This window comes from Oncorhynchus tshawytscha, linkage group LG02, assembly GCF_018296145.1.
Source record: "Oncorhynchus tshawytscha isolate Ot180627B linkage group LG02, Otsh_v2.0, whole genome shotgun sequence".
Classification (NCBI taxonomy): Eukaryota; Metazoa; Chordata; class Actinopteri; order Salmoniformes; family Salmonidae; genus Oncorhynchus; species Oncorhynchus tshawytscha.
This window is the reverse complement of record NC_056430.1, coordinates 71,211,960-71,354,459: the sequence shown is the minus strand read 5'-3', so window position 1 is coordinate 71,354,459 and position 142,500 is coordinate 71,211,960. Positions and strand designations below refer to the sequence as shown.

Here is a 142,500-nt window from a genome sequence, read left to right as displayed (position 1 = left end):
ATGACCTTGAAAAGTTATAAATAAACCAGTTATGCACATTTGTGCAGTCTTGATACAAAATGTTGAACAGAAATGCAATGGTTCATTGGATCAGTCTAAGACTTTGCACATACTTTGCACACTGCGGCCACCTAGTGGCAAAAAAATAATCTAAATTGCACCTGGACTGGAATAATACATTATGGCCTTTCTCTTGCATTTCACGGACGGACGGACGGACTGTAAAAATAATTACAGTCCGTCCGTCCGTCCTTGCTGGAAAATATTGCAGTGCTCTACCCAGTGTACTAAATTCACAGCACCTTTAGTGAAGACACTTAGATGCCACAGAGGGATATCAAAATAGCTTAAAAAATAATAATGTCATGCATGTAACAGAGTGAGTTGCAATAATGGGTCATTATTAATAACTGTGTAACTCAAATAAATGATTAAACATCTGCTTGAGCATATATCACAAGGCAAATAATACTTTGCTTCTTCAGCACACATTATGCATACATTTAAAAAGCACTTAAGACAATAATGAAACAAAAGCGTGACTACAGTAAAAAAAAATACAAAAATACTCCTCTCAGTCTATTCCACAAACGCGAACACACACACACAAAACACACACGTACAAAACACACACGTACAAAACACACACGCACAAAAAAAAGTTACATCCAGAATGTATAACATTTACATTTCAGATATCATTGAGTAATGTCAGATACATGATCTACATGTGGACGTCCGTCCGTCCGTCCGTCAGGTATTCACCACTAATTACATTGAAGTGTGAGTGTAGAGTCATGCAGAGACCACTGTACTGTAGTAAGGCTGTGCTCTCTCCTTAAACTAATGGACTGACTGTTCTAAACAGGGTTAACTCAATAAGTGCCTAAACACCCTGATCCTATTAAGAGACCCACTAAATGGTGTCAAGGGGAGCAAGGGAGTAGGGTTTCATTCATAAATGCAACGAGGGGTTCATTCGCTGACACTGCATCGTGGTTCAACTAGGGTCATGGTACACTTATAGTACGGGGGGTTATTGTGCAATTTCAGGTCTGGTATTTGACTGAGTTAATTTTATTGATTGATTCCTCTGCTCTCGGCAAAAATGAACCAGATTAATGTTCAGCAAAAGAGTAAACAACATTTACAGTAAGCCTGTATTTCACCCTGTACTGGAGGAGTTGAATATCTGTAATGTTAAAGCTATTTGACCCTGTACTGGAGGAGTTGAATATCTGTAATGTTAAAGCTATTTGACCCTGTACTGGAGGAGTTGAATATCTGTAATGTTAAAGCTATTTCACCCTGTACTGGAGGAGTTGAATATCTGTAATGTTAAAGCTATTTGACCCTGTACTGGAGGAGTTGAATATCTGTAATGTTAAAGCTATTTGACCCTGTACTGGAGGAGTTGAATATCTGTAACTTAATGTTAAAGCCTATACAAGCTGTTACATTTGTGCACAACCTTTCAGGTGATTGCATTATTTCAGAGACCCAATTTCTAGCATTCAAACCAACTCAACAAAACAACTCACAACTCTGAAATGACCTACATTTTTTACAATCCAAAAATAATCCACTTTCTTTAAGAAGACAATTTCCTCTTATGTTCTTGCTTTAACAAAGACTATTTTCAAGGGATGGAATTAAATGATTCTAGGGTTCTGCACCGCAATGAAAATGACAGGAACCTGCTCTTTGTCCAGAATTTCACTCCTCCGTCTCATTACTCCATCTCCCTCTCTTGCTCATCTGACATGTCTGTGTGGTGAGGGAGAGTCACAGTAAAAAGGACAAGAGTTCAGGACTGGAAGAGCTGCCACCAATCACTCCCCAAAGCACCGGGCGGCTACTGCTTGTCATGTTCCCATGGCAACCGTCTCCCTCATCACCGTAGAAACCACCAGGCCCTCTGGTGCTGCATAGAGGGGAGGATGGAGCAGAGAGGGGGGGTAGATAGATAGATAGATTAATAAGAGTGAAAGAAAGAAGAATAGAGCGAGAGAGAGAGAGAGAGAGCGAGAGAGAGAAGCAGGGATGTAGAAGGAGAGAGGGGTGAAAGAAGGTTGAATATTCTCTCTCAGATTCATGCTAAAATCAATGCAGGCGCAACAAGTTTAAGCATAATATGCTTCTTGACACTGTACACATCCAGTCAATAAGGAAACACTGTTGCATACCTTTCATGTCACAAACACTGTCCAATGTGCTTCATAAGATGTCCACATCAACAAAAGACAAGGATCACATTGAGCGCCTTCATAGATCTTTAGATCAGTTGTGCTAATAGGATTCATTATTTTCATCAAAAGAACGGACCTCCAGTTTTTATAAAACCTTTATTTTTTACTCAAGTGTTAACATAAATAATGACACACTGCCTTTTCAGAAATGAAACAACAAATGTAATTCCTAAACAAAAATAAATACATAACATATACATTCAACTTATTTCATCAGCAAAAAATTATTTCCCCTCCTCTACAAAACAAAGCGCTCCTTCGTAGGCCCACTTCTCCTCAAATAATAGGAGATCTTTTACAGCTGAAAAGAACTCAAAATCTACTTTTATTCTTGCTTTCACTAATCCTTTAAAAACACATCTTACATCCTGCCCATATCCCGTTTCTATCTTATGTTTTCTACTCAGAAAAATTGACATCTTAGCTTGTCCCAAAATAAAATTTAACATTTGACATTTTCTTTTCTGTTGTTTACTATATTGAAACCCCAAAATAAACACAGTGTTATTGAAAAACTCCCCTACAGCTTTAAACAAAGATTCCAGCATTTCCAATAGAGGTTTTATCCTCTCACACTCCATAAAACAGTGAAAAATGGTTTCTCTTATATTACAAAAAGGACATCCATCTCTAACATCTGAGTTAATAACAGATACAAAATTGATTTGATTTGATTTTTGATTTGATTTGATACAAAAGCATTAACTGCAATGATGCCATGTAAAACCCTCCATTGCATATCACCAGTACCCTTTTGTAACGGTGGCTTGTACAGTGCTCTCCATGCTGGCTTTACCTTGTCATCAATGCCCAATTTTACCCTCCATGGAGTGTCTTTTCTATTTTTCAATTTATCTTTATTCAACACCTTGACACACCACCTATACAAGTCCTTCCCATTCACCTCATCCAAACCCACCTCCTCCAACCCTCTCAAATCCAGCAATAACGCCTTTCTTTCTGACTCTGGGATATTTGGTGTAATCCCTAGTTTTGGAAATGAGACGTCTTCATCTTGCACCTTCTTCTTGTGGCTACTAAGCATACCCCATTCTTCCTCTGACAGAGCCTTCCTACAGCTCCCCAGCATTTGTCCGACAATCCTTTCCGACCTCATCCCCAAATGTTCTGCCACCCGTCTTCCATCCATTAAGGCGGGCCCAGCCATGGCCATTAACTGTCTTAAGGTGATGATTTTCCCCTTCACCAGAATCTTGGAGAAATGTGGAACAGCTACAGTTGTACAATCCAGTCTTGCCCCATACACCAGAGGTTCCTCCAACAGCCAATGCACTGTCTCCGCTGAAGTTCGTCTGGACACCTTCATTATGCTCCACACTCTGAGAAGGCCTCTGTAAAACGGAGGTACTCCCTCCCTAGAAATCTGGCTACTATCAACCAGAAATAAAGCCTTCTTTAAACCTAATCCTCCAACCCGCTGTAATATAAGACCTGCCACCCCTCTCCACACCACATTTTCCGGTCCATAAAGCAACCTTTGAATAAACTGAAACCGGAAAGCAGCAGCCCTACTAGCAAGATGTACAAGACCTTGTCCCCCCTCCTCTTTTGACAAATACAAAACACTTTGTGGAACCCAGTGATATTTATCCCAAAAGAAATCCACAATAATTGCCTGTATCTTAGCCAGAAGGCCAGATGGTGGTTCTAAAACTGACAACCGATGCCACAGTGCAGAGGCAATCACATTGTTAACTATAATAGTGCGCCCCCTATATGACATACGAGATAATAACCAACGCCATCTCCTCATCCTCCCTTCCACCATTTCAACCACCCCACTCCAATTTTTTTCCATAGTCCCCTCATCTCCTAGGTACACTCCAAGATACTTAAAACCTCCCTTACACCATTCTAGCCCCCCCTGGCAAAGCCATGATCCCTCCAGACCATTCTCCAATCTGTAAAGCACAACTCTTTTCCCAATTTACCTTTGCAGAGGATATTCCCCTAAAACGATCAACCATTAGACTCAAGCTATCCACCTCCGCTTGATTTTTCACTAGCACAACTATATCATCAGCATAGGCTGAGAGACGAATAGGAGGAATATCCTCTGAAAGGCACACCCCTGCAATGCGACTTCTAATGCTATTTAGTAGTGGCACTATAGCAATGGCATATAACATCCCTGACATAGAACATCCCTGCCTAATAACCTCTACACACTTTAAAAGGAGCACTCAAACCACCGTTAACTTTCAATACACTTTCAATGTCACCATATATCACCTTCATCATGGCAATAAAACCAGAGCTGAACCCAAACGCCTCAAACGTTTGCCATAAATATTGATGTTCAACTCGGTCAAATGCCTTTTCCTGATCAATTGAAATTAGACCAGCATCCAACCCAATAGCCCTAGAGACGTCCAAAAATCACGAATCAGAGAAATGTTATCCCCTATCTGCCTGCCAGGAACACAGTAGGACTGATCCGTATGTATGATTTGCCCCATCACCTCCCTCAGCCTGTTGGACAAAGCCTTTGACAATATCTTATAATCAGTGCACAATAAAGCCACCGGCCTCCAGTTCTTCACCTCCCTCGGGTCACCCTTTTTGGGCAGTAGGGTGAGGACAGCCCTTCTGCAGCTTATTGGTAGTAACCCTCCGGTTAAACTATCATTAGCTACTTCTAACCAATCCTCACCCAACATAGCCCAAAAAGACTTAAAAAGTCAACGGGAAGCCCATCAATGCCTGGTGCCCTTCCATTTTCCATGCCTTTTAATGCAGTGTATAAATCCTGCAAAGACAATGGTTGCTCAAGCTCAACCTGAGCTTCTGCAGCCAACTTTGGGAGCCCATCAAAGAACTGCTGTGTCACTGTTTTGTCCTCTTTGTACTCACACTTGTAGAGCTCAGCATAGAACTCTACTCCTCTTTCTAATTTCACTAGGGCTAGTGAGCTCTTGTCCAACAGCTGATTTGAGACAATGAATCATTTTTCTTTGTCCATTCTTTTTCTCTAAACCAAAGAAAAATTTGGATGAGGCATCCATTTCAGATATTCCCTGAAACTTACTTCTCACCAGTGCCCCCTGTGCTCTGATACCCAGCAGGTCTGCCAATGCAGCTTTTCTCCTCTTGAGGACCTTAGTATGGCCTCGATCTCCTGTGGTCTCAACCAACGTCATGAGTTCCACTATTTCAATCTCTAGGGCTTTCATTGATCTGGTGATATCCTTGGTGACATTCCTCGTGTATTGATTACAAAATTGTTGAATCTGGATTTTCCCTATATCCCACCATTGTTGAAGGGATACAAAACTGGCCTTTTGAGACCTCCACCTCTCCCAAAAAAAACTGAAACAGTTCCTGAAGTGAGCATCACTCAATAAAGTTATATTAAAATGCCAGTATGCGCTTTTGGGTTTTATATCGTTAATGAACACCACCTCTGTTATTAAACAATGATCAGAAAATCCCACTGGAGTTATCACACTTGATTTACAGACCTGAGATTGATGCTCAAAAACATAAAACCTATCTAACCTGGCCATAGAGATGATGTTCTCTCTCACATGTGCCCAGGTGTACTGCCTTGTTCCTCCATGTTGACTCCGCCAAATATCACACAGTTCATTTGTTACAATAAGGCGTTTTAAAAACGTCCTTGAGGCTATATGAGGTTCTTGGTGATTTCTATCTAAATCGCTAACTGTGCAGTTAAAATCCCCAGCAATAAACAAATAATCTTCTTTGTTACATTTCTCAATGGTATTTGATAATGTCTCTAAAAAACATACCCTCTCAACTGTCACCACTGGGGCATATACATTTATCAGACACATAGTGATGTTTTCATACCTTGCTCTAACTTTTAATAACCTCCCCTCAACTACCTCTTCAACCTCATATGACAAGGGCAAAAACCCTTTTGAGAACAAGATAACCACACCCCCACTTTTTGAGTTTTTATGACTACACACCACTGTCCCCCCCACTCCTGTTGCCACATGACTTCATTTTCCAAATTACTATGCGTTTCTTGTAGAAAAATTATGTCACTTCCCTTTCCCCTAATTAACTCATACACCATGGCTCTTTTTTTAACATCTCTTGCCCCATTTACGTTTAAAGAAGAGATCTTAAAACTGCTCATGGATTAAAAAAATACAGAGGAAGATACAGCCACCACATCTCTTTACAGAGTTAAAACTGCAACTGAACTCTTTCATTTTCTTTAGAATTTACATCACTTATCACTCTCATGACCACTTTCTTGAGTCTAGCAATTTCAGGGCTTTTCAAACTTCCCCCTGTAATTTTTGACATCAGAAACTTTGCTGATTCAATAAACAATTTACATTCAGGGAAAAAATCAGTTACATTGTAATCCTGCATATATTTCTTCCCTTTTGTCAACTTCAGAAATTGACGTATCCTCTCGATCCCATACCTCCCTTCCACCCCATTTATCTCACTATATTGTTGTGACGCGTCAGATGACTCACTCTCGCTATCCTCCCCAGAAGAATACTCCACCATCTCTACAACTTGTTCATCTTCAACTGATTTATCACTCTCTACCTTTCTCTTAGAATTAGACCCTTCACCACCCCTTAAATTCTTCCTTTTACTCCTTGGTATTTTGAAAACATCCGCTTCCTTTTCCGTTATTTCAATCTCCTCTTGACTTCCAATTTCATTTTCCAGCACCACCTCAGCGACGGCAGTCACAATCTCACCTACTGTTTCCCCTCTCTCTTTGTTCTGATCTACCACAATTGCCCCCGTATTCACACTGCCTTCCTCTCCTACTTTTCCAACCACATCTGCCCACCTTCTCTCTTCCCCTGCACCCATAGTATGTTCATCCCTTCGCGGTGTGGCGTTAATTGCACCCGCACTAAAGCTACTACCAGGCTCAGCGCGCTCATTCTCGGGACAACTACGCACCAAATGCCCCTCTCTTCCACATCCAAAACATTTAATTGATTCAGTAGATGCATAGAAGACATAATCAAATCCATCAATCTTAAAACTAAACGCTAAATTCAGTTCATCTCCTTCCTTTTTTAAAATCATATGCACTTGTCTCCTATGAGACACGACATGTTTCAACAACGGAGATTTGCATCCAAAAAGAACCTTCTTTATTGTAGATACAATTTGACCATGGTGAGATAACTCTCGCTCTAACACTTCATCTCTAACAAATGGTGGCATGTTAGAAAGCATAACTTTCTTTGCCGGATTCATAAGCGGAAATACCGGCGTCTGTGTCTCCCGCAACACAACACCTCTCTCAACTATCTTATTCACCTTTTCAATTGAATCTAAGAATATCACTACAGCGCTATTCATTCTTGAGGCTGATTTGATGCTATCATACCCAATGATAGCACCCACAGCCAAGCTACATTCTTCCACTGAACACCCGGCCGCAGCAGGAATCTTTACTCCATGCCTCCGACTAAGTTTTTCAAACTCTTCATTTCCGCGAGTGGCCATAGCAACCAGCCCCACCCGCTGGTTGTGCCCTCGCGAAAAACCAACCTCAAAGATCCCACCACCCCTATACGTGCTTAGTGATAGTTTAAACAAAATACCCTTAAAACAACTAAACTAATCAATATATATATATATATATACATACCAAAACCCGATAGAGTGAAAAGAAATTCCATTCGCTCTCACAATCACTCCTGCTTGACGACTCACTCCCAGCATGCACTCCCAGCATGCACTCTGACGAGAGAGAGAGAGAGAGAGAGAGAGAGAGAAGGAGAGAGAGATAAATAAAGCCCTTTGAATTGAATTTGAGAGAGAGAGCGAGAGAGAGAGAAATGGGGAGATGGAGAGAAAGAGAAGAAATGGTTAACAATTAAAAGCCAAATTGGCTCTAACATAATTAGAACATGGAGCTCCGCAGTCGCTCAGTTAGCCCTAGTAATTAAGTCATTCAGCCTGTTACCGCTAGGCCATTGCGGTTCTATAGAAATCAGACCCTCGCTGATCCAAAATGGCCAACGTCTCCTCAGGCAGTCCATCCATCTACTATGGGCTTAAATCAACTCCAATCTGTATGAAACTGGCATAGCAGCTAAATTGCTGGGCAGACTTTTAAATCATTCTGGATGACCGTATTAGTACAACAGTGGTGGCATTTTACGCCCAGGGACCATTAAGATAGGATTTATCAACAGCGTTTGAAGGTTTAGGCATCATTTTAATAAACTACCCACCGGGCACACACCGGTTGAATCATTGTTGTTTCATGTCATTTCAATGAAATTGTTTACGTAAGTAAATAACAGTAACTAACTCGGTACAATTCAACCCCCCCACACACACTGTGAAGGCACAACATCAAGGCATCAGTGCGATCTCGTGAGTCTGCTCCCAGCTACCCGTTTGATTTCATCTTCGTGCGGCTTCTTCGATTTCAGGCTTCCAAGAAATATGAGGCTGGGCAGTTTGGGAGGAGGGGGGGGGTAACGCAACGCCGTTTATTACTTCTGGAGGTTGTGGTGCGGGGAGAGAAATCAATAGGCAGCTTTCATGTACCTTCATCTATCATGGATGGTGTGAACTTAATACCCTGCCCTGGGGAAGGAGGGGGGAGACAGAGGGTAGGTGGAGGGATGGATGGAGAGAGGGAGAGAGAGAGAGGGTAGGTGGAGGGATGGATGGAGAGAGGGAGAGAGAGAGGGTAGGTGGAGGGATGGATGGAGAGAGGGAGAGAGAGAGAGAGGGTAGGTGGAGGTATGGAGAGAGAGAGGGAGAGAGAGAGAGAGAGAGGGTAGGTGGAGGGATGGATGGAGAGAGGGAGAGAGGGAGAGGGTAGGTGGAGGGATGGAGAGAGAGAGGGAGAGAGAGAGAGAGAGAGAGAGAGAGAGGGTAGGTGGAGGGATGGATGGAGAGAGGGAGAGAGAGAGAGGGTAGGTGGAGGTATGGAGAGAGAGAGGGAGAGAGAGAGAGAGGGAGAGAGAGAGAGGGTAGGTGGAGGGATGGAGAGAGAGAGGGAGAGAGAGAGAGAGAGAGAGAGAGAGGGGGTAGGTGGAGGGATGGATGGAGAGAGGGAGAGAGAGAGAGAGAGGGTAGGTGGAGGGATGGATGGAGAGAGGGAGAGAGAGAGAGGGGGTAGGTAGAGGGATGGATGGAGAGAGGGAGAGAGAGAGAGAGGGTAGGTGGAGGGATGGATGGAGAGATGGGTGGTTTGGAACTGAAGGAAAACTGCTGGAGAAGTAGGAGCAGATGACAGAGGAAGAGAGAGGTGAGGAAGAGAGAGGTGGGGAAGAGAGAGGTGAGGAAGAGAGAGGTGGGGAAGAGAGAGAAGAGGGAGGGAGAGAAGGAAAGTGGGGACTAAGAAAGATAGATAGAGAGAGACGGGTGGGTGGGTGATTTGGAGCTGAAGAAAAACTGCTAATGGAAGAGTAGAAGTCGCAGGAGGAGGAATGGAAGCAGAAAAATAGGGAGTAGAAGGATAAAGGAGGGAGGGACGAAAAAACGGGAGTGAGAACCAATGAAAGGAGGAAAAGTCTTTATTTTTCTCTCAGGGAGTTCAGGTTGGGGTTTTTGTTCTAGGCCATGTTGACACCATAAGACTCCACAGGAGAACAAAAGCAGATCCAGCGGGTAAAGAATCAGTATGTTCCTATTGAGATCAGTTTAAGGGTTAAGGCCTAAATATATAAGGGAGGAATTATTTCTGTTTTGAGAGGAAAGAACTGAATAATAAGAACAAGGTCAAATAGAGGAGACTATTTATGTGCTTAATGTTGGGGCTTTTTTTAGGTCGGGAAAGAAACACCACGCAGACGAGACAAGAACGACAGACACGAATGAAAGACTCCTCAGATGTACCTGGGTGGGCCAGCAAGGCACCTGATCAACACAGCCTCTCTCTCTCTCTCTCTCTCTCTCTCTCTCTCTCTCTCTCTCTCTCTCTCTCTCTCTCTCTCTCTCTCTCTCTCTCTCTCTCTCTCTCTCTCTCACACACACACACACAAGGGCACGGACACTCAAACACACTCTCTTTCTCTCTCAAACACACACACCTCAACGACCACATTACCTATCCCCAAGAGCCTCATTAAGAAGACGGGGGTTGTCCTCCTAGGGCAGAGCAGGATGTCAGAGAACCTCCCTCCTGTCAGGGCCATGATGGATCTGCTCACAAACTGCCAATCCAATCTGGCATCCCAACCTCCTGCTGTAGCTCCAAGCTGCACAAGCACTGGCTGCCTGGGTTTGTGTGTGTGTGTGTGTGTCTGTGTGTGTGCGCGCACTGCATTAGGAAACACTCACTAAGCAGCAACCATTGATCAGAATATTTGTGTATCCCTCCTAAAGCCCTGACTGGCTCAGTTCCAAAATGGCATGTTTTTAGTTTGGCTAGATACAGTTCAAGTCAGAAGTTTACATACACATACACAGAGTAAAAATGCCCTGTCTTAGGTCAGTTAGGATCACCACTTTATTTTAAGAATGTGAAATTCAGGTAGCCTTCCACAATACGTTGGGTGAATTTTGTCCCATTCCTCCTGACAGAGCTGGTGTAACTGAATCAGGTTTGTAGGCCTCCTTGCTCGCACACGCTTTTTCAGGTTTGAGGTCAGGGCTTTGAGTTGGCCAGTCCAATACCTTGACTTCATGGTCCTTAAAGCTTTTTTTGCCACAACTTTGGAAGGTTTCTTTGGGTCATTGTCCATTTGGAAGACCCATTTGCGACCAAGCTTTAACTTCCTGACTGATTGTAAAAGTTGAACAATAACACATTAAGGGAAATATAGTATTCTTTCTAACAAAGAAATCAACAAATATTTCAGGATGTTGTGTATCCCTGGAAATAATCAGAATTCATGTAGTTGAGCAGCCTTAGGGTAAGTGGGTGATGGTGTCCAGTGACAGTGGGTGATGTGTCCTGTGACAGTGGGTGATGTGTCCAGTGACAGTGGGTGATGGTGTCCTGTGACAGTGGGTGATGTGTCCTGTGACAGTGAGTGATGTGTCCTGTGACAGTGGGTGATGATGTCCAGTGACAGTGGGTGATGGTGTCCTGTGACAGTGGGTGATGTGTCCTGTGACAGTGGGTGATGTATCCTGTGACAGTGGGTAATGTGTCCTGTGACAGTGGGTGATGTGTCCTGTGACAGTGGGTGATGTGTCCTGTGACAGTGGGTGATGGTGTCCTGTGACAGTGGGTGATGGTCAAAGTTTAATTCATGGAATAGGGGAATGGTTTATTGCATATGTCTTATATGTATGCCTACATTCAGATATAGATCGCTCTGTTAAATATCCTCTACAGGATCGGTGGGCTAACGTAGGCTAACGTGATTAGCATGAGGTTGTAAGTAACAATAACAGGACATAGACATATCTGACATTGGCAGAAAGCGTAAATTCTTGTTAATCTATCTGCACTGTTCAATTTACAGTAGCTAGTACAGTGAAAGAATACCATGCTATTGTTTGAGGAGAGTACACAGTTATGAACTTCAAAATGTATTAATAAACCAATTAGGCACATTTAGGCAGTCGTGATACAACATTTTGAACAGCAATGCAATGGTTCATTGGATCAGTCTACAACTTTGCACATACAATGCTGCCATCTAGTGGCCAAAATCTAAAGTGTGCCTTGGCTGGAATAATACATTATGGCCGTTCTCTTGCATTTCAAATACGTGTTTTTCTTTGTATTATCTTTTACCAGATCTAATGTCTTATATTCTCCTACATTCATTTAACATTTCCACAAAAGGGTTTTCTTTCAAATGGTATCAAGAAAATGCATATCCTTGCTTCAGGTCCTGAGCTAATAGGCATGTAATTTAAGGCAAAAATACACACAAAAAAAGTTGTCTGGGACAGGGATGTTGTTTCGGTGTGCCAATTCGTAGGCAAGTTCTCCACATTTGAGGCTACTAAGCCCATGAAACTGGCTTGAAATGTTCTGGCTCCATGTCACCAGATAAGACCTTGTGTGCCTCTGCTACTCTGTCACAGCCGCGCTTTCACACAGGTTCATGTTCCTTTTCCTTTTTGTCAATGTACCTCTTCAATGACATTCAACCTCAAGGGTGGCTAGACCTCTTCTTATTTTGCATTTGTATACACAGGACATGATGTCTGCTATGTAACAATAACAATGCACTATGTTGAGTTCATATGGGATGACACATATGGGATGACACATATGGGATGACACATTGAAAAAATACTATGCATATTATACATAAAACTGTAATCATCATTTGTATGGGGTATGGTGGACATTTCCTCAACTTACCCCAAGGCAAACATTTTGATTATATTAGCCCACAAAGCCACAAAAAAGCAATTTTATGCTAGGTTTAGGACCTCATATTGTAGCTTATAGCAGTGGCAGTGTGTGGGTAAAATCACTGGGAAGCCAAGCCTGAAAAAAATGCCATATTACAACCTTTGTGTTGTGATAATTGCGTCGTATGCTCTATAACCTGTTAGTTCATGTGCCTTGACACCATGATAATGAACTTATCCGGCCTAAAGGCCGAGACAATAAGAAGGAACAGTGGCAGAATACATTCAACCACACCTTTGTTTCATCAAAACACCAGAGAGCCACATCTGTCCGGTGGAGACCACAAGGCATATTGCATGTAACAAACAGTTACATGACCTACAGCATGGTCAATCAAGTTAACTTTTACGACATTTTCTGACTACTAAACTACTATTGATTTAGAACCACGTAGAGTTACCGCAAGTCACAAAGAAAACAGGAGCTGCCTCCACTATTCCAGCACCATTTACACTTCAACATTTGAACATTAATTAAATCACCTATGCTTAGTCTAATACAATGGCAACTAAAAGATCCCAAAACAATTTAGTCCAATCAACATAAGCTAAATATCATGTGGCTGTCCATGGTACTGATTTCTGTGAGTGTGAGTGTGTGTGTGTGTAAGTAGAAAAAAACATGTTGACTCACCTTGTAGAGAAACGCAGTTGTGTTGTGACAAGGTAGGGGGGCTATACAGAACATAGCCCTATTTGGTAAAAGACCAGGTCCATATTATGCCAAGAACAGCTCAAATAAGCAAAGAAAAACAACAGTCCATGATTACTTTAAGACATGAAGGTCAGTCAATGTGGAAAATGTAAAGAACTTTTGCAGTCGCAAAAACTATCAAGCGCTATGATGAAACTGGCTCTCATGAGAACCGCCACAGGAAAAGAAGACCAAGAGGTACCTCTGCTGCAGAGGATATGTTCATTAGAATTAACTGCACCTCAGAATGCAGACCAAATAAATGCTTCACTGAGTTCAAGTAACAGACATATCTCAACATCAACTGTTCAGAGGAGACAGTGTGAATCAGGCCTTCATGGTCGAATTGCTGCAAACAAACCACTACTAAAGGACACCAATAAGAAGAAGAGACTTGCTTGGGCCAAGAAACACAAGTAATGGACATTAGACCGGTGGAAATATGTCCTTTGGTCTGATTAATCCAAATGTGAGATTTTTGGTTCCAACTGCCGTGTCCTTGTGAGACGCAGAGTAGGTAAATTGATGATCTCTACATGTGTGGTTCCCACCGTGAAGAATGGAGGAGGAGGTGTGATGGTGTGGGGGTGCTTTGCTGGTGACACTGTCTGTGATTTATTGAGAATTCAAGGCACACTTAACTAGCATGGCTACCAGAGCATTCTGCAGCGATATGCCATCCCATCTGGTTTGCGTTTAGTGGGACAATCATTTTCAGGAGGACAATGACTCATCACATCTCCAGGCTGCGTAAAGGGTATTTGACCAAGAAGGAGTGTGATGGAGTGCTGCATCAGATGACCTGGCCTCCACAATCACCCGACCTCAACACATTTGAGATGGTTTGGGATTGTGAAGGAAAGTGAAGGAAAATCAGTCAACAAGTGCTCAGCATATGTGGGAACCCCTTCAAGACTGTTGGAAAAGCATTCCAGGTAAAGCTGGTTGAGAGAATGCCAAGAATGTGCAACGCTGTCATCAAGGCAAAGGGTGGCTACTTTGAAAAATCTCAAATATAAAATATATTTTGATTTGTATTAACACTATTTTGGTTACTACATGATTCCATATGTGCTATTTCATAGTTTTGATGTCTTCACTATTTTTCTACAATGTAGAAAATGGTAAAAATAAAGAAAAATCCTTCAATGAGTAGGTGTGTCCAAACTTGTAACTGGTACTGTACATCTAGCTACATGTTGAACTTCCATCCTCTCAGGCCAGAAGCACAATGTATGTCCAAGTCCAAATCCCTATCACTATCCATGACTAATTTAGGAAAGGGATCATTTTAGCCAGCTAGCCACCGGAGGACAACTACACAACGAGATTCAACAATTCAATTTGTTTCTATCAAATGACATTTGGCTTGATCTGATTTGATTGGTGTGAAGCCAAATCCAAACTGGCTTCCCTTGACACTTTTTTTCTGTGCGCCAGGACATAGCCGCAGGAAGTAAGGGTGCTGAGGGTGCTGCAGCACCCCCTGAAAAATCTGATTTAAAAAAATAAAAGTAATATACGTATATGTTATTTAAAACAAATAAATTGTCACAAAAGTTGTGCACTGGGCCTTTACTAGTCCTGTATTAGTGGACCGATATAGCCTTCTGTTTATTTTTATTTCAAAAGACTATCAGCCTAACAGATAGGAAAGTAAAGGTGCATTTGGATAAAGTTGAGTGAAGTGAACGTTTTTGAGTGGGCTGCAGACACACACACACGCACACGCACACACACACACACACACACACACACACACACACACACACACACACACACACACACACACACACACACACACACACACACACACACACGCACACACACACACAACAATATGGTGGTTGTCAGCATCGACAGGCGTTGACATTGATCCATACCCAGAAGGCTTTGTGATAAGGTCTTTAAGGAGAACCAATAAGCTGTCAGCTTCTAGGAAGATCAGAGCTGATTGGACAGCTGTCATGAGGCTGTCAGTGGCAGGGGAGAGAGCTGTGTGAAGACATTTAGCTGATCTGGAGGAATCCCACAATGCTTTGTATCTACTTTTACCTCCTTTTTTACGGAGGAAAATGGCAAGGCACGTTTACAACATGTCTTACTTGAGAATTTGATGATTCACAAAAAAAACAGCATATTCAGACTACAGATTTACTGTCTTAATTAGAATTTTCTCTCAATGTCTTCCATTGACATCAATAAATGATTTAAGCAAAAGTGTGCTTATCTCAACTCTGAATCATCTCCGTCGCTGAATAGTATCCAAGATTAATTTTTTAAACTGAAAACATTTCTTGCTGAACACTTTTACAAGGACAACATCTCAGTATATAAGCCAGTATGTTGTTTAGTGTGACCGACAACAACATTTTCAGGTTGAAAAGAGTGGAAATTGCCTCAGCTGACCTCAACGCCACACTGCCAAATACTCTCTCAGCTATGATTGCATCTCTGCAGCCTGAGAGCTGCTAAAGTACAACCCAACACCATCAGTCTTGGAACTGGCTCTATCTTCTCCATGACGACGTTCCATTTCCTCTGAGAACCATTTCAAGTTGAATCTTCACATCGTGAACACTCCATACGAATTGCACACCACCATCACACCACCATCATGTGAAACACAACAAGTCAAAAGGTCAAAGGTTATCCAGAAGAGGTGGCGAGGAGAGGAAAAGGTGGGAACAATTGCGCTTGTATGAAATGAGACTCTATTTTTCCACTCGCGCTTCATCAGGCAAATGACATTTACAGAGGAAGTACATATGTGTAAAATGGTAAAAGGACATTTAGATGGTTGTGCCAGACATGTTATAGATGCATTTTTTTTTAAACATGTGCATGATTTTCTCCTGTGAGAAAACAGCTGATTCAAAGGTAGTATTGCATTGTAGCATTATTTGATAAATCTATGCATTTATTTGAAAACGCCTGTCAACCTCACAGATAGGAGAGTAAATGCCCATTTGGATAAAGTTCAGGGAAGTGAAAGTCAAGTGTGCACACACACGCCAACACACTACAATACGGTGGTTGTCCAGATCGACAGGCCTTGACATTGATCAATACCCAGAAGGCCTTGTGATAAATTATTTGAGGAGATCCAATAAGCGGTCTTCTTCTAGGAAGATCAGAGCTGATTGGACAGCTGTCATGAGGCTGTCAGTGACAGGGGAGAGAGCTGTGTGAAGACATTTAGCTGATCTGGAGGAATGCCACAATGCTTTGTATCTACTTTTACCTCCTTTTTTACAGAGGAAAATGGCAAGGCACGTTTATAACATGTCTTATTTGAGCATTTGATGATCCACTCTAAAAAAACAGAAAAAATCCTTAATGCACTTTCAAATAATAATATAAGTATGTTCTAGCTGAATAGAGACAGAAACATACCCTTGATTCATTTTTCAACGTTATACCATCTCAATGTATTGTCCAGTACATACATTTCAAGGTTGAAAATAGAAAATAGTGAATATTGCCTCACCTGACCTCAACTCAACTCCACACTGCCAAATACTCAGTCAGCTATGATTGCATCTCTGCAGCCTGAGAGCTCCTAAAGTACAACCCAACACCATCAGTCTGGGAACTGGCTCTATCTTCTCCATGATGACGTCCCATTTCCTCTGAGAATCATTTCAAGTTGAATCTTCATATAATAAACACTCCCTGTGAATTACAACACCATCATGTGAAACACAACAAGTCATGGAAAGCTAATCTAACACCTCCTCAGGTGTAATAAACTGTGAAATAAACTATTATTTAACCAAACAAATTAGGATTATCTTCAGACAACACCTTTCCAACAGAAAAAACCCTAATGTGGTAAACACAACAATACATTAGGGAATAATATATCTAACATCCCCTCAGAAAAAAATTAACAAAACCTCCCCAAAGGTGAATCACCTCACCACATACGATGTGTCATGTCACCTTTGTTAATAAAAATCTGAAGGAGAATCTCAATTGGTTTTGCTCGACTCGTCGCGTCCTCTCTTTCGTCCTCTCCTCTTCTTGAAAAAAGGTCAACGGTAACGGAGGAGAGGTGGTGAGGAGAAGAAAGGTGGAAATTGCGCTTGTATGAAATGAGTCTCCTTCTCCACTTGCACATCATCAGGCAAATTACATTTACAGAGGAGGAATCCCAAATGACATTTAGCTGGCTGTGCCAGACGTGTGTGTGTGCTTTTCTCCTCCAAGAAAACAACGGCGGATTCAAAAGAGGTGTGCCGGATTTCAAAACGCTTCCGCGTTAGGGAGTCGAGAGGACACTCTCGTCTTCCCTCGGCAGGAGGAGGCTATCGAGGAAGACACTCCTCCATTCGCTTATTAACGAATTGGCACACTCCTCGACCACTTATCGGTTTGCGGGTCACGTAGGAGAGGAGGATGAAGGAGTGAAGGAGAGGATGACTTTTCCTCAAATGAGAATCTCCCTGAGGCAGCATGAGTCTCGACAACCCCTTCCCATGTTCTGTACTACGTAACACATACACACACAATCCCCCCACCAGTTGCTGAGAGGGAATAAGAAAAAGAAGATCAATCCCCCTGTGGAGCAGTGGCTGGCTGTCGGACCAATTTAACTGCATAATGATGGTAACGAGGGGAGGCCAGCAAGCTGGTACCAATTTAATGCTCATTGCTCTTGTATGCTAATCCTGTCGGTCAGTAGCCACAGTGGCCTCGGGTGCTACTACGGCAACGGAGAGCTGACTGTCTGTCTGTCTGTAATGACCTGGTGGACACAGGCAATGAGGTTATCAATTAAAACAAGCTTGATATTTTAAAAAAGGTTGGAAACTGCAATGAAAGAGAGGGAAGGAGGGGGAGAGAGAGCGAGAGAGAAAGAGAGCGAGAGAGAATGAGAGAGCGCAGGAGGGGTGAGAGAGCAGGGGTTGGGGAGAAAAAAATAAATAGAGAAGGCGAGGGAGAGAGAAAAGGGGGAGGGGTTAAAGAGAGAGAGAAAGAAGGGGATGTGAATAAAAAGGAGACTCATTTAGAAGCTGGAACCAGTGGAGGCTGCTGAGGGGAGGACAGCTCACAATGATGACTGGAAACCATGTGTTTGATGTATTTAATAACATTCCACTTCTTCTGCTCCAGCCATTACCCATGAGCTCGTCCTCCCCAATTAGGGTGCCACCAACCTCCTGTGGCTGGAACTGATTTGGGATGTTTCTGATGAGAGCCATGGCTGGCTGTTCACTGAGCTATTGAATTGCGTTTCTGTGGCATTCTATAGGCCTTCTCTATCTGTTCCAGTTAAACGGTCACTAGAACTACTCTCAACTAAATATACAGACACACCACATCCAAGGAGAGAATTCCTTTTCTAAAGTAGAGACATTTTGGAATCCATCGTGCAGGAATACAAGCTGAATAAGGTGTCCTTTTATTCAGCAGAAGATAAGACGTTATCAAACCTTGCAGGAGAATTCCATACCTCCTACCGACCCGGTGTTCCTGCTTTGAAGGGAAGCCCAAAGTCAAATGAATTATGGAACCAGCTAAAGTAATTGATTCTTGGTTCTGAGATGAAAAAAGTACAAATACACCCCACTCACCAACACACAACAACAGACACATCAACAGACACATCAGTCGAGACCAAAATGGCATACTGTATTCTGTCCAGATACACATTTAGGAGAGTGTGTATGTTATGCACCAGTTTCGGTCAGTGCTGTTTAAGATGAAGGAGGACCGTTTTGTTTTCATGAGCATGGCCTTATTTGTATTACAGCATATTGTATGACTGTTACTCATATTCCATTCACCCAGTTCAATTTAACAGCGATAGGTTTAGGCTACTACATGATACTCTAATTTTCCCTATACCCATCATGAGGTTGCTGCAACCTAGCCTATGAATGAACGTTTACAACGTAGGTGCAAACTGGTCGAGAGACAACATTGAGGTGACCGACAGTGACACATGGACAGACAGTGACATTCAATACTGCCTTGCGTGCATCTAGCTGATATGGGGTGTAATCATTAGTCCAACAGTTGCAAACGAGAGTTTCTATTGGACATATTCAGGTATGTTTATCACCGTTTTGTTCCATTTGCTTCCGTTTAAGAAACATTTTTCAACAGAATTGGTGGAATGAATACACCACTGATCACACATAAACACAGTTCACTTTCATAGCAGCCACTTTGTATTCCCTGTCACACCCATGCGCTCTCCTCTCACCTATTCCCTTAACTTGTGGACTTCAATGCACAACACATCAGCTGTATGTGACTAGGTGAAAAACCTTTCCAAGTCAAACCACTACGCACAGCCAGCATTATTCTTACCATATTAGCTAAAGGAACATCATAGTCAGCATAGCTAATAGAACTAACTCATTAGTAAACCTGATACAGTCATGGAGCAACATTACAGTGTACAGTTAGTAAGCAGTGACACCAGCGGGCCCTGGTGGGAATAAATTAGTAAAACCAAAAGCTTACCGTGACTTGGAAGAGTTCCAGTGTTGTGTTGGAAAGTCATAGCCAGCTAGCTAACATAGTATCCCTTTGTTTGAGCAGGGTATTTCAGTAGTTTAAACTAGCTAGCTGCATTTGCAAGCTAAGTAAGTGAAACTGATAAAAAAAATGACAATCTCCGCCTCTCTCTATTTGTCTCTTGCTTCTCCCAAATTTTGGAAGAAATTAATTTGTTCATAAATGTTCAACATTTGTCTCTCTCTCTTTCTTTGAGTCATCTACTCATCACATTTTATGCACTGCAGTGCTAGCTAGCGCTTATGTTTTCAGTACTAGATCATTCTCTGATCCTTTGATTGGGTGGACAACATGTCAGTTAATGCTGAAAGAGCTCTGATAGGCTGGAAGTTGTCATAAATACTGTGTAAGTCTATGGAAGGGGGTGAGAGCCATGAGCCTCATAGGTTTTGTTTTGAAATCAATGTGCCCAGAGGAGGAAGGAAGCTAGCTGTCCTCCGGCTACTCAATAGTGCAACCCTGCAGAGTGCTGTTGAGGCAACTGTAGACCTTCATTGCAAAACAGTGTGATTTAATCAATTATATGGTGACGTGATTATATTTCGTACAGTTTTATCTAAAAATAAAAACTTTTTTAATGATTTAGCATTTCCATTTTTATGAAATTCACTGAGTATGGTCTTCCCTTCCTCCTCTGAGGAGCCTCCACTGTTATGCACATATGTGTAGTCAGTATTCCACTCAGCCCCCTACCAGATGCTGCTGAGAGCCCACGGGCCTGGAAGGAGAGGAGCAGGCCAGAGATCACTTCATCTCCATCTCCCTCTTCATCCCTCACTCTCTCCATCCCTCTCTCTCTCCCTCTCTCTCTCTCCATCCCTCTCTCTCTTCATCCCTCTCTCTCTCTTCATCCCTCTCTCTCCATCTCCCTATCCAACCATATCTTTTTCCATCTCTCCTCTCTGGTCTCCTGATGTATTATTCACCACCATGAGTCTGGGCCAAGTGATACACTGCTCACTGTGAGAGATGGCATGAAGAGGGAGGTAGGGAGAGAGAGAGGGGGGATGGAGGGAGAGGGATGAAGAGAGAGAAGGATGGAGAGAGGGTGGAGGGAGAGGGAGATTGAGAGGGACAGAGAGCCAGGTGAGAGAGCAAAGCTAGACAGAGGATGTACATTTTACTTTAATAGCTTCAGAACTTTGGTAGCCACCATATATATCTTTTTTTACCTTTATTTAACTAGGCAAGTCAGTTAAGATCAAATTCTTATTTTCAATGACGGCCTAGGAACAGCGGGTTAACTGCCTGTTCAGGGGCAGAACGACAGATTTGGTAACTTGTCAGCTCGGGGATTTGAACTTGCAACCTTCCGGTTACTAGCCCAACGCTCTAACCACTAGGCTACCCTGCCGCCCACACACACACACATATAAACACCACACACATGCACACAAACCACACGCACGCACACGCGCACACACACATAAGCCAATTTTCAAGTCAATCCTGGCATTTCCACTCCAGCTATTTTCTACTTTCAGTCATTTGCTTTCCACTGCCCTCCAGTGCTCTCACACTGGCCCAACCCATCCCCACTATGTCATCATTATCTCCCCCAGGCTATCAGACAGTGGAGGTTAGTGAGGGTCATACACGGACCAACACTCACACACACACACATGGATGCATGCACACAGCCATGCAGTTTTCCACACACCTACACACACAAATGCATGCAAAGACACAAACACAACATATGAAACACACATCCTTCTTACCCTACCACTCGACTGAATATTAATTTCCCTGTCCTCGCTAATTAATTCAATCATTCAGAAAAGGTATACACATCTAATCATAATCACCACAATGTGTCGCTGCGTCTCACAATATCATCATTACCCATCATACACCCACACTCACTGGGCTGTGAAGGGCGAGTCTCTCTGTGTGTGTGTGTGTGTGTGTGTGTGTGTGTGTGTGTGTGTGTGTGTGTGTGTGTGTGTGTGTGTGTGTGTGTGTGTGTGTGTGTGTGTGTGTGTGTGTGTGTGTGTGTGTGTGTGTGTGTGTGTGTGTGTGTGTGTGTGTGTGTGTGTGTGTGTGTGAGTGAGTGAGTGAGTGTGTGTGTGTGTGTGTGTGTGTGTGTGTGTGTGTGTGTGTGTGTGTGTGTGTGTGTGTGTGTGTGTGTGTGTGTGTGTGTGTGTGTGTGTGTGTGTGTGTGTGTGTGTGTGTGTGTGTGTGTGTGTGTGTGTGTGAGTGAGTGAGTGTGTGTGTGTGTGTGTGTGTGAGTGAGTGAGTGTGTGTGTGTGTGTGTGTGTGTGTGTGTGTGTGTGTGTGTGTGTGTGTGTGTGTGTGAGTGAGTGAGTGAGTGAGTGAGTGAGAGAGAGAGAGAGAGATAGGAGAGAGAATGAGAGCGAGAGAGAGGAGATGAGGCCTAAATGCTTGTCTTTCTAATTTGATTATCTCCAATCACAGTAACATATGACTAGTATTAGGGAATTGTATTATGAAACATGATAGCCTGTTTTGATTATCCGGCGGTAGGCTACTGTTTGAGTGACTTGTGTTCAATGGAATAATGTTATTGTGTTTGACTACATTCTATTCAGTGTAAATTACTGGGGACCCTGAATGAGTCCTCCTAAATGCAAAATAATGCTAATTTACCTATTCTCCTATTTGTTTAAAATGATATTTCTACTGCTACAAGGGTAAATCTAAAAATAATGCATATTCCAAATTAAACAAGTTCTAGCCAATGCTCCTAGAGAAAGTCATTAACAAGCTCATACATCCTGACCAAACCGTGTTTATTAAGGGTCGTCAAGCACCCGAGAACATGCGCCGCCTGTTTCATGTGGTTGCCGAGGCGACCAATCTGGATACCCCGTGTGCTGTGTTATCACTAGATGCAGAGAAAGCCTTTGACCGCTTAGAGTGGGAATATTTATGGCTTGTTCTTGAACATTTTGGTTTCGGGGCTCGATTCATCCATAGGATCTGTACCATGTATGTGAATCCTTCTTCTATTATATCTACTGGCACTACCCATTCATCATACAACCAGGATTTTTAACAAGGTTACCCCTCTTGAACCCCTGGCACAAAGCATACATCAAATTGAACAAGCAATTTCTCTGTATGCAGATCACATACTGCTCTAAGTCGCTGACGCTCAGAAATCCCTCCAGCCAATAATGTCTATTTTGTCTGTTTACAAGATCAACTGGTCCAAATCAGCTCCACTACCCCCCTCTATTCACACTACCTGCAGGAAGAACTACTTAGAAACCTTTCAAAAGATCCAAAAAGACATTAAAAAAGATGGTCTGCTGTGGCCACTTCTTAGCATGCTAGAATCTCAACTATTATAATGAATGTCCTCCCTCGTATCAATTTTCTGTGTTACCACTGCCTCCTCCTATAGACTATTGGTCTAAACTTGACTCTGTCATGAAGAAGTTCATTTGGGGGAGAAAGTGATGAAATATGCAGCACTACAGAGAACAAAAGCATCAGGTGGACTTGCAGTTCCAAATCTAAAAGTGTATCTCCTATCATTCCAAATGTATTTCCTGGAGACCTGGTTAGACCCAGAGGGTTCTGTTTCTTCGCATGCTATGGAAGAGTCAATAGTTTCTCCAATTAGATTAAAATACAAATGATTTTCTGGATTGACTCCTAAAAAATGTGCATTATTGTTTGGACGCCTTATAGCATACTCAGTGACGGTCTGGAAAGCTACAGAGAAGCTTATGAGATCTAATCTTAAATGGAATTCATACTCTCCGATATGGCGTAATAAAGAATTCATAGCGTGTGAGAAACCGTTTATATCGGATTCTTGGTCTAAGAAGGGTATTTATAGTTTCAAAGACATATACAATGTGAATGGACTCCTCTGTTTCCAGGAAATCTGCCTGTGTTTTGTCCCAGGTTTATAATTTTGTCTTTACCTTCAACTCCGCCTATCCGTGCGAGCCTATGGGGTTCTCTGGGGAGCAGAACTCGCAGTACACCCATTGGTCAAACTTCTAATGGACAGATTCCCCTCTAAAGGAGTTGTTTCTAATATCTATAGGCAATTAATTCTATCAGCACAAAAACAATTAACTCTATCCACTGTGTGGGAAAAATATTTTACACTTGCTGACAGACAAATAAATTGGGATACAGTATGGAAAAGTATATTTGGATCAACTAGAAACCCCAACCACCAATTAATGAATTAAAACATTTGCAATAGAACCTATCTAACATCTCATGACATGGGTATTAGTCCATCGGCATTATGTGAGTTCTGCACCACAGGGGACCTTGGTACTTTTCCTCATGTGCTGTGGAAATGCCCGGGGGTGGTTGAATTCTGGGGGAAAGTCAATGATGTCATCTCTGTACTTATAAAATACTGCCATTAGATCCAATAGGGATGTTGCTTTGTGATGACTCTGATTGGCACTTGTCAGAACGCCAACTGAGAGTGTGGTTGGCAGGAACCACAGCTGCTAAGAAAATGACTGTACAAAGGTGGATTCCACCTCATCAGTTACCATTGCAACAATGGCTGCTAAAATTTAAGGAAATTGTACTTATGGAGCTCTCCACAGCCAGGATCTACAGGGCCATGTTGTCCACTCTCCAAAGCCAGGATCCACAGGGCCATGTTGTCCACTCTCCAAGGCCAGGATCCACAGGGCCAAGGTGTCCACTCTCCAAGGCCAGGATCCACGGGGCCAAGGAGTCCACTCTGGACACATGGAAAAAAGCAGCAGCGGAGGTTTCTGAACTCATAACCAACAGGCCTTTACATCCATGAATGTGTATCAATAATTTGTCACTATTTCTGAGGCTATATCATGTATTGCTCAGTAGATTTACTTTGTAGTATAAATGGATTATTACCCTATATGGCCCAAAATATTCTATACCATGGTGTGTCTATGTCTGAGTTTACACAGGTAGCCCAATTCTGATATTTTGCCCAATTATTGCCAAAAGAGCTGATCTGATTGGTCAAAATATCAGAATTAGGCTGCCTGTGTAAACAGCCTCTGAGTTTGGTATTCCAGGCTCATAGACACATCAAGCGTGGGGTCTTACTGTTTGAGTCCTCAGGGCTCTGCCTGCAGGGCAATGTACTACTGTCCTGACTTTGCTCAAGGACTCATCCAACTTGATGAACATAGCCACACACCTCTGTCTCTCTGTCTCTGCTGTTTGTCAGGCCAACCAACTATACAATGACAGACAGTCAGCCAGTCATTCAGCCAGCAAGCTAGCCAGGCCCTGCTGACCATACAGATTACATCCATCTAGCCAGTGTTCTGGGGAGAGAGAAGCATGAGGCTTAGGCTGTGTGCACGTACAGACGCACGCACGCACACGCACACACACACACACACACACACACACACAGAAAGAAAGAAAGAAAGAGAGAGGGGACTAAAACCTTATCTGATCCGACCGGGCTGAGCCAGGGAGCGGGGTTTAGTTAGCAGAGCATGATGGGCAGAATGGAGGGTTGGAGGGATGGAGAGAGGGGGAATGCTCACCTGGCTGACCCCAGGAACGGTGAGGCGAAGCTCGGATGCTGAGCCGGCGAGGCAGGGTGGTGTGGCCCCGTGGCTGGGTGTGACGGTCGGGGTCAGTCATGCCGGAGGAGAGATAATTGGGGGAGAGGGGGATGAGGAGGAGGAGAGTGGGGTGTGCAGATGGTTCTTTCACCTGACACAGTAGGCTAAGGAACAGCCTGACTCTCTCAAACAGAGAGGATGATGGGCCTGCATGGTTTTGTGTGGGTATGAGGGGAGGAGTGTGGTGGCTCAAATGGATGAGTCGACACGCGGGGAGGGGGGGGCAGAGAGAGAGAGAGAGAGAGAGAGAGAGAGAGAGAGAGAGAGAGAGAGAGAAGAATCAGTATGAAATGGATGCTGTCTGGCTATATAGGCTCTAGCAGGGGGACTCTGACAGGGATAAGCTTAATTTTAATCCCAGCTAGGCCGCCCATCTGAATTTCCCAACAAAAACTGTCAGAGAGCAAAGAAATGATATCCAGACATCACACTGAACAGTGTCCTTCCTCCATTCATCTCCTGTCGCTTAGCTCATATGTACATGTTACATTTACATTTTAGTCACTCAGCAGGCCCTCTTGTCCAGTTAGTGCATTCATCTTAAGACAGCTAGATAAGACTACATCTCCGATTACCTTCTGAAACTGATAAAGTCAAACATTGAAAAGGAACTTTTCTTTTCTAAGGATGAGCGATGCACAACAGAAACCACACAGTGTACAGAAACACCAGGAAGCTGTCGGCCACAGCTGTCTGCATCCCAAATGGCGCTCTATTCCCTATATAGTGCACTACTTTTGACCAGAGCCGTTGTTAAAAGTAGTGCACTATATACAGGCAATGTCTACTAGAAGTAATGACATAACCACAGCAGTCATGGAAAGAAAGGCTTTGGGTTTCATCTGGGTGACAGGACACATTTCCTACTACCCTTGATCTGTACTGACACTTAGCTCTGTCTCATCTGAACAAACACATATACACACGCACACACATATAAACACACACACATATATACACACACACATATAAACACAAATCAAATCAAATCAAATGTATTGATATAGCCCTTCGTACATCAGCTGATATCTCAAAGTGCTGTACAGAAACCCAGCCTAAAACCCCAAACAGCAAGCAATGCAGGTGTAGAAGCATGGTGGCTAGGAAAAACTCCCTAGAAAGGCCAAAATCTAGGAAGAAACCTAGAGAGGAACCAGGCTATGTGGGGTGGCCAGTCCTCTTCTGGCTGTGCCGGGTGGAGATTATAACAGAACATGGCCAAGATGTTCAAATGTTCATAAATGACCAGCATGGTTGAATAATAATAAGGCAGAACAGTTGAAACTGGAGCAGCAGCACGGCCAGGTGGACTGGGGACAGCAAGGAGTCATCATGTCAGGTAGTCCTGGGGCATGGTCCTAGGGCTCAGGTCCTCCGAGAGAGAGAAAGAAAGAGAGAAAGAGAATTAGAGAGAGCACATGTGGGGTGGCCAGTCCTCTTCTGGCTGTGCCGGGTGGAGATTATAACAGAACATGGCCAAGATGTTCAAATGTTCATAAATGACCAGCATGGTCGAATAATAATTAGGCAGAACAGTTGAAACTGAAGCAGCAGCACGGCCAGGTGGACTGGGGACAGCAAGGAGTCATCATGTCAGGTAGTCCTGGGGCATGGTCCTAGGGCTCAGGTCCTCCGAGAGAGAGAAAGAAAGAGAGAATTTGAGAAAGCACACTTAAATTCACACAGGACACCGAATAGGACAGGAGAAGTACTCCAGATATAACAAACTGACCCTAGCCCCCCGACACATAAACTACTGCAGCATAAATACTGGAGGCTGAGACGGGAGGGGTCAGGAGACACTGTGGCCCCATCCGAGGACACCCCCGGACAGGGCCAAACAGGAAGGATATAACCCCACCCACTTTGCCAAAGCACAGCCCCCACACCACTAGAGGGATATCTTCAACCACCAACTTACCATCCTGAGATAAGGCTGAGTATAGCCCACAAAGATCTCCGCCATGGCACAACCCAAGGGGGGGAGCCAACCCAGACAGGATGACCACATCAGTGAATCAACCCACTCAGGTGACGCACCCCTTCCAGGGACGGCATGAGAGAGCCCCAGTAAGCCAGTGACTCAGCCCCTGTAATAGGGTTAGAGGCAGAGAATCCCAGTGGAAAGAGGGGAACTGGCCAGGCAGAGACAGCAAGGGCGTTTCGTTGCTCCAGAGCCTTTCTGTTCACCTTCCCACTCCTGGGCCAGACTACACTCAATCATATGACCCACTGAAGAGATGAGTCTTCAGTAAAGACTTAAAGGTTGAGACCGAGTTTGCGTCTCTGGCATGGGTAGGCAGACCGTTCCATAAAAATGGAGCTCTATAGGAGAAAGCCCTGCCTCCAGCTGTTTGCTTAGAAATTCTAGGGACAATTAGGAGGCCTGCGTCTTGTGACCGTAGCGTACGTGTAGGTATGTACGGCAGGACCAAATCAGAGAGATAGGTAGGAGCAAGCCCATGTAATGCTTTGTAGGTTAGCAGTAAAACCTTGAAATCAGCCCTTGCTTTGACAGGAAGCCAGTGTAGGGAGGCTAGCACTGGAGTAATATGATCAAATTTTTTGGTTCTAGTCAGGATTCTAGCAGCCGTATTTAGCACTAACTGAAGTTTATTTAGTGCTTTTTCCCGGTAGCCGGAAAGTAGAGCATTGCAGTAGTCTAACCTAGAAGTGACAAAAGCATGGATTAATTTTTCTGCATCATTTTTGGACAGAAAGTTTCTGATTTTTGCAATGTTACGTAGATGGAAAAAAGCTGTCCTTGAAATGGTCTTGATATGTTCTTCAAAAGAGAGATCAGGGTCCAGAGTAACGCCGAGGTCCTTCACAGTTTTATTTGAGACGACTGTACAACCATTAATATTAATTGTCAGATTCAACTGAAGATCTCTTTGTTTCTTGGGACCTAGAACAAGCATCTGTTTTGTCCGAATTTAAAAGTAGAACGTTTGCAGCCATCCACTTCCTTATGTCTGAAACACATGCTTCTAGCAAGGGCAATTTTGGGGCTTCACCATGCACACCATCACCACACACACATATGTCGTGTCTTTGGCTATGCCGGATTAAGTGATATGACATGATATTCTATAAAATAATTGTTCCGTAATTAATATTACCTGATTGAGCTAATCATGTAAATGTAATTAACTAGAGAGTCGGGCACCACAAAATAATATTTATAGAGCTGTTATCTTCCGATTCCAAGAACACAGGATGAGATGTTACTATCCTTTGTGCAAGCACTTCCAAGAGTTAATGAACAGTGAGCGTGGTGAAATTTGGGGAGCGCATCGTCAGTAGTGTACCTTAAAGACCTAGTAATATTTTACATCAATAGCAGTCAATATTAATCGTCATCTTAATTCAGTCTCATTGTTGTAAATTCTTGGTTATCTGCACGAACCCTGGCTAACAATTTGAATCAGCAAAACAAAATTGGGTTTAATAATTTATTTACTAAATACCTAACTAATCACACAGAATTACACATACACATAATTAAATCATAACTTGATTACAAATGACTTCATAAAGGAAAACGTCCCTGGCGGGCGGAACAGATATGACAGCTTGTTACACAAAAGAAAAGGGGCTGGGTTTGAGTGAAGGAGCAGGAAGACTGAGGAACAAAGGCCGAAGCTGTGCTATCGTAAATACAGTATCTTATGCATTCTAAAATACCACCCATTTGGAAAAGGAAAATGCAATAAATATTTACTCTGAGCTGCGCTTCGGTAAATTGGTGGTAGATGGAAGGCTGTGTTGCCCAACCGAGTCCTTTGAAGAATGTCTCTGCTTGTCAATTGGGTACGTTGTAGTAACGTCGTTGTGTGGTAGAAGGGATACTCTATCTGTTCCTTCCTAACCTGCGTTTGCATCTGCTGTTGCTCACTCAACGGCTAGGAGGTATCACTTCTGTAGTGAATAAGTTCATAACATTCGCAACCAAAGCTCATGCTGATGTTGGCTTCATTCTGTAGTTATTATCTGAACCATTCTGACATCGGACCGTCGTCCGACATCCTCGGAACAGAAGGTTATATTGTCGTCAAGGCTTTATATAGGAAGGGAGAGGAGGGCGTGTTTGAAAAGTTTTATAGCCCATGTCCCTTCACAGGGGCGGGCCACTGATTGAGCAGAGCCCTATCTTATGAAAACACAAATCTCACATTTTAGAAGCTAAAATCACATTTCATCCCATCACGAATAATTTCATATTCAAACATTTAAATTGAACAACAATTCCATGTGAATCCGATAACTCTGATGTGTAGACTTTCCACTGTAGAGTTTGTCATCTTATCATTGATGAGAATGTCTCAGATGACAACCAAACTGACATCATATTCATTTACGTACCACCGCATATGTTCAGTTGGTCGGATTACCAGAATATAGTTCATTTCCCCCCACCTTCTGATGTTCCCAGTATCTCTATGTTAACCAAGGGTTTTGCAATTGTAACATCAGTAGGGTAGAGAGAGGAAAAAGGGAGGAAGAGGTATTTATGACTGTCATAAACCTACCCCCAGGCCAACGTCATGACACATATATAGACACACACACACATATACACACACTCACACACAAACACACACTCACACACAAACACAAACGAGTGAGCGCACGCGCAGACAGACGGACACAGAGGGACACACTCGCGCACGCACACACACACACACTCTTTCTTCCCTCCTCTGACTCGAGCATGCCATCCAGTCAGCCTTGCGGTAGATACCAAATCAAATGTTATTTGTCACGTAGACATGGTTATATAAAAATCTAATCAAACCTTATTGGTCACATACACATGGTGAGCAGATGTGAATGCGAGTGTAGCGAAATGCTTGTAACCAATCCACAAGAACTACATTATACACACAAATATAAAGGGATGGAATACGAATATGTACATATAAATATATAGATGAGCGATGGCCGCGCGGCATAGGCAAGATGCAATAGATGGTATGAAATACAGTATATACATATGTTGTGTCTTTACTATCATTAAAATGAAGACTTCTTTTTAATCAAAGATTCTCTGTAATTAGTATTACAATCAAACTGATTAATCATGTAACTGTAATTAACTAGGAAGTCGGGGCACCAAGGAAAATATTCAGATGACAAAGTAATCATTTCCTAAAATAACTTTTCAGATATTTTATATCTGATCAAACAGTCTTCTGATGAATGAATTATTTACTTTACCTCACGTTAGTCTCATTCCAAATGTCGTAAATTGTTGGTTATCTGCACGAACCCAGTCTTCACTCTGAGTCATCCATACATCAATTGTCTTAAATCATTTATTTATTACCAACTAAGTAATTCACAGAGATGCATAAACAAAACAACAAAGTAAATATGGTTACCAGAAAGGATTGGAGAATGTGCCCAATGGGCTAAACCGGCATGGCGGCTTGTTAGGCAAAAGGGGAAGTGGGGGTCAACTAAGAAGTCACTACAGAGTTAATAATTATAACAATTGAAATGCTAATCCTTTACACATGAACGCTCACTCATTCGGGAACAATTGCAATCAATCTTTATATGTACGCTCAGTGTGTCGTCTTGATCGCTGTTGAAAAGTTTGTTTCTTTTGTAGAATTGTCCATCTCTCTGTCGTGGTTATAGCGGATAGTTCAGAGTGACATTCATTCATGTTGTTGTATAATGGATGTTTCGGCGGTTGTCGTTCTTCGCGTTCAATGATACCGAATTCCTAGCTGCAGACGAATAATTCATATCAAAGACTTGTTCTTATTCTGTCGGTATCGATAGTCTAAGAGTTTAACCACGTGGTATGGTTAAACGATTCAGCAATGGTCTGCAACCTTTGTCCTCCCGTGATTGAGAGAAACATGGTCTATTGAGAATTTCTCAAAATTGGGGTTTTATTCAGAATTGCAGAAAGGGGGCTGTCCCAGGATGCCTGACCCTAACTGGGCTCATGGGCAGTCCTCTGATTTAGTTCAACTCAAAAGGGAATAATTGGAGTTTCCTTCATTAAACAGTCCAAAATCACATTACACAATTTTACAAACAGTATCATACTCACTCATTCATCTTATACAACAATTAGATGTAAACCTCATATCTGAGGCTATTATATAAACAGCAGTTATGGTAATGTTGCCACGCCGTCTCCCACGAGCTCCCCAAGTTGTAACAAACGGACCAGTTCGTAGCTGGATTCTTCACCGATCTTTTATACCTTCTCCGGAAGGTAAACGTTGTTCGGACCTCAAGTTCTGTGAGGTGGAAGAAATTCCTTTGTTCTCTATGAAACTTCACTCTCTCTATACTGTGTGGCCATGAGGCAGGGTCTTCTCCTCAGGAATTTACGACCTCTCTCGGACCACAGCAGCCTAGTTGAAGGAGGCAAGGGGGAGGCAGGAAGAGGGGGATGGGGCTTGCTGTATCCAAAGACTGCAACGTCATGACACATATGAGATGAGTAACGTAGGATATGTAAACATTATTAAAGTGTCTCGTAATCAATTTATTAAAGTGTCCAGTGATTTGGGTCTGTATGTTGGCAACAGCCTCTCTATGTTAGTGATGGCTGTTTAGCTCTCTGATGGCCTTGAGATAGAAGCTGTTTTTCAGTCTCTTGGTCCCTGCTTTGATGCACCTGTACTGACCTCGCCTTCTGGATGATAGTGGGGTGAACAGGCAGTGGCTCGGGTGGTTGTTGTCCTTGATGATCTTTTTGGCCTTCCTGTGACTTCGGGTGCTGTAGTTGTCCTGCAGGGCAGGTAGTTTGCCCCCGGTGATGCTTTGTGCAGACCGCACTACCCTCTGGAGAGCCTTGTGGTTGAGGGTGGTGCAGTTTCTGTATCAGGCGGTGATCCAGCCTGACAGGATGCTCTCGATTGTGCATCTGTAAAAGTTTGTGAGGGATTTAGGTGACAAGCCAAATATCTTCAGCCTCCTGAGGTTGAAGAGGCACTGTTGCGCCTTCTTCACCACACTGTCTGTGTGGGTGGACCATATCAGTTTGTCCGTGATGTGTACGCCGAGGAACTTCAAACGTTCCACTTTCTCCACTACTGTCCCGTCGATATGGATAGAGGGGTGCACCCTCTGCTGTTTCCTGAAGTCCACAATCATCTACTTTGTTTGTTGATGTTGAGTGAGAGGTTGTTTTCCTGACACCACACTCCGAGGGCCCTCACCTCCTCCCTGTAGGCAGTCTCGTCGTTGTTGGTAATCAAGCCCACTACTGTTGTGTCGTCTGCAATCTTGATGATTGAATTGGAGGCGTGCATGGCCACACAGTCATGGGTGAACAGGAAGTACAGGAGAGGGCTGAGCATGCACCCTTGTGGGGCCCCAGTGTTGAGGATCAGCGATGTGGAGATGTTGTTTCCTACCTTCACCACATGGGGCAGCCCGTCAGAAAGTCCAGGACCCAATTGCACAGGGCGGGGTTGAGACCCAGGGCCTTAAGCTTAATGAAGAGCTTGGAGGGTACTATGGTGTTGAATGCTGAGCTGTAGTCAATGAACAGCATTCTTACATACCCTGTAGGTATTCCTCTGGTTCAGAAGGAATAGGGCAGTGTGCAATGTGATGGCGATTGCATCGTCATTGGACCTGTTGGGGCAGAATGCAAAATGAAGTGGGTCTAGGGTGGCAGGTAACGTGGAGGTGATATGATCCTTGACTAGTCTCTCAAAGCACTTCCTGATGACAGAAGTGAGTGCTACGGGGTGATAGTCATTTAGTTCAGTTATCTTTGCCATATTTGGTACAGGAACAATGTTGGCCATCTTGTAGCATGTGGGGACAGCAGACTGGGATAGGGAGTGATTGAATATGTCTGTAAACACACCAGCCAGCTGGTCTGCGCATGCTCTGAGGAAATGGCTAGGGATGTCATCTTGGCCAGCAGCCATGCGAGGGTTAACACGTTTAAATGTCTTACTCACTTCGGCCACAGAGAAGGAGAGGAGGGGCCCACAGTCCTTGGTAGCGGGCCACATCGGTGGCAGTGTATTATCCTCAAAGCGGGCAAAAAAGGTGTTTAGCTTTTCTGGAAGCAAGACGTCGTTGGCCGTGACGTTGCTGGTTTTCTTTTTGTTGTCCGTAATTGCCTGTAGACCCTGCCACATACGTCTCGTGCCTGGGCCATTGAATTGCAACTCCATTTCACATTTTCCAGTCCATGTGATCAAAACAATCTTGAAGTGTGGATTCCGATTGGTCAGACCAGCGTTGACTGGTTCTAGTCACGGGTACATCCTGTTTGAGTTTCTGCCTGTAGGACGCAAGATGGAGTCGTGGTCGGATTTGTCGAAGGGAGGGCCTTGTATACATCGTGGCAGTTAGAGCAGCAATGGACCAGTGTTTTGCTCGAGCCGGTACAACAGTCAATGTGCTGGTAGAATTGAGGTAGTGTTGTTCTAAAATGAGATTTGTTAAAATCCCCAGCTACAATAAATGCAGTCTCAGGATATATGGTTTCCAGCTTACATAGAGTCGAGTGAAGTTCTTTCAGGGCAGTCAAGGTATCTGCTTGGGGGGGTATACACGGCTGTGACTATAATCAAAGAGAATTCTCTTGGGAGATAATGCGGTCGGCATTTGATTGTAATGAATTCTAGGACAGGTAAACAAAAGGACTTAAGTTCCTGTGTGTTGTTATTGTTACACCATGAGCTGTTAATCATGAGGCATACACCCCCACCCTTCTTCTTACCAGAGAGATGTTTGTTTCTGTCTGCAAAATGCATGAAGAAACACAGTGGCTGTACCGACTCTGACAACATATCCTGATTGAGCCATGTTTCCGTGAAACAGAGAATGTTACAATCTCTGATGTCTCTCTGGAAGGCAACTCGTGCCCTAATTTCGTGCACCTTGCTGACAAGAGCCTGGACATTGGCAACTAACATGCTCGGAAAAGGTGGGTTGTGTGCTCGCCTTCTAAGGCTAACCAGGAGGCCGCTCCTTCTGCGGCGACGACATTGTTTTGAGTTGGCCTCTGGGATTAGATCCAATGTCCAGGGTGGAGGTCAGAACAAAGGATCCGCTTCGGGAAAGTCGTATTCCTGGTCGTAATGCTAGTAAGTTGATGTCGCTCTTGTATCCAATAGTTCTTCCCGGCTGTGTGTAATAACAGTTAAGATTTTCTGGGCTAACAATGTAAGAAATAATACATTAAAAAAACGAAATACTGCATAGTTTCCTAAGGACTTGAAGCGAGGCGACCATCTCTGTCGGCGCCATCTCGATATCAGAGGCAGCTGGTGATACAATTACCCTTCCTCCCCTGATCAACCCCTCTACAAGTCATGTCTGTCTGTCATCATCCTTCTATGAATATTTAATATTAATTCCAAATGGCACCCTATTCCCTATATAGTCCACTACTTCTGACCAGAGTCCATAGTGCTATTGTAGGGAACATGGTGCCATTTGGGATGCATTTGGGATGCTACTGTCTCCACTTCACTCCACTCAGTTCCACGGCTCTCTCGTCAAGCGTCTGGTTTGGTATTAATGTGTCTCTGTGTTTTGTGTCCCCCTCCCTTTCCCTGCGATGACTTGTGTCTGGGTGAACGTGTTGTGACTGACTGGGACTGAGTGAGTCAGTGAGAGAGAGAGAGGCAGCTGGTGACTGGGTTTTGGATGGCAGTAGATGGTGTGTGTGTGTGTGTGTGTGTGTGTGTAGGAGGGTGTGAGGCAGAGTGTGACAGAGCACCGAATGCTGGCTGGCAGTGGGTATAGCGGTCGTCTGAGGCAAACAGGGCTGGTTTCTGTGTGTGTGTGTGTGTGTGTGTGTGCGTGCGTGTGTGAGTAGGGGTCGTCTGAGGCATGCACGTCATGTAGCACTTTGGCAAAAACTACGATGTAATGGGAGAGACAGATGTTCAAAATGGCCCAGTGCAATTTGAAAAGTGTCACCATCATGCAATTCTATATGTAAATAGATGAAGAGCAAATGGTGATAAATGCTACTCTTCTTTAATACGCAGTGTCGTTATCCACCCAGACTATTTGATAGCTTAATCAGAGTAATAAAACCACACTGTGCAGAACAGAACTGCACTTCCATGGCACGATGACATCATCGGATCCCATCTCTCCCACCAACATGCTTCCTCTCTAAATGCATGAAAATGAAAAAGGTAAACAGATACAACATGCAATTTTCCATCGAGGACATTTGATAGTTAATTAAAGTAACAAAAACCATAGCAGAATTGAAACAGTGTTTAGCTCCTGTCCTACTCTGGGCTGCTGCAGACTTACATGACACGATGACATCACCAGATCACCAGATTATTCATCTCATATGCATACGTATATACTGTACTCTATATCATCGACTGCATCCTTATGTAATACATGTATCACTAGCCACTTTAACTATGCCACTTTGTTTACATACTCATCTCATATGTATATACTCTACTCGATACCATCTACTGTATCTTGCCTATGCTCCTCTGTACCATCACTCATTCATATATCCTTATGTACATATTCTTTATCCCCTTACACTGTGTATAAGACAGTAGTTTTGGAATTGTTAGTTAGATTACTTGTTGGTTATTACTGCATTGTCGGAACTAGAAGCACAAGCATTTCGCTACACTCGCATTAACATCTGCTAACCATGTGTATGTGACAAATAAAATTTGATTTGATTTGATCCCACCAGCATGCTTCCTCTCAGCACTAACCCAGGGATGGTTTGTATCTTCTCTCCTGCTCTGACACAGACAGAGTCTGCGCCCCCAAAAGCAGCCTATTACCTATTTAGTACACTACTTTTGACCAGAACCCTATGGCCCTGGGTCAAAAGTAGTGTACTATAAAGGGAATATGATGTCAGTTGAGACACAGAGGGACAGAGAGGGAGTGGAGTTGCCCACGGTGACTAATAGGCTGTATTTCAGAGGGGAATTACAGTAGTCCAGAGAGGAGAGCAGTTTAATCCACCAAACCATTACAGCCCTGCAGACTGGAGTTACATCCAAAATGGAAACCTGTTCCCTACATATTGCATTATTTTGACCAATGCCCTATGGGCAAGCCTATGGGTTCTGATCAAAAGTAGTGTACTATATTGGGAATAGGATGCCATTTGGAATGTAGACTGGGACGGAGTGGAGCAATGAGAGAGCTCTCAGACACCAGCCATCATTTTCACAGGCTGAGGACCATCAGACAGACCTGGGTCCAAATAGTATTCAAAATATTTGATGTACTTTGACTTAGCATTTGCGCCAGCCTGCCTGGAATGACAGATGGGCAGGGTTTGCACTTCTGGGGCTATTCCATTGGTTTCATTGGGCCGGGCAAGCTTCGACAGCATTTGAAACATTTTGGATGCTATTTGAAGCCATGTCTGGCTGAGGGCTATCAGCTCTACCCTCAGTATGGAAGCTGTAAGCTTGAGGGAGAGGTCAGCAGTGCAGGGGCCAGGGATAAGGCTGGTCATGGTGGGAATGGAACGAACACATGCTGTACCTGTTCTTTTCACTCTGTCATAACTTCAATGTTGTTGATCCATCCTCAGTTTTCTCCTATCACAGCCATTAAATTCTGTAACTGGTTTAAAATCACCATTGGTCTCATGGTAAAATCCCTGAGTGGTTTCCTTCCTCTCTGTCATCTGAGTTAGGAAGGACGCCTGCATCTTTGTAGTGACAGGGTGTATTGATTGAATCAAAACAGCCTTACCGTACAATACTTATTTACAAGCCCTTAACCAAGAATGAAGACTAAGAAAATATTTGCTAAATAAACTAAAGTAAGAAAACAAACATAATGAGGCTATATACAAGGGGTATCGGCACCGAGTCAATGTCCGGTGGTAAGGGTTAGTCAAGGTAATTGAGGTAATATGTACACGTAGTTAAGGGTAAAGTGACTATGCATAGATGATAAACAGTGAGTAGGACATGATTCTCATACTGTAGAAAAGAAGCCTTGACTGTATCAATCAATCGTTTCCTTACCCAACACTGCCCCCCGGAGACATGGTCATGACACAACACCACCACAACAACGTATATACACAGTGTACAAGCATTAGGAACATCTTTCCATGACAGACTGACCAGGTGAAAGCTATGATCTCTTATTGATGTCACTTGTTAAATCCACTTCAATCAGTGTAGTAAGAGAGGAAACAGGTTCATTCAGGATTTTTAAGCCTTGAGACAATTGAGACATGGATTGCGTATGTGTGCCATTCAGAGGGTGAATGGGTAAGACAACAGGGTGTGGTAGTAGGTACCAAGCTACCAGTTTGAGTCAAGGACAGCAACGCAGCTGGTTTCACACTCAACTGTTTCTCATGTGTATCAAGAATGGTTCCACCACCCAAAGGATATCCAGCCAACTTGATACAACTGTGGGAAGCATTGGAGTCAACATGGGCCAACATCCCTGTAGAACACTTTCGACACCTTGCAGAGTCCATGCTACGACAACATTGGAGCTATTCTGAGGGGAAAAGGGGTGCAACTTAATATTAGGAAGACGTTCCTGATGTTTTGTACACTCAGGGTATACAACAATTTGGTAGGTGCAGTGAAATGTGTCGTTTTACAGAGTCAGCTATAGTAGTACGGCGCCCCCTGAGGCAAATTAGGGTTAAGTACCTTGCTTAAGGGCACAGACAGATTTTCATCTTGTCAGCTAGGGTATTCGACCAGGCGACCTTTTGGTTAGTGGCCCAACGCTCTAACTGTTAGCAGTCGCTTCTGTCCAAAGCCACATACATTTGTTGCTTGGCTCCAGGGGGAATCGAACCCAGGACAGTTGCACACAGCTCTACCAACTGAGCCAAACAGGAGCACATTTTCCCATGTCAGATTTGATTTATCATTCATTTCACACAGATCAGACTCTTCAACCCGACTCTCTCCGGCAACCATAACCTAATTGGAATTTGTTTCAACTCAGTAAATAGCCATTGGCCTGTTCATCTTTTTCTTTAAAAAATTGTCCATAACTAACTAAGAAGAACAGGAGAATAGCGTACCATGTACAACAAGAGATTGGTTCAGGTGGTTCCATTTCACATTCAGCATTAATATTACCACATGAGGAGAAACTTGGATGAACCAATTACATTTTCTTCAGTAATTTTTTAAGATGATCAAATATTTTATTTTAGCTTAAGGCAACGTGAGGTCAAGACAAACATTGTACTGCAAATCCTAAACTTACAAGTGAGTTTTCCCTTAGTCATGCAATGATGTCAATGGGAAAACCTGTAAAGATTTGACTTCTAAAGTGAAAGTTGGGATTCGTCACAGAATTTGTTGAGAAAAGATATCCTCGTACGTAGCAGATACTTGTCTGATACATTTACCCCTGGTTGCCTTTGCCTTCAGATAGCTTGCATACTTGGAAATCAGAACGTTTATTTTCTCAACAAATCAAACACACCGTAAAATACATTTGCTTCCAAACTGCTCATCATTCACATCAGACAAATAAAATGTTAATAAATTAATAATGATCACTAACATATAGTTATACCCCTACAGCTCCCTACCCGAAATCTTAATTTCTTATCTTGTTACTGTAATGATTAACCCTAACCCTTCCAAACCCTTAGACCCCCCCCCCCCCCTCAACCCACCCACTCTCCCTGAGCAAACGGACACACCAACACATAAAATCCACCACAGCCTGTTGAACCCATTATAGAAACAGGACATAACAATTCAGGACTATTATAACAAACCATTCCATACTAGGGCCAGGAGTTTATTCAGACCATGTGATCTGACTAGGAACCATTTATAGTCCAACATCTGGTCAAGGTCATGTGGTCAGGAAAAAAAACTCCTGGCCCTCCTTATGACACATGCAGTGACTTGAACAGTTGGCTGAATTGGATGTGATTAAAATGATTGCCACTGCACGTCATAGTAAATAACTTGTCATGAACAGTTTGTCACTTTTATAACGCGTTATAAAGCTTTCATGATGCATCGTTACAAAGCGTGACCCTGAACCCCAAAATCCCCATGAAACCCACATTGACATAACCACCTCCCTTATTAAGACCTCCATAGTGTTTTTTTTCTTTTCTCAATTCATTCATTACAAATGTAAAAAAAAACAAAAAAGCAATAATGGCTCATATACATATCGACAAAATGGATTCTTCTTAATATTTCTGATGAGTGTTCTATAAAACGAAGGAGTCCCACAGAACAGAACTACACAGCCAGTCTTCCATAGACCCTTCCATAGAACCCATCCTGGTAACATCAGTCCATAGAGCCTGGTTGGCTATGGGTATAGTACGGTAAAGTATGCTATGGTACAGTATGGCTGCAACTGAAATGGCCCTATCCCCTACATAGTGCACTACTCTCATAGGGTTCTGGTCAAAAGTAGTGCACTATACATGGAACGGGGTGCCATTTCAGACAACATGTCTGTGGTTCCTGTTGGGGTAGTTTACATGCTAGATGTTAGGTCTGTGGATCATGTGCGTCGGGTCTTCTGTCTCTTGGCCTGGCGTTTGGCCTCGTCCAGGGCAGCGTTGTCCACACCGGCCTGGCTCAGGCTACGCACCCCCTGCAGACGGCTCACCAGCTGCAGCAGCAGGGGGATCACCTGGGGAGAGACAGGGCGTTAAAAAAGGGTGAGGTGACACTTTATATTGTCTTCCGTGTACTAAAATGCCTGAAGATCCCAGAAACCAATAGAATGTTGTTTTTTTCAATACAAAGTGTGTGTGTGTGTATATATATATAAATAAACACACACACACACACACACACACTTATGCCATAATACAAAGGCAATAGGAGGTCTGCTTGAACATTTACCAGACCACTCAATTACAGTACATTGGATACATGATACATGGCTATGAAATAGGAGTGGAGGCAGTGTACCTTCTCATGGTTGTAGGCTGCCAGCAGGAGCAGTAGAGTGAGGGGTAGAGCTATGTAGGAGCCCTGGGCTACGTCCTGGTCAGGAACTTTACGCTGTGATGAAGAACATCACATTGGGTTCTCATTCATTATTCAGAAGACACACAATGCAGACTTCTGTTTTAGCACTGTAATGAGAATATTCTAAATGTATTACATTAGTTGTTTCCGAACTAGGATGAAGTTGCCTGCAGACACCGATCTAAAATCTGTTTTGTGCTTTCCCACATAATGGATAAGGTTAGAATGTGGACAGGATAAGCTGATCTTAGATCTGTGGCTGCGGAGAACTTCTAGCCGGAGGATTCAGCCCTGGCGGAGTAGGTACAGTGTACTTACATTGGGGTTGAAGGTCAAAGTGATGTGCTTATGGTAGCCTGTAGAGGTGAAGGAGACTTGGGGCAGAGAGAAGTCGTACTGGGAGCGAGACAGTGTGGAGTGCAGCATCAACACATAAGTCTGTATTGGGGGAGAGGACACACAACAAAAAAGTATATTTATGGTGATGACAACATCCTCTGTAATGTTAATTCCACTGACCCAGAACCTCTGGATAAACCTATACACTACTTTCTATTATCAGGCGAATAGCAACCATTAAAAGGCCCAGTGCTGTCAAAATCCTGTTTTCCTGTGTTTTCTATCATATTGTACAACAGCTGATGAAACTAACACTGTATAAGTGTGACAGATGTGAGCAGTGTAATTTTCTGAAAGTTAGTTGCTGGTTGAAAGAACAATTTACACAAGACATTCTAAAATCAGCAGGATTTACATGGGTGAAGTTTAAGTTAATGGTCCAATAAAGAGAGATTCAAACCTCTCTGCCAATAACAGTTTTCAGGTTACACACACACACACACACACACACACACACACACACACACACATATGGCATCACATTTGATTAAAAAATGGAACAGGGTGCCACATTTGATAAAAAAGAAGATCAATTGAGTTATTTTTCATGAGTCCCAAAAACTAGAGGGAAAGAAATACATATTGTAAACAAAAACAAGTCAAAAAGCATTGCAAGCCAAAAAGAACCGATATCAATGATTAAAAAAAGTAAATGAGAACATTTATTTCAATCTGCTCTGCTTTGTTTGAAACTGTTCCTCACCTACGCTGGCATTTCTCTGGCATTTCTCAACCACTGATCAAGTGGGGGTGGGGTTTAGAAGGGGGGCGAACTAAAATCGGTTACTGTTGGTTAATACACTTGGAGAGACCATCATTCTATCACTATTTTGCATTGCTTTTGTATGACCTGTTAGGTTTCATTTCTACAGGGGAGGGGGGAGCGGCTGCACCGTGACAGTTTAAGTCTGGAAAAACATTATTTGAAAAACTGTTTTAAAAAGTTTTTTTTTAAACTTCTTGGCCAATCAGGTTCATTAAGAGAGTAAGAGAGCCCCAGCCGTTCCCCATCCTCACTGGTCAAGCATACCCAACCTGTAGTCTGTGGTGTAAAATCAATGTTATGGATATGATAATGACCCACGTTTGTAGACCTGGACCTCCTGAACATGTTGCTGTACACTATATATATATACACACAAAAGTATGTGGACACACCCAAATTTGGGGATTCGGCTATTTCAGCCACACCCGTTGCTGACAGGTGTATAAAATAGAGCACAGAGCCATGCAATCTCCATAGACAAACATAGGCCGTAGAATAGCCTTACTGAAGAGCTCAGTAACTTTCAACGTGGCAGCATCACAGAATGCCAATTTCCAAACAAGTCAGTTCGTCAACTTTCTGCCCTGGACAACCGTAAGTGCTGTTATTGTGAAGTGGAAACGTCTAGGAGCAACAACGGCTCAGCCACAAAGTGGTAGGCTACACAAGTTTACAGAACAGGACCGCCAAGTCAGCACAATAACTGTTTGCCGGGAGAGTCATGAAATGGGTTTCCATGGCCGAGCAGCCGCACACAATCCTAAGATCTCCATGCCCAATGCCGAGCGTCGGCTGGAGTGGTGTAAAGCTCGCCACAATTGGACTCTGGAGCAGGGGAAACGCGTTCTCTGGAGTGATGAATCACGCTTCCCCATCTGGCAGTACGGCGGATGAATCTGGGTTTGGCGGATGCCAAGAGAACACTACCTGCCCCAATGCATAGTGCAAACTGTAAAGTTTGGTGGGGGAGGAATAATAATCTGGGGCTGTTTTTCTTGTTTTGAGCTAGGCCCCTTAATTTCAGTGAAGGGAAATCTTAACGCTACAGCATACAATGACATTCTATACGATTCTGTGCTTTCAAATTTGTGGCAACAGTATGGGGAAGGTCCTTTCCTGTTTCAGCATGACAATGCCCCCTTGCACAAAGCAAAGTCCATACAGAAATCATTTGTCGAGATCGGTGTGGAAGAACTTGACTGGCCTGCATAGAACCCTGACCTCAACCTTTAGGATGAATTGGAACGCTGACTGCGAGCCAGGCCTATTCGCCCAACCTCACTAATGCTTGTGGCTGAATGGAAGCAAGTCCCTGCAGCAATGTTCCAACATCTAGTGGAAAGCCTTCCCAGAAGAGTGGAGGCTGTTGTAGCAGCAAAGGGAGGACCAACTCCATATTAATGCTCATGATTTTGGAATTAGATGTTTGACAAGAAGGTGTCCACATACCTTTGGTGATGTAGTGTATATTTGGGAGTAAACAGAGGGTACACATCTGCAGAAAGGTGAAAAGGAAGGAGCAGGAGTTCGGGAAACTCTCTAAATTTGTTTGGGGCTGACACAGATGATATTTAAATTGTTACAGCTAGCCTTTGTTTTCCATTTTCCCTCCATATACATCTTCATATACTCACTTGACAGCTCTCAGAGACAGCGGTAGACCATGGAGATGTCCCGGGCCAATTTGACCAATGAAGATAATGGGGCCGACGTCTATGACGATGTCTACGAACAGCCCTACTATGAAAGTCCAGACATGCCTCCGAACTTGAGAAACGAGACTGAGGATGCAGTGACCCAATGGAACACACCACAGCCTGAACACTCAGAGGACCTGTTTGGTAATGGAGCCAACGCCTATGAAGAGGTCCATAGACAGCGCAATTATGAAACCACAGACACGTCTTGACACGTGTCTACCCCAGGGAGCACACCACAACCTGAACTCATGGAGGAGACCCTTTGTTGTTGCTACAGCGTGTCTGGGGCTGCTGGGTCTTCTCCTGCTGGCTGGGATCATCTATCTATCACATTTATACAGCCAACCTAGAGGGAGAGAGATATTCATAAAAGCCTGTCCCGAAGGATGGCTGAAGTTTTACTGCCGCTGTTCCCACATCACGACCGAACAGACATCCTGGAATGAAGAGCAGACGTGACCGTCTGGCGAGAAAAGCAGACATGGTGACCGTAAACAGCCAAGAGGAACGGCTATTTGACCAATGCATCTGGATTGGTCTGACTAACGGAGAGACGGAAGGGACCTGGAAACGGGTTGACGGCACAGCACTGACAACAGCGGCGGTGGTGGTCTGAACCCGGATTCAGAAGTTGGGACTGTGCTATGATGTATGGAGGCGTACAACATATTCCTCTAAACGCATGGAATGACTTTGGGTGTGACGTGAAATATCTCGGCATTTGTGAGAAAGTGGATTATTAATACCATAACGCCATTGTCTACTTTAACATGTAAAGTCCACACAACATCTTCCTTCCTTTTTCTCTCTAATGATCATGCTGTTTAATCAGCTTCTTGATATGCCGCACCTGTCAGGTGGATGGATTATCTTGGCAAAAGGAGAAATGTTCACCAACAGGGATAGAAATACATTTGTGCAAAAAAATTGAACTAAATGAGCTATTTGTGCGTATGGGAACATTTTGGGCTCTCTATTACTTCAGGTCATGAAACACGGGACCAACACTTTACATGTTATATTTAGTTCAGTATAGTTAAACCATAATATGCTTGTGATTGGTTTGTAAAGACACAGTAGTTATGTTTGCCATATGTAGTATAGAAGTCAATGTAAGTAATTAACAGTTACGTCATAAGAAAATCAATGCGTCATCAAAAATACTCTTCAATGCATCATTTTTTGAATTTTAGATTCTCCCGACTATCTAGCTTTTATTTTGGTGATTGTTAGTTCTCAAAGATAATATTATAAAAATATAATGGTCCATTATCTTTTCTACATACTTAATATCTGGTTTAAGTCGTTTAAGTTTACACCGAAAACATTTTTCCATCCTGAAAAGTACTTGTAATTTTTTTTGACATAGGCAGCCCGAAAACACACTGACTGTTATATCTTGAAAAAACGACAACTTAATTAAGAAAATGTATTTCTATATGTTGTACATTGTTAAAACTGACAATCCCAAAATAAACAGATTCATTTTGTTCTCGATTTCTCTGTTGTCTTCTGCTTTAATTGATAAAATATTGTTATTATTTAGATTATTTTTCGTTTCTGGGAAGCGTATTACGACTTTGTTAAATACAACTTAAATAAGTTGTGATTTGATTGAAGTAATACCACTGACCCAGAAGAGCCATTTCTGGGTTGGGTACAGCAGTGCTTCAGGTCTCAGGAAGGCAGTAATGATGCTTCCTTGGCTATCAGCTACACACATTTCTAGCCCGCCTTATACCACCTTACATACTAATAGCACGTCCATACCTCTCCATCCCTGTCCAGAGGCGGGAAGTGAAAGAAGAGGGACTGTCCCAAAGACACACTGTTGATGGGGTTGTCAAGGTTGTCACTCTTATACAGCTTCACCTGCACGGGACAGGAGGAGAAATACAATTATATGGAGCCATAGAATTAAATAGAGGACTCTAGATGGATATAACCCATTTTAGCATTAGTCCTCTTACGGGTATTGTAGTGAGGGGATCTTACAGAGAGGGTGGGCAGGTGTTCTGGTGAGGTTTTACGGGTATTGTAGTGAAGGGATCTTACAGAGAGGGTGGGCAGGTGTTCTGGTGAGGTTTTACGGGTATTGTAGTGAAGGGATCTTACAGAGAGGGTGGGCAGGTGTTCTGGTGAGGTTTTATGGGTATTGTAGTGAGGGGATCTTACAGAGAGGGTGGGCAGGTGTTCTGGTGAGGTTTTACGGGTATTGTAGTGAGGGGATCTTACAGAGAGGGTGGGCAGGTGTTCTGGTGAGGTTTTATGGGTATTGTAGTGAGGGGATCTTACAGAGAGGGTGGGCAGGTGTTCTGGTGAGGTTTTATGGGTATTGTAGTGAGGGGATCTTACAGAGAGGGTGGGCAGGTGTTCTGGTGAGGTTTTATGGGTATTGTAGTGAGGGGATCTTACAGAGAGGGTGGGCAGGTGTTCTGATGAGGTGATGATGTTCCCACTCAGGTCAAACTGGTTGATCTGCCTGAAGGCGATGATGTTGACTCCCACGATGTCGGTGCTCCCAACCTCTATGGAGCGGTGCTGAGGCAGGGCTCTTTCGATGTGGTCGTTGCCCTGTGCTCTCAGCTGGATCAGGTATCTACAGCCAGGCTGTGAGAGAAGCTCAAAGTTAGCAACACAAAAATAATAGCAGAGCTATTAGCAATTGCAACAGCAGTGTTTGGGGGTATCAAACGCAATGACCCATTCTGCACAAAGTAACTCTTACAAATGTGTTGTAACGTTACGTCAGCTTCATAACTACTTTATGTGCTTGTATACAGGCTTTATAACTGCTTTATGTAGCCCTTATGAAGCCTCAGAAAGGCCCGACTCACCAGCAGGCCCCTGAGCCTGAAGCGTCCCTCCTCGTCAGTGACTGTGTCCTCGCTGTAGATACTACACTCTGCCTGTCCCACTGCCTCCACTGACACATCCCTCTCAGCATCTCCACTCAGGGACTGAACTGCCCCATAGCAGCTGGATAGGAAGCAGGAAACCAGCCATTTTGGGGATCGATAGGACAGACAAATAATTACACCGCCATTTGGGGATGGGACTGTTAAGCTCCTTGTCAAGTAAGTCAGCAAGAACAGGCCTGAATAAGATTTGTTACAATAAAAAGAAGTGGCTAGTGATGGCTGGGGGGGGGAATTGAACATCATTCTGCCTTGTTTAGTACATTTTTGCAGTTAGTTTAAAGCTCATTGGGTTTCACTCACTTTCTATGAAAAGTGCTACATAGATAAAGATCGATTTGATTGGCTCGTTTCTAGTACCTGTATGCGGTTTTGAATCCGGTGATGTCGATGCTGAGGTTCTGTCCCTCCTCGACGGTGATCATCTGAGAGGCTGGCTCAAACCTGAACTCCTTCATCATGGGCTTGAAGTAGTACTGGCCTGGGCTCTGAGGGGAGGGATAGAAGGGAAGAACAGATGAGATGCAACCAATAAATGCCCCCTGCAGTGTTGCTGCACCAATCCAATCAGCACCAGTTCACATCACACAGAATATAGACTTCTACCTAGTAGCCCGGTGTGTTTAATAGTCAATCATTCAGGAGGAGGATAATACAGGGATGAAGTAGGTGTTGAGTTCAGTCAACATCAAGGTCCTTACCAAGTTGTTGAAGGTGAGGACACCAGTGTCCTGGGTGAGCAGGTTGGATCTGAACGATCCTCCACTGAGAGACAGCAGGACTCCAGACAGAGCGTGACCATCCTCTGACTTGATCTAGGACATACAGAGAAAGATAGGAGATATGACAATGAACACACTGTATAAGACTATACAAACCCTGCCGCAACCAAAACTATATTTAAGTTGCAGTTCGACACCAAGGCAAAATTCCAAAAGAACACTGTTGAATGGCAATACATTCGCAGAACAGACTCATCAAGTATTTATTAAAACAACCCTCACCCTACCGGAGGGATAATGTTACTAATTAAACAAAAAACTGTTGCCAACAAGACAAAAGCTAATAAATGGCCTGTTCTTTCCACTGAGCTCGGTAGTAGTATGTGTTCTGTACCTTGAAGGTGACTCCAGCCAGGGCGAAGGCCTTGAAGTCTCCCTGGGTTCCCTCTACAGTGCTGAGGATGAAGCCCTCCTTACTGGCACTGACGTCATAGTGACGGTCACTGTGCAGGGGGCCAACACTGGGGAGGGAGAAACAACCATTAGAGAGTCATTTAGATTGACTTGTATTACTGTACGTTTCCGACAAATGTCACAATCAAGGAGCATTTACCAAACACCATGAGAAAACCTGCCTGAAGCTAATCTAAAGCAACAAATATGTAACATGGTGGACATTTCAAGTGACTAGATTAAGACGCAAAGTGGTCAAATGTATTGTTAAAAAAAACAACAAGAGAATGATTTGAACAAGAAACCCCAGCTTGCAAGATGTTTTGCCTGATGCCTTGGGCAAGGATGAGTAGGCCATGCTAGCCTTACGGCTAACACAGCAGTGAGGTTATGGTTAGGGGATAGTCATGTATACCTGTAAGCCCCGTTCTCGTTGGTGGCGACGGTGACGAGGGGGGCCTTGGCTCCTCTCTCGGTGATGGAGATCTCCACCCCCTGCAGCTCTGGAGTCACTTGGCCCTCCAGGAACAGACCAGCGCGCCCCGCGATGTCCACCACACGCCCTGGACAAGACTCTGTGAGAAGGGGACAGAATAAGAGAAGGTATATAGATTACTGCTGGACACAGACAGAGCTTCATGGCTGGTGATGTCCACCACACGCCCTGGTCAGATCTCTGTGGATGGGTTCTGGTAGGGGCCGAGAATAGGGAGTTACCATATATAAATGTAGAGACAGACAAAAACAGGTTATACACCTGTGGTGGAAAATTACTAAATGAGTTATGCTATCCCGTGTGATACTACTTAACATATAGCAAGAGACAATTCTCTTAAGTGTTTTTTTCTTCTAACCCGATACAAATGTGTCTTTGTGTGACTCACTCACAAGACTGGGCGTATTTTTATACCTTTATTTAACTAGGCAAGTCAGTTAAGAACAAATTCTTATTTTCAATGACGGACGGCCTAGGAACAGTGGGTTAACTGCCTGTTCAGGGGCAGAACGACAGATTTGTACCTTGTCAGCTTGGGGGTTTGAACTTGGAATCTTCCGGTTACTAGTCCAACGCTCTAACCACTAGGCTACCCTGCCGCCCCGTATAGCAAAAATCCGTTTGGGTGTGACCCCAGCATGTGAGACATCCTGTGTTTTTACTATCTGTGAGCTGTGATAAATGCAGTTAGACGGTTGAGCCCTCGAGCTATCAACCTCGAGCCATCTTAAAATCTGCAAAGACAAACCAATTGCCTTGTACACACTATGTTCCGCCCCTGTTTACACACATCTGCTAAACTGCCATGTAGACAAGAGGTTGTACTTTCTATAAAAGTGGAGAGTCAACTCTGTTCGTTAGGCTTTTAACTCTGCACTGTTGTGTGGATTGTTGACTGATCCATTTTTTGCAAATCGTATTAAATATAATTGTTGTTTGAAGAATCTACAGTCTCCTTCCCCTTTGGTTAGAATTTCCACTACACACCACACAGAGAGATATGCAGACAGACACCACAGACCAAACACACACACACAATAACATAACACAAAAGAAGAGGATAACAAGGAAGTGAACTCCGACCTCCAGTGATAGTAGCCTCAATCTCCGGCGGATAGAAGAGCAGCTCCTTGGAGGAGGGAGTCACAGTGATCCTCTCCCCAGCCCTGGCCCAGTAAGAAAATTCGTAGTGAAAGGGGCTGGTGAGCTCATCAGCTCTCTCTTGGATGGGGGGCTGGCTGTCACTGCCATCCTCAGCCTCTTGGGCACGTCTCTCCCTCTCCTGGCGCCGCAGCTCGATCTCCTGCAGCTGCTGCTCCTGTCTCTGCTCCTCCAGGCTTCTCAGAGGGCCTAGGACCAGAGCTGGCTCAGACTCTATGGAGGATCTGATGGAAGACACAAACAGTGTTTAGGTTAGACTATGGACGACCTACAGGAGGAACACCGTGATAATCTTTTTTGTTGTTGTTGTAATGTTTAGAAAAACAATCAAGTAATTTCATGCTTAAACGCTAATTCTGGAAATGCATGTAAATCTCCAACTTTTTAGAGATGACGGGGACTAACTTGATGGTGACCGTGACATCCAGGATCTTATCAGTGGTGATTAGGCCAGTCATGTGATGTCTCACCGCAGTCAGGGTCAGGATAGTGGGGGCTGACCTGAAGGAGACATTTAGACAAGTAGTCATTCACTTTGGTGGGGCTATGTAAAAGGAAAACATAGAAATGGACGCAATAGAACACCCTTACGTGTCGTAGGTATAATAGTCCTGTTCGAATTGGTGGCAAGATCGAGGAGTCACTTTGTACAAACCTGGCAAAGGCAAGATTAGATGATTAATAAGCATTATATATATATATATTTATTTTACTCATGTATCTACTGGTAACCTATATTACCCTAGGTTAGTCTCATAAAGACACATTTTATTTTCCAAAGAGAGGTCTTTCAGTAAGGATATTGAAGAGAATCGAAGACAAGTGAAAAGAAGAGGAGTTTCTCCCACCAGGCTTGGAGAGACAGAAGCGGTTGACCCCCTTGGAGAGGTTATAGACGCCAACGTTCTCAGGCTTGCTGCCGTCCTGAAAGAACTCCTGCCAGGATACACAGACACTCATTTAGACTTTCACACCATCAACCACGATTATGTAAAATAACGTACAAGCTATTTAAGAACCATTATGCTCGAACTATTTCACTCATTTCACTCTTTCTTATCAGAGCAGCTGTCCAACAGTATGTGCACAGCTGCTCATCGAACATCTCATTCCAAAATGGGCATTAATATGGGCATTAATATGGAGTTGGTCCTCCCTTTGCTGCCACAACAGTCTCCACTCTTCTGGGAAGGCTTTCCACTAGATGTTGGAACATTGCTGCTGGACTTGCTTCCAATCAGCCACAAGAGCATTAGTGAGGTCGGGCACTGATGTTGGGCGATTAGATCTGGTAGCCAGTTAGCGTTCCAATTCATCCCAAAGGTGTTTGATGGGGTTGAGGTCAGGGCGCTGTGCAGGCTGTCAAGTTCTTCCACACCGATCTCGCCAAACCATTTCTGTATGGACCTCGATTTGTGCACAGGGGCATTGTCATGCTGAAACAGGAAAGGGCCTCCCCCAAACTGTTGCCACAAAGTTGGAAGCACAGAATTGTTAGAATGTTTTTGTATGCTGAAGCGTTAACATTTCCCTTCACTGGAATTAAGGGGCCTAGCCCAAACCATCAAAAACAGCCCCAGACCATTATTCCTCCTCCACCAAACTTTACAGTTTGCGCTATGCATTGGTGGGGCAGGTAGAGTTCTCCTGGCATCCACCAAACCCAGATGGTGAAGCATGATTAATCGCTCCAGAGAACGCGTTTCCACTGCTCCAAAGGCCAATTGTGTGGAGCTTTACACCACTCCAGTCAACTCGTCATTGCACATGGAGATCTTAGGATTGTGTGCGGCTGCTCGGCCATGGAAACCCATTTCATGACGCTCCCGATGAACAGTTTATTGTGCTGACGTTGCTTCCAGAGGCAGTTTGGAACTCGGTAGTGAGTGCTTAAACAGAGGACAGATTTAAAATGGCTACGCGCATCAGGACTCTGCGGTCTCGTTCTGTGAGCTTGTGTGGCCTACCACTTCGTGTCTGAGCCGTTGTTGCTCCTAGACATTTCCACTTCACAATAACAGGACTTACATGTGGACTAGACCGCGCGCACGCATGTTGATTTTGTCCATCCACACCAGACACGATAAGGATATGCAGGTTGAAATATCAAAACAAACTCTGAACCAACTATATTCATTTGTGGACAGGTTGAAACACACGAAACATTCATGGCAATTTAGTTAGCTAGCTTGCTGTTGCTAGCTAATTTCTCCTCGGATATAAACATTGGTTTGTAATTTTACTTGAAACGCACAAGGTCATCTACTCCGACAATTAATCCACAGATAAAAAGGGTAAACCGATCTCCTCAGGCTTCTTCTTCTTCGGACTTTATATAGCGGCTGGCAACCAACTTTAAGGTTCATTACCACCACCAACTGGACTGGAGTGTGGACCTCAGTTTGTCTTTCAATCACCCACGTTTGGTATATGCTCCTAAAAACCAATGAGGAGATGGGAGAGGCGGGACTTGCAGCACGTCAAGCTTCACAAAAAGAACCAAGTTCTATTTTAGTGCCTGGCTATGAAGACGCTCGTTGACGCACGCAAGCAGCATGGGTGCATTGATTGAATAACGTGTACATTTATTTTGCAACGCACACGATGTGGGCGGTGTGGTCAACAGGTTACAGTTGACCGGGGCAGCTCTAGCAGGACAGATTTGGAATAACTGACTTGTTGTGCCACGTTGAAAGTCACTGAGCTCTTCAATAAGCCCAATGTTTGTCTATGGAGACTGCATGGCGGTGTGCTCGATTTTATACACCGGTCAGCAACGGGTATGGCTGAAATAGCCAAATCCACTGATTTACGGGGTGTCCAAATACATACTTTCGGCCGTGTAGTGTATAACAAGCATAAACAGAAATACACGCAGGAACACATAACAGTACACATGCACACAACTACACATATGAACAAACCTAAAGACACACGCTCTCTGTCCCCTACACACAGCCCTCCCCTGTGTTACTACTGACCAGGGTGATGGCGTGGGACAGGGAGCAGCGGAGGATGTAGCCTATCTGTCTGAGCTCTACTCCCAGCACGTCAGAGTCCAGCACCTCCACCTCCACTGACTTGAGCTTCCAGCACCACTCCTCATGGGAGATACTCACTGGGAGGGAGGAGAGCAGAGCGTCAGACATTGCTACAATATTGACATAAGGACAAAACATACATAACCTAGCCTGAGAGACTGGAGTACAGCCTGGCTTTAGTGTATGGATTTCTTCTCCGACAACATTGACCATCCTATAACATACTTACTTGTTCAGTAGACACATAACAGAAAAAACAAGGAGCTACTAAAAAGATCATGTCCATCATTTTCCATAGCAACAATTTATTTGTATTATTATTATTATTTTTAAATACCTTTTTCCCCAATGGACACGACCCAGGAGGTCCGTACCTTTGTATTTGCCAGGCAGGACGTGGTCGAAGGAGATTTCCAAGGTGTCACCGCTCCCCGAGAGGAGCACGCTCCTCCTCTCCCCCTGACGACTCACCGGCTGCAGGGTCACCGACAGGTCATCACAGTTCGCTGGGGGTCAAGACGCCAAAGGTTATTCAAAGTGGCAAAGCCGTGAAAATGAGACCATCGCTGATTAGCTTTCTAACGAGGATGCTAGGACTAATAGAGTATTCAGATTGACTGTTTTCAGCGTTTGTCCTGACAATGACCCAGTTAGGCATCAAAACACACTCAGACTGTCTAATAGAAAAGCACTTTTAACCATGACTGTTTTTATTCAACAGAAAATGCGCCCTACTGTTCTCTGTTGAATAGGAGTTACTTCTCCCTAAGGGGTTATTGTTAACCTTGAATTATTCCTACTTGACATCTAAACAGGAAATGTTCAGAGTGAGTCATAGATTAATGGGAGAGAACTCCAGGGCAGGCTTACCCAGACAGTAGACCCTGCCCGAGACGGAGGCCATGAACTGGGTGAAGAGGAGGTCGGAGAGGGGCCTGTCCACCAGGGAGACCTCCAGAGCAGCAGGCTGCAGGGCCAGGCCAGCCTTTACCTCCCCCTCAGGAAGAGACACCTGCAGGGAAGGATGGAAGACAGGATGAAACGTTAGCCTAAGTACAGCCAAGGTAAATGGAAATATCCTGTTTCGTTGTATTTTGAGGGTAACATCGCTAAGAGCTGATCTCACGTAAATAGGACTGGAAGTAGGATGAAGTTGCCCATAGACACTGATCATAGATCACTTTAGTATGCTTTCTTCACCCTTATAGGGATATGATTCAGAGCAGCTAAGCTGATCCTAGATAAGGGACTAAGGGCAACTTCGCTCAATACAACCAAAGCCACCAAAATACAGACAATTCATCTCATAGTCAGAACAAGCTGTATTTCTGTAACGTACAGTAACACTGTAGTCTCCAGGTTTGGCATAGAAGCAGAAGGCCCCCTGCTGGTCTGAGTCGGTGGTGCGGGTGGCGGTGTTGTCCTGTCCCCGGGGAGTGAGGGTCACCTTGTAACGCCCCTGCTGCTTCAGGCTCTCTGGCAGACGGGTGATAGCGATCTGACCACACACGCTGAACCTGGAGAGGGGGATGAGAATGACATTTATAATTTATAATGCTTCAACAAAACAACCACGTAGCTGTTATGTCAGATGCATGTTATGATTATAGATGGGGGCATCAATAGGACACATTGAAAGTCGAAACTCACCCAGCAGTGATGATGTCAGGGAGTTGAGGCGTGTTGGGAGCTATCTTCACTGTGATTGGCTCAAAAAACATGAGGTCCTTGTGCGTGCGGAGGGTGTAGGTACCGGTGGTCATATTCTCCAGGCGGTAGGAGCCGTCCTCTTTGGTCAGAACTGTTAGAAGGGAAGAAAGAGAGGGAGGAAAAGGGAGAGAGAAAGAAAGGGTTCGGCAGAAGGACAATCCCAACGCAAATGAACATAACATGTCTCCACGTTAATCAAACAATGTCATCTCTGATATTTCTCCTCCGAATTTGAACACAGATAATAGAAGAGCAATGGGGTGGTGGATGTCACTATGGTTACCTTTGATCTGGTTGTTGAGGGTTACCGTGGCGTCAGGTACCCCGTCCCCCTCCAGGCTGTTGAGAACCCTGCCGGTCACAGAGAAACCCATGACACGGAAGATGGGCTACAGAGAGAGAGAAACACAAAACACGACACCTCTAGGGTCATGTACAGTACCATAACCTCTGTTAATCACATGACAAAGGCCAATGCTGTACAATTTTAACCCATAAGTAGCAGCCAAGCAGGAAGCTGGAGCACTGTAAACTTACCTCCAGCTTCAAGCTGTTGTGCTCCACCCTGAAGTCCATTCTGGAAGGTGCCACGTCAAATGTGATCCTCTCCCCCCTGTAGAAGGGAATCTGAAACACAGACAAATTAGTCCAACATAGTCAAAGTGAAGGACAAGAAACCAGACTAAGTACATAATACATTATTTTTATATAGAACCTGTATAGAGCCCTCCAGATTTTTGAACAGAGCCTTTCAGATCCCAAGGATATTTTACACATTAAAGACAACCTAAGAACACCAACAGCACTATTTCAGCAACACACATTAATTGGGAGGGATATGTGCTAAGTGAATAAGTAGTCTTCAAAAGGCCTTTTCACAGAGCATTTTCTTAGCCCAGGGCTAATTTGCCATGGGATAAGTGCAGTGTGAACAACACGGGTGTGTTGTGGCGGCCATCTTACCACAGTGTAGTCTCCGCTGGCCAGTGAGGGGAAGGAGAAGATGCCGTCCTCTCGGGACAGGGCGCTACACAGGTAGACCAGGGAGTCATCTCCAGACTCGGCTCCATCCACTGGGGCTGTGTTACAGACACTGACGTCCTAGGAAACACAAGAAATACACATATTAGAGGGAATTTTATACATTTTAAATTTAACTAGGCAAGTCAAATTCTTATTTACAATGACGGCCAACACCGGACGACTCTGGGCCAATTGTGCGCCGCCCTATGGGACTCCCAATCACGGCCGGTTGTGATACAGCCTGGATGCAAGATAAGTATTACATATATCTGAAACTTGAAATTCCCGTTTTGAGTAAAAACTGTATGTATCCGTCTGGGTTACTGCAGTGATGGGAAAAAGTATTTGATCCACTGCTGATTTTGTACTTTTGCCCACTGACAAAATAAATTATTTGTCTATAATTTTAATGGTAGGTTTATTTTAACATTGAGAGACAGAATAACAACAAAAATCCAGAAAAACGTCAAAATTTTATAAATTGATTTGCATTTTAACGAGGGAAATAAGTATTTGACCGCTCTGCAAAACATGACTTAGTACTTGGTGGCAAAACCCTTGTTGGCAATCACAGAGGTCAGACGTTTCTTGTAGTTGGCCACCAGATTTGCACACATCTCAGGAGGGATTTTGTCCCACTCCTCTTTGCAGACCTTCTCCAAGTCATTAAGGTTGAGGCTGACGTTTGGCAACTCGAACTTTCAGCTCCCTCTACAGATTTTCTATGGGATTAAGGTCTGGAGACTGGCTAGGCCACTCCAGGACCTTAATGTGCTTCTTCTTGAGCCACTCCTTTGTTGCCTTGACCGTGTGTTTTGGGTCATTGTCATGCTGGAATACCCATCCACGACCCATTTTCAATGCCCTGGCTGAGGGAAGGAAGGTTCTCACCCAAGATTTGATGGTACATGGCCCCGTCCATAGTCCCTTTGATGCGGTGAAGTTGTCCTGTCCCCTTAGCATAAAACCACCCACAAAGCATAATGTTTCCACCTCCATATTTGACGGTAGGGATGGTGTTCTTGGGGTCATAGGCAGCATTCCTCCTCCTCCAAACACAGCGAGTTGAGTTGATGCCAAAGAGCTCCATTTTGGTCTCATCTGACCACAACACTTTCACCCAGTTGTCCTCTGAATCATTCAGATGTTCATTGGCAAACTTCAGACGGACATGTACATGTGCTTTCTTGAGCAGGGGGACCTCACGGGTGCTGCAGGATTTCAGCCCTTCACGGCGTATTGTGTTACCAATTGTTTTTTTGGTGACTATGGTCCCAGCTGCCTTGAGATCATTGACAATATCCTCCCGTGTAGTTCTGGGCTGATTCCTCACCGTCCTCATGATCATTGCAACTCCACAAGGTGAGATCTTGCATGGAGCCCCAGGCCGAGGGAGATTGACAGTTATTTTGTGTTTCTTCCAATTACGAATAATAGCACCAACTGTTGTAACCTTCTCACCAAGCTGCTTGGCGATGGTCTTGTAGCCCATTCTAGCCTTGTGTAGGTCTACAATCTTGTCCCTGACATCCTTGGAGAGCTCTTTGGTCTTGGCCATGGTGGAGAGTTTAGAATCTGATTAATGGATTGCTTCTGTAGACAGGTGTATTTTATATAGGTAACAAACTGAGATTAGGAGCACTCCCTTTAAGAGTGTGCTCCTAATCTCAGCACGTTACCTGTATAAAAGACACCTGGGAGCCAGAAATCTTTCTGATTGAGAGGGGGTCAAATACTTATTTCCCTCATTAAAATGCAAATCAATTTATAACATGTTTGACATGCGTTTTCTGGATTTTTGTTGTTGTTATTTCGTCTCTCATAGTTCAAATAAAGCTACCATTAAAATTATAGACGGATCATTTCTTTGTCAGTGGGCAAACGTACAAAATCAGCAGGGGATCAAATACTTTCCCCCCCTCACTGTATATCATAATTTAACCATTCATGAGGTAAAATGCCCAGCTTCATAGACAGCCAACATTAAGGATAAAATATCACTGTAGTGTATCACAATATGTACAGAAATACAGCAGACTGCACACCACCGCTCTTTCAATTTGCCATTCAATTCAATACAAATATATTTGACCTCCTTCTTCACTGTGGCAGAGTAGAGGAGGAAGGTGACTTTTTTCATGGGCTCCCCATCACTCCGGACCTCCCCAGAGACATCGTACCCTCCCACCACCAGATGTTCTGCAGCTGCTGCATTGGCACTGGACACACGCACTGACGTAGCGCTCTGTGGAAAGACAACGCAAAATGATTGTGAAGCATTTGGACGTTTTTTCTCTAATTCTTTTGCATAGTTTACACTACCTGTAATCACTTATGTTCTTACTCTGCTTGCTTATATTACTTGTGCAATAGGATTGAGTTCCAATTGCATCCACCTAAAACTGTGCCAATAACACCTACAGCTGCACTTTGAGATGTCTTGAGATCATGCAGAAAGATACTCACCTGCTCCAAGGTCCAGGACGGATGAGAAGCAATGATGTCATAACTTCCAGGAAGTACTTTGGAGAAGGTGTACCTGTGAAATGACCCAAAACAGTCTGTGTTAGAAGCCTAGTGCTTGTACCACCCCCACGTATATTGTCCTGATACAAAACAACAGCGGATGTGTACAAAAGCATTAGCATTGATATGAATGGCTTGAGTTGCCACTACTGAAAGAAAAGCCAGTGTGTTTGTTTGTGTTGTAAGGGGTAGTTATATTGCCTTGTAGTTTAAAGCAACACTGTTAAGAGTTTGAGGAGTGCTCCCTTACTTTCCTCCAGGCTGAGTGAGCACAGTCTGCAGCTTTTCTCCTGTTCCCTCCCTGGTCAGGCTGATCTCCACCCCAGCTGGGCCCAGGAGTTGGCCTTTACTTAGCACCTGGGACATACACAACACATTAACGCCACAACAAAGTAAACAATTATTTCAGAAATGCACATACCGCATATCCGTACACTAGAACGTAGTCTAGTGGTTAAGCGCGTTGGGCCAGTAACAGAAAGGTCGCTGGTTCGAATCCCCGGGCTGACTAGATAAAAAAAATATATGTTTATGTGCCCTTGAGCAAGACACTTAACCCTAATTGCTCCAGTAAGTCGCTCTGGAGAAGAGCATCTGCTAAATGACTCAAATGTAAATGTATTTTAGCCAGCACCATCCCCACAAGGGTTATTGAAGAAGAGTTCCTCTCACTGTTCCAGAGACAGAGAAGCCAGTGAAGACAAAGTTGATGTCCTGCTCCTTGGTGCAGATATCATTGACCCCGTCCACATAGAGGTCCACACTGGTGGGCTCTGCAAAAACACAGACAGAGTGTTATGTTACAGCACTGCTGGCAATACACAAGAGCTACAAATACACATGAAATTCTCCTTACCAAAGCTCCACCCAAGAGGAGGCTCAATCTTCAACACAAAATCTCCCTGTGAATAAGACAGAGTCAAATATTAGCAGAACTGCCTCTATGAATCCGAGTGGAAGACTCGTCTCTCATCTCTAAAATGTAGGCTCTAACAGTCCCATCACAAGTCAAACTGTTGAATAAACTTAATTTGAACGTACTTTGCCTGTTGTCCACTGATTTTGTCCCTATAAAAAGGAGGTAATCTGAGAAAAAATATCCACAGAGTAGTGTTATTAACCTGACTTTCAGTACGCTGGGCTGTATGTTGGTTTGTATTTTCAATGCTGACTCAATTCACATGTGACGCCCCACAATATGTCAACAATGCCGAGTTTAACCGAAGCAGAGACTGAACTTTGTCCCACGCAATCAACTGGCAAATTTCACAAGCACTTTCAGCTGATTGCGAGGTAACTGTGCTTTGGTCGACAACATTAAGCTACATTCGGCTATTGTTTGACGTTGTGCATCACGTGAAATGCGTCAGGAGGTGGGAAATACAAGCAACAGAACCGCTGCCGCAAAAAGTGGGGTAAACAGCCCTTTCCTGTGGCTACCCAATCTCCACCTGATACCGCCAAAAGGACCAATAGCACGGACAACTGGTAAAGTACGATTAAATAGAATTGTATTCAACATTCTGTCTTGTAGAGACTACTGCGTCTTTTTTACAGCGACTTCTTTCAGACTGATATCCATGAAGTAACCAGGGAAACAGTCTGAGGTTTAGACAAACCAATGCCATACTACTACTATTGCATTTTCATATGTATCAATACCACAGGAGGCTGGTGGGAGAAGCTATAGGACGGGCTCATTGTAATGTCTGGAATGGAATAAATTAAACCGTATCAAACGTACGGAAACGCCTGCCTACTCGGATCAATACATTCATTACCTTGTCATAGAGGGGAATCATAAAGTATCCATTGATGGGAGCACAGTCCGTCTGATATTTCAAAGACCCCTGTTTGGTGTACACTTTAATCTGTGAGAGACAAGAAAGACGAGATGTATTTAGCAATGCACAAACACAACCAAACAGGCAAAAGCATGATTTCATGCGATGCATGTTGGACAGTACTGTAGGCTCTTGCGGTCAAGTAGTTAGTTAGCGATCGTGAATGACTTGCACCGGCAGTCATTAGGGTGAGGGTGGTCCAGTATGAGATGATTTGACTAAACAGTAATCCTATTATTGTAAATGGTGTGTGGATGGTGCAATACCTCGTCAGTACAGTGGGGTTTAAGTGGACTGGCAACTAGCCAGGTCAACTTTAGCATGCTAGCTAACGTTAGCTAGCTAGTGCGTAAACTACCATTCGCTCAGAGATTTAAAATGTAGAAAGGACTTAAAATCAGTGAAATACATTTAGCTACATTTAAATAGCTGCAAGTTATTGCGTTTCTGATGTGTTTTGTAAGGATAGCTAGTTAGTACAATGCTATGTTAACTAGTTAGCTAACAAGTTCTGAATTTCGACATGGTTGTGCACGAGAAACCAGCAACATAGATCAGAGATGGCTCGAGATTAGTGTGGCTACTCAGAGAGTTAGCTAGATCATCTTACTAGCCACCTTGGGGGTAATGTTATTTCATTCAAACTCAACTGTCTTTTCATCACTCAAGACTCCCAGCAATATCCTGTCTCCGCCTACTAAGGTAGTAGGCCGTCTCTGCACTCACCTCGATCAGCGAGTAGTTGATTTCAACGTCGGATTTCACGAACCCTCCACAGGCCACCACAATGTCATCAGCTGACACTGTAATAAACTGGCAGCAGATGATTCCAAATAATATCCAGAACACTGCCATGTCTGCCGGTTCCGTTATTCCGAGCATTCGCCAGAAGATTGTTCTGGACAACCGAATTGACAGTGCACGCTGCCTCCGGTTCCGTACGCTGCGCTGTTGAAGGAGCAGCAGCTACCTATTCTGGAGGCGTCGACACCTGCTGGTGCGGAGGTGACATAGATTAAGTATGTACTTTTGAAAATGTTGGGTGCCTATTCAAATATGAACAGAATCTTGTCTTTTGGGTTTCCCTACTGAACAAATAAAACTAGTTATATTCACACAAAGTATGACAACAAATAACATACGTTTTAAATACTTGCATTATTTATTTACCTTTTCCAGCCACAATTCAATAAGCAATAAGGCCCGAGGGGGTGTGGTATATGGCCAATATACCACGGCTAAGGGCTGTTCTTAAGCACCACGCAAAGCGGAGTTGGCCATATCCCACAAACCCTTGACGTGCCTTATTGCTATTATAAACTGTTTACCAAAGTAATTAGAGCAGTAAAAAGACATGGTTTGTCTAACCCGTGGTATACATTCTGATATACTACGGCTGTCAGCCAATCAGCATTCAGGGCTTGAACCACCCAGTTTATAACAATGAATAACACACAGATTTTGGAATTATAAAACTTTTGCCAAAATGACATCTTACTAGTTGATTCAAATGTAACAGTTCACTCCATAAACAATGGTTTGCAATGGACAAAACAACACTTCCCCTTTATGGAACACAGGCAGTGGAGACAGAGTACAGTAAAAAAGTATTAGTTCAGTTTGGTATGTAGCAGAAGTTGGGACAGTAGATCTCAAATACATTGTGAAATATTAAATCACATGTAGCATGTCATGGTCATTAAAAGTTAATACTTAAAGAGTTAATGGAAATAGTAAACAAGAGATTAAGGAATATAAGTTTACACAAATTAATACAGTATACCTTTAAAATATAAACAAGAAAGGTCACATTTAAAGTGCAAGAAGAATGTTTAGTGTTTATAGGCGTTGGAGTGGAACAATATGGGATCAGCTTTGATTTTTTGTATTACTTAGAAGGGCAATTCAAAGCTTAATAGTGGTTATTGTCATAAGAGTCCTTCTTGGAAGGAAAAAGGTAATAGTCAGCAGAATCATCATCATGACATCGCATATAGTAATGTTTATGGTAGGCTACATATAGTAAACAACAAACAGGACAATAAATTCTCCACAAAAGGCAGTAAATAGCTATTTTGCCAGCCTTGAGTTCAAACTATTGGTCCAATATTGTAAAACTGTGCTTGTTAAACATTTGAACATTCACAGCTCTCAACATGCGTTGGATCAAAACCAAAAGAGCCTTGATAGGCAAAGCAAATCCCCCAGTTGCATTAGTGTTCCTCAAATCTAGTGTCTGCCAGTGGTAGGGCTGGTTTCCTAGACACAGATCGAGCCTGGTCCCTGGACTAAAAAGCTATTTTAATGGAGATTCTCCATTGAGCATGCATTTTAGTCCAGGTCTAGACTTAATATATGTCTGGTAAGCCAGCACCTATAGTGTATGCCAGTAAACAGCCAGTTACAAGTAATATCAAGAGCCCTGAGTTTTTTAGTCAGGTAAAACACAAGGGCCTAATCCTAGCAATTCAGACATGAGTAGCAGAGTCCGGGGGTGGCTGGACCAGGAAGATCCCAGAGTTTGAGCGGTAGCTGGGGCTGACTCTGTCTGAGGAGTGGGACCGGAATCCCGAACCTGTGGATCTAATAGCACAGGTCCTCTGGGCCTGACACAGCTTCTGGATCAGGAAACGCTTGTCTCGCCCATCCTGGCCAAACAGGGAGAAGAGGGTTAGTGCCTAAATTAACCCTATAACAATGTTATGCCAGATAACTAGGACCTAGATTTTTTCTGGTCAGGAAAATAATCCTGTCCCTACAGCTAAGTCCTATGAAGCTACTGTGCAGTAGAGTTGTGCAGCCATGTAGACTGGTTACTATAGCTACTCACCATGACTAGCTGTTCCCTCAGTTGGTTGATCACTCGCTTGTGTGCTCCAGCTAGAGCAATGACATAAAACATGGCCAGGCTGAGGGAGGAAAGAGACAACGGTTAACAAAGCAGAATTTTGATAGCCCTTTGTGACGTGTTGATGAAAAGAGGGTTTTATAAACATATTTTATTGATTGATTGGCTGAAACCACAATCTATCTGCCTGGATATCAAATGACAATGAACCGTAGACAGGAGTGATATCATTGGCCGGAACCCGTACCATGTGATGACAAAGAGGGAGACGGCGAAGGCCTCAGAGGAGATGGCCAGGAGGAACGTACGTGCTCCTGCAGGCAGCTGGGACACCGTCCGGGGGAGCACCTCCCAGGATGTGGTGTAGTTAACGAAGGGACCACAGGCCTGGGAACAGCTGATCCTGATAAGAGAGAAACGGAAGGGTTAGTTTATGTACCCAACAACTGATCTAGGAGCAGATTGATACTATTTTCACACTATGGTGCCAAGCCAAACTGTACTGTGCGGACTCAAATATTTCCTTTCCAGCCCAGTTTCAGCAACAGTAGAGCAGTACAGCTAAGCTAAGCTCAGTTAGGCTCATCAGTGTGAAAAGGGTATGAGATTGGTGCATGGTGAGTTTCAGTGCAACTAGCCATATTGATGGTTATCTATGGAAATAAAGATGCATGCATGGTAGGCTAACTGCAGCCATGTACTCACTGTGCGATGCCAATGGTGACAGGTACACAAGCCAGTGCCAGGCCAATCAGCAGCACAGCCAGGAAGAAGAAGTTGGAGCTGGAGGCTCGGAACGGACGGGTGGCCGGGCGGCAGTTATTCACCAGGGTCACCTGCAGGGTAGACAATACATACATTCATCAACATATTTGTGGGTGAGAATTCCCTTTCAGTCATTTCAGTCAACATAATGCACACAGGTATGGGATATTCCTTTTCTATATCAATAGGGTGAAGGAATTAGGATAAGGAAATATCCTGACCTACACTATGACTTATGAGGTACAGTATCGCTCAACTCAATCAGTTACCTAGAGTATGTAACCCGAGGTTTAGACCCAGCTAAAACCATACGCTACAACCAAAAACATAAACAGTCATTCATATCAAATCAAATTTTATTTGTCACATACACATGGTTAGCAGATGTTAATGCGAGTGTAGCGAAATGCCTGTGCTTCTAGTTCCGACCATGCAGTAATATCTAACAAGTAATCTAACCTAACAATTTCACACCAACTACTAAGTGTAAAGGAATGAATAAGAATATGTACACAAAAATATATGAATGAGTGATGGCTGAACAGCATAGGCAAGATGCAGTAGATGCTATAGAGTACAGTATATACATATGAGATGAGCAATGTAGGGTATGTAAACATTATATAAAGTGGTATTGTTTAAAGTGGCTAGTGATACATTTATTACATCAATTTTTCCAGTATTAAAGTGGCTGGAGTTGAGTCAGTATGTTGGCAGCAGCCACTCAATGTTAGTGATGGCTGTTTAACAGTCTGATTGCCTTGAGATAGAAGCTGTTTTTCAGTCTCTCGGTCCACCCTTTGATGCACCTGTACTGACCTTGCCTTCTGGATGATAGCGGGGGGAACAGGCAGTGGCTCGGGTGGTTGTTGTCCTTTGATATTTTTGGCCTTCCTGTGACATCGGGTGGCGTCACAGGTATCCTGGAGGGCAAGTAGTTTGCCCCTGGTGATGTGTTGTGCAGACCTCACTACCATCTGGAGAGCCTTACGGTTGTGGGCGGCGCAGTTGCTGTACCAGGCGGTGATACAGTCCGACAGGATGCTCTCGATGGTTCATCTGTAAAAGTTTGAGTGGGTTTTTGGTGACAAGACGAATTTCTTCAGCCTCCTGAGGTTGAAGAGGCGCTGTTGCCCCTTATTCACCACACTGTCTGTGTGGGTGGAGCATTTCAGTTTGTCCGTGATGTGTACGCCGAGGAACTTCATACTTTCCACCCTCTCCACTGTCCGTCGATGTGGATAGGGGGCTGATCCCTCTGCTGTTTCCTGAAGTTGTTTTGTTGACATTGAGTGTGAGGTTATTTTCCAGACACCACACTTCGAGGGCCCTCTCCTCTTCCCTGTAGGCTGTCTCGTCATTGTTGGTAATCAAGCCTACTACTGTTGTGTTGTCTGCAAACTTGATGATTGAGTTGGAGGCGTGCATAGCCACGCAGTCTTGGGTGAACAGTGATTACAGGAGAGGGCTGAGAACTCACCCTTGTGGGGCCCCAGTGTTGAGGATCAGCGGGGTGGAGCTCTTGTTACCTACCCTCTCCACCTGGGGAGCGGCCCGTCAGGAAGTCCAGGACCAGGTTGCACAGGGCGGGGTCGAGACCCAGGGTCTCGAGCTTGATGAGCTGTAGTCGATGAACAGCATTCTCACATAGGTATTCCTCTTGTCCAGATGGGTTAGGGCAGTGTGCAGTGTGATTGCGTCGTCTGTGGACCTATTGGGGCGGTAAGCAAATTGGAGTGGGTCTAGGGTGTCAGGTAGGGTGGAGGTGATATGGTCCGTGACTAGTCTCTCAAAGCACTTCATGATGACGGAAGTGAGTGCTACGGGGCGGTAGTCATTTAGCTCAGTTACCTTAGCTTTCTTGGGAACAGGAACAATGGTGGCCCTCTTGAAGCATGTGGGAACAGCAGACTGGGATAAGGATTGATTGAATATGTCCGTAATCACACCAGCCAGCTGGTCTGCGCATGCTTTGAGGACGCGGCTGGGGATGCCATCTGGGCCTGCAGCCTTGCGAGGGTTAACCTGTTTAAATGTTTTACTCACGTTGGCTGCAGTGAAGGAGAGCCTGCAGGTTTTAGTAGCGGGCTGTGTCAGTGGCACTGTATTGTCCTCAAAGCGGGCAAAGAAGTTGTTTAGTTTGTCTGGGAGCAAGACATCGTGGTCCGCGACAGGGCTGGTTTTTCGTTTGTAGTCCGTGATTGACTGTAGACCCTGCCACATACCTCTCATGTCTGAGCCGTTGAATTGCGACTCTACTTCGCCTCTATACTGACGCTTAGCTTGTTTGATTGCCTTGCGGAAGGAATAGCTACACTGTTCGTATTCGGTCATGTTTCCGGTCACCTTGCCCTGATTAAAAGCAGTGGTTCGAGCTTTCATTTTTGTGCAAATGCTGCCATCAATACACGGTTTCTGGTTGGGGAATGTTTTAATAGACGCTGTGGGTACAACATCACCGATGCACTTGCTAATAAACTCGCTCACTGAATCAGCGTATTCATCAATGTTGTTGTTCGACGCTATGCGGAACATATCCCAGTCCACGTGATCGAAGCGATCTTGAAGGGTGGAATCCGATTGGTCGGACCAGCGTTGAACAGACCTGAGCACGGCTGCTTCCTGTTTTAGTTTCTGTACCTTCCTGATGCCTTTACTGTACTGTATTACATAGAACTACAATTATGGCCATCGGCCCACCTATACCAGTACATTGATACGGTCTAATATTTCTATGGTATGTTACCTTTTTGATGTAGAAGATGATGAAGTACTTGATGGTGCAGATGGCGGGCAGCAGGGGGCAGTAGAACGTCCCGATCCAGCAGATGGTCTGGCCATACACAATCCCCAGGACGTTCTGGGGGATGGCAAACTCCTGCTGGCCCCACCACTTGGCCAGGCCGCAGTCACAGTAGTCCACTATGAGTCTGGGGGGAGGGGGGAGAGGGAGAGAACTGTCAGAAGAGGAGATGAGAGAAGAGGAGAGAAGAGAAAAGATGTCTTACTTCCTAGGGAACTCCACAAAGACAGTGACGGCACAGATGATGATGAAATCAAAGATCATGAGTTTGTACATCTCCTGGCCCACGCGAGACTCCCAACACTAGGCAGAGGTAGAATTATATGAGATCATAGTAACGTCCAATATCCATATGTACAGTACCAGTCAAAAGTTTGGACACACCTACTCATTCCAGGGATTTTCAATATTTTTACTATATTGTAGAATAATAGTGAAGACATCAAAACTATGAAATAACACATATGGAATCATGTAGTAACCAAAAAAGTGTTAAAAATTCCAAATATATTTTAGATTTGGGTTTCTTCAAAAGTAGCCACCCTTTGCCTTGATGACAGCTTTGCACACTCTTGGCATTCTCTCAACCAGCTGGATGAATAGATTTTTGCATTCCAGGTGACTACCTCCAGCTTCATGAGGTAGTCACCTGGAATGCATTTCAATTAACAGGTGTGCCTTCTTAAAAGTTCATTTGTGGAATTTCTTTCCTTCTTAATGCATTTGAGCCAATCAGTTGTGTTGTGACAAGATATGGGTGGTATACAGATGATAGCCCTATTTGATAAAGACCAAGTACATATTATGGCAAGAACAGCTCAAATAAGCAAAGAGAAATGACAGTACATCATTACTTTAAGTCATCAAGGCCAGTCAATACGGAATATTTCAAGAACTTTGAGCGTTTCTTCAAGTGCAGTCGCAAAAATCATCAAGCGCTATGATGAAACTGACTCGCATGAGGACTGCCACAGGAAAAGAAGACCCAGAGTTACCTCTGCTGCAGAGGATACGTTCATTAGAGTTACCAGCATCAGAAATTGCAGCCCTAATAAATGTTTCACAGAGTTCAAGTAACAGACACCTCCAGGCTGTGTAAGGGCTATTTGACCAAGAAGGAGAGTGATGGAGTGCTGCATCAGATGACCTGGCCTCCACAATCACCCGACCTCAACCCAATTGAGATGGTTTGGGATGAGTTGGACCGCAGCGTGAAGGAAAAGCAGCCAACAAGTGCTCAGCATATGTGGGAACTCCTTCAAGACTGTTGGAAAAGCATTCCAAGTGAAGCTGATTGAGATAATGCCAAGAAAGTGCAAAGCTGTCATCAAGGCAAAGGGTAGCTACTTTAAATAATCTAAAATCTAAAATGTATTTAACACTTTTTTGGTTACTACATGATTCCATATGTGTTATTTCATAGTTTTGATGTCTTCACTATTATTCTACAATGTAGAAAATAGTACAAATAAAGAAACCTGACTGGTATTGTATATCTACGGTAACCTTTGACCTCCACTCACCGGGTAGAGGATGTGGTTGTACCCGCAGACACAGTTGCCTTCCTGGCAAGAGGTGATCTGACCCCAGAGGGAGATGAGAAGCACACAGATACTGGTCAGGCGCATGAACACACACCTGTGGAAAGATTATGACATTACAAAGAAATTACATTGGTGTTAAAATGCAAAAATCTATTCATCAATACCAGGGTGCTACATCAGTATGTAAACTGGAATCGGTGTGAAACATCAAGAGCATCATTCATTGATTTTCACAGAAGAAAGTGCTTGGTTGCCATGGTTGGGGTAAATTTCATATCAATTCAGGAAGTAAACTGAAAAATGTAATGACTGAATAGAAATAAAACAACCCCCGCCCTGTTGTTTACCTCATGAGAGTGAAGCGGATCTCAAAGGCGGGGGAGTAGTCTTCAAACTGGATGATGAGGGAGAAGATGAGGGGGGTGATGAAGTTGGCCAGGGTGATGACGATGGAAGGCAGATACTCATAGATCAGGTCCAGGATGAAGTTCACCTGTTATGACAACGCATGTTTGAGGTAAAACAGAAAAGGCACATGCCATTAGGTATACAGTACTGAGGAAGAGAGCATTCATTTCAATAGAACAGCCATTGTGCTCATCCCTCAACCTTTGAAATTGTTGAACGTGTCAGTGTCATTCTGTGTTGATGTTTGTGTTTATTTGTAAAATCGATAAACGTTTAAAAAAAAACACAACCATTGTGCTCCCGAGTGGCCAGTGGTCTAAGGCGCTGCATCTCAGTGCTACAAGGCGTCACTACAGACCCTAGTTCGATCCTGGGCTGTATCACAACCGACCGTGATTGGGAGTCCCATAGGACGGCGCACAATTGGCCCAGCATCGTCTGGGTTAGGCCATCATTGTAAATAAGAATTTGCTCTTAACTGACTTGCGTAGATAAATTAAAAATTAAAAAATTGTGCTAAACCAGGGGTGTCAAACTATTTTTTTCCCCGTGTGCCGCATTCGGTCCCGTCAATGCTCCCTGACTGTCTAGTTTTCATTTCGATTACTTTTAGGATGCTGGAAAGAGTGAAGACACTATAAATGTAAGTCCATTATCAATTCTACAGTTTAGATTTGGTTTTAGTCATTTCAATGGCGATTAATATCATTTTTTTCCCCGGAGGGGAAAACTATTATAATAAAATGATATATTTCAGTTTTTACTCAGACCACCCGTGTGCCGCATGTTTGACACACCTGTGCTAAACTTAGACATATGTATCAGATCTAAAAATAACCATGTGTCTATTGACCAGCTACCTACAGAGTCCATAAGGAGAGGCTGAGGACATCAGGGACAGCAAGGTGTGCTGAGGAGACTCCAGACCTGTCTCTGGCCGGCTCTCTGACTGACTATCCTCCCTGGCTGTGACCAAGATGCTCCTCCTCCAGTCACGCTTCAACTCCCTTCATGTTGATCATTGATTTACATTGGTTTTCTTGTATGTGCTGCTGCAATTCAGCTTTAAGCTTCCATAGTACACATCAAATGAAACTAAACTGAACTAACATTGCTGTTTAAAGGTTTATCACCCTGGTTCGAATCCAGGCTGTATCACATCTGGCCGTAATTGGGAGTCCCATAGGGCGGCGCACAATTGGCCCAGCGTCGTCCAGGTTTGGCCGGGGTAGGTCGTCATAAATAAGAATATGTTCTTAACTGACTTGCCTAGTTACCTTAGTCATCTGTGCTTTCTGGGATAAGTTGGTGGCTATGTAGATGGAGTAGAAACAGGCAGCCAGTACCGCGATCACAAACAGATTCAGGATCAGTCGGATCACGTAGATCCTACACTTCTCCTTTCGTGTCCTGTCTGCCATCTTCTGCTTGATGCGCTCCTCTTCCAAATCAGTCTGTTGACATAGAAAGGACAGAGGAATGAATATAGGATCTCCATTATATGCAGTTATAAGCACTTATACTGTAAATATTAATAAACAAATAAACACAGCTTCTTCTGAAAGGAGTTGTTGAAAAGCGAGTGGTAAACAGAAGTGAACCAATACAGTTCTTTTACATTGTATGGCTGTAACTGGAATGTGTGAACTGAGGACTTCAATTCACTTTGTCAATAGTGTTGAATCACATTTCTCCCTGTTGTTTTGAGTCAACCTATACTATCGACTGACACCTCACCTTCAGTTCATAAAGAAGACTGCTCCTCTTGAGCCTGGCTGCGCTGTCGTTGACGATACAGAAGTCCCAGCCGGCAAAGATCTTGTTGCAGAAGCTCTGGAAGCGATCCTCGTCCTGCACCAGTTTACGCTTGAAGCCAGTCGCAGACCTTTGAGGAACGACGAGAAATGCAGATTTGGAAATTGCTAAAAAACGTAAGTATTTCTATAACAGTATATGACTTGCATGACCGTGAAAAACAATTGAACAGTGTGTGCATGATTGAGAGGATGCCTTTTGAGGAGAGTTTTATCCAAAAGACTTGTATAATTGACAAGTCTGAATACAGTAAGATAGGGCACTTTTTTACCTTTTGACTATCCATATGAGACTGAGGAAGAGGTAGGCTATGGTGACCAGCAGGTAGGCCAGAGGCAGGTTGTAGGTGAACTTAGGGAAGTGAATGGTCTCTACCTTGTAGTAACCATAGAAGAGGTAGGTCTGCTCCAGAAAGCCCTTTAAGATGTGAAACAAACAAGGGAGTCATTCTCAGTCCCAGAACATCATCTACAGTGCTATGCAGGCGTACAATGAGTGACTGAATTAAATGAATAAGAGGGCGTGATATATGAGGAGGGTAGTCTGTACCGCCCCTGAGAGGAGGTCTGTGATGTGCTGGTGGAAAACCACCAGGCCACGGCGAGAGGTGCTGGGGTAGTTACTGCACTCGAAGCCTGTGGTTCACAACAGAAGCAACAATATAATATTGGTAAGACGTCTATCTAGAAGTCCGTTAACAATGAATTTAATACATATCTATATATAGATATCATAGATGAGATTAACAATACAACATTCATAATCTAATGTAAAGATGACTGATGCTCTTGATGTCGCAGAACAGCTACATGCCCCATATCTCTCCTCTCTAACTGAACCTTCATGACAACATGGTTGAATGTGGTGTTAATCTCTTACTGACCTACAGTTTACATAAATACTATAGAATTAATGTACAGCAGTGGAGGCTGCTGAGGGGAGGACGGCTCATAATAATAGCTGGAACTGAGCGACTGGAATAGCACCAAACAATGGAAACCATGTATTTGATACCATTACACACATTCTGCTCAATCCATTGCCACAAGCCTGTCCTCCCCAATTAAAGTGCCACCAACCTCCTGTGATGTACATGTCACTGCCAAAATAAAGGAAACACTTCAGCAAAGAGGGATGCGAAGTCTATTGAAAGCAGGTGCTTCCACACAGGTGTGGTTCCTGAGTTAATTCAGTAATTAACATCCCATCGTGCTTAGAGTCATGTATAAAAATGCTTATTATTTTTGCTACCATGGCTAGAAGAAGTGACTTTGTCAGACGGGTCTCAAAGGAGCATAGGCGGTTTTAAAGGGCCTGTGCGTTTCCTTTATCTTGACAGTTACATGTATAATATGGTCTACTTTACTTATAACACGTAAAGGCCTGTGTTACCATCTACGTGGTTGAAGGTGGTGTTCCCTGAGGCATGGGGGGCGGTGATGATGGGCAGCATGACGAAGCCAAACATGAGCAGGAACATGACGAAGTTGAGCAGCACCAGGAAACGCAGGAAGGAGAAGTAGGACAGGATCCCTGTGCCAAACATCCCTGTGATGGGACACAGAGAAGGGAAAGGATGAGTGATTTAGATACCATCCCGGATCTTAAAGAGATCAACATCAACGCACTCATATCTTTCAATGCTTCCAACAGAAGACACACAAGTGAGCAAGAGAACTTTTAATTGCCCAATTTTCATCAGCGATATTACATCATCTCTGTGGAAACTCTGCCTTTGTCCCTCACAAATCCAATTTTGAGCTTTGTTCGTGTAACTAAGCCTTTGACATAAATCATGTATTGATGTCAATAGAAGTCAATTGGAGTAACAGGTTGTTTTGTCACTGGCAACCAGTCTCTTACCCTCAATGACATGGATGTCTCCCCTCCAGAGCTCCAGGTTGCTGAGCATCTCAAACCCATCCTCCGTTAGCCTCCTCAGGGTCCGTCTGGTGCCCTGTCTCCACTGGATCCAACTGCTGAGATCCTTGGCCTGCTCCAAACGCTGGTCCCTGTCAGATGATCAATCAGTCAATATATTAAGCAATCAATCAGTCAGTCAATGTTAACATACTAAGCTTTTTTCAAGAATACTAACATCACACCAGAATCCACCAAGAGAGCTTCGACAAAGAGACCCAATGAACATTGAACATAACTATATCTAGCCCCAATCGTTATGCTCATGAAATTGTAGCCTACTTGTAGTGAATGGTGTGCTCTGTTATTGGCCTAAGGCCTAAGAATTGCCATATCTCTAGGAGAGATTCAGAGAGCATTCCTTCACTAATCCAGTAATGTCTCAAATCGATACGAGACAATGAAACACTGCCTGCAGAGCAATAACTATGCACTGCTGACCCCTACCATGAGTGAAGGCAATGAAGGCAGATAACCAATTACTTCCAACACAGTAAGACTCATAAAAAACATAAAAATCTCTGACGTCCTGTAACATATACAGTTACATAGTATAAAAATGTTATTACACAGTGCAGCCCTTTTCATATTATCATTACAATACAACATTTTACACCAGTATAACACTGCATGAAGACATATTAGAGATCTGACTTGTCTCTGCGTTTCTCCGCCATAGGTTTGGGCAGTTCCCTGACTGGTCTCTGTAGGGTCTGAGTCCTGTGTTTCTCCTCATGCTGCCTGGCCAATGTGGTCTGTCCCCATTTCCCACTGCTGGAGGAGCCCAGCCTGGTCCGTGAGCTGCCACGGCGCTTGGTACTACCCGAGGCGGAGGGCTTTCTGCGGTACAGCAGAGACTGGTAGCTGGGGAGCTGGTCCAGTAGTGGGTTACGTGGTGCTCCCAGACGGTCATTGTGGAACACTGTCAGAGAGAAACAGTAAATAAATAAATAAAATAAAAATGTTTTGGGGAAGAGGCTGGGGGTTAAAGTTCATAAAGTGAGAGTAAAATGTGGGGTTTAAAGAGCAGTACTTGAATGCAATACACTTTATTGATATCATACTGTTGAACTCACAAAACTATTTGGCTGTGAATGCACAGGAAGTGGTGTAGCCATACAGTCATTGCAACAGACAGGTACATTTGAAAAAACTACAACAACCACACCTCAATATTTACATCTATCAAAACATATTTTATTTTACCTTTATTTAACTAGGCAAGTCAGTTAAGAACAAATTCTTATTTTCAATGGCGGCCTAGGAACAGTGGGTTAACTGCCTGTTCAGGGTCTTATATCTTCATCAACCAAGTTACTGTTCCTATTTAATGTCATACAACTCAAAGAGTAAGGGAAGTTTTCTTTCAATAACAACGACAATTGGCTCAGTTTCAGCTAAAAGTTAGATAGCTACCTAACGTTGGCTGGGTAGCTTTTTAGCATTAGGAAAGTTTACCTGCCTTGTCTAGCTAGATAACTGGCTACATTTACTAACTTACTTGCTGAGAAGGTCCATATGAAATTGAGTTTGCTTAGTTACCTGAGTCTCTCTCCATTTGCAGTTGTCCTCGTGCACTTTTAATATCAAAGAAAGTTTAATGAACAACTTTGTTAGCTAACTAGCGTAGCTAGCTGACGTTGGCTGTCAGTCAGCAGAAGGAAAACAAAGCCGCATTCCCTTTCCTGAATCCCAAAGCGACGCAACTCTGGAGCTAGATGTATAAATACTAGATCGGCATAGCATGCTTTCCCACAATTATACACAACAATCGTGCTTATTTAATTTTGGATATGACTGGAGTTGAATCAAAATTAAATACTGACAAACGACCCGACCAACAATTTGACGTTTATTTGTATAGCTAGTTAGCTAGCTTTTATATTTATATAACAACATTTGTCGCGCTCTACTGTCCTCAAATGCCACCACCATAAACATTTTAAATGATGGAGCATCAATAATTATTAACGCTTAAAATGGGGTTATATGATTTTAATATGAAATAATAAAAATGTCCAACTAACAATTTAATTGTTTATTATGCTGTTATTCACAGAATTCAACATTTTGTTTGACATTGTGTTTTAAATAGAGAGTCAGAAGACGAAAGTGAATCATTATGGCTCTTTATCGCAATTCCCTATCCTATTGCACATTCGTAATAACACAGTTGAGCCCTTGGCCGTCCCATATCTTATTATGACAATTAATTTTCTCGTCCTATGGGAATCATTTGGAAATACTTGTCATTATGCCAACCATAGCAGCCTATTAGATTTGCATACGGCATTTAGAACAACCGGACTTTTACCTTTATTTCAAGTGCACAGTTCCGGGTAGTCTGACAGACACACAGTGATAAAGTTCAACAAAGGTAGATCTCTCAGAGCTGCACTCTAGCTACCGCAGTTGGCACTTCAAACCTGGATTATAGGGAAAAGGGGAGGCATCCTCAGACTGCAAAACCTGTTCAAGCAGCCAGCAGATTTCCCTGAATAAGCAGCACGTTAACCAGGTAATTACACACTGTGGATGTATTATTTTAAACAATTGTTTGATACAATAGTTTTAAATTGTTACTGTATCTAACAGCAATGTATACTATTATTATTTGGAACATGGTTATATTTCTCTTAATTTGACAACACAAAGATTCACTGTCACATATAACTTCTGTGTTTTTCCCACAATAAACTACCATGTCAACATATTTGTTAGTCATATCTCTTTCCAGACTTTGTTGCTCGGGAATTTGTTATTTCTACTTTGCCTACTTTACTGCCATAGGGCAGCACTGAGGCACAGACCATGGCAAAACAGAAACCATATCCCTGTGTTAATAAATAATGATATACACAGGGATAGGAAAGGGGAGTTAAATAACTTACTGAAGACAGCCATTCAATCCAAAACATGTGATGTGTATTAGATAGCACAGCTTTATTTGTGAAAGGAAGATGGGAATAGCATCGAGGTATGGTCTCAGAAGTCTTGTATTTGCCCCTTCTTTATACCCAAGGGGGTCTTGTTGCTACTGGCATGTTTGTCTCATTTCCAGTTCTCATTTCATGTAATGGCAAGCTCATTCTCACTAATTGTTTTACTGAGAATACAGTAGGAGGACCTTTCAGACCTCCAGGGGACGAAAGAAGAGAGGGACAGACAGAAATCACCGCCGGGTTAACCACTATAGAGGAAGATCAAGCCAAGGATCCATATGTCACACTACAACAACACTGGAGGATATAACAACCCTGCCTATCATGACAGTGACACCCTGGAGATAGATAGGAGGTATGTGTGTCAACTTGTACGATTGCGTTGTTTGGATGTTTGTTATAATTCTGCTTTAACTGGGTACATGGGTAGAGGGCCTGAATGAGTAGAGGGCCTGAATGGGTAGAGGGCCTGAATGGGTAGAGGGCCTGAATGGGTAGAGGGCCTGAATGGGTAGAGGGCCTGAATGGGTAGAGTGCCTGAGTGAAATGTTGACGGACAGCTTTTAAACATTTTTTTGGGGAGAGTGCACAAATAACACAAATATGAGAAGTGAAGTAAAACATAATGGTCCAGTATTAGAAAATAATTCTGAGAGGTTCTTTTGTTCTGTATATTGAAATGTAAACCATCACTGTGCTTGGTCACATCATCTCTAATCTCTCAATTGGTGTCAGATTTTTTATAATGCCAGTGCCATCACATATTGTAGCAGGAAGCTATGGTATTTCTTATAAGAGACTCACTTTATAGCGCCTCAGAAAAAAAACATTATTGTCTAGGACAGATTGTCATATGTCTATAATAATATTGTAGCATGATTCTTAGAACACCATCAGCAGCATTATGAGTAATGATTAAGGCATTGGACTGACTGCAGGGTTTTATACAACAACACACCAGTAATGTTATCTGCTCTGTCCTTCTCTCCAAAGTCCTTCTAGGAAATCCCAATCCCATCACAGTAACCCCCATGGTAACCCCTACCCCAGGGATGATGGAGCCGGGGGTGAGAGGGGCAGGTCTGATCTTCAGCAGCTCCCAGGAGGGGTCCAGTCCAGCTACAACGATGCCCAGGAGAGAGTGCCCTGGGGCGGGTGGCAGGAGGGGAGCTGGAGGGGCAGAGACAGCATTCCCATGGGTCTCCTTCCTCCTCGGTCGGAGAGCCCACGATGGCAGCAGCATGACCTCAGTAAGTCGATGTTTGATTTAATTGATTAATTAGACAATAGAAACAAGTAATGTACAGCCACACACCAATGTAATGGCAGTACACACATTTTCTGATGGGAGATTGGATTGTAAACAGATCAGAGAAATAATATTCCGGGTTCTGAGAGAATAGTATGGCCATGATTTTGTTGTAATGGCAGCCTGGTCGCATAGACTAGACGTAACATAGTAAATATATATCCGTGACACTCAAATTAGTATAATATGTTACGTTTGGTATGCGTACATAAGTCCAGTATAAAGGAAGTTTGAGGTTGTTTCGGAGCCAACATCTTGTGATACAACTTCAACGTTCATGCTTTATCATAATTCATATGTGCTCCACAAAAAAAAGTATAAATAGCTTTTGTAGCCTATAGTTTTCCTGGGATTTCACCAGAAGAGGAATCGCCTATTGCAGAGAGGCTTGTTATAGCCTGTTACACACCGGAACAGCTGGAAAAGAGAGGCTAGTGATGTGTAGCTGAAGTAAGAAGCTAAATATTAGCTAGATATTGGGCCATGCATTAGCTAACTATTAGAGCTATAGAGCATTAGCTAACTAATTAGAGCTAAATATTTACCTGTCAAAGTCCGTTACAAGTTTATGAAATGGCAAATCTGCAGTACGTTCCTCCAGGTTGTGCACTGTGATTCACGGGCACGCAAAGTTCCATTATTGATTAGGCATAGGACTACGTTTTTAGACAAAATGATTATCATACCTGGGCAACAACAACACAGTACAACGAGGAATGTATTATTGTTATGAAGTGAGTACACAATTATTGTCCATAGGCTGTAAACTGCAGTGATGTAGGCTCATTTGAATAACCGCTCAAACGTCCTGTTTTGTTTCATTCCGAAGTAACCGCTACAGCCTATAGGCCTGATTATGCAACCATTTGGATCAGTTCAGGTCTATTCTCGACAGTTTAGAAGCACAAGAAATGTACATTAGCAGGCCACTCATATGGTGTATTTTGTCAGGATGTAGCCCGGTGTTAAGATAGGCCTACTATAGGAAAATATGGGCTTCTCCTTTCCAACTCCCCGCTCTTAATTCTGTAGCCTATTTTACATTCAGCAAGCAAGTGCACTCGTGCATCTATCCTCCAATAGGCGGTTAGTAGGAAGGTCGAAATAAGGGTCCAAAAAGCTTTTGTGCTCTTGTCTTTTCCTGGGACTCCTCAAGATTTAAGAGGAATAGCTGTGTCAGTGGAGAAGCCAGGTGCGTAATTGCACAACAGAACAAAGACAGACAGGCTCGAGATGTAACCTATAGCCTAAGTAGAAGTGTATGCATATTAGACTTGCTAGGCAGAAACTGGCTACAAAAGATCAAGTTCAACTGGGGAGAAATCTTCAGTCTCAGAAATGACAAACCAGTGAGTCAGGCTACACTCACTAACATGCTGGAGAAGCACAAAGAACTTTTCAAAGATGGCTACGGTGAAATACAAGACTTCACAGCAAAAGTCAGAGTGCAAGAAGGAACCAAGCCTATCTTTCACAAACCAAATCTGGTTCCCTATGCTCTTAAGGAAGCAGTAGAGAAGGAACAGGAACGCCTACAGAAGAATAACATAATCACGAAAGTAGCGAGGAGCGACTGGGCCGCTCCGATTGTTGTAGTCCCAAAGAAAGACAAGACCGTCAGAATGTGCGGTGACTACAAGGTCACAGTAAATCGCTGCATACTACCAGAGGAATATCCACTACCAAACGCTGAAGATCTGTTTGCCACTCTAGCTGGTGGCAAGGTTTTCAGTAAGCTGGACCTGGCATTCGCTTATCAGCAACTGAAGCTGGATCCGGAGTCAGAACAGTATCTGACCATCAATACACACAAGGGGCTATTCAGATTCAATTGCTTGGCCTATGGAATCTCGACAGCTCCAGCGATATTCCAACACACAATGGATCAGATCTTGGACGTTATAGACCATGTTGTGTGCTTCATGGACGACATCCTCGTGTCAGCACCAACCATTGGAGAGCACCTTGTAGTGCTGGACAAAGTGATGTCAAGACTGGAGAAATATGGAGTGAGAATGAAACGCAGCAAGTGTGAGTTCCTCCAGGACTCAGTGGAGTATCTCGGTTACAAGATTGATGCACAAGGCCTGCACCCAACCAACAGCAAGGTGGAAGCAATCGTAAACGCACCAGCACCCACAAATATCTCAGAGCTGAGGTCATTTTTGGGGCTCCTGAACTATTACGGAAAGTTTGTGGCAAACTTGTCCACATTGTTGCATCCGCTTCACCAACTGCTGCAGGCCGATACAAAGTGGAATTGGTCCCCACAATGCGAAGAAGCATTCAAGACTTGCAAACAGCGTCTGCTAAAGAGCAAGTGGCTTGCCCACTACAACACAGAGATGAAGCTGAGACTTGCGTGTGATGCATCTCCATACGGAGTAGGAGCCGTCATCTCACATGTTCTACCTTCAGGTGAAGAACACCCTATTGCATTTGCATCACGGACTCTGTCACCAAGTGAGAAAAATTATGCTCAAATTGAGAAGGAAGCCCTGAGCATAATATTCGGAGTGAAGAAGTTTCACAAATACCTCTACGGAAGGAAGTTCCAACTGCTGACAGATCACAAGCCTCTGTTGGCCATCCTTGGACCAAAATCAGCTATACCAACCCTTGCTGCACTTCGAATGCAACGTTGGGCTCTGATATTGTTAGCCTATGACTACGAGATTGAGTACAGACGATCCAGTGATCACGCAAATGCCGATGCACTATCAAGACTACCATGCAATAGTGACTCCGACAGTGAAGATGATAGAGCAGTCTTCCAGATCTCTCTCATTGATGAACTGCCCATATCTGCTTCTGACATAGCAGAGGAAACAAGGAAAGACCCAGTGCTTTCCAAAGTCTTGGACTTAACATTAGGCGGTTGGCCAACCTTTGTAAATGACAATAACCTTCATCCATTCATCGACAAGAAAGACCAGTTGTCCACTGATCAAGGGTGTGTTCTGTGGGGATCAAGGGTGGTGGTACCTCACAAATTCCAGAGGAGACTGCTATCTGACCTGCATGAGGGACATCCAGGGATCACTCGAATGAAAGCACTCGCTCGCAGTTATCTGTGGTGGCCTGGACTGGATCAGGACATTCAACAGCATGTAGGCCACTGCTCACCTTGTGAAGCTGTTCGCAACAAGCCTGCTGCTGCACCTCTTCATCCATGGTCCTGGGCTGCTACACCTTGGGAACGCATCCATGTGGATTACGCCGAAATTGACAAGCATTTCCTTGTTGCCGTTGATGTCCATTCCAAGTGGATGGAAGTGTTCCCTACTCAACTGACCACAGCTGAGAAGACCATCAATCTTCTCAGACACCTGTTTGCATCCTTTGGACTAGTCAAGGAGCTCGTATCGGACAATGGCCCTCCGTTCACGTCAAACGATTTTGAAATGTTTCTCAAGAACAATGGAGTAAGGCACATCCTGTCACCACCTTACCATCCGGCATCAAACGGAGCAGCGGAGAGAGCCGTGCAAACCTTTAAGAAGGCCTGGACTAGACTCGAGGTTCAGTCTGTGCCCATCCACCAAAGGCTTCCCCGGTTCCTGTTTACTTACCGTAACACACCACACACAGTAACGGAATGTACACCAGCTGAACTGTTTCTGAAACGCCAACCACGTACCCGCCTGACATTGTTGAAACCAGACTTGTCAAGCACTGTGGCAAAGCACCAGCTACAGCAGAAGAAAGCTCATGACAGACACTCAAAGACTGTCAGAGAATTCAAAGAGGAAGAGAGGGTGATGGTACGTGATTTCAGACACCCCAAGCGCCTGTGGAACTCAGGTGTGATCTTGCAACGCAGAGGACCTTTGACTTACCAAGTCCAAATTGGTCATCGCCAGGTCAACGTTCATGTGGATCATCTGCTACGGTCCAACGCCCCAGCAGAGACATGCAGAGAGAACAAGAACAATAACGACCTCCAGGACTATTCTCCTGACTGTGGACGTACGGGAGAGACAGAGCCTGACCTTCCACCCGAACCTGGCCCACCACAGGAAGCCCGGGAGGAGCGGAGATATCCTATTCGACAGCGAAGGGCACCTCAAAAGCTTGACCTGTGAGTTGAGCTGGTTAAGGAGGTAACGGACAGTAAAACAAACACTTTAATATGTCCTAGATAAAAGGAAAGAAAAAGGATATTACCTGGGTTAGTTATTAGGACACAAACTCCATCTTCGGGGCAGAAAAATCCCCTGGATTTGTGCTGGGCTCTGAAAAGTCTGCTTCAACCCAGTAGTTGAAAAATGTTTAAGAATGCATTGTTCAGATATTGCATTAGTAGTTCCCTAACATATTTACCTTGTTCTCTGGGAGGTAAACACTATGGGGGAGGAGTGTAGTATCTGGGATCTACATCTGTTTATATTAGTTACTGTGCTGTTACTAAGCAGTAATGCATTACGGCAGTGTTGCAGAGCACGAGGGGTTTGGACTAAACGAAAACTAACTGTACTCCCGTCTCCTGCCTGGTCATTTCTCCACAACACAAATATTACCCCTAATAGCCTATTCAGGGAAAGAAACAGGCTTGCTTTTACTAATTGCTGAAAGTAAAACAGGCCTACAGCACAGAAAATCAATTTTGGGTCAAATTGAAGAGAGAAAGTGTGTTGGTGTGATTGATCACGTTTGGCCTGTTATGATTATAACATTGTTGCACTGGTGCATAGCAAATAGTTGTACAGGACATAGCCTAGATGAGCACAGTGAAAATTAAGACACAAAGGAATTGACAACCATTACAAAAATGGAAATCACTTGCAAACCACTTGAGCAACGAGGCAATGAGATGCTGTAAAATATGTGCAGGCTCGGCATTTGTTGTTCAATTGCTACATTTAAAAACGAGTTACTATATTATTTTTCATTTGGCCTAGATGTACATTGAAGTCTTATTTGCAGTTGTCACTATGACAATGAACACACCCTGAAAGCACTGGTCTGAACCAGTATCTGTGCGTTAGACCTCGTGAATGGTCTGAAACAGTATCTGTGCGTTAGACCTCGTGAATGGTCTGAACCAGTATCTGTGCTTATGACCTCGTGTTACCACCTTATTAATAGTCAGTGTGCAGTAGAATGCGTTGATCAGTTGATTGACAGGTGCAGGACAATACTCGATAAACTTTCATCTAGTGTGGATGCTCACCAACGTTTTATAGTTATGTAGACTATAGTTTATTGTTATAGTTATTGGCTTTGTGGAGGCCCTAATCGCATACACAACACAATTAACGTAATTATCACAACATAACTACTAGTAGCTCTATCTAACGTTTGAGAACTTGAATGAAATACATATACAATTACACTTACACTTGTTTACTTGACTCTTATACTCTACAAATTGACTCCTTCAAATAATTTACTCTAGCAAATGTGCCACGTGCACGCTGCACTAGGTAAGTAAAGCAGAAATCGAATCCATCACTTCCGTTGTTTGGCTGTGCCCATAGCAATGTTCGAAAATTAGGTGGAGGCAATTAATGAATCTAGTGTTCGTTCTCCATGATGTTCAGATCACAGCGGGTACCAGATCGACCAGGCAACGCATTATGACACAACGCCTCCTGTACGACTTCCATCTGCAACTTCAGGTACTGTTCAAACCACTTCTAAAGCACATACAGTAGATTACTCTCTATTTACTTCCTTACTTTACTTCTTTAGCTTTCAGTTGGTCCCTTTGATCATAAGAACCTTTGAGGTTAGTTGTTGCACTATCCTTGCTACAGGCAGTTAGATTTGGGTATGTCATTTTAGGCGAAAATGGAAAAAAAAGGGTCAGATCCTTAAGATGATGATTTGACGATCCCATGTCTAATTAAACATTACCCAAAGGTAAACAGGCAGCACAAGGAAGTTGGCAGAAAAATACCATCCCGGGAAACTACGGTGCTAACAGTTTACAGGGCTGTATTGATTAGGGCAAAACGTAGCAAAACATTTTTCAACGAAACGTTACAATGAGCATTTATTTTTGGACAAGTCCAGGTAGTCCCTCCCTGTTTCAGTCTGTTTTCTTCCATTTGTTGCATAATGAACACAATCCAGGTAATACGGGCTAATCACGAGGACTGATGATTAGGTGTTTGCTATGGTCATCCCCATAGCCAACTCCTCGTTTGGCCGCCTTCCAGTTCTCTGCTGCCAGTGACTGGAACGAATTGCAAAAATCACTGAAGCTGGAGTCTTATATCTCCCTCACTAACTTTAAGCATCAGCTGTCAGAGCAGCTTACCGATCATTGCACCTATACACAGCCCATCTGTAAATAGCCCACCCAACTACCTCATCCCCATATTGTTATTTATTTTTTGCTCCTTTGCACCCCAGTACCTCTACTTGCACATCCATCTTCTTTCATTGTCAGCTAGTCATGCTACTGCATTTGGCAAAAGGATGTGAAACATAGCATATTTTTTTCTAAGACTGTACTATCTATAACCTAAAAGGGTTATTTGGCTGTCCCCATAGGAGAACCCTTTGCATATAGGAGAACCCTTTGGATTCAGGGTCTACATGGAACCCAATGGGTTCTACCTGCAACCTAAAATGGTTCTACCTGGAACCAAGAAGGGTTCTGCTATGGGGACAACCTTTTGGAAACCTTTTGTTAACCACCTCTCTTTCATTTGGTTTAATCAAAGTTGATCATCAGCGGCTAATGCTTATTTACACATTGTAAATATTGACTCACAACACACCCATGCAATGTGATTGGGGGTCTCCCCTTTCAAGCCACCCAAAACCACTTCCCTGTGCAATCAAGGACCATGTCAGTGTGTGAACCAATAAACCATGATATATTGTAAGTTGTGTGTACATGCCGTTCTTTGTAAGTTCACTTGTTTGCACTGGAATTATGGGAATGTTTTGTGTTTGCCAAGTCAATGGGTGGACATGATCTGTAATGAATAAATAGGATGTGTAGTGCTTTCTATTAGCTTAACATATTATATATCCTCCGTATTGTTAGTGCTGATAGTAAGCCTATGGTGGATGACTTTCTATTCGTTCAACACACGTTATTAGGCTCATAATTCCCCAGTAATAGCTATGCTGTCAGCTGTGTTTAATTAGATCTCCTCGTGTCTCCCAGGTCATGTTTCGATGAGGTTCAGGGGGTCGAGGAAGATGAGTCTATTCCCTGTAGGAGAGGCTGCTCTGGGCAATCTGGGCCTTTCTGAGGACGACATCAGGAATGAGATGGAAAATGGTGAGGGATGAAGAAGGGAGAGCCTAGGGCACAGCCATAGAAATTCAATTAATAGAATTGCATTCCTATGGGCACAACAACCGATGAGAATGCCTGTCTATTCTCCCTGTAGAAATATGATGTTTCTCTTTTCAATCGGTTCAGGACAATGTTATCCATTGAAGTCATATTCTGGATACACTCACTGATTGATGTATAATACATTTCCTAGTATATAATGACTTTATAGCTCAATCCTAACCCTACCTCACTTCTTATCCTAAATCACAATGACAAACTCATATATTATACATTATATTATGTATTATTATATTATAATTTTTTGTATTATATTACAGCTCTGATTTTAAAGGCATACTATGAATAATAACCTCACAGATCTGTCTTATCATGTCTTTGTCCAACAGAAGAACAGAACTTGGTCCAAGAGCTGGTTGCTATGTCAACAAGGGACAGAATCAAGGCCATCCGAGACCTCCCTATGAGCTTTGATGACAAGAAACACATCAGGTATAATTGAAGTCGGAAGTTTACATACACTTAGGTTGGACTCATTAAAACTAGTTTTTCAACCACTCCACAAGTTTCTTGTTAGCAAACTATAGTTTTGGCACTTCACAAAATAGATGACATCATGAGGATGGATATTTATGTGGGTATATTGAAGCAACATCTCAAGACATCAGTTAAAGCTTGGTCGCAAATGAGTCTTCCAAATGGACCCCAAGCATACTTCCAAAGTTGTGGCAAAATGGCTTAAGGACAACAAAGTTAAGGTATTGGAGTGGCCATCTCAAAGCCCTGACCTCAATCCTATAGAAAATGCGTGGGCAGAACTGAAAAAGTGTGTGCGAGCAAGGAGGCCTAAAAACCTGACTTAGTTACACCAGCTCTGTCAGGAGGAATGGGCCAGAATTCACCCAACTTATTGTGGGAAGCTTGTGGAAGGCTACCCAAAATGTTTCACCCAAGTTAAACAATTTCAAGGCAATGCTATCAAATACTAATTGAGTGTATGTAAACTTCTGACCCAATGGGAATGTGATGAAAGAAATCATATCTGAAATGAATCATTCTCTCTACAATTATTCTGACATTTCACATTCTTAAAATAAAGTGGTGATCCTAACTGACCGAAGACAGGGAATTTTTACTAGGATTAAATGTCAGGAATTGTGAAAAACTGAGTTTAAATGTATTTGGCTGAGGTGTATGTAAACTTCCGACTTCAACTGTATAGTTGTCATGTCACCGTCATAGGTCCAAAAGGGCCTGTTTTCTTTCAGTTTTACTATGGAAAGTTTAACTTATTACCAGGGGTAGTAAAATAAGTACTATGTACAAGGGTAGATTGGGCATCGAGTGTGCAGTTATGTAGGCTTGCGATGTGAGATCATTGGGGAGAATAGTCACACACACAGACACACAGACACACACACACCTTCTTGCGGTATGCAGGTAAGGACGAAGTGTTTACCATAAGCGCATCGCATCGGCCAAGTCCAAAGTTTATAGCCACACAGCCAGCCAAGAGCACTGTGCAATTTTTGACAGGTCATATATTTTTATGAAGAGATAACGCTGTGATGCGTGTATGTTATTATCATACGCTACATAACTGTATCAGTCTATAATCTTTATGTTTATTTGATCTCATATCTCCTAGGGGCCAAGTGTTGGCGTTGAAATCATTCAAAAAGTCCCGGCAACTGAACTGTTTTGCAGACTGCTCAAAGACTGTCTCACTGGTGAGCAGTTTGACTCTCTGACATCTTTGTGTCTCTCTGTGTGTCCTCCTGTCCTGATGCCCAACTTTACTTCCTGTGTGTCCTTGTACTGCACAAGCAGTGCCCTATTAGGCTATGGCAAAGTGCAACGCTTCCTGTGGTTGGCTCTCACTAAATCATTATGCCTTTTATGAGCAATACAATTTGCCAGGGTGACATTATGTCTCTGCATTCAGCGACACTTGAACATTGGCAAAAGCAGAAACAGACTGCCACCATGCAGGCCATACAATAACTTTCTACTTACATTAAACATGATTACTGTTCCATCATCCACATCCTCTATTGACAATTACACCTATTCTTTGACAGCTGTGCTATGAAATCTATGACAGTGCATTTGTGACATACAAGACCCCCACCACTGTTCTCAGACCAGTCTTCCCCCTCAGGCGTTCCGCAGGTGCGGTGCTAACATGACTTTAGCCAAGCAGACCCTGGAACTGTGGCGGGGTACCATGAAGGAGGTCGGGGGTAAATTTGGCACGGGGGTCCTCTCCTACTTCAAGTTCCTAAAATGGCTGCTGATGTTCAACATCTTCTCCTTCCTGGTCAACTTTGGTTTCATCACCATCCCCCAGCTCATCTATCACCCCACGCCAGACATCCCCGCTGGGGTCAGCTTCAAAGGGCTAGAGATACTGACTGGAGCGGTTTGTTGTTGTTAACTATTCAGGCTACTTCTGGTAGAGGCCTTTGAGTGAATCATTCCATAGCAGCATACGCTACGAATCTGATCAACATATTTGTTATACGACACCCCATACTGTAAAGTCAGCATACAGTGAACAGTTACTGTGTGGTAAAAATGTTTTATTTTGAGGTATCTATTTTCCCCACAGGGTTATTTCAGCCACACAGTGATGTATTATGGCGGCTACAGTAATAAAACACAAGGGACAGGGGGCCTGTCTGAGTACAACATGCAGCTGGCCTACTTCTTCACCGTAGCAGCCTACATGGTGTTGTGTGGAGCCGCCCTCATCTACAGGTCAGTATGGGATGGGACTGCACAGTGATCATGTAACAGTAACATTGTATTGACCACTATTAACTCTGCTTTGGACTGTCATTTATGTCATGCATGGTTTGGTTTCCATGTGCTTCTTCATCGGTTTCAAGTGCCAGTAAATCATTTATCAAAGCCAGTTGATCTCACATGTATGATTTCAATCAAATCCACAATGCTATGACATTCACATCACACCTTCATGATATTTATTGAACCTTTCCTTCATGTTGTAATAGTGCAGTATATATATATATATTAGTGTTGTAATGATATGCAAATGATTAAAGTACAAAAGGGAAAATAAATAAAAATAATAATAAATAAAATATGGGTTGTATTTACAAGTGTACGAGTCTGCTGTTAATTATAATGCAGACTATTTCCCCAAGGTTGCTGTTAACACATCCCACGGTAGTTATTGGGGTCAAATTTGTCTCCACTTTTGTGGATTGGGGTGATCAGTCTCTCTCTCGGTCTCTCTGTCTCTCTGTCTTTGTCTGTCCGTCTCTTTCTGTATGTCTGTCTCTCTCTCTCAATTCAATTCCAATTCAAGGGCTTTATTGGCATGGGAAGCACATGTTAACATTGCCAAAGCAAGTGAAATAGATAAGAAACAAAACTGAATTAAACAATACCATTTTTTATTTACATTTTTATTTTTTTATTTAACCTTTATTTAACCAGGCAGGCTAGTTGGTTATGATATCGTTTAGGACCTTGAGCGTGGCTGAGGTGCAGCCATGACCAGCTCTGAAACCAGATTGCATAGCTGAGAAGGTACGGTGAGATTCGAAATGGTCGGTAATCTGTTTGTTAACTTGGCTTTCAAAGACCTTAGAAAGGCAGGGTAGAATAGATATAGGTCTGTAGCAGTTTGGGTCTAGAGTGTCTCCCCCTTTGAAGAGGGGGATGACCGCGGCAGCTTTCCAATCTATGGGAATCTCAGACGATACGAAAGAGAGGTTGAACAGGCTAGTAATAGGGGTTGCAATAATTTCGGCAGATCATTTTAGAAAGAGAGGGTCCAGATTGTCTAGCCCAGCTGATTTGTAGGGGTCCAGATTTTGCAGCTCTTTCAGAACATCAGCTATCTGGATTTGGGTGAAGGAGAAGTGGGGGAGGTTTGGACGAGTTGCTGTGGGCAGTGCAGGGCTGTTGACCGGGGTAGGAGTAGCCAGGTGGAAAGCATGGCCAGCCGTAGAAAAATGCTTATTGAAATTCTCAGTTATAGTGGATTTATTGGTAGTGACAGTGTTTCCTAGCCTCATGCAGTGGGAAGCTGGGAGGAGGTGCTCTTGTTCTCCATGGACTTTACAGTGCCCCAGAACTGTTTTGAGTTTGTACTACAGGATGCACATTTCTGTTTGAAAAAGCTAGCCTTAGCTTTCCTAACTGCCTGTGTATATTGGTTCCTAAGTTCCCTAAAAAGTCGCATATCACGGGGGCTATTCGATGCTAATGCAGAACGCCACAGGATGTTTTTGTGCTGGTCAAGGGCATACAGGTCTGGAGTGAACCAAGGGCTATATCTATTCCTAGTTCTACATTTTTTGAATGGACTATGCTTATTTAAGATGGTGAGAAAGACACTTTTAAAGAGTAACCAGGCATCCTCTACTGACAGGATGAGGTCAATGTCATTCCAGGATACCCCGGCCAGGTCAATTAGAAAGGCCTGTTCGCAGAAGTGTTTTAGGGAACGTTTGACAGTGATGAGGGATGGTCGTTTGACCGCAGACCCATTACGGATGCAGGCAATGAGGCAGTGATTGCTGAGATCTTGGTTGAAAACAGCAGAGGTGTATTTGGAGGGCGAGTTAGTTAGGATGATATCTATGAGGGTGCCCGTGTTTATGGATTTGGGGTTGTACCTGGTAGGTTCATTGATCATTTGTGTGAGATTGAGGGCATCAAGCTTAGATTGTAGGATGGCCGGGGTGTTAAGCATGTCCCAGTTTAGGTCACCTAGAAGCACGAGCTCAGAAGATAGATGGGGGGGCGGGCAATCAATTCACATATGGTGTCCAGGGCACAGCTGGGGGCAGAGGGTGGTCTATAGCAAGTGGCAACGGTGAGAGACATGTTTCTGGAAAGGTTAATTTTTAGAAGTAGAAGCTTGAATTGTTTTGGCACAGACCTGGATTGTAAGATAGAACTCTGCAGTCTATCTCTGCAGTAGATTGCATCATCGCCCCCTTTGGCAGTTCTATCTTGGCGGAAAATGTTATAGTTAGGGATGGAAATGTCAGGGTTTTTGGTGGTTTTCCTAAGCCAGGATTCAGACACGGCTAAGACATCTGGGTTGGCAGAATGTCCTAAAGCAGTGAATAAAGCAAACGTAGGGAGTAGGCTTCTAATGTTAACATGCATGAAACCAAGGCTTTTATGGTTACAGAAGTCAAAAAATGAGAACACCTGGGGAGTAGGAGTGGAGCTAGGCACTGCAGGTCCTGGATTAACCTCTACATCACCAGAGGAACAGAGGAGAAGTAGGATAAGGGTGCGGCTAAAGGCTATAAGAAATGGCCGTCTAGCACGTTTGGAACAGAGCGTAAAGGGAGAAGGTTTCTGGGCACGATAGCATAGATTCAAGGCATAATGTACAGACAAAGGTATGGTAGGAAGAGAGTACATTGGAGGTAAACCTAGGCATTTAGTGATGAAGAGAGATATATATAGTCTCTAGAGACATTTAAACCAGGTGATGTCATCGGATATGTGGATGGTGGAACAACATGGTTGGTTAAGGCATATTGAGCAGGGCTATAGACTCTACAGTGAAATAAGACAGTAATCACTAACCAGGACAGTAATGGACAAGGCATATTGATATTAGGGAGAGGCATGCATAGCCAAGTGATCGTATGGGTCCAGTGAGTGGTTGGGCTGGCTGGGGGCACGGCGATTCAGACAGTTAGCAAGCCGGTGCTAGCAAGCTAGCGGTTAGCAGGCCGGGGCTAGCAAGCTAGCATAAGGGCCTTAGAGGGACGTCGCGATGGGGGAAAAGTCTGTTTTTGCCTTCTCGTGCGGTGACGTCGATAGACCAGTCGTGGAATTAGTAGGGTTCTAAGTAGCAGAGGGTCCAAGTCCAATTGGCAAAATGGGTATAGTGATCCAAGAAACTGGCCAGTGGATCAGCTAACAGTCATATATGTTATAGATAGCTAGCAGGCCGCGGTTAGCAGAATGGTCCTTCAGGGGATGTCGAGCCTGAGGGGCCTGTTGAGATCCTCGGGCAGATTATGTCGGTATTCCAGTTGTGAAGGATCGGCGGGGATATTGTAGCCGAGGAGTGGGCTTCAGGAGTAGCCCAGGAGCCCTAGCCGGGAGATGGGTCTAGCATGGGCTAGCACCAGGCTAGTTGGTGCTTGCTACGGGACGGAAACGTTAGCCAGGAGTAGTCAACCCGGGTTGCGGTTAGCTAGCTGCCATGATCCAGATGAAAGGGTTCAGAGTTTGCGATAGGAATCCGGGGATATGGAGAGAAAAATAGGTCCGGTATTATCTGGTTTGAAACGCATTGTACAAACTGGCTAGAGCTTTCCGACCTAAGGGTTAGCTGACTGATAGCTGGTAGCTAGTTAGCTAGCTAGCTTCAGTTGAGGTATTCCAGTTTGGAGGTGAATATAAATACTTTAGAAAAAAACAGATCCACACCACATTGGGTGAGGCGGGTTGCAGGAGAGTATTTTGAAGTTGAGGTTTAGGAAAAATATTAAAAAGAATCCGAAGAAAAAGATATAAAAAGATATATACATGATACGAGACAAGACAAAGATGTCTGACTGCTACGTCATCTTGAATTCAAAATGAACAGTAAACATTACACTCACATAAGTTCCAAAAGAATAAAGACATTTCAAATGTCATATTATGTCTATATACAGTGTTGTGGCGATGTTAAAGTACAAAAGGGAAAATAAATAAACATAAATATGGGTTGTATTTACAATGGTGTTTGTTCTTCACTGGTTGCACTTTACTTGTGGCAACAGGTCACACATCTTGCTGCTGTGATGGCACACTGTGGTATTTCACCCAGTAGATAATGGGAGTTTAATAAAATTGGGTTTGTTTTTTAATTCTTTGTGGATCTGTGTAATCTGAAGGAAATATGTGTCTCTATGGTCATACATTTGGCAGGAGGATGGAAGTGCAGCTCAATTTCCACCTCATTTTGTGGGCAGTGTGCACATAGCCTGTCTTCTCTTGAGAGCCAGGTCTGCCTACGGCGGCCTTTCTCAATAACAAGGCCATGTTCACTGAGTCTGTACATAGTCAAAGCTTTCCTTAAGTTTGGGTCAGTCACAGTGGTCAGGTATTTTGCCACTCTGTACTCTCTGTTTAGGGCCATATAGCATTCTAGTTTGCTCTGTTGTTTTGTTAATTCTTTCCAATGTAATTCTCTTTTTGTTTTCTCATGATTTGGTTGGGTCTAATTGTGTTGCTTTCCTGGGGCTCTGTGGGGTCTGTTTGTGTTTGTGAACAGAGCCCCAGGACCAGCTTGCATAGGGGACTCTGATCCATTTTCATCTCTCTGTAGATGATGGCTTTGCTATGGAAGGTTTGCGAATCGCTTCCTTTTAGGTGGTTGTAGAATTTAACAGCTCTTTTCTGGATTTTGATAATTAGAGAGTATTGGCCTAATTCTGCTCTGCATACATTATTGTGTGCTCTAGGGCAACGGTGTCTAGATGGAATTTGTATTTGTGGTCCTGGCGACTGGACCTTTTTTGGAACACCATTATTTTGGTCTTATTGAGATTTACTGTCAGGGCCAAGGTCTAGCTGAATCTGTGCAGAAGATGTAGGTGCTGCTGAAGGCCCTCCTTGGTTGGTGACAGAAGCACCAGATCATCAGCAAACAGTAGACATTTTACTTCAGATTCTAGTAGCTGCAGACTGTTCTAGTGCCCTCGCCTATTCGTTGATATATATGTTGAAGAGGGTGGGGCTTAAGCTGCATCCCTGTCTCACCCCACGGCCCTGTGGAAAGAAATGTGTGTTTTTTGCAAATTTTTACCGCACGCACTGTTTGTGTATATGGATTTTATAATGTCGTATGTTTTTCCCCCCAACACCACTTTCCATAAATTTGTGTAGCAGACCCTCATGCCACATTGAGTCAAATGCTTTTTTTCAATCAACAAAGCATGAGAAGACTTTGCCTTTGTTTTGGTTTGTTTCTTTGTCAATTAGGGTGTGCAGGGTGAATATGTGGTCTGTCGGTAAAACATTTGGTAAAAAGCCAATTTGATATTTGCTCAGTACATTGTTTTCACTGAGGAAATGTATGAGTCTGCTGTTAATCATAATGCAGAGGATTTTCCCAAGGTTGCTGTTGACTCGTATAGTTATATCCACTTTTGTGGATTGTTGACCTCCCCCTCTCTCTCTCGGCAGCATGGCCAGCTCGTTCAGGAAGAAGTATGTCCTTGCAGACTCAGGCTTGGGTGGAGCCTGGCAGCTCCTGTGTAGCTGGGACTTCAGTGTGACTAACGAGAAAGCCGTACGACAGCGCAAGAACAATCTGCGCATCCAACTCAAGGTCACTTTCACTGTAATCTCGGAAACCAGAACCAAATCTTGTGTGAGCTGGCAGGTTATCAGGCTTTTACAAGCGACTAATGTCACTGTTTTTGATAAACTATTACTGTAGCTTTGTTGACCTCATGGCCGTATCATTATTGTAGCTTTGTTGACTTCATTGCCATATCATTACTGTAGCTTTGTTGACCTCATTGCCATATCATTACTGTAGCTTTGTTGACCTCATGTCCATATCATTACTTTAGGTTTGTTGACCTCATGGCTAGATCATTACTGTAGCTTTGTTGATCTCATTGCCACATAATTACTGTAGCTTTGTTTACCTCATGTCCATATCATTACTGTAGCTTTGTTTACCTCATGTCCATATCATTACTGTAGCTTTGTTGACCTCATGGACAAATCATAACTGTAGCTTTGTTACAAGAAAGAATGTAATATCGCTGAACAAATCCCACATTTGAGAGACTAGATAAATGTCCAGTACTTGTGACTCAGTACTGATCTGCTCTTCCATACATAGAATACTCTGCTCTCTGACTTGTTAGGGGGCCCAAATAGGATCTCTCTCAGATAACCAACTGTGAAATAACTTTGAAATAATGTTTCCATTCCCCTCCAGGAGTCCTTATCAGAAAAGGTCCAGGTGGCCCTGCTACCTCTGACAGAGAGGCTGAAGCACTATGGGGTCTTCCTGGGTACCTGGCTCCTCTCCACGGGCATGGCCTTGGGCTGTGGCACCAGTGTCTACTTCCTGTGTCAATATGATACATGGGTATAGTATATTTAATTAACTTTCATATAACCAGGAAGTCCCATTGAGGTCAGAAGAACTCTTTCCCAAGGGAGACCTTACATAAACGTTGTGACACGATGGCACGTTGCTTCCTTATAAAGCTTGTGTTGTTAATGTATGATCCGGGGATCAGCTGACCCTGATCCATCTAAGTATGATGAAGACCAGGCGGTGATTAGTTGAATCAGGTGTGTTAGTGCTGGGCTAAAACAAATGCCTGCACAATGTGTAGCTCCGGGACTAGTGTCTATGACCATGGTATAAGACATACCCTTGTATACAGTAATTCGAAGTGTGTCATTGTGTCTGTGTGCACCTGAGCATATCTGAATCATATAGCATCATACTTTCCTGGCTGTACAAGGTGTGGTCTTTATAATGGTGTTAGTGTGACATCGTTGCTACACTTCCACCAAACTATTATAATTTTTTTTTTCAATTTAACCTTCATTTAACTAGGCAAGTCAGTTAAAAACAACTTCTTATTTACAATGACGGCCTATACCGGCCAAGGCCGGACGAAGCTGGGCCAATTGTGCGCCGCCCTATGGGACTCCCAATCACGGCCGGTTGTGATACAGCCTGGATTCGAACCAAGGTACCTGTAGTGATGTCTCTGGCACTGAGATGCAGTGCCTTAGACCGCTGCGCCACTCGGGAGCACCTAAGACTTACCCTACACCATTGTGTCACCACTGATTTATTGTTAATGGAAGCTCAAGTGTTTGTGTTTCCATCAGGAGTGTGACGATAAAGACTTGGGGAGAGCAGAATCAACAACATCTGCATCATCAAGACTGTTGCTTTGTGACAAGGTGTTAAAGTCCACAGTTAGCCATTGTTGTGTAAATGCCAGCTGAAAAGTACCCAGGGCCTTGGCTCCAAGTCAAAGCATGTCAGCCGGAGACATGGCCCACTGAGACATGGGTGCCGGCCCTCGTAGATGGAAACAGAAAAATCTGAACCTTTTGTGTAAAACATCGGGGTAAATCTCAAATGGAAACTGGACACTATCTTGCTAAAGCTGTGATTGATTATGTCCAGACTTCAGTGTCTTATCTTTTCTCCAGGCTGGTTGCTTCTAGGCACTGATCTATGAACAGCTCACCCTCTCCAAAGCCTCTTTTTAACATGGGGGAAACACAAACCTGTCCTTAGATCAGAACAAACTGACCTACTATGGTATCTTTCCAGCGGACGAGGCAGTCAGCGGACAAAGCTTCCGGCTCTCTCCTGGAGGAGGCCGCTACTCTCCTCCTCCCCTTCGTGGTGTCCCTGATCAATCTGGTCGTCCCTCTCTTCTACTCTCTGTTCAAAAAGATAGAGCACTACTCCAACCCTCGCATGCAGGTCTATGCCATCATAGTCAGGTTAGAGATGGATACAAAACACATTTAAAAATACATAAGCTACCGGTCAAAAGTTTAGATACACCTACTCATGTCGTAACCAAAAAACTGTTAAACAAATCAAAATATATTTTAGATTGTTCAAAGTTGCCACCCTTTGCCTTGATGACAGCTTTGCACACTCTTGGCATTCTCTCAACCAGCTTCACCGGGAATGCTTTTCCAACAGTCTTGAAGGAGTTCCCAAATATGCTGAGCACTTGTTGGCTGCTTTTCCTTTTCACTCTGCGGTCCAACTCATCTCAAATGGGTTGAGGTCGGGTGATTGTGGAGGCCAGGTCATCTGATGCAGCACTCCATCACTCTCCTTCTTGGTCAAATAGCACTTACACAGACTAGAGGTGTTTTGGGGTCAAAATGATAGTCCCACTAAGTGCAAACCAGACTGGGATGGCGTATCACTGCAGAATGCTGTGGTAGCCATGCTGGTTAAGTGTGCCTTTAATTCTAAATAAATCACTGACAGTGTCACCAGCAAAGCTCCCCCACACCATCACAAATCCTCCTCCATGCTTCACGGTGGGAACCACACATGCAGAGATCCTCCGTTCACTTACTCTGCGTCTCACAAAACACAGCGGTTTGAACCAAAAATCTCACATTTGGATTATTCAGACCAAAAGGACAGATTTCCACCGGTCTAATGTCCATTGCTCATGTTTCTTGGCCCAAGGAAGTCTCTTCTTATTATTGGTTTCCTTTAGTAGTGGTTTGTTTGCAGCAATCGACCATGAAGGTCTGATTCACGCAGTCTCCTCTGAACAGTTGATGTTGCGATGTGTCTGTTACTTGAACTCTGTGAAGAATTTATTTGGGCTGTAATTTCTGAGGCTGGTAACTCTAATGAACTTGTCCTCTGTTGCAGAGGAAACTCTGGGTCTTGCTTTCCTGTGGTGGTCCTCATGAGAGCCAGTTTCATCATAGCGGTTGATGGTTTTTGCGACTGCACTTGAAGAAAGTTCTTGAAATCTTCCAGATTGACTGACCTTCATGTCAACGGATCAGACCCTTTTTCCCAATTTCTGCCTAAAATGACACACACAAATCTAACTGCCAGTAGCTCAGGACCTGAAGCAAGGATATGAATATTCTTGATACAATTTGATTTGTTTAACACTTTTTTGGTTACCACATGATTCCATATGTGTTATTTCATAGTTTTGATGTCTTCACTATTATTCTACAATGTAGAAAATAGTAAAAATAAAGAAAAACCCTGGAGTAGGTGTGTCCAAACCTTTGACTGGTACTGTATATTGAAATCGATTGATCAAAACTATTTGCTCAATGATCAATTTAAAGTAACGGCTGAATTAAATATTACAGTAATGCATAAATAAAGACTAAATATGCTTAATACAATATCAGGAAAAAAACAGAACGGTCATATACTGTACAATGACTGATGTTTTGAATGATGTTTTGAATTCCTTTTTCCTTTTTAGAAATGTCATTCTCAAGATGTCCATTCTGGGTATTCTCTGCTACTACTGGATGAAGGATGTGGCCAATACATTTTCAGTAAGTCCTTTTAAACCAAATCACATGCATGCTTTCAAAAATGTTTTTGGTTGTCACTGATATGTACTATGTGTTCATTCACCACTGTGATTCCAATCGTTGGTCTTAGTGCTGGGAGTCCATCGTAGGACAAGCCTTGTACAGACTGGTTATTATGGACTTCCTCTTCATAATGTTAGGATCCTTCTTTGGAGAGTTCCTGAGCAAGTGAGTGGCATTTTCGAAACACATTTTCCCATAACGTGTTCACTTAAAGCTAAACATGCTACGGTATGCAGTAGAATTCTATACTGTAACTCATCTTTCTGTTTGGAGGGACAGTTTCAGTGAAAAATGCTCTTCTGTAACTCAAATCAAATCAAATCAAATGTATTTATATAGCCCTTCGTACATCAGCTGATATCTCAAAGTGCTGTACAGAAACCCAGCCTAAAACCCCAAACAGCAAGCAATGCAGGTGTAGAAGCACGGTGGCTAGGAAAAACTCCCTAGAAAGGCCAAAACCTAGGAAGAAACCTAGAGAGGAACCAGGCTATGTGGGGTGGCCAGTCCTCTTCTGGCTGTGCCGGGTGGAGATTATAACAGAACATGGCCAAGATGTTCAAATGTTCATAAATGACCAGCATGGTCGAATAATAATAAGGCAGAACAGTTGAAACTGGAGCAGCAGCACAGTCAGGTGGAAGTTGAAACTGGAGCAGCAGCATGGCCAGGTGGACTGGGGACAGCAAGGAGTCATCATGTCAGGTAGTCCTGGGGCATGGTCCTAGGGCTCAGGTCAGTTGAAACTGGAACAGCAGCATGGCCAGGTGGACTGGGGACAGCAAGGAGTCATCATGTCAGGTAGTCCTGGGGCATGGTCCTAGGGCTCAGGTCCTCCGAGAGAGAGAAAGAAAGAGAGAAGGAGAGAATTAGAGAACGCACACTTAGATTCACACAGGACACCGAATAGGACAGGAGAAGTACTCCAGATATAACAAACTGACCCCAGCCCCCCGACACATAAACTACTGCAGCATAAATACTGGAGGCTGAGACAGGAGGGGTCAGGAGACACTAAATAACTCCTTTGTTCTTTTCTCCACCAGTGTCATTGGGACTAAATGCATACAGAGCCTGGGAGTTCCAGAGTTTGACGTTGCCAGGAATGTCCTTGACCTGATCTATGCACAGACCCTGGCATGGTACTGACGTTATTTCATTACACTGTACTGTACTCTACTGGACTCTACTGTACTCTACTGTACTGTGCACTACTGTACTGTACTCTACTGTACTGCACTCTACTGTACTGCACTCTACTGTACTCTACTGTACTGTACTCTACTGTACTGTGCTCTACTGTACTCTACTCTACTGTACTGTGCTCTAATGTACTCTACTCTACTGTGCTCTAATGTACTCTACTGTACTGAACTGTGCCGTCCTCGACTCTAATCTCTGTTCATCTATAGCTCCATCTATTTTCATAGTAAAACATAACACAGTACTGTGGATGAGATATGGTCAATTCTTATAACCATGTTTTTCTGTCTGCAGGATCGGAATCTACTTCTCTCCCCTCCTCCCAGTGATACAGATAATCAAGTTCTTCATCCTCTTCTACCTAAAGAAGGTAACCTGTTCAGTACGGTTCTTCTACCTAAAGAAGGTAACCTGTTCAGTACGGTTCTTCTACCTAAAGAAGGTAACCTGTTCAGTACGGTTCTTCTACCTAAAGAAGGTAACCTGTTCAGTATGGTTCTTCTACCTAAAGAAGGTAACCTGTTCAGTATGGTTCTTCTACCTAAAGAAGGTAACCTGTTCAGTATGGTTCTTCTACCTAAAGAAGGTAACCTTCTACCTAAAGAAGGTAACCTGTTCAGTACGGTTCTTCTACCTAAAGAAGGTAACCTGTTCAGTATGGTTCTTCTACCTAAAGAAGGTAACCTGTTCAGTATGGTTCTTCTACCTAAAGAAGGTAACCTGTTCAGTACGGTTCTTCTACCTAAAGAAGGTAACCTGTTCAGTACGGTTCTTCTACCTAAAGAAGGTAACCTGTTCAGTACGGTTCTTCTACCTAAAGAAGGTAACCTGTTCAGTTTCTTCTACCTAAAGAAGGTAACCTGTTCAGTATGGTTCTTCTACCTAAAGAAGGTAACCTGTTCAACCTGTTCAGTATGGTTCTTCTACCTAAAGAAGGTAACCTGTTCAGTATGGTTCTTCTACCTAAAGAAGGTAACCTGTTCAGTATGGTTCTTCTACCTAAAGAAGGTAACCTGTTCAGTATGGTTCTTCTACCTAAAGAAGGTAACCTGTTCAGTATGGTTCTTCTACCTAAAGGTTCTTTCTTCTACCTAAAGAAGGTAACCTGTTCAGTACGGTTCTTCTACCTAAAGAAGGTAACCTGTTCAGTATGGTTCTTCTACCTAAAGAAGGTAACCTGTTCAGTATGGTTCTTCTACCTAAAGAAGGTAACCTGTTCATTATGGTAGATAATATAGGCCCCTTAGCAGACACTTATTATCCAAAGCAGTGAGTATATATTCAGTACAGTAAAAAAAGTATTTTATACTACAGAAAGTGAGTACATTTTAGTATGGCAAGTGACCCCAGCAGGAATTGTTATTGCTAGCGCAGCACAGTGTTGATTCTCTGCCCTAGATACCATGCCATAGCAGAATGGGCCAGGCTCGTGTTACTCTTTTCTGAAGAGGGTACTGAATGTTTCATGACACGGTTGAATGGCATAGAATTAGCTCTATTTATAGATGGTAGCGATGGTCACTAGGATTTTCCAATACAATGAGGAAACATATATGAGTGTCCTGGAAATTAACAGAGGTTGTTTCCCCTGTGGTATATACATGGAAATCATTACATGTTCATCAATTCATCTGAAGAAAAAAAACTACAAGTGGAAGGTGTCTGCACTAAAAGATTTAGTTGATCAAATACAATAACATGATACCTGTTAAAGGTCCCCAAAGCACACACATCCCTGGGTCACCCCTCTTTTCAGTTTGCTGCAGCCAGCGACCGGAACAAGCTGCAACAAACACTCAAACTGGACAGTCTTATCTCAATATCTTCATTCAAAGACTCGATCATGGACACTCTTACTGGCAGTTGTGGCTGTTTTGCGTGATGTAATGTTTTCTCTACCTTCTTGCCCTTTGTGCTGTTGTTCTGTGCCCAATAATGTTTGTACCATGTTTTGTACTGCTACTATGTTGCTGCTACCATGTTGTGTTGACATGTGTTGCTGCCTTGCTTTGTTGTTGTCTTAGGTCTCTCTTTATGTAGTGTTGTCTCTCCTGTTGTGATGTGTGTTCTGTCCTATATTTATATTTATTTTTAATCCAAACCCCTCGTCCCCGCAGGAGGCCTTTTGCCTTTTGGTAGGCCGTCATTGTAAATATTGAGTATTATTGAGTAGCTTGGATGAATAAGGTGCCCAGAGTGCCCAGAGTAAACTGCATGCTACCCATGCCCAGTAATATATGCATATTATTAGTAGATTTGGATAGAAAACACTCTGAAGTTTCTGAAACTGTTTAAATGATGTCTGTGAGTATAACAGAACTCATATGGGAGGCAAGAATCAGAGAAATAATCCAACCAAGAAGTTGGAAATCTGAGGTTTGTAGTTTTTCAATTCATTGCCTATCGAATGTACAGTGTCTATGGGGTCATATTGCACTTCCTAAGGCTTCCACTAGATGTCAACAATCTTTAGAACCTTGTGTGATGCTTCTACTGTGAAGGAGGGGGGATGAGAGCTGAATGAGTCAGACGTCTGCCAGAGTGACATGAGCTGATCACGCGCGGTCATGTGAGAGCGACCTGCATCCATCGCATTTCTACAGACAAAGGAATTCTCCGGTTGGAACATTATTGAATATTTATGTTAAAAACATCCTAAAAATGTATTCTATACATCGTTTGACATGTTTCTACAAACTGTAGTATGACTTTTCGTCTGAACTTTTGCCTGGACTTGCCCGCTCCTTGTGAGTTTGGATTGTGTACTAAACGCGCAAACTAAAAAGGAGGTATTTGGACATAAATGGACTTTATCGAACAAATCAAACATTTATTGTGGAACTGGGATTCCTGGGAGTGCATTCTGATGAAGATCATCAAAGGTAAGTTAATATTTATAATGCTATTTCTGACTTCTGTTGACTCCACAACATGGCGGATATCTGTATGGCTTGTTTTGTTGTCTGAGTACTGTACTCAGATTATTGCATGGTGTGCTTTTCTGGTAAAGCTTTTTTGAAATCTGAGACAGCGGTTGCATTAAGGAGAAGTGTATCTAAAGTTCCATGCACAACACTTGTATTTTCATCAACATTTATGATGAGTATTTCTGTAAATTGATGTGGCTCTCTGCAAAATCACCGGATGTTTTGGAAGCAAAACATTACTGAACGTAACGCGCCAATGTAAACTGAGATTTTGGGATATAAATATGAACTTTATCGAACAAAACATACATGTATTGTGTAACATGAAGTCCAGAGAGGTAACTGACTTGCCTAGTTAAATAAAGGTGAAATAAAATACAAATAAATACCTCCCTGACAAATTAATAATTACTTTATTCCTGGTTAAGGTGCAGGTTAATTGTTACTCTCAGTTCTCCCTTATGGTCAAAGGTCATTTTTTGTTTACCTGTTCATCAAATCGTGCCGTTGCCAAGACACCGTCACCAGGCTCCTCCTCTCTCTATCTCCCTCTCCAGCTCTGTAATGCCCTGTCTATACTTTGTGTCCTCCAGGTCAGCCTGACCCAGAACTGCCAGCCCCCCAGGCGAGCCGGCAGGGCGGCTCAGATGCAAACCATCTTCATCGCTATCCTCTTCTTCCCTTCCTTCGTGGGGGCTCTGTCCATGGTGGCCTACACCGTGTGGACGTAGGTGTATAAGCGGTCAGGGCAAGGCTAATCTAGGGATTTATGTTATGTTAAGGCTGTCATAGATTAAGGCATGGCCAAACAAACACCTGTAGATATATGGAGTGGTTCAGATTCCATCTAGTTCTGGATAAATATGGCTTGTTCAGAAGAACTGGAGTCTGTCATTAATTGATAACTATTAATTGATCAAATTCAGTTTGGTTAAATTTTAGGGGCTGAGATAGTCCGTGGAATCATGCTGTTTGATTAGCAGCTATTCAAAAGCATGACGCTATACTTAAACCTTCCAGTAAGAAAGTTGAAAATGTGCTGAAAGTTGGATGATTGAAAGTTGGTTGACTTTGGCTCCTTTTCTCTGACCTAAGCATTTCAAACTGCCATGTCTCCCCTGATCCCTCCCCCAGTCTGCCCCCCTCAGACAAGTGTGGGCCCTTCAGGGGCCTCAACACCACCTTCAGTGCAATACAGATCTGGATGGACGATTTGAACAGGGTGGATGCGTTTCAGTGGACTGTCTGGATCTACCAGCACGTCATCAGGAGTGAGATATTCTACTTCCTGGTCTCTCTCATCATCCTGTGAGTTCATGTTGAGGTGGTTATGTTGGGTTAAAGTTGTGTTTATAAAGGTAGCAAGTAGTTTTAAAGCACAGTCTTAAGGTAAAGTGACAGTTGTCTTGAAAAGGTGATATAAGGCATCTAAGTCATAAACTTAACTTGATCATGATTCCTAGAAATGATTGATCGTTTGAGCTGTTTGTCAAAAGATTGATTTGTACATTTTGCTAGTCACTCTTATCCATAGACTTACAGGAGCACTTAGGGTGAAGTGCCTTGCTCAAGGGCACATCGGTCAATTTTTCACCTAGTCAGCTTAGTGATTCAAACCAGCGACCTTTCGGTTACTGGCCCAACGCTCTTAACCGCTAGGCTACCTGCCTTGAAGCAGTATACTGAAGTCCTATCAAGCAATACATTCAGCTTTTATAGCTGTGTCTACCGGATCAAGCCTTCAAAACAATCTAGTGGCACTTTATGTGTGCCTACTTTGCCCTTTCACATACTGTAATACAAACTCACTGACTGACCTCCTTTCCACAGTGTCTTCATTTACATCTTCAGGCAGATCACTCAGGGACGCCAGCTGCTTATCATTCTACTGAGACAGCAGATTGTTAATGTGAGTTCTAGTGAGCTGTCTGGTCCGACGTGTCTCGTCCATCAGAGCTGTTGTGTCCGAAGTGGTTGTGTCTATGTTATGATGTTGTTGAAGTGCCGGAGTAATATATTTAGCTGATTTCATTTGAATGTGCAGTGTTGATGTTGTTCATTTGTTGTTTTTATGAATTGTATTGACTGTCTAGAACGTACTATCTCTCTCCTTCACTCCCTCTCTCTCTGGTTGTCTCGCTCTCACTCTCGCTCTCTCTTTCTCTCTCTCACCCCTTTTATTAGGAAGGGAAGGATAAGGCGTTCTTGTTGGAGAAGCTACAGAACCTTCAGAAATCCAAGCAGAACAAACAGAAAAAGAAAAAACAGGTGAGAGGATCAAAGAGAAATTACCTTGAGACTATCGAGACTATCGTATTTAACCTTGAGACTATCGTATTTAACCTTGAGACTATCGTATTTAACCTTGAGACTATCTAACGTAACCTTGAGACTATCGTATTTAACCTTGATACTATCTAACTTAACCTTGATACTATCTAACTTAACCTTGAGACTATCATATTTAACCTTGAGACTATCGTATTTAACCTTGAGACTATCGTATTTAACCTTGATACTATCTAACTTAACCTTGATACTATCTAACTTAACCTTGAGACTATCGTATTTAACCTTGAGACTATCGTATTTAACCTTGAGACTATCGTATTTAACCTTGAGACTATCTAACGTAACCTTGAGACTATCGTATTTAACCTTGATACTATCTAACTTAACCTTGAGACTATCTAACGTAACCTTGAGACTATCTAACGTAACCTTGAGACTACAGTGCCTTGCGAAAGTATTCGGCCCCCTTGAACTTTGCGACCTTTTGCCACATTTCAGGCTTCAAACATAAAGATATAAAACTGTATTTTTTTGTGATGAATCAACAACAAGTGGGACACAATCATGAAGTGGAACGACATTTATTGGATATTTCAAACTTTTTTAACAAATCAAAAACTGAAAAATTGGGCGTGCAAAATTATTCAGCCCCTTTACTTTCAGTGCAGCAAACTCTCTCCAGAAGTTCAGTGAGGATCTCTGAATGATCCAATGTTGACCTAAATGACTAATGATGATAAATACAATCCACCTGTGTGTAATCAAGTCTCCGTATAAATGCACCTGCACTGTGATAGTCTCAGAGGTCCGTTAAAAGCGCAGAGAGCATCATGAAGAACAAGGAACACACCAGGCAGGTCCGAGATACTGTTGTGAAGAAGTTTAAAGCCGGATTTGGATACAAAAAGATTTCCCAAGCTTTAAACATCCCAAGGAGCACTGTGCAAGCGATAATATTGAAATGGAAGGAGTATCAGACCACTGCAAATCTACCAAGACCTGGCCGTCCCTCTAAACGTTCAGCTCATACAAGGAGAAGACTGATCAGAGATGCAGCCAAGAGGTCCATGATCACTCTGGATGAACTGCAGAGATCTACAACTGAGGTGGGAGACTCTGTCCATAGGACAACAATCAGTCGTATATTGCACACATCTGGCCTTTATGGAAGAGTGGCAAGAAGAAAGTCATTTCTTAAAGATATCCATAAAAAGTGTAGTTTAAAGTTTGCCACAAGCCACCTGGGAGACACACCAAACATGTGGAAGAAGGTGCTCTGGTCAGATGAAACCAAAATTGAACTTTTTGGCAACAATGCAAAATGTTATGTTTGGCGTAAAAGCAACACAGCTCATCACCGTGAACACTCCATCCCCACTGTCAAACATGGTGGTGGCAGCATCATGGTTTGGGCCTGCTTTTCTTCAGCAGGGACAGGGAAGATGGTTAAAATTGATGGGAAGATGGATGGAGCCAAATACAGGACCATTCTGGAAGAAAACCTGATGGAGTCTGCAAAAGACCTGAGACTGGGACGGAGATTTGTCTTCCAACAAGACAATGATCCAAAACATAAAGCAAAATCTACAATGGAATGGTTAAAAAATAAACATATCCAGGTGTTAGAATGGCCAAGTCAAAGTCCAGACCTGAATCCAATCGAGAATCTGTGGAAAGAACTGAAAACTGCTGTTCACAAATGCTCTCCATCCAACCTCACTGAGCTCGAGCTGTTTTGCAAGGAGGAATGGGAAAAAATGTCAGTCTCTCGATGTGCAAAACTGATAGAGACCTACCCCAAGCGACTTACAGCTGTAATCGCAGCAAAAGGTGGCGCTACAAAGTAACTTAACTTAACTTAAGTTAACTTAAGGGGGCTGAATAATTTTGCACGCCCAATTTTTCAGTTTTTGATTTGTTAAAAAAGTTTGAAATATCCAATAAATGTCGTTCCACTTCATGATTGTGTCCCACTTGTTGTTGATTCTTCACAAAAATACAGTTTTATATCTTTATGTTTGAAGCCTGAAATGTGGCAAAAGGTCGCAAAGTTCAAGGGGGCCGAATACTTTCGCAAGGCACTGTATCTAACTTAATACTTTCCTTGAGACTAAGGCACTGTATCTAACTTAACCTTGAGACTATCTAACTTAACCTTGAGACTATCGTATTTAACCTTGAGACTATCTAACGTAACCTTGAGACTATCATATTTAACCTTGAGACGATCTAACTTAACCTTGAGACTATCTAACGTAACCTTGAGACAATCTAACTTACAATAAATACCTAAACTCCAATGTTATTTCAAATGTCATACTTGAACTATGACCCTTTCTCTCAATCAGGTCAGGAAAAGACAGGAAAATGAATCCTCCTCTGGCATGCTCCAGGCTCTGATTGCCCGACAGCGGTTGGAGCAAGAGAATGGTGACAGCAGCAGCTCTTTCGGTGTGCCTATGCCTTCCGGCCACTCGGTCTCCACGACATCGAGTGCTATGATGCAGGCCATGCTAGAAAGGCAATACGCAGAGGACCAGGATGTAGCCAGTTATCGCGGGGTGCCATTTCCTGCAGACCAAACACCTGCGCCCTCCAGTGCACTGATACAGGCCATGCAAGCCAGGCAAAGGGCGGAGTCACAGAATGAGGATGAGTTTTACCGGTCGCCAGTTCAGTCACAGAACCCAGTAAACGCGTTACCCAGTGCGATGATACAGGTGATGCAAGCCAGGCAGAGGGCGGAGTCAGAGCAGGAAGAGGACCAGTTTTACCGGGCGCCAGTTCATTCAGAACACCCAGTGTCATCAACGCCCAGTGCGATGATGCAGGTCATGCAGGCCAGGCAGAGAGCAGAGGAGGAGGAGAGCGAGTTTTACCGGGCGCCTGCTTCTTCACAGCACCCAGATGCGTCAGGCACCGGTAGTGCTCTGATACAGGCCATGCTAGCCCGACAACAGGTAGAGGAGGAGTACGGTGACAGATACTGAGCATGACCGAGAACTGAACCACTTGGGGGGGGAAAAAGATGGTGGACAAAATTGAAATGTGACCAGCTGTAGAAAGCAGAGAAATATAAGAGGAAACGCAATAAGATTCTGTCTGGCATCAAGAGAGGGCAGGACCACCTCTATGTAGACTGTTTCTATTGGACCATAAAAGAGTGTAGCCAATGGGGTGTGAAAAGATACATCTGATATATGTATTCCCTTTTGATAAAAGAACACATTGTTTTTGTACAAAAAATATTTGAATATTTAATATATTTGTGTACTGTATGTATACATGATATATGCTTAGTCTGTAAAATACTGTCAATGAATGTTTTATAAATGTAAGAATATTCTCATCTGTATTAAATTGTAAATACTATAAAATTGGATGGTACTCTATGTTGATTTTTTCCATGAACAGCACTGTCCTCTAGTGGTAGGGATTGAACCTGGTCTAGATGTTCATCAATGAATAGGTACTTGAGTAGATGTCAAATATATACTTTGAGAATACACTTATTGTTCTCAGAGCAAAGCAAAAACGGATATAGAACATAACGAAAGAAACTACAGCAAATATTTTCTGTACAAAATGAAACACTCTTGAGTTTGCTATGGAATACATTTGTTTATTGAGTAATTCATTGCAGAATCCTTAATCACTATAAGCACAAAGTACTTTAAATAGAATACACAGTCATTGGTCATAATTGTACTCAAGTAACATTGGTGTCCAGTGGTCAGTTTTTGTTTTATCCGATACTGAGTAATGTGCAGTAAACAGACCACTGAGGCAACAAACAATACACAACTTCAAAAGAAAAATAATACACATCTTACAGTGATTTCACAGATCAAAACTTCTACTTTGTGACACTTATTTACATTTATATAGTTATGCGTTATAGGCACGGTATACGCTGCAAACACTTATAGCTATATTTTGCGGTGCACATTCTTAAAATACGAGTTAAATGCAGTTTGTCACCCCCTTCCTAATTCCATATTTAGTAAGGCTAATAGCATGCAAAAACATCGCATAAACAGTCCTATGGTGTCCCAGGAAAATCAGAGGGCATTCTGTTACAAATCTTGTTTAAAGGGGCATCCATTTTTGAACCTACAAATGAATGATATGTACCCATTAATTCTTGAAGAATATAACATTAATGCCTCATCAGTTCAACTGTCTGACCCCATTAGAACCCAAAATAGAAGCTTGTTTCACTCCAATGTTTGTAAACAAAGTAAATGTAAACAAACACTACACAGCCTCAAAACATGGTTAAAACTATAATGTCGATATCATGGGTATTCAGTCCTTGCATCCATAGTTCTGTCTCTGAATTTGAGAGTGGTTACATTTCTCCAGCTCCGTTCCTCAGCTTTTAACTGAAACAGGGGCGGGTAAAACGCTATTGTTATTGATTGCTGCTTTCCTTGTGTGTCAGATCATTTAGTTGTATGATCAGTGTACACGGCTGTCTTTCCATGACTATCAATGCCCAAACTGGGAACAAGGGAGTGAATATCCTGGCTCAATTAAGGCAGTGATGAATTCAATCAGAACGGATTCAGTTGCTACAGAATCCCCAGAAGACCCAACACAGGTGACGGACAGCAATTGGATAGCACTGACTTCATACAGTTACTTTTGACACATCCCGGTGGGCGAAACGAGTTGAAATGATGATGAAATAACATCAGCACAACCAGAAAATGGTTAAAAATGACATAATTGTGAACCAGTTGTAACCAGTTTTTCCCCGCTGGGATCCCTCCCTTCAGCACTGGTCTTCCCCCAGAGTCTCTGATTCGTCACTCGGGTCTAACGACGCGGCCGGTACGTGCGTCCTAATACCACTGCTATACGGCGTCTGTGTGTACACCTCCACGGTTTGGGATATGGAGCGCAGGGAGTGATCGCGGTAGTATCCCAACGCCTGCCGCGCCTGCTCCTTTCGGATGCTCTGCACGAAGGTCTTGCGTTTGTGTCGGAACTCGATGACAGTCTTGGTGTAGGAGTTGAGGGTGGTGACTGATGCACCCATGCAGCAGGTGAAGGATGCCCAGGCCATGCTGGAAAACAGGAAATGGAAAAGATGGAAGAGAGAGAAGTGAGGAAATAGGCACAACAGATAGAGGAGAGGAAAATGATGGGGACAGAGAGAGGAAAAGGCAAGGAGGAGTCAATTGAAGATGCAGTCTGCATATTTAGGCCTTTCGCTGTTCATGGTCAGTTCACAGGGCTGCTCTTTGAATGAAAAACAAATGACAAGTGGTTTTAAAACAAACAAATGGCTTGAAACAAGTGGCTTTAAAAGCTAAGAAACGTTAAATACCGAAGTTATCAATCACTTGACAACAGCTCAAGTAATTCAGACAAATACTACACTAAGAAATAGGATGTTTTTATGAAACACTGCAAAACACTGCGAAAAACATATAATCACTTTGAGTTTGGGGATTTCTGTCATACTTTTTGTAAATATTATTATTCCCGTGTAAAAATGGAAGGGTCGTAGCTTTGCAGGATTATTGTCAATCCGTCAATCCCAACAGGGTAGGAATGTCAATCTGGGTAGATCCCAATGTAATAGGCCACTACTGTACATTAGTCTATACACTGTAGCCCCCATTTTCACTCACTGCACATGTTATAATCCAGAGCTATGTCACAAGTGTTAAGATGTTCAGCCTGGAAGATTAAAATTCTGAACATACAGTGTACATATGTCTTTGTGGGCTACACTTCACCCTTGATCCCCTTATGCAATTTTCCAATCGCATCGACCATATATATATATTGGGGCTTTGGGACACCAAAGCCTAATCCACCCGGTAACATGAGAGCTTTGGGGTTTTCATTAGAGAAGTGTGACGCTACAAAGGGAGACGTGGGATTGTGTGTGTGTGTGTTCCCTACCAGAAGGACCATCCGTAGTCCCAGTTATAGGGCCTCCAGTCTGCAGGGCCCAGGGTGACTGTCACCTGGAACACCTGTGTGTACATCATGTGGGCCACCATACCCAGGAGCCCTGCAAATACACAGATACCGGTATACAGTTAGATGTTTAGTGTACATGTAGGCACACACACACACACACATACACACACACACACACACACACACACACACACACACACACACACACACACACACACACACACACACACACACACACACACACACACACACACACACACACACACACACACACACACACACACACACACACACACACACACACACACACACACACACACACACTAGGACCTTGTGACCTTTAGAATGACTTTTCAAAATCCCTCTCTGATAGCTGATGCTTCTACACTGGGAGAGGCTGCAGGTTATCTCCTAGTCAAGACCTACAAAACCAGCTTCTCTCCTTGCTAGCTTCGCTTTTCATCATGTTCACCACCGTGTTAGACTTGTTCAATGTCTACTAGTGGCAACAGTTGCATAATAATGTATACAAGTATTTCTTTACTTTGCTCCACCAATTAGGAGTTTTCCCCAGACCAGACTCAACAGCGTTTTTCCCCCTGGCCATATGACCTACTCTATGCAATTCAACAAAAATCTAAATGTATCATGAACAGAAAGAAATCTGGGTTCTATGGTCGCCATGGAGTTTTTCCTGGTCAGGTCATGAGGCCTGGGAGAACTCCCGGCCCTTACACACGAAACAATAGCCTGGGTCCCAGATCTGTCTTGCAGAGGTGGTTTTCAACAGTCCCTCTGTACCTGAGAGGACGGTGAAGATTGCAGCGAAGGCGTTCAGTTTCAGTCCATCTATCATGTTGCTGGTGCTGGAGTGAACCAGTTCTAGACACATCAGGCTGAAACCCACTATCAACAGGACTATGTACAGCATCTCAGAGACCACCGACAGCCATAGGACACCTGCAACAGACAAAGCAAAAGCATTAACAGTTGTTAGGGTATTGGAAATCAGTGAGAGATTTTTCTATAACCGTGATATGACGTCGAATTTGAATCAGTGATCATATTTTCATAAGGATGTGTGATGGTTGTGGAGAAAAGGGTTGATTTATTTGATGTGTATGCTTCACCCATCTGTTCGTTCATAAATCATAGGACTGTATTTGGCAGGTGCCTATTTGAAGTCCTGTCATGGACACTAAACGTTTTATTCCCTAAAAAGTAATTATTGATGTTTGATGATTGTGTCCTAACTTAACCTAAACTCAGGTACACATTTGTATTTTTTGTGTTTTTGGTCTCTGCCTATCTCACATCTCTTACAACATTTCTGACATCCATAGTGACGACAGACCTGTTGATAACATATCTCAGGACCGACAGGCCACTCAAAACCAATTAATGTCATTTGTCTCTGACGCAAAAAGTACCAGGAATCTTCTCAGACCTTCCAGAGCGTCAAACCCTCACACTGTCTCGTTACGGGAGGTTGGAGTCAGACATTTCTTCCTACCTCACCAGTCTGCTATTAATCCTTCTTGACACTTCATTGCAGGAAGTGAACATTGGCTGGTGCCAGTATTTCCCCTGAGACGCTCTCAACGGGATAGGACGGATGGTCAGGGGCGGTGGCGGGGATGGGGTTGGGGGAGGAATGTCCCAAGACTGAGACAGTGTCTTATTTCGTAATGGAATTTTAGAACAAGATTTGGTGGTACTTAACTTTGGAGACAGTATTAACCCTGTACAGCGTTCTGTGTAACTATTCTTGTGAGTAGAGTGTAGTAAGTGTTGTACTTATTGCTACGGTAGTAAATAAAGTAGGCTATATGAACTACAGTACAATCCATGTCGTTTTTTCTGTTTTGTTACAATTGAGTTGTTTAGCAGACACTTTCTAGGGGAGACACATTATGACTCGCGGAAGTATGAGAGCTTCTATCTCGTTTTGATTGGTTGTCATTCTGCATTATTTGCGCATGGATCATTTCACAGCTGTTATCATAACCTTCTCCTTTGACAGAGTGGGGTGTGACCATAGCAACCCCACATCCTGTGTCCCTGACAACACAGGGGATGATGCCAAGGTTGTTTGAGAACATAAGCCACAGTACGTCTGGAATAGGTTAATTTTAGTTTTAATGAATATGGAAAAGGTATACCAGAGATACAGAACAAGTTGTAAGAACTAGACCAAAGCCTATAGATAGACAATCCGATATAAAAGCATTTACTGTAGTTATAAGTCTCACAGGAGAACTTTCTCCAGAATTTTCATTTAACAACAATCAGTAGAAGCATGTGGGTGGATTTTTCATTTCGAAGCTCAATTAAACCTATTCTGCCTTCCTTACTTTATAATATATTAACAAAGAAAGTTACACCAATCCTATTGCTCCATGCATTACATCAATCTGCAACATTGGTAGCAACTAAATACTTCATATTGTTTTTTTTATCTGCACTGTATAATATCCAAATAGGAGACATAATTAAAGTTCATCAAATTTAACATTGATGATGTAGTACGTTCATATTTAATTTACATGAGGGGAAAAAAATATTGAGTCATAATGTAATTTCCTCAATTGGAACAACAAAGGCAAGCAAAGTAACTAAATATCAGAAGGCAGTTCAAACTTAATGCAGCCACAGTATCCTGCAAACATCCCCTCTATGGTGGTGTCATGACAGCCACTGTACCCTGCAAACATCCCCTCTATGGTGGTGTCATGACAGCCACTGTACCCTGCAAACATCCCCTCTATGGTGGTGTCATGACAGCCACAGTACCCTGCAAACATCCCCTCTATGGTGGTGTCATGACAGCCACAGTATCCTGCAAACATCCCTCTATGGTGGTGTCATGACAGCCACAGTATCCTGCAAACATCCCCTCTATGGTGGTGTCATGACAGCCACTGTACCCTGCAAACATCCCCTCTATGGTGGTGTCATGACAGCCACAGTATCCTGCAAACATCCCCTCTATGGTGGTGTCATGACAGCCACTGTACCCTGCAAACATCCCCTCTATGGTGGTGTCATGACAGCCTCTACACCCTGCAAACATCTCCTGTATGGTGGTGTCATGACAGCCTCTACACCCTGCAAACATCTCCTGTATGGTGGTGTCATGACAGCCTCTACACCCTGCAAACATCTCCTCTATGGTGGTGTCATGACAGCATCTACACCCTGTACACATCTCCTGTATGGTGGTGTCATGACAGCCTCTACACCCTGCAAACATCTCCTCTATGGTGGTGTCATGACAGCATCTACACCCTGCACACATCTCCTGTATGGTGGTGTCATGACAGCCTCTACACCCTGCAAACATCTCGACTATGGTGGTGTCATGACAGCCACTGCACCCTGCAAACATCTCCTGTATGGTGGTGCCATGACAGCCACTGCACCCTGCAAACATCTCCTGTATGGTGGTGTCATGACAGCCTCTACACCCTGCAAACATCTCCTGTATGGTGGTGTCATGACAGCCACTACACCCTAAAAACATCTCCTGTATGATGGTGTCATGACAGCCACTGCACCCTGCAAACATCTCCTGTATGGTGGTGTCATGACAGCATCTACACCCTGCACACATCTCCTGTATGGTGGTGTCATGACAGCCTCTACACCCTGCAAACATCTCGACTATGGTGGTGTCATGACAGCCACTGCACCCTGCAAACATCTCCTGTATGGTGGTGTCATGACAGCCACTGCACCCTGCAAACATCTCCTCTATGGAGGTGTCATGACAGCCACTACACCCTAAAAACATCTCCTGTATGATGGTGTCATGACAGCCACTGCACCCTGCAAACATCTCCTGTATGTTGGTGTCATGACAGCCACTGCACCCTGCAAACATCTCCTCTATGGTGGTGTCATGACAGCCATTGCACCCTGCAAACATCTCCTGTATGTTGGTGTCATGACAGCCACTGCACCCTGCAAACATCTCCTCTATGGTGGTGTCATGACAGCCACTGCACCCTGAAAACATCTCCTCTATGGTGGTGTCATGACAGCCACTGCACCCTGCAAACATCTCCTCTATGGTGGTGTCATGGCAGCCACTGCATCCTGCAAACATCTCCTGTATGGTGGTGTCATGGCAGCCACTGCATCCTGCAAACATCTCCTGTATGGTGGTGTCACGAAAGCCACTGCATCCTGCAAACATCTCCTGTATGGTGGTGTCATGACAGCCACTGCACCCTGCAAACATCTCCTCTATGGTGGTGTCATGACAGCCACTGCACCCTGCAAACATCCCCTCTATGGTGTTGTCATGACAGCCACTGTACCCTGCAAACATCCCCTCTATGGTGGTGTCATGACAGCCACAGTATCCTGCAAACATGCCCTCTATGGTGGTGTCATGACAGCCACTGTACCCTGCAAACATCCCCTCTATGGTGGTGTCATGACAGCCACTGTACCCTGCAAACATCCCCTCTATGGTGGTGTCATGACAGCCTCTACACCCTGCAAACATCTCCTGTATGGTGGTGTCATGACAGCCTCTACACCCTGCAAACATCTCCTCTATGGTGGTGTCATGACAGCATCTACACCCTGCACACATCTCCTGTATGGTGGTGTCATGACAGCCTCTACACCCTGCAAACATCTCCTCTATGGTGGTGTCATGACAGCATCTACACCCTGCACACATCTCCTGTATGGTGGTGTCATGACAGCCTCTACACCCTGCAAACATCTCCACTATGGTGGTGTCATGACAGCCACTGCACCCTGCAAACATCTCCTGTATGGTGGTGCCATGACAGCCACTGCACCCTGCAAACATCTCCTGTATGGTGGTGTCATGACAGCCTCTACACCCTGCAAACATCTCCTGTATGGTGGTGTCATGACAGCCTCTACACCCTGCAAACATCTCCTGTATGGTGGTGTCATGACAGCCACTGCACCCTGCAAACATCTATTGTATGGTGGTGTCATGACAGCCACCGCACCCTGCAAACATCTCCACTATTGTGGTGTCATGACAGCCACTGCACCCTGCAAACATCTCCTCTATGGTGGTGTAATGACAGCCACTGCACCCTGCAAACATCTCCTCTATGGTGGTGTCATGACAGCCACTGCACCCTGCAAACATCTCCTGTATGGTGGTGTCATGACAGCCACTGCACCCTGCAAACATCTCCCGTATGGTGGTGTCATGACAGCCACCGCACCCTGCAAACATCTCCACTATGGTGGTGTCATGACAGCCACCGCACCCTGCAAACATCTCCTGTATGGTGGTGTCATGACAGCCACTGCACCCTGCAAACATCTCCTCTCTGGTGGTGTCATGACAGCCACTGCACCCTGGAAACATCTCCTCTATGGTGGTGTCATGACAGCCACTGCACCCTGCAAACATCTCCTCTATGGAGGTGTCATGACAGCCACTACACCCTAAAACATCTCCTGTATGATGGTGTCATGACAGCCACTGCACCCTGCAAACATCTCCTGTATGTTGGTGTCATGACAGCCACTGCACCCTGCAAACATCTCCTCTATGGTGGTGTCATGACAGCCATTGCACCCTGCAAACATCTCCTGTATGTTGGTGTCATGACAGCCACTGCACCCTGCAAACATCTCCTCTATGGTGGTGTCATGACAGCCACTGCACCCTGAAAACATCTCCTCTATGGTGGTGTCATGACAGCCACTGCACCCTGCAAACATCTCCTCTATGGTGGTGTCATGGCAGCCACTGCATCCTGCAAACATCTCCTGTATGGTGGTGTCATGGCAGCCACTGCATCCTGCAAACATCTCCTGTATGGTGGTGTCACAAAAGCCACTGCATCCTGCAAACATCTCCTGTATGGTGGTGTCATGACAGCCACTGCACCCTGCAAACATCTCCTCTATGGTGGTGTCATGACAGCCACTGCATCCTGCAAACATCTCCTGTATGGTGGTGTCATGACAGCCACTGCACCCTGCAAACATCTCCTGTATGGTGGTGTCATGACAGCCACTGCACCCTGCAAACATCTCCTGTATGGTGGTTTGTTGGCAAAAGTGAATGTCCAAGTCAAGAAAGCTTACCAGCAGCACTTGCTGCACTGGTAGCCTTTTCAAAAGCCTATGTCAGATACTCCAGTGACTGTAATTAGCTCCAAGGAGTGTAATTTGCTCAATATTAGGAGTAGATATCCTCTTCTTTTCTACTGTAGACATGTAATTGAAAATGTGTTTATTATATTGTTGCTAGCTGTAGTCATAAAATATCCTCGTCCCCAGGGGTGGATTGGCCATCTGGCATTTTTGCATTTTTTGCCTAGTGGGTCAAGTGGGTCTGTCTAACTTTTTTTTCTTCTTTTCACAAAATTATTATTATCTGGCTAATAATGGGGGCCTGAAAATGGGCAGGTGTGTTAGAAATGCCAGGGCCAATTTCTGGTCCCAGTCTGCCCCTGCTCTCCCTCTACAAGTAATCTTCCTGGTACGGGTGATGTACAGCTCTATAGCAGATGTGTTTACCTCCTGATGTATGCAGTGATCACTCACCTCTCTCCGAAGCCGGAGCCAGATCGATAAAGCTCCTGCATTTCTCACCTGGAACGAATGGAGAAAATGGAGTTTCACATCAAGCTGTAATACCTTGCATGGGTTCTTCAGGGCCACAATTCACTCAGAGTATCGTGTCTAGACGACTTGATTTTCCTAATTTGGGGAAGTTCAAAAGTTCAATAAGAGAAACATTGCGTGTTTGGCATAGAAAAAGGGAAAAGCCCATAAGTCAAATAGAAGTAAAGTTCACTGATTTCTAGCCACAAGTCATTCAGAGTATCTATTAGTCTACTTGATAGGAACATATAATCTATTTTAGGTGAGGTTCAACAGTTCAAGAAGAGACACACTGCGAGCTTGGCATACAATAGAGATTAAATAGCAGCTTCAAGGCACACACAAGTCATTCAGATGATTTGGTCTACTTGATTGTACCCACTGGACAAGAACTAGCTGAATCAGCGTTGTTCCCACGTAATTTCAACAACAAAATATAAATGCGACGAAGTCATTTCAGCAACAAAACATCTATGTGGAAAACTGATTGGATTTGCAGAAAGTCATCAATGTAAGGGAATTTCAACTTTGACCCTAAATCCAATTTCATAGTGAAATGTTCTGTTAATCTCACGGGGAATTCACAATAGTTGACAACTCAACCAAATGTCAATCAAAACTAGACTTTGAAATGACATCAGTGCCCTGTGGGCTGTTCAAAAGAAGAAATACCATTGTGTGCTTAGCATGAGCAAAGCCAAGAGCCAAAACTGCAAATCAAGAGGTCAGAAACAAGCAAAAGATCATGAGAGAGTCACAATGAAATTTACTCCAGAGGTGCTGACCTGTTGCCCCCTCCACAACCACTGTGATTATTATTATTTGACCCTGCTGGCCATCTATGAACGTTTGAACATCTTGGCCATGTACTGTTATAATCTCCACCCGGCACAGCCAGAAGAGGACTGGCCTCCCCACATAGCCTGGTTCCTCTCTAGGTTTCTTCGTAGGTTCCTGCCTTTCTAGGGAGTTTTTCCTAGCCACCGTGCTTCTACATGTGCATTGCTTGCTGTTTGGGGTTTTAGGCTGGGTTTCTGTATAAGCACTTTGTGACATTGGCTGATGTAAAACGGGCTTTATAAATACATTTGATTGATTGCCTACCTAGTCTAATGCATCGGTAGAAGCTATTTTAGAGGTCATGTGGGTGGTTAAAAGTTCAACCATTGCGTCCTTTGCATGAGAAAAGGCACAGCGTGGTCAAGTACAAGCAGCCGGAGGTCACAGAGGTCAATGACTTGACCATCCCCACAGAGCTTCCAGTTCAATCCTTCCCAAATGACATCATTCTAGCACTTCTTCTTCCTGGACATTACTGGGACCTTCAGGGACCCCATAAGACCTTATGTCCCTTGATCAAGACGTGATAACATGATACACTTTTTTTCTCCCTCCTTTCCTCCCTCCTTTCCTCCCCTCTTCCAGGCGTGATTTATTCTTCCGTCCGCTGTCGCTTGTAGCTGCCCGCTGCGCCTGCTGGATTTGTCGTAAATCTAAAGCTTAATCAGGTATCAGGAAGATGGTGACAGCTGTTTAGAGGAAAAACTCATCAAGGGCGTTATGTAATCCTCATTAGTCAACTCAACTGTGTGTGTGTGTGTTTGTGTGTGTGTGTACAGTCCCAGACCCAGGCCTGACGAGATAACACGCTCCCAGTATTTATTCTCACATAAACTCTGACGCTTTATTTCTGTTCTTAATGTCTCTTTAATATGCCATCACCAGACCAGGTCTACTGTCTCCAACCAAAGGCTCTGATCCTGATGTCACTACTGTTGGAGAACCTGGTTAAGACCGATGTTTGGATTTTCCCCATTTCCCCTCTTTTAAAGGTGGGAATGTTGCAAAATGTTATTGATTGAGTCAGACTCAGTGTAACTAATCTAGCTATATAATCTCAAGAGACACCTTTGACTTAATGGTGTTGTCACTAACATGGTAACCACGCTTACGCGGGCACGTCATCAGATCCAGCTGTTGCACTTCCACCTTGTGCATTTGTTTAGACTCAAGAGTAAAGCTGTCTGACAATTTTACTTCATGTTACAGACATTCACAGTACCCTATAGACCTGTAGGGAGAGAGACTGCTACTGTAGACTATTAGTACCATATAGACATGTAGGGAGAGAGACTGCTACTGTAGACTATTAGTACCCTATAGACCTGTAGGGAGAGAGACTGCTACTGTAGACTATTAGTACCCTATAGACCTGTAGGGAGAGAGACTGCTACTGTAGACTATTAGTACCCTATAGACATGTAGGGAGAGAGACTGCTACTGTAGACTATTAGTACCGTATAGACCTGTAGAGAGAGAGACTGCTACTGTAGACTATTAATACCCTATAGACCTGTAGGGAGAGAGTCTGCTACTGTAGACTATTAGTACCCTATAGACCTGTAGGGAGAGAGACTTCTACTGTAGACTATTAGTACCCTATAGACCTGTAGGGAGAGAGACTTCTACTGTAGACTATAGTACCCTATAGACATGTAGGGAGAGAGACTGCTAGGGTAGACTATTAGTACCCTATAGACCTGTAGGGAGAGAGACTGCTAGGGTGGACTATTAGTACCCTATAGACCTGTAGGGAGAGAGACTGCTAGGGTAGATTACTGGTACCCTATAGACCTGTAAGAAGAGAGACTGCTAGGGTAGATTACTAGTACCCTATAGACCTGCAGGAAGAGAGACTGTTAGGGTAGATTACTAGTACCCTATAGACCTGTAAGAAGAGAGACTGCTAGGGTAGATTACTAGTACCCTATAGACCTGTAAGAAGAGAGACTGCTAGGGTAGATTACTAGTACCCTATAGACCTGTAAGAAGAGAGACTGCTAGGGTAGATTACTAGTACCCTATAGACCTGTAAGAAGAGAGATTGCTAGGGTGGACTATTATTACCCTATAGACCTGTAGGGAGAGAGACTGCTACTGTAGGCTATTAGTACCCTATAGACCTGTAGGGAGAGAGACTGCTAGGGTAGACTGTTAGTACCCTATAGACCTGTAGGGAGAGAGACTGCTAGGGTAGATTACTAGTACCCTATAGACCTGCAGGAAGAGAGACTGCTAGGGTAGATTACTAGTACCCTATAGACCTGTAAGAAGAGAGACTGCTAGGGTAGATTACTAGTACCCTATAGACCTGTAAGAAGAGAGACTGCTAGGGTAGATTACTAGTACCCTATAGACCTGTAAGAAGAGAGACTGCTAGGGTAGATTACTAGTACCCTATAGACCTGTAAGAAGAGAGACTGCTAGGGTAGATTACTAGTACCCTATAGACCTGTAAGAAGAGAGACTGCTAGGGTAGATTACTTGTACCCTATAGACCTGTAAGAAGAGAAATGCTAGGGTAGATTACTAGTACCCTATAGACCTGTAAGAAGAGAGACTGCTAGGGTAGATTACTAGTACCCTATAGACCTGTAAGAAGAGAGACTGCTAGGGTAGATTATTAGTACCCTATAGACCTGTAAGAAGAGAGACTGCTAGGGTAGATTACTTGTACCCTATAGACCTGTAAGAAGAGAAATGCTAGGGTAGATTACTAGTACCCTATAGACCTGTAAGAAGAGAGACTGCTAGGGTAGATTACTGCTAGTACCCTATAGACCTGTAAGAAGAGAGACTGCTAGGGTAGATTACTAGTACCCTATAGACCTGTAAGAAGAGAGACTGCTAGGGTAGATTACTAGTACCCTATAGACCTGTAAGAAGAGAGACTGCTAGGGTAGATTACTAGTACCCTATAGACCTGTAAGAAGAGAGACTGCTAGGGTAGATTACTAGTACCCTATAGACCTGTAAGAAGAGAGACTGCTAGGGTAGATTACTTACCCTATAGTACCCTATAGACCTGTAAGAAGAGAAATGCTAGGGTAGATTACTAGTACCCTATAGACCTGTAAGAAGAGAGACTGCTAGGGTAGATTACTAGTACCCTATAGACCTGTAAGAAGAGAGACTGCTAGGGTAGATTACTTACCCTATAGTACCCTATAGACCTGTAAGAAGAGAAATGCTAGGGTAGATTACTAGTACCCTATAGACCTGTAAGAAGAGAGACTGCTAGGGTAGATTACTAGTACCCTATAGACCTGTAAGAAGAGAAATGCTAGGGTAGATTACTAGTACCCTATAGACCTGTAAGAAGAGAAACTGCTAGGGTAGATTACTAGTACCCTATAGACCTGTAAGGAGAGAGACTGCTAGGGTAGATTACTAGTACCCTATAGACCTGTAAGAAGAGAAATGCTAGGGTAGATTACTAGTACCCTATAGACCTGTAAGGAGAGAAATGCTAGGGTAGATTACTAGTACCCTATAGACCTGTAAGAAGAGAAATGCTAGGGTAGATTATTAGTACCCTATAGACCTGTAAGAAGAGAAATGCTAGGGTAGATTATTAGTACCCTATAGACCTGTAAGAAGAGAAATGCTAGGGTAGATTATTAGTACCCTATAGACCTGTAAGAAGAGAAATGCTAGGGTAGATTATTAGTACCCTATAGACCTGTAAGGAGAGAAATGCAAGGGTGAAGTACTAGCAGAGCCAGTAGGGACCCTTTCTAAAAGCACTAAGCTCATGTCCCCTAAACTTCTTACCAAGGGTTCACTGTACCGTAACTCGAAACTCCCATCCCATGTTCCAATGATTCTAATGCCGGGATAACCTGCCCTTTAGGCTATCCAATACTTTATGCCAGAGAGGACAACTCGTCTTTCAAGATGCCATTTTTGACTAGTGGCGTCTGCGTCTGCCTACATAAACTGGGGGTGATTACCCTAAAAAACTCATAACTTTCTAAATATCCTTAGCTTGCAGTTTTAGATAATATGTATGTTTTTGTCCCATCTGGAGACTGACGCTTAGTTACTATGGTGACACAAGATGATGACACATGAGAATGGCTCGCATAATGACACAACCAAGGAATTATAGCAAGGACTGCAGAGTTTAATAGCTGCAATTATACATAACTGTGTGTGTGTGTGTGTGTGTGCGTGTAACAATCTAATCAAGCCTTTATAGACCCTTGTCTATTTCTGAATGCATAGGGTGTTCTTTTTGAATGGCAAGAATGCCTGCTTAGAAACCGGTATTGATTGCATAGTTTGAACACACACACACACACACACACACACACACACACACACACACACACACACACACACACACACACACACACACGCACACACCCACACACACAGACACCTGCAAACCTCCTTCCTGTAAATATCCATATAATTTTAGATTTTACACTCCAGAGACCTCACTATAATTAATTGACAACTAGACGGGACAACGTCATTTAACAACAACACATCATCACCTCACCTTCATCATGGATATTCTCCGCACAGGAGAACCAGATCCCGGTGTGGAACTGTCTGAATAGGAACCGGTCGTCCCCCGTTTCCCAACTGTACACCACTACTTTGGGGTCCGTCTCGTTCACTCCATAATCGATGCAGTTGTGCGTGCGAAGTTTAGTGCACTTCGGCTTGGGGACGCGCTGCGTGCCGACGCACCAGTATGTTGTGATGAAAGCAGTTATTGAGAAAAATAGTGCTAAAAGATTCATACTAACGGACAGCAGTGCCCTGCACTTGCGAGTGGTCTTCATTGTCCATAGATATCTGCACTTATTAGATAACTCACTCACTCGTCATCCATCCAATATGAATCAAAACAGGTCATGAAAAACTGGTCAAACTCCACCGAAAATAAGTTTCAACTGATGTGCAACATGTCTGCAATAAAATACATCATTTGGCAACCGGTTACATTGAAATGACTCTCCCTACCCGATTTGAGGGACGGCAAAATCTGAGTTTGAATTTAGCTTCAATCCACCATTATCATCTGTTCGAGTCGTTAGCCATTAGATAATTTTCACACGAAGTGCCCTGAAATGACCCTCATCCATTCGGTGAAGGATTGTCACGTTGTCAAAAGATTTGAAGAGCTTGTTCGCACAAAATCTGTGGGATTTGTATCGGTGATGCTCGCCTTCAATCTGTGATGAGCCGCTCTCTCTCTCCCTCTCTCTATTTTTCCCTCTCTCAGAGATGATGAGATTACAGTTCATTGATAGCATATTTCATTTTGTGTGAACAATAATCAAACCATAGCATCAGACTGGGAATAGGATCAATAGTATTTCTTATATTTCAGAACAGTACTTGGACTGTTTGACTGAGCCTGTCTGGGGTGGAGTGCCAGATGGGTAGGATTAACACTTTTGGGACTATTCTATTGGCAATGACAAAATGATCAAGTCTAAACAACATACAAGACAAGCCTATCATAAAGACTATCTAGATAGCCATTGTTCAGTGTTACCATTAAGATGTCAACGAGTTAAGTGTTGCCATAAAGTCCATCTATAATGTTCCGCAAGGAGGGCTCTGTTCTAATTGAAGGGCCACCTCGACAGCAATTGGGTAATCACTCAAACGTCTCACTCGATCTCCCTCTCCCCCCTGACAGTGTAAAAGCCAACACACCATCACAGCATATTGTGAAATAGACACAAATTACTTATTTGACACGAAAAAGTCCAATGTGTGTATTACTTGATTTTCTTTCGTCACAATGCATCCTCCTTCCTTCCTTCCTTTTTTTTTGTGTGCCTGTCACAAATGTCCAATAAGTTATTTGTTTTCGCAATAATCTGGGATACTGGGTTTGGTAGAGGCAGTGGCACAGCGGCTCTTCTCATTACTACACTTGAGAGACAGCACGCTCACATGAGACTCCGATTGGATAAGCTACAACAGAAAGCCAGGATACTTCACCCAAAATGTGTGTGTGTGTGTGTGACGTTGGTGGGACACAACAGTTCTTCTGATACATGTGTGATCATGAAGCATCACCACTGACGACAGAGGGAGATATCTAGATTGCAGTACTCATGGGGCCTTATTTCAACATTTCAAAGGGCTTATCTTGGTATTATAGACTCTTTACAGTAGTTGTAACAGACAGACAAATAGAAGGAAACATGGGGTTAGGGTGGAGTACACAGGAGGCTGCTGAGGGGAGGACAGCTCATAATGGCTGAAAGAGCAAATGGAATGGCATCAAACACCTGGAAACCACGTTTTTAATATATCAAATCAAATCAAATCAAATTTATTTATATAGCCCTTCGTACATCAGCTGATATCTCAAAGTGCTGTACAGAAACCCAGCCTAAAACCCCAAACAGCAAGCAATGCAGGTGTAGAAGCACGGTGGCTAGGAAAAACTCCCTAGAAAGGCCAAAACCTAGGAAGAAACCTAGAGAGGAACCAGGCTATGTGGGGTGGCCAGTCCTCTTCTGGCTGTGCCGGGTGGAGATTATAACAGAACATGGCCAAGATGTTCAAATGTTCATAAATGACCAGCATGGTCGAATAATAATAAGGCAGAACAGTCAGGTGGAAGTTGAAACTGGAGCAGCAGCATGGCCAGGTGGACTGGGGACAGCAAGGAGTCATCATGTCAGGTAGTCCTGGGGCATGGTCCTAGGGCTCAGGTCAGTTGAAACTGGAACAGCAGCATGGCCAGGTGGACTGGGGACAGCAAGGAGTCATCATGTCAGGTAGTCCTGGAGCTCAGGTCCTAGGGCTCAGGTCCTCCGAGAGAGAGAAAGAAAGAGAGAAGGAGAGAATTAGAGAACGCACACTTAGATTCACACAGGACACCGAATAGGACAGGAGAAGTACTCCAGATATAACAAACTGACCCCAGCCCCCCGACACATAAACTACTGCAGCATAAATACTGGAGGCTGAGACAGGAGGGGTCAGGAGACACTGTGGCCCCATCCGAGGTCACTATATTTGATACTATTCCACCTATTCCACTCCAGCTATTACCATGAGCCCGTCCTCCCCAATTAAGGTGCCACCAACCTCCTGTGGTGGAGTAAATGTTTAGACAGTCAGTGACAGGTTTGTACATAGCCTATATTCAGTAGGTACTGTAGGTCCTAGCCACGCCCACTGGTTCAAAGCACTCGTCATTCTTTCCATACTGAACTGATTTGGTTAGTATTCCATCCCATCAGTCACCCTACTCCCCTTGTATAGGAGGCAACTAGGCCATTGTTGTATAACCCATATTCCATGCATTCTGCTTACATAACATGTCTAGGACATACGTTGAAATGGAACATGTATTGGCCAATTGTACGTGTCAGGACGGATTCATATTTCCATTGCGCTCACATATACTGCACATATAACAAGACAAAAATGGTTTGGCTCTAAGCTTTGGTACACATTTTCAAGAAAGATAGAAAGGGTCAAAATGTCCTAGACACGCAAATATCAATCATCAACACATGCAAAGCTTAAATATACTGCAAAATGGATACATTGACGCAGGGGAGATCAGGCAGTGAAATATGATGATTCGGTTGAATAATGCTCAATCCATGTCAACAGCTGTCAACCCTGAGACCTCACGTTAAATACCCATGCAATTTATATCCCAACAAATGGACACACACACACACACATACAAAAGAGCTTAAGCGGTGGCCGTTATGTTACGCAGGAGTGTCTATGACAAGCGGATTACTGCATAGAAATCATGACATCTTTTTGATCCACCAGCCCTGCCTTTATTTTTAAAGCACATGTGTTTCCAAAGAGGTAAGAGCAGCAACATCGTAAGCACGGATATGAGATGTATCCCAAATGGCACCCTACTCCCTACATAGCCCTATGGGCCCTGGTCAAAAGCAGTGCGTGACATAGGGAATATATTGCCCTTTGATTCACAGCCATAAACATGGGGCTTCACTTGTGTTTGGAGGCTGGTGACTTCTGTTTGAAGCTGATAGATGGAGGGGAATTAGTCTCTCAACAGATAGAGACTAAGGATTAGTATAATCTGCACTTTACAGACCCTCGAAATCAAACTGTCTGACTGGGTGTGCAGGGCGCTTTAGAATCAGCTTCTAGACCAGTGTTTGTTTGTCACAGGCTGATTGTTGAGTTCAAATCAAATTGTATTTGTCACATCCACCGAATACAACAGGTGTAGAATTTACAGTGAAATGCTTACTTACGAGCCCCTAACCAACAATGCTTTAAGATGTTAAGAAAAAAAATGAAAATAAAAGTAACAAATAATTCAACAGCAGCAGTAAAATAACAAGCAATGCTATTTTTTATTTATCCGTTATTTTACCAGGTAAGTTGACTGAGAACACATTCTCATTTGCAGCAACAACCTGGGGAATAGTTACAGGGGAGAGGAGGGGGATGAATGAGCCAGTTGTAAACTGGGGATTATTAGGTGACCGTGATGGTTTGAGGGCCAGATTGAGAATTTAGCCAGGACACCAGGGTTAACACCCCTACTCTTACAATAAGTGCCATGGGATCTTTAATGACCTCAGAGTCAGGACACCCACTTAAGGTTACATCCGAAAGACAGCACCCTACACAGGGCAGCATCCCCAATCACTGCCCTGGGGAATTGGGATTTTTAATTTTTTTTAGACCAGAGGAAAGAGTGCCTCCTACTGGCCCCCCAACACCACTTCCAGCAGTATCTGGTCTCCCATCCAGGAACTGACCAGGACCAACCCTGCTTAGCTTCATAAGCAAGCCAGCAGTGGTATACAGGGTGGTATGCTGCTGTACTGGTACAGAGTCAATGTGTGGAGGCACCGGTTAGTTGAGGTAATATGTACATGTAGATAGAGTTAACTATGGATTGATTTTAAACAGAGAGTAGCAGCAGTGTAAAAGAGGGGTCTGTGTATCCCTTCAGGAGTCTTATGGCTTGGGGGTAGAAGCTGTTTAAGAAGCCTCTTGGACCTCTACTTGGCGCTCCGGTACCGCTTGCTGTGTGGTAGCAGAGAGAACAGTCTATGACTAGGGTGGCTGGAGTCTTTGACAATTTTTAGGGCCTTCCTCTGACACCGCCTGATACAGAGGTCCTGGATGGCAGGAAGCTTGGCCCCAGTGTTGTACTGGGCCGTACGCATTACCCTCTGTAGTGCCTTGCGGTCGGAGGCCGAGCAGTTGCCATACCAGGCAGTGATGCAACCAGATGCTCTCGATGGTGCAGCTGTAGAACCTTCTGGAGGATCTGAGGACCCATGCCAAATCTTTTTAGTTTTCTGAGGGGGGGGATAGGCTTTGTCGTGCCCTCTTCACAACTGTCTTAGTGTTTGGACCATGCTAGTTTGTTGTGGACAACAAGGAACTTGAAGCTCTCAAACTGAACCACTACAGCCCCGACCATGAGAATGGGGGCGTACTCAGTCCTCCTTTTTCTGTAGTCCACAATCACCTCCTTTGATCACGTTGAGGGAGAGGTTGTTGTCCTGGCACCACATGACCAGTTTCTGACCTCCTCCCTATAAACTCTCATCGTTGTCGGTGATCAGTTGTGTTTTGATGGGATTGTGTATGGGGTTGTGTATGGGGTTTTAATGTGCTGTGGGACATTGGGTGTGAGAGTGGAAATTGCAATGTTTAAAAAAAAAATGTTTTTGTGACAGTTATTTTTCCAATATTGAATGCAGATCCATATTGCTCACTGTCCAGTGAAGCGACTGATTTGATCAAGTCCCTTTGAAGTAAATTACCAGGCTCCTGAGTGGCGCAGCAGTCTAAAGCACTGCATCTTAGTGCAAGAGGCGTCACTACAGTCCCTGTAGTCATACAAGTCATACATTTTTTTTTAAACTATGGTGTCCGTCTACACAGACCAGAGAAATGGAAGGATGAATGATTCTCTGGTATTGCTGATCTATTTGACACATTTATATGACATAGAAACCCATACAAAACAATGAGGGAAACATAAAATACATAGCTGGTGAATAAGGTTGGCTTGGCACTTTATATGCATAGCATTAAGAAACAAATCAGTCAGATTAAATCAAATCAATTACTTTCCCTTTTTTACAGTAAGTACAAGTGTTAACATCAGGAACAGACTAGAGTAGGCGAGTCAAAGAACAGTGATGAGGGGTTTCGGGGTAAGTAGTACAAAATGCCAGATGGTGCGAAAACAGATATGTGGAAAATGTAGTCAGTTGACTAGACTATGTAAAAGATGTGTTAGAAAAGAAAGAGGTTTTGTTTAATACAATAACATTTTTCATTGAACTTCCAGTCTTTCTGTATTCAAAAGGAAAACAGTAGCACTACGAGGATAGATTGACAGTTTAATCAGAACATTATTTAAATGAATCATTATTTAGGGGAAATTTAAATGGGAAAAATAAACTATAGGACGTTATCAAGAACATAAAAATATTTAAAGTGTCTCGAGCAGCAATCATTGACCAAACTACTACAGTAGCTACATGCCTTACCACAGACAGACAAACAAGGAAACCAATTCTAATCATTAGCCAAATTATTATTATAAAAGGTGAGATGGAATGTAAGAACTGTGATAAATATCTGAGGATGCCTGGTCCCAGATCTGTTCGTGCTGTGTAAGCCAACTCCTACGGTCATTGTCAAGGCATGAAAGACTGATCTGGAACCAGGCTACAACTGAGGTGCAGTAAGGCTTTTCCAGTGTGGGGGAGAAGTTCATGTCAATCACAATTTTAGGGAAGCAAAATTCCAGAAACTTAAAGCAGGAATGATAATAACTTAGAGGATTTGAAACCTTCATAGGTCATATGTGAGGAAAGGAAATGTTACTAGGTCCCTGTATTAATACAGGAATGTCTCTCTCTTTCCTTCTCATCCCTCTCTCCTTTCACGTCCTTCACTTTGGTAGCCTCGTAAACCAGACGTATCGTGAAGTGAAATAGAACGGTGGGCATATCGGTCTGGTTACGAGGTGATCACTTTGGTCCCGGGACTGGGAAATTAAGCGGCGCTTGACACGGCCAGCTTCTTCAAGTGGTCCATGAACACCTGTAGACTGACGTCGTCTGTGAGGATGGGGGCTCCGGTCTCCTAGAGAATGAGAAGAGACAGAAATGTGATGAGTATGGTGAAAACACTAGAGTAAAGCTGCCGTCAGTTGGATCAGATTCAAAATGGCCAGCGGAATAGAGAGAGACGGTGGTACATGAAGCTCTACCACTCGTAAGACTATAATTATTTTAAGAAAAATACAATTGACTCCCCATGATGAAACTCCAACCTTAACATCACCTATTTCCAAATCAAGTCCACAGCTGTTATTGTATATAAAAACTGGTTCTCAGTTTACGTTTTGAAGAATGAATTGAACATTGTATTACCTGTCCCCAGGAGTAGAGGTTGTTGTGTGTCTGGGAGGGGTTGACCTTGGACAGGAGGAAGCGGGCCTGGGAGCCTCCGTGCTCTGTGTCGATGTACCGGGGCATGGGGAACCGGGTCTGCAGGATCTCCTGGGCGTCATCCACAGGTGCTACCAGTAGATGCTTGAAGTTCTCGTACTCCGGCTGCTCCTGGTAACCCGCCTTACGCCACTGGGCGATGGTCTGGTGGAGAGAGAGAGATACAACAGGGTTATAGTCATGGTAGGATGTTGTGTTTTGGTGTTAGTTATATAGGCCAGGGTTATAGTCATGGTAGGATGTTGTGTTTTGGTGTTAGTTATATAGGCCAGGGTTATAGTCATGGTAGGATGTTGTGTTTTGGTGTTAGTTATATAGGCCAGGGTTATAGTCATGGTAGGATGTTGTGTTTTGGTGTTAGTTATATAGGCCAGGGTTATAGTCATGGTAGGATGTTGTGTTTTGGTGTTAGTTATATAGGCCAGGGTTATAGTCATGGTAGGATGTTGTGTTTTGGTGTTAGTTATATAGGCCAGGGTTATAGTCATGGTAGGATGTTGTGTGTTGGTGTTAGTTGTGCCAGCTAATCTCTTTTTTGTTGTTTGTGAGAAATTTCTAACATGTTGAGAATAGAAAATGATAGGACATAGTGAATCTACTAATATGTATCCCATTTCTTCAAACCCATCACATCAGGCAGGTGCACACACGTCTTGTTTCTTGTTGTAATATTGATAGTGATTTACATTGTTGTTTATGCTCTACATGATGATGTTCAGTTTGAGATGCTAGGAAATAATAATAATTATTATTGGTGTTCCAGCTACTAATAACTAGCATTAGATCACCAGCGCTGTTGTTTTACAGCGTGACCTCTCACCTCTCCATGGTAGATGACCAGCTGGAAGAAGGTGTCCATGAGGAGGATCCGGTCTGGGAGAATACTGCCACTGTCCAGGAGAACAGGCTGTAGAACAGACAGACACAACAGGATAAGTCTCACGGCCATTTTTTTTCTTTTACAGAGAAAGGTAGTGTGGAACTCATTGAGCATGTGAATATTTGACTAAACTAATATGCCCTTAGGGAAATGTGACCTAATTATCTAATATATAGACTGGTTTTATAACATCAGAGTAGATTGGAAAACAAATAACTAATAACTAACTAACTTGATTATAATTCAATTCAATATTTGATATTTGATTGGCCGCATACGGGTTTTGCAGATGTTACTGCAGGTGCAGTGAAATGCTTATGTTTCTAGCTCCAACAGTGCAGTGAAATGCTTATGTTTCTAGCTCCAACGGTGCAGTGAAATGCTTATGTTTCTAGCTCCAACAGTGCAGTGAAATGCTTATGTTTCTAGCTCCAACAGTGCAGTGAAATGCTTATGTTTCTAGCTCCAACAGTGCAGTGAAATGCTTATGTTTCTAGCTCCAACAGTGCAGTGAAATGCTTATGTTTCTAGCTCCAACAGTGCAGTGAAATGCTTATGTTTCTAGCTCCAACAGTGCAGTGAAATGCTTGTTTCTAGCTCCAACAGTGCAGTGAAATGCTTATGTTTCTAGCTCCAACAGTGCAGTGAAATGCTTATGTTTCTAGTTTGAAATGCTTGTGTTTCTAGCTCCAACAGTGCAGTGAAATGCTTATGTTTCTAGCTCCAACAGTGCAGTGAAATGCTTGTGTTTCTAGCTCCAACAGTGCAGTGAAATGCTTATGTTTCTAGCTCCAACAGTGCAGTGAAATGCTTATGTTTCTAGCTCCAACAGTGCAGTGAAATGCTTATGTTTCTAGCTCCAACAGTGCAGTGAAATGCTTATGTTTCTAGCTCCAACAGTGCAGTGAAATGCTTATGTTTCTAGCTCCAACAGTGCAGTGAAATGCTTATGTTTCTAGCTCCAACAGTGCAGTGAAATGCTTATGTTTCTAGCTCCAACAGTGCAGCTAAATGCTTATGTTTCTAGCTCCATCGGTGCAGCTAAATGCTTATGTTTCTAGCTCCATCGGTGCAGCTAAATGCTTATGTTTCTAGCTCCAACAGTGCAGTGAAATGCTTATGTTTCTAGCTCCAACGGTGCAGTGAAATGCTTATGTTTCTAGCTCCAACGGTGCAGTGAAATGCTTATGTTTCTAGCTCCAACAGTGCAGTGAAATGCTTATGTTTCTAGCTCCAACGGTGCAGCTAAATGCTTATGTTTCTAGCTCCAACAGTGCAGCTAAATGCTTATGTTTCTAGCTCCATCGGTGCAGCTAAATGCTTATGTTTCTAGCTCCAACAGTGCAGTGAAATGCTTATGTTTCTAGCTCCAACGGTGCAGTGAAATGCTTATGTTTCTAGCTCCAACAGTGCAGTGAAATGCTTATGTTTCTAGCTCCAACAGTGCAGTGAAATGCTTATGTTTCTAGCTCCAACAGTGCAGTGAAATGCTTATGTTTCTAGCTCCAACAGTGCAGTGAAATGCTTATGTTTCTAGCTCCAACGGTGCAGTAATACCTAACAATACATACAAATGCTGAAAATTAAAATGAAGAAATGTCAGTAAGAAATAACTTTTTTTTTATTACTGCAAAGTTTCCTAGGAGCTAGGAACTGGTCGACCATGTCTTTCGGCGCCATCTAGCACACTACTATCGATAGAGTGTGTGTCCATAGTATTTGGTAGGAGTCTGACCTCTGGTGGTCCGTGGAACGAGTAAGAGTACAGGATGGGCTGGATCATGATGAGAGACTGGGTCAGGTTCTGGCAGACAAAGTGGTGTCTGTAGTAGGAACACTCATCTGGGCTGTTGTTGAACACCTGCAGGAACGGCGACCGCCGCAGGTGGAACATAAACTAGAGGGAGGACAGAGACATTATTCTAACGATTATAATGAAATATGCTTAAAAAATATATATATATATATTAAAAATATTATCGAATTATATATATATATTTTTTATATTTGGGATATTGCTTCTTGCATCATCAAATGTTCCTGTACATATCCCACCGAGGTCAACTAAACTAAGTGGAAGTTCTGAGTTGTGATTATCTGTGCAATGGGAATATTTAAGATGAATAAAGTTAACGCTCAGTTTAGAGTGATTAACACAATGTTTAGATTTATATATTTTCCACTTCTGTAATAAACATGATTTTTTCAGTGTTCTGTTTGTGACACTCGGGTTGATGGCCACTAGACACAGTGCTGTGTGTTATGGATTAAACTCCTGTCTGTTGACAGTGATTGACTCCAGACAGGAGGTACAAGGACACACTATTATGTGATTCTGTAGCAACTGACAAAGTCACTGCCTTTTGTTTCAACGTCATACAAGCCTCTGGTGTTAAGTTGTCAGACAAGGCCAATTACACCGTTCTCTGCTGGGTGGTGTTAGGATACAGCCGTTGACTACTTTTTCATGTACATATATCCCATTTGACATAAATATGATTTTTTGCTAAAGTTAGAGGTAAGCATGTATATACTCAAAGTAATAATTCAGATCTCGACGAGCTAGTCAAATCTATTCCAGTTCTACTCTATTAGAAGGACTTGTATTGAAGGGCTCTCATTAAAGAGCTCATATAGTTCCAGAGTGTACCACTAGGTGTCAGTCTTACCTGTGGGTAGAGTGAGAGGGACTCCGAGAGCTTGAAGGAGGTGGGGTCATCTTTGTTGAACTGACCGAATTTCTGACACTGTAACCAAGGAGACAAGACAAACGTCAGCGTCTTGAACTAAGGCATCAACACATAGCTTAGGACTTCAGTCAAGTGCTGTTACTTTAGTTTAGGTATCCAACACAACTTCCGAAACGTCATAGAGGGATTTAAACTGTCAACGAATTAGTATTCGCGTCATACTGCTTCACATTCCAGGCAACTCCTTTCTACATTCTTCTACAATGAATAAGAACAAGGAGACACAAGAATACAAAGTATTCTTCTATCCCCAATCACCCACAAGTCCTACATACATTCAGCTATGTGAAGAACAGGCGACTCTCTTGGAATAGCCAAGGTGGGACCAATGCCATTACAAAGCCTGTCACACATTGCTCAGCCTAGCTGTCACTCACCAGGCGAATGAGCTGTCTGTCCAGCCAGCGCAGGACGTCCGGCCCCTCTTCCGACTCGGCCCTGAACACGCCCAGCCTGGCCATGATGACCGCCGACGCCTCTTGGTCGAAGGATGACTCAATGTGCTGGATCTGGGACTGGGCGTCGGCCCAACTGGATGGAGGGAGAAAGAGGGAGTGGACAGGTTAGGGGCAGGGCGAGACTGACGCACGTGTGCGTAAGCACAAATTTAGGCTGCACGTCCCCTTCCAGTCATTTAACAGGATAGGGCGAATGTCAACATCCTCATTTGTACAGCCAATATTGACTTTGTGGTAACTCACTGCTTAAAGACAATGTGAGAAATGCGACGTGTACAAAATGCAGAGTCTTGCATATATATATTGTAAGGGCTGTCAGTTCAGTCACACTTCAGTCAAGAACGATGTAGCAGTGCTGGAAACACACTTCCTGTTTACTGATTCAAAGCGAGAGAGAAGACTTACTTCCTGGCGACGGTGGTAACCCTGATCCTCCTCTGGGTGTTGGAGTGTTGGTACTGGGTGACAAACTGGACCGCTCCTCTACCACCCTGAGGGATTGGGGCGTTGTGCTGCACAGAGAAAATAACTACAATAGTTAGGATAGGAGTACATTTAATATTGCTAAACATCCTGTTTGAATACTAAAAACCACGTCCTAAGGAATCACTGAGGTGAGAAGGATGGATTGTCACATTACATTGGTTGGGTCGACCCAAATCAATGACTACTTTGAGTAAGGATGAAATGAGGAACAAATGTTTGATCAAAGGGAAGTGTGTTCACCTGATTGACGACCTCGAAGTACAAGGCCAACGTCGTGGAGGGACTGAGACTGCAGATTTTCCACTGGGTTGTTCCTCCAACACCGACCTCCTGTAACAGAGACAAAGGGCCATTGAAGTCAATGAAAAACAGCTTCCCAATTCACTTCCAGTGGGGAAAATGCCATTAGAAGATAAGGTTGAACAATTCCCGCAAAACATTCCTGAAATTCTGGAAAAGCTGGGAATTTTGGGACCGTTTCTGGATTTTAAAAATATTTTTAAAAACCCTATTTGGATTCTGTATGGGCCTGAAAGACTCACGTTCTCTGATATACACGGTCCCTTAGCGTTGAGGGAGACACAGGGCCCGATGGCCCCCGATACCTTCAGCTCCCTGGACGTACTGACTTCCAGCGTGCCTCCGAAGGCCATGCGGAACTCTCCGTTGTGGTCCTTACTGAACACCCTCTGGAAGGTCTGCTTGAACAGAGAGGTGTTGAAGGAGTCGCCCATCGCTATGTGACCTCTGAGAGGACAGAAACCGCGAGGGAAAAAAACATGAATATTCAGCAGCATAATTCGAATATAAATACAAAACGAAAAGTCAATGAGCTAGTGAGGATGAAGTCTCTGGAAAAGTCATTCTATCGAATGTAGAGGAATTGTACAAAAGGTATTTCTTATTCAGATCAAATAAAAGCTTCAGTAGACAGTTCTCAAATCACCAGGGACATGAGGTATTCAGCACAACTAGGGGAATCAGGTGAAGACAGGATACAGGTCAGGCGTAGGTCGTCTGAGACTGGTACTAACCCAGTGAGGTTGGATAAACATTTCATCTCTAGAAGTCCGGTCTGATCCAAGGCACAGGCGTAGATGTCAATACTGTGGCCGTTTGATGCCGCACGGTTCGCCAAGGCGTCGTAGTACTGAATAAAACAAAACAAGGGAACCGTTTGCAACATATACAAACAGTGCTGTGTAGCACCTTGAGAACTCTTTGGAGCATCGGTGTCCATGAACATACCTCAACAGAAGAGGTATGGAGAGAGAAGAGAGCGCAAACGTGAGCTAAATATTTGACACATCGTGAGAGCTTGACGTGAGTGAAAGAAAATAATTCAGCTAAACTACATTAAGACAAAAATCTCTTAAGTTGTTTCATCCATCTTAGCTCTAAAAACTAGCGTAGTCTTAAAGATGGAATCCGCAGTGGAGGGAAGCCGCTAGCCGCCCCAACACCATTGTTATTAGTTTTTGTTGCCGGGCTAAGGAGTGTCGCGCAGCATGGTAAAACAAAATTGCACCAGTGGAGGCTGCAAAGGGGAGGACGGCTCATAAGAATGTCTGGAATAGAGAGAAGGGAATGGCATCAAACACATGGAAACCATTTGTTGATGTATTTGATACCATTCTACCTATAAAGTTCCAGCCATTACCACGAGCCCGTCCTCCCCAATTAAGGTGCCACCAACCTCCTGTGAATTCTGCGCTATCCATTCTGCTCTATCCATTCTGCTCTATCCATTCTGCTCTATCCATTCTGCGCTATCCATTCTGCGCTATCCATTCTGCGCTATCCATTCTGCGCTATCCATTCTGCGCTATCCATTCTGCGCTATCCATTCTGCTCTATCCATTCTGCTCTATCCATTCTGCTCTATCCATTCTGCTCTATCCATTCTGCTCTATCCATTCTGCGCTATCCATTCTGCTATCCATTCTGCTCTATCCATTCTGCTCTATCCATTCTGCGCTATCCATTCTGCTCTATCCATTCTGCTCTATCCATTCTGCTCTATCCATTCTGCTCTATCCATTCTGCTCTATCCATTCTGCTCTATCCATTCTGCTGCTCTATCCATTCTGCTCTATCCATTCTGCTCTATCCATTCTGCTCTATCCATTCTTCTGCTCTATCCATTCTGCTCTATCCATTCTGCTCTGCGCTATCCATTCTGCTCTATCCATTCTGCTCTATCCATTCTGCCATTCTGCGCTATCCATTCTGCTATCCATTCTGCGCTATCCATTCTGCGCTATCCATTCTCCATTCTGCGCTATCCATTCTGCTGCCATTCTATCCATTCTGCTATCCATTCTGCTATCCATTCTGCGCATCTGCGCTATCCATTCTGCGCTATCCATTCTGCGCTATCCATTCTGCGCTATCCATTCTGCGCTATCCATTCTGCTCTATCCATTCTGCTCTATCCATTCTGCTCTATCCATTCTGCTCTATCCATTCTGCTCTATCCATTCTGCTCCATTCTGCTCTATCCATTCTGCTATCCATCCATCCATTCTGCGCTCCATCCATTCATTCTGCGCTATCCATTCTGCTCTATCCATTCTGCTCTATCCATTCTGCGCTATCCATTCTGCTCTATCCATTCCATTCTGCCATCCATTCTGCTATCCATTCTGCCATCCATTCTGCGCTATCCATTCTGCGCTATCCATTCTGCGCTATCCATTCTGCGCTATCCATTCTGCGCTATCCATTCTGCGCTATCCATTCTGCGCTATCCATTCTGCGCTATCCATTCTGCTCCATCCATTCTGCGCTATCCATTCTGCGCTATCCATTCTGCTCTATCCATTCTTCTGCTCCATTCCATTCTGCATTTCTCTATCCATTCTGCTCTATCCATTCTGCTCTATCCATTCTGCGCTATCCATTCTGCGCTATCCATTCTGCGCTATCCATTCTGCTCTATCCATTCTGCGCTATCCATTCTGCTCTATCCATTCTGCGCTATCCATTCTGCTCTATCCATTCTGCTCTATCCATTCTGCTCTATCCATTCTGCTCTATCCATTCTGCTCTATCCATTCTGCGCTATCCATTCTGCGCTATCCATTCTGCGCTATCCATTCTGCTATTCTTGGACTGACCTTGGTGGCTTTCTTCAGATGCCGTGCGTTGTCCTTGGTGATGTCATGCCAGGAGCGGATGGGGGTCTTGAGTTCATCTCCCACCACCATTCCGGGGCCCTGGGTGGGGGGTCCGCCCATGAACATCATCACACGGGCCCCCGTGTTGGGAAACGTACCCTGGGGGTGGAAAGACGGTGGCTATGGTCAGTATGGTCAAGATTTGATTTATTTATTTGATTAATTCAACCATAAATATGGCATTTCTGACTGAGCTGTGACTGCCAACACAGAAGCTGCCATTAGGTTATTGAGGTGTGATTTAACTGTAGTATGATATAACTGAATGTATTGGGAATCTCCAGGTGAACAATAACGCCAGCAATCTAAATCCCGTCGGTTTTAGAAGATGAAACAGGGAGACACCTCCAGAACAGAAGCAGAGAAAATGTCTTTCTGTAACCCATCCATTCTAATCTCACAGCACCAATGTTCTGTAAAAACCCGCTGAGAGGCTTGTAGGAAGTCACAACCTCAGCCGCTACAGAATCAGTGTCACAGAACACATTAACAATCAGTCCTGTGTCCTTGTACCTCCAGTCTGGCAATCACCATCAACAGATAGGACAACGATCCAGAACATTCACTATCAAGTCTAGTGACCGCCAACCCGTACACAAATGACTGTCCCAAACAGAAACACTACATGAAGGGGAAACATACGCTAAGCATTGTGTTAATTGCTCTTCACTAAATTATTTCCCCATTACAGTGACATCCCAAGTGATTTGACTGTGAAACTGTATGCAAATGCACCCTCAGGCACCGTAAGGATTCACCAAACTACCGATATTCCTTCAAGAAACCTATTCCTATTAAGTAACCATACAGACCAGGACCCGGTTTCCAAACAGCACCTTAAGGGGAAGTTCATCGTTAGAACCATCAGAATGGATGAAGCGAAGACTTCAGATGTTTCTCTCTAACCATGACATTATCAGTAGACATCAGCACCAGAGGACCGGACAGCAGGGAACACAGCTGTTCTAACACGTACCTACAGCATGTTAGTTGTGTTACTGGAGAGAGGAAGAGAGGATAGTGGAGCGAGAGAGAAATAAGGCAAAAAGAAAGAAGCTGACCTTTGACCTCAGAAAGTATGAGTGGTACTATTGGCAGACCTAACTGAGGAGATAATGTCTGTGTGTGTGTGTGTGAGAGAGAAGAAGTTTGTCAAAGGTTAGTGGAAACCTGTGACATGTCAGAGAGGGTAAGGTTCAGTTTAGTTTTGAAGGGCAGTTGTCTATGTTGATGACATAGAATCAGGTTATTGGTACACCGCACAAAATGTGTACATAGTGTGTTTGTGTAAGTGTGTGTGTGTACGCTTATGTAACTGTTCTTACCTCCAGCAGGCCCACGGCGATGGACAGTGCTATTCCAGTAGACCGCAGTGGTCTCTTCCCCTGTGGTACAGGCCAGGGGTCTCTCTGCAACTCTCCCAACAGGTCTGTCAGGTTCATGTCTACCTTATGGACCGGCTGCAGGAACCGACAGGTGACGGCTGGATCCTGAGGGGCCGCGGGACGACCCTGAGGCCCAGTTGCCGATGGGTTCGTCAGGCCTAGCATCTCCTGAAAGAGAGAAAGAGAGCTATGAGTTCTCATGGACTTTCAACAATGGTATTGTGGAATATTGCATGGCAGCCTAAGAGTTTATCTTGGCCTGACCAGTCTCTTGACTGTATTCTATATTAGCCTAACGCTCTGACTGTACACAATATCATATACAACACTGTATTTCAAAGTACCTCTGACAATGTTTTTTGAATATTACATGACAGACTAAGGGAATGTTCCCTGTCGGTTGTATAGGACTAACGCTCTGTTTCTGGGTGGTAGGACCCTAGGGCTTTTAATCTGTATGAAACACTACCCCTGCAGTGGCATAGACCCATTATTTGTCATTCAGAACCATCCCAAAGAGCCAATCATATCTTCTTATCCTATCTTATGACACCTGGCTGTCTTTGACCTGTATCCTGTCCCCATTTTACTGTTTTATTGTCATTTAATTTCCAATTGATACAAGGACACCTAGACATGATCATATGACAAACGACCACAACAAAGATCCTATTCTATTTCTATGGACAAAGCAGACTTTGACCTAGATCAGAGGTCTCAAACATACGGCCCTCGGGCCAAATGCGGTCCGTGAAAGATTTACCGCGGCCCGCGGTTGTCGTCATATTACAGTCATCTTAGTACAACTAATCCAGATCTTTTCCCAAAACTAATGAATACATTTTCAAGACTACTTGCCTTCCCGTATGTAACAGTTACTGACTGACCTGGATCTGTTTGGAGGAAAGCTCCTTGGTTCCTCTGAACACGTAGCTCTTTGCAATGCCCTCGCAGCTCAGCTCGTGGACCTGCACCATGCGTCCGAAGGTGATGAGGCCGACCAGGGCGTTGGGGGGCAGCAGGGACAGGGACATCTGCAGGGACTCCTTCAGGGCCTGCAGGTCCTCCTCCTCCAGACACGTGTCCACCACGTACAGGAAGATGAGGGGGTTCGGGGGGCCGCGCTACATTGGTGGCAGAGATGGGATTGGAGATGTTATTTCACAGAAACAAAGTGCTGAGGTCTTTAGTTTTGAGTTGACATGGTTTTTCTATGTTGCAGCGTTTTGAGTTCTTGGGATGGTGTCACATGACATGTGATACATTTTGAGGTCAGGTGACTTTTGTAACCCGATGTCACTTTGTAAATTGACAACGTCCATTACAATTAACAGCAAAGACAAAGAATGTCTAAAGAAATGATCAACTTAAAAGTGATGGTAATGTCATGTGGTGTGCACATTTTCCAGTACATTCTTTGTGGCTGGTAACTCAACTTGAGGATGAAAGAAACATTCATATTTGATGGAGCAATTCTGTGGGTTGAGACGTACAACTACAAAGCCAGGCGCGTGTACAGAACATAGTGTCTGTGTGCAAAGTTCAGTGATCTCCATGTAGAACTGTACGTGTTTACCTGCACTATGTACTCAATGGTTGAGAACTGTGGCATGAGCTCAGCCGGCTGGTTTACGTCCGAGATGCCAGCGTATGACGGGGGGAACTGTGAAGGAGAGAACGAGACGACAAAAGTGGTTAGCTTCACCTGCTAAAGGAATGTAGACAGGCCACTTTAAAGATATTCCTACTACCACCAGCTGCGTTCCTTTGTGGAATATGACTAGTATAAACACAGGAATGTATGTAGTCCGCCTACAGATATGACTATTATTATAGGTCTAAATGGTACATTATGCGCCTCGAATATTCTATGGTGGAATAGTGTTTGGTCCGACAGCTCAGTTTAAATCATTGTGGTGTACTCACTGGGTTTCTTTGGAAGCAGAAGTTGCACGCCCATATTTTGGCTCTGTAGTCAACTTGGCTACAAAGGGGGGGGGAAAGACAGAGCTACTTGGATACAGTGTACAGCAGTCAAACAAACCTGTCACCTAGCCTGAGTCTTTCCCTGAGTGATTGTAGCTACACCTAAGCATTCCTAAAGATATTAAAAACTTAGTTGATGATCCCTTTCTTCTCTTTCTCTTCCCTTCACTTGAGACTTAAGTTCTCAGAATAATAAAAAGCTGAAGTTGAAAACAAAGAGATGCCATGTAAGTCGTTGGACATAGCTTAGCTTTTAGCTAAGTGCTTGTAAAAACGTCAACAAGCAACAATTAAAAAACACTCACTCAGCCTAAAACAACAACATTCACCTCCACTCCTCAAATACTCACCATAGCGGGTTTAGTACGGCCTTGCAGTTGGCCCTGCTACAGAGGACCGGTTCGTACTGCACCGGTGGCAGGTCTGGCCTCTCCTTGAGTGGGGTGAAGAGGCAGGAGACAGGCACTACCAGCCGGGTAGCTTCCAGCCTGCTCGAGGGCCACAGGTTCCAGCTAAAGCGCACGCCGTCCCGATCCTCATTCTGTTGGATAAACTCCTGGTATGTCGCCATGGCAACTTCAATGGGAAAGAAAGTGAAGAGATTCTTAATAAACTTGTCTGGTTAAATAAAGGTTAAATAAATAAATATAGAGAGAAGTTAGTCCGATAGCTAAACTAGCTCTTGCTAAGGGCAGGTAGTCGGTCTTAGCTTCTCCGAGAGCTGTTTGAGTCTGGAGTTCGGTGTGAACTAACGCTCACTTTCCACTCTTTCCATGGCTTTGTTCCAAGTTCATAGGTGGAGGCCTATGTGGAATATGGATGACGATGATGTTCGTCATCAAAACCTGTTTGGCATGTTTTGACACTTAAGAATCCCTGGGCTAATTTTGAATCCTACATAAATGTTGGTCACACCTATTTCAACTACGTAACATTTCAGTGACGAGTGAGACTTGGGCTTATAGGCCTCGGCAGGTATGAACGGCAGTAACCAGATGTCTTAGATTTCTATAGCTTTGGAAGTCCTGTATATATATATTTTTTTATCTGATCTTATCTAGATTGTCTGACGGTGGCATTGGAACATCTGACATGAAAAGAAAAGGGGACATTTTGAGTTCAATGGAAAAGCATTAAAGCTGCAATTTGGTAAAAATACAGGCATGTCACATGACTGCACAAAACACAGGGTTAAGGAATGTTATGGAACGTTTCTTGTAAAGCAATTCCATGTAATGTTATGGGACAGACCACCACTTGAAGGTCTTCTGACACACTTATCAAGAGAGAACTGTCTGTTCAAAACCATAGTTCACTTCAGCTATCTAATTCAGATATGAACCAAAATGAACGCGCACCTCTCCACTCTCTCATTCAGGGGAACCCTCCGCGTCAAACAGCTCTACCAGGTGATTGACAGCTGGCCTACAGGACCCTTCACTCGAAGTAGCATCGATCCATTGATTACACAACCGAGTGCTTAAATGGACAGACTAAAAACGGTCTCTTCTAGCTATGCTATATACTGGCACATCTTCGCTATTACTGGCCATTACTAGGAACCAAAACACGCATGTTGTAGTAGTTAAATGGTTAGACGGGTATCACAAATCACATTTTAGGATCTCGTCCCTGGTAGAGATGCCTTCCTGAAAGGAGGCGGATGCTAGTAGCAGCAACAAGCTAGTTAGCGACAGGTTCTAGTTGATCCTAGGTAACGTTAGCTAAGGTCAGTTAGCATTTAATCAAATTCCGGGAGTGTTTCTAAAGTCAATCTGCCATCGACATATCATGTTAACTTGATATAAAACACGATCATGCAAGTTATATTAACGATATATGTTAACTAGGCTAGCCTTGCTAACGGACTAACCCAGCTTTTAGTCGGCTTTTTTCCTGGGCGAACCACCAAGGAAACGCAAACAGAATGGCCTAGCTAGACACCTTTCATCAAATTGATGCAGGCAGATCAGACGGAGAACCATACCTTTTATACAGATCCGGTTGGAAATCCAGACGAAGGTAAATATATATTAGACTGTAATAAATCAAATCGGATCAGCATTTAGGTGATAAATACCGATGCGCAAACAGAATGAGAGAGCGAAGAATCTGAGGGGGCAACTCCCGGCCGGTGGTCCTCTACTTCAGTAGAATGACGTGTTACTACATTATCTGGCTCTCGTGTCCATGACGTAGGATACAAGCACGCACACGAGGATCATGGGAAATGAAGTCCTGAATTTATTATAGGCCCATTATAAAGATGACGAAATGCTGTAGCCCATGGCTTTTGATCTGTAGATGGCGCTGGGTCCCAACGCATACCCATCACCTACGCATCATTTGATGGAGACACTTGGATGGAGAGAGAGAGAGAGGAAGAGAGAGAGAGAGGAGGTTCTGCTAGTCACTGCAGTCACGTTCTCTCCCTCTATTCACGCGCAGTGCACTTGCCTAGCGATGCTACAGCGGTTCCTCCTCCCTTATGTATTGGACTGTACAGCTACAAGAGGCGGGAGATGCGCATCAGCAACCCGCTACCCGCCGAAGCTCTCTCCACTTCAGGACGGAAGAGACTAAATGTGGATGCATTCAGGTGCAAACTTGCATGAACAAAAAAATAGTCCATGTCGGGGTTTCGGGATGTTAGATAGCTGCACGTAGCCTTTTCTAGGGCTATATTTCACTGTTGGAAAAGGGATTCGGCGGCGTCCTCAGCTGTTGCATTTGGGGGCTGAAGTGTTCGGAGCACAGAGAGAGGTCAGGCAACTATGCATTTGATTTCGAACGGTAATTCCGGATCAGTTTGACTGCGAGCGGAGGTTGACTGTCAGTGCCCTCTGAGTTGTATTTCAAGCCTTTTGTCGCCGTTATTCCCGACAACGGAACCGTAGGGATGGAAAAAGCTAGTCAGCCACAGCTTTCGCTGTCCATAACAAAGAGTGAAAGTCCAGCGGAGGACATCTCAAATATACTGGACGAGGACCTTCTCAAGTGGACCAACGAGGATTTGGTGCGGCGGCTCCGGCGGTCTGAAGCCGATAAAATGAGCGTGATACTGGACCACAGCAATCTGATCCGCGAGGTCAATCGCAGCCTCCAGCTGCACTTGAACGAGATAAGAGGGCTGAAGGTGAGGAATGGGCGCGCATGGCATTTCTAAAAAGATGAGATCATAGTTAACGGCGGGGAGGCCGCACTGGCGCACCTGAGCGCGCACAGCATGAGAGGGTGTTCGGGGTTGAGTTTGCGCGTTCTTTAAAGGGCGCCGCTGTCCACACGATGAAATGGAGGCAGGATGTATATAAGTTCATTTCATTTGACAAGATCTCTCTCCCTCTCCCTCTCCCTGTGCATGTATCTGTGAGCGCGCATGAGCCTACCTGTGTGTGCATCCATCATCTTCCACCAGAAAGCATAGTGAGAGGGCATCTGGGCTGAATGTCAAGCATCATCATTCTTCTCTCTTTCTCACTCACTCACCTGTTGTCTTTAGTCTTCATCTCCTTTGCAAAAGCTTTGGTGTGTAGGCCTGTGGCGCAACCTTGATGCTTGCTCTTGGAATATCACCAACAAATTCTACTAGGTGACAAGAGTAAACCTATTTAACCCAGAATACTCATTAAACTCCCCAAATATATGACTTCTCTCTCCCAAATCTTATTTGGTGCAGTGTAACTAGCAATAATAATCCCGGCATAATCTTATTATTTCTCCAAGCTACATAGACTTGATTTAACATCCTACTCCGATACTCTGAGATTCATTAAAATGAGATAGGAGCGACTGAGATGAAGCACATGGGGATGGAGGAAGGATCCTTGGCTGCTTCAGAGAGCAGGCCCAAAAGGCCCAGCCCGAAGCACCATGGTACCTAATTAAACTACACGTGCTGGAGGGTCTGAAGTGTATGTTATTATGGATAATTAGGGGAGGTGGAGAACTTTGGGCAAAGATGCCGTTATGTTGCAAATGAGAGAGAGAGAGAGGTATGTTCTGGCCTGGTGCTTTCCCCTCCCTCCCTGGCTCCCTCTCTCAGCTCACTCACGGCCTATTTGCCCTCTACCACTCTTACATCCAACATTTTCACATCCATATTTATGTAATACAGAGGTTTATGAGCAGCTGAACTTCATTTTTATTTGACTCTGTCTTTGATTGACATGATATTAAAGCGAGGTTCCCTCGAATAAGAGATTTCTACCTCAGCAGGGACCTAGATAACAGTGAATGAATAAAATAGCACTAATGAACACTTCTCACCTCCCTTTCTCCACTCATCTCGTCTCCTCTCCTCAGGACATCAACCAGAAACTGCAGGAGGACAACCGGGAGCTGAGGGACCTGTGTTGCTTCCTGGATGACGACCGTCAGAAGGGCAAGCGGGTGTCCAGGGAGTGGCAGCGACTGGGGCGCTACAGCGCCTCCATCATGAGGAAGGAGGTGACGTTGTACCTTCAGAAGCTCAAGGAGCTGGAGGTGCGGCAGGACGAGGTGGTCCGGGAGAACCTGGATCTCAAAGAACTCTGTTTGTTGCTCGACGAGGAGAAAGGAAGAGGTGGTGGAGGGGTGGGGGTTGGTGGAGGAGGAGGAGGGGGAGGTTGTGTGGTGGGGGTGGCAGGAGGGTGTAGGAATTCTATCGATAGCCAGAGTAGTTTGTTGCTGGTCCCCGGGACAGGGTTGTTGATGAGGGACGTGGGGGATGGGAGTAGTACATCTAGTGCGGGGAGCACCGACAGCTCCGATCACCCCCACCACAAGCAGCTCCACCTGGTTACACACGCCGGTAGCCTCGGGGGCGGTGGAACTGGGAGCCCGGAGCATCTCCAAAAGCCCCGGGCTGGCAGTGTGAGTGGAGAACGTGAGATCCCCTCTAGCCCTGAACCTCCTCACCCCCAGGGCAGGCACCGTAGCACCAGCCTGGAGTATCCCTACGCCATGCCCCAGCTCTGCCGGCCCCGCTGCGGCTCCATCTCGGTGCCCGACCACACCCATAGCGCCCGTTCCATGCGGGGGCTCAGCCCCGAGAAGTACGGCCGCAACGTGGGACGCCGGAGCCCCGAGTCCCAGCACACATCCACCAAGCACCACCACCTCCACAGCTCTGACCTGCTTCTCTCCCAGAAACAGCAGCACCTCCTTGGGTCGGGTCAGGGCGGCAGCGCCGGGGAGCTCTACCAGAGGCACCACAGGGGGAGCATCGGGGGCGGTAGCTGCTGTGGAAGCCCCGAGCCCAGACAGGCACATCTAGGGTTGGGGACGCCAGAGCACCAGCACCATGA

General features: G+C 43.7%; 6 protein-coding genes across 11 annotated transcripts in view; 2 read left to right on the top strand and 4 right to left on the bottom strand.

The window, feature by feature from the left end:
* Nucleotides 1–38,492: 38,492 nt before the first annotated feature.
* On the bottom strand, nt 38,493–60,043 carry nomo (nodal modulator). Its single transcript, XM_042303917.1, has 29 exons — nt 59,813–60,043; nt 59,024–59,113; nt 58,099–58,144; nt 57,915–58,015; nt 57,493–57,599; nt 57,183–57,255; nt 56,809–56,961; nt 54,657–54,794; nt 54,231–54,320; nt 53,977–54,082; nt 53,634–53,784; nt 53,323–53,500; nt 52,854–52,995; nt 52,358–52,489; nt 51,924–52,060; nt 49,791–49,878; nt 49,534–49,597; nt 49,348–49,443; nt 48,865–49,166; nt 47,701–47,860; nt 47,227–47,353; nt 46,812–46,925; nt 46,471–46,598; nt 46,030–46,171; nt 45,608–45,802; nt 44,963–45,064; nt 40,646–40,765; nt 40,268–40,360; nt 38,493–39,983 (listed from the first exon to the last, which is right to left on the bottom strand). Exons 1-29 carry the CDS (start codon nt 59,966–59,968, stop codon nt 39,852–39,854), a joined length of 3,663 nt encoding a protein of 1,220 aa, XP_042159851.1. The 5' UTR covers nt 59,969–60,043; the 3' UTR covers nt 38,493–39,851.
* A 182-nt stretch (nt 60,044–60,225) lies between these two features.
* LOC112263667 (transmembrane channel-like protein 7) lies at nt 60,226–72,890 on the bottom strand. 2 transcript variants are annotated; one of them, XM_024440159.2, is made up of 16 exons: nt 72,732–72,890; nt 71,844–72,111; nt 71,133–71,281; nt 70,662–70,817; nt 69,819–69,904; nt 69,541–69,686; nt 69,192–69,339; nt 68,732–68,908; nt 67,394–67,539; nt 67,026–67,140; nt 65,708–65,805; nt 65,446–65,629; nt 62,640–62,770; nt 62,182–62,337; nt 61,917–61,995; nt 60,226–61,734 (listed from the first exon to the last, which is right to left on the bottom strand). In XM_024440159.2, the coding sequence occupies exons 1-16, from the start codon at nt 72,745–72,747 to the stop codon at nt 61,555–61,557; spliced, it is 2,235 nt and encodes a 744-aa protein (XP_024295927.1). In that variant the 5' UTR covers nt 72,748–72,890; the 3' UTR covers nt 60,226–61,554. The 2 variants fall into 2 exon arrangements, 1 of the variants encoding a protein (XP_024295927.1); XR_002955528.2 differs by having other exon boundaries at nt 61,593–61,734; nt 62,243–62,337.
* A 637-nt stretch (nt 72,891–73,527) lies between these two features.
* On the top strand, nt 73,528–104,602 carry LOC112222242 (transmembrane channel-like protein 5). 3 transcript variants are annotated; one of them, XM_042303921.1, is made up of 21 exons: nt 73,528–73,707; nt 74,308–74,486; nt 75,125–75,381; nt 80,984–81,061; nt 82,567–82,683; nt 83,091–83,193; nt 84,350–84,431; nt 84,863–85,087; nt 85,313–85,461; nt 90,886–91,030; nt 91,655–91,807; nt 93,023–93,198; nt 94,683–94,758; nt 94,868–94,965; nt 95,847–95,942; nt 96,298–96,373; nt 99,524–99,657; nt 100,065–100,238; nt 100,761–100,839; nt 101,115–101,198; nt 103,571–104,602. In XM_042303921.1, exons 2-21 carry the CDS (start codon nt 74,410–74,412, stop codon nt 104,210–104,212), a joined length of 3,021 nt encoding a protein of 1,006 aa, XP_042159855.1. In that variant the 5' UTR covers nt 73,528–73,707; nt 74,308–74,409; the 3' UTR covers nt 104,213–104,602. The 3 variants fall into 3 exon arrangements, with proteins under 3 accessions (XP_042159855.1, XP_042159853.1, XP_042159854.1); XM_042303919.1 differs by having other exon boundaries at nt 84,863–85,123; XM_042303920.1 differs by having other exon boundaries at nt 74,301–74,486; nt 84,863–85,123.
* A 221-nt stretch (nt 104,603–104,823) lies between these two features.
* LOC112263677 (germ cell-specific gene 1-like protein) lies at nt 104,824–108,121 on the bottom strand. Its single transcript, XM_042303927.1, has 3 exons — nt 107,964–108,121; nt 107,142–107,253; nt 104,824–106,294 (listed from the first exon to the last, which is right to left on the bottom strand). Exons 1-3 carry the CDS (start codon nt 108,091–108,093, stop codon nt 106,000–106,002), a joined length of 537 nt encoding a protein of 178 aa, XP_042159861.1. The 5' UTR covers nt 108,094–108,121; the 3' UTR covers nt 104,824–105,999.
* A 16,497-nt stretch (nt 108,122–124,618) lies between these two features.
* On the bottom strand, nt 124,619–139,380 carry sec23b (SEC23 homolog B, coat complex II component). The gene is made up of 17 exons (XM_042303910.1): nt 139,203–139,380; nt 137,566–137,791; nt 137,156–137,213; nt 136,806–136,892; nt 136,117–136,353; nt 135,170–135,397; nt 133,785–133,943; nt 131,700–131,815; nt 131,208–131,412; nt 130,906–130,995; nt 130,585–130,691; nt 130,099–130,252; nt 129,641–129,718; nt 128,707–128,868; nt 126,912–126,998; nt 126,014–126,235; nt 124,619–125,723 (listed from the first exon to the last, which is right to left on the bottom strand). The coding sequence occupies exons 2-17, from the start codon at nt 137,784–137,786 to the stop codon at nt 125,634–125,636; spliced, it is 2,301 nt and encodes a 766-aa protein (XP_042159844.1). The 5' UTR covers nt 137,787–137,791; nt 139,203–139,380; the 3' UTR covers nt 124,619–125,633.
* Nucleotides 139,381–139,583: 203 nt separating this feature from the next.
* The window catches only part of LOC112230243 (coiled-coil domain-containing protein 85A), a 35,534-nt gene continuing 32,617 nt past the window's right edge, over nt 139,584–142,500 (top strand). For 2 of the 3 annotated variants that reach the window (XR_006079636.1, XM_024396459.2), the window contains exons 1-2: nt 139,584–140,351; nt 141,518–142,500. The exon at nt 141,518–142,500 is cut by the window's right edge and continues 170 nt beyond it. Coding sequence is in view for 2 of the 3 variants with exons in the window: in XM_024396459.2 (XP_024252227.2) it covers nt 140,115–140,351; nt 141,518–142,500 (1,220 nt within the window). In the remaining variant the exon portion in view is untranslated. The remainder of the gene's footprint in view (nt 140,352–141,517) is intronic. The other variant, XM_024396458.2, reaches the window with a different exon arrangement.

What these genes read in the sequence shown, in the direction of transcription:
- nomo (XM_042303917.1), bottom strand. Translation starts at nt 59,968, where the DNA reads ATGCTCGGAATAACGGAACCGGCAGACATGGCAGTGTTCTGGATATTA. An exon ending in TCCTCACCTTCAACAACTTG is followed by an intron (nt 46,599 to 46,811) that starts GTAAGGACCTTG and finishes CCCTCCCCTCAG; the next exon opens with AGCCCAGGCCAGTACTACTT. An exon ending in CAGCCTACAACCATGAGAAG is followed by an intron (nt 39,984 to 40,267) that starts GTACACTGCCTC and finishes GTCTCTCCCCAG; the next exon opens with GTGATCCCCCTGCTGCTGCA.
- sec23b (XM_042303910.1), bottom strand. Translation starts at nt 137,786, where the DNA reads ATGGCGACATACCAGGAGTTTATCCAACAGAATGAGGATCGGGACGGC. An exon ending in ATCTGAAGAAAGCCACCAAG is followed by an intron (nt 131,816 to 133,784) that starts GTCAGTCCAAGA and finishes TGTTTTATTCAG; the next exon opens with TACTACGACGCCTTGGCGAA. An exon ending in TGGTCATCTACCATGGAGAG is followed by an intron (nt 126,236 to 126,911) that starts GTGAGAGGTCAC and finishes TCTCTCCACCAG; the next exon opens with ACCATCGCCCAGTGGCGTAA.
- LOC112263667 (XM_024440159.2), bottom strand. An exon ending in CACCTTCAACCACGTAGATG is followed by an intron (nt 69,905 to 70,661) that starts GTAACACAGGCC and finishes TGTGAACCACAG; the next exon opens with GCTTCGAGTGCAGTAACTAC. An exon ending in TCATCTTCTACATCAAAAAG is followed by an intron (nt 62,771 to 65,445) that starts GTAACATACCAT and finishes TCTACCCTGCAG; the next exon opens with GTGACCCTGGTGAATAACTG.
- LOC112263677 (XM_042303927.1), bottom strand. Translation starts at nt 108,093, where the DNA reads ATGCTGTACATAGTCCTGTTGATAGTGGGTTTCAGCCTGATGTGTCTA. An exon ending in AATCTTCACCGTCCTCTCAG is followed by an intron (nt 107,254 to 107,963) that starts GTACAGAGGGAC and finishes GTGTATTTGCAG; the next exon opens with GGCTCCTGGGTATGGTGGCC. An exon ending in GACTACGGATGGTCCTTCTG is followed by an intron (nt 106,295 to 107,141) that starts GTAGGGAACACA and finishes CCTGTTTTCCAG; the next exon opens with CATGGCCTGGGCATCCTTCA.
- LOC112222242 (XM_042303919.1), top strand. Translation starts at nt 74,410, where the DNA reads ATGTCACACTACAACAACACTGGAGGATATAACAACCCTGCCTATCAT. An exon ending in ATGGCAGCAGCATGACCTCA is followed by an intron (nt 75,382 to 80,983) that starts GTAAGTCGATGT and finishes CATGATGTTCAG; the next exon opens with ATCACAGCGGGTACCAGATC. An exon ending in TAGAGATACTGACTGGAGCG is followed by an intron (nt 85,124 to 85,312) that starts GTTTGTTGTTGT and finishes TTTTCCCCACAG; the next exon opens with GGTTATTTCAGCCACACAGT.